Source organism: Rutidosis leptorrhynchoides, chromosome 5 (genome assembly GCF_046630445.1).
Source record: "Rutidosis leptorrhynchoides isolate AG116_Rl617_1_P2 chromosome 5, CSIRO_AGI_Rlap_v1, whole genome shotgun sequence".
Taxonomy (NCBI): domain Eukaryota; kingdom Viridiplantae; phylum Streptophyta; class Magnoliopsida; order Asterales; family Asteraceae; genus Rutidosis; species Rutidosis leptorrhynchoides.
Genome location: NC_092337.1, coordinates 414,400,431 through 414,544,609, shown reverse-complemented (window position 1 = coordinate 414,544,609; position 144,179 = coordinate 414,400,431). Strand labels below are relative to the sequence as shown.

The 144,179-nt window shown below is 34.5% G+C and overlaps 3 protein-coding genes across 3 annotated transcripts; all 3 read left to right on the top strand.

Moving 5' to 3' along the window:
• Positions 1-32,109: 32,109 nt before the first annotated feature.
• Positions 32,110-50,920, top strand: LOC139849950 (uncharacterized). The gene is made up of 4 exons (XM_071839559.1): positions 32,110-33,132; positions 49,424-49,504; positions 49,579-49,618; positions 50,814-50,920. Exons 1-4 carry the CDS (start codon positions 32,110-32,112, stop codon positions 50,918-50,920), a joined length of 1,251 nt encoding a protein of 416 aa, XP_071695660.1.
• A 13,600-nt stretch (positions 50,921-64,520) lies between these two features.
• Positions 64,521-67,290, top strand: LOC139849949 (polygalacturonase At1g48100-like). Its single transcript, XM_071839558.1, has 7 exons — positions 64,521-64,772; positions 65,258-65,389; positions 65,643-65,825; positions 65,910-65,954; positions 66,098-66,305; positions 66,629-66,819; positions 66,895-67,290. The coding sequence occupies exons 1-7, from the start codon at positions 64,521-64,523 to the stop codon at positions 67,288-67,290; spliced, it is 1,407 nt and encodes a 468-aa protein (XP_071695659.1).
• Positions 67,291-88,826: 21,536 nt separating this feature from the next.
• On the top strand, positions 88,827-96,402 carry LOC139846876 (phosphatidylinositol 3-kinase, root isoform). Its single transcript, XM_071836422.1, has 18 exons — positions 88,827-89,023; positions 90,174-90,273; positions 90,362-90,458; positions 90,809-90,967; positions 91,064-91,273; positions 91,369-91,547; positions 92,123-92,270; positions 92,445-92,540; positions 92,988-93,123; positions 93,211-93,332; positions 93,832-94,029; positions 94,206-94,376; positions 94,454-94,591; positions 95,072-95,226; positions 95,330-95,473; positions 95,560-95,707; positions 95,798-96,006; positions 96,238-96,402. The coding sequence occupies exons 1-17, from the start codon at positions 88,891-88,893 to the stop codon at positions 95,933-95,935; spliced, it is 2,472 nt and encodes an 823-aa protein (XP_071692523.1). The 5' UTR covers positions 88,827-88,890; the 3' UTR covers positions 95,936-96,006; positions 96,238-96,402.
• The last annotated feature ends 47,777 nt before the right edge of the window (positions 96,403-144,179 follow it).

Sequence of the window (144,179 nt, the reverse complement as noted above, 5' to 3'; positions counted from 1 at the left end):
ATCTCAGTATTGATCACAACTCAAACTATATATATTTTGGAATCAACCTCAACCCTGTATAGCTAACTCCAACATTCACATATAGAGTGTCTATGGTTGTTCCGAAATATATATAGATGTGTCGACATGATAGGTCGAAACATTGTATACGTGTCTATGGTATCTCAAGATTACATAATATATAATACAAGTTGATTAAGTTATGGTTGGAATAGATTTGTTACCAATTTTCACGTAGCTAAAATGAGAAAAATTATCCAATCTTGTTTTACCCATAACTTCTTCATTTTAAATCCGTTTTGAGTGAATCAAATTGCTATGGTTTCATATTGAACTCTATTTTATGAATCTAAACAAAAAAAGTATAGGTTTCTAGTCGGAAAAATAAGTTACAAGTCGTTTTTGTAAAGGTAGTCATTTCAGTCGAAAGAACGACGTCTAGATGACCATTTTAGAAAACATACTTCCACTTTGAGTTTAACCATAATTTTTGGATATAGTTTCATGTTCATAATAAAAATCATTTTCTCAGAATAACAACTTTTAAATCAAAGTTTATCATAGTTTTTAATTAACTAACCCAAAACAGCCCGCGGTGTTACTACGACGGCGTAAATCCGGTTTTACGGTGTTTTTCGTGTTTCCAGGTTTTAAATCATTAAGTTAGCATATCATATAGATATAGAACATGTGTTTAGTTGATTTTAAAAGTCAAGTTAGAAGGATTAACTTTTGTTTGCGAACAAGTTTAGAATTAACTAAACTATGTTCTAGTGATTACAAGTTTAAACCTTCGAATAAGATAGCTTTATATGTATGAATCGAATGATGTTATGAACATCATTACTACCTTAAGTTCCTTGGATGAACCTACTGGAAAAGAGAAAAAATGGATCTAGCTTCAATGGATCCTTGGATGGCTCAAAGTTCTTGAAGCAAAATCATGACACGAAAACAAGTTCAAGTAAGATCATCACTTGAAATAAGATTGTTATAGTTATAGAAATTGAACCAAAGTTTGAATATGATTATTACCTTGTATTAGAATGATAACCTACTGTAAGAAACAAAGATTTCTTGAGGTTGGATGATCACCTTACAAGATTGGAAGTGAGCTAGCAAACTTGAAAGTATTCTTGATTTTATGAAACTAGAACTTTTGGAATTTATGAAGAACACTTAGAACTTGAAGATAGAACTTGAGAGAGTTCAATTAGATGAAGAAAATTGAAGAATGAAAGTGTTTGTAGGTGTTTTTGGTCGTTGGTGTATGGATTAGATATAAAGGATATGTAATTTTGTTTTCATGTAAATAAGTCATGAATGATTACTCATATTTTTGTAATCTTATGAGATATTTCATGCTAGTTGCCAAATGATGGTTCCCACATGTGTTAGGTGACTCACATGGGCTGCTAAGAGCTGATCATTGGAGTGTATATACCAATAGTACATACATCTAAAAGCTGTGTATTGTACGAGTACGAATACGGGTGCATACGAGTAGAATTGTTGATGAAACTGAACGAGAATGTAATTGTAAGCATTTTTGTTAAGTAGAAGTATTTTGATAAGTGTATTGAAGTCTTTCAAAAGTGTATAAATACATATTAAAACACTACATGTATATACATTTTAACTGAGTCGTTAAGTCATCGTTAGTCGTTACATGTAAGTGTTGTTTTGAAACCTTTAGGTTAACGATCTTGTTAAATGTTGTTAACCCAATGTTTATAATAACAAAAGAGATTTTAAATTATTATATTATCATGATATTATGATGTACGAATATCTCTTAATATGATATATATACATTAAATGTCGTTACAACGATAAACGTTACATATATGTCTCGTTTCAAAATCATTAAGTTAGTAGTCTTGTTTTTACATATGTAGTTCATTGTTAATATAATTAATGATATGTTTACTTATCATAATATCATGTTAACTATATATATAACCATATATATGTCATCATATAGTTTTTTACAAGTTTTAACGTTCGTGAATCACCGGTCAACTTGGGTGGTCAATTGTCTATATGAAACCTATTTCAATTAAACAAGTCTTAATAAGTTTGATTGCTTAACATGTTGGAAACATTTAATCATGTAAATATCAATCTCAATTAATATATATAAACATGGAAAAGTTCGGGTCACTACAATCTTAGTGGAACAAAAGGTCATTGCGACTCGACAGACCTATAGCCTTTGGGAACAAATTGGATGTCAAGCATTCTTAGACATTGGGGATTACTTTTGTCCTAATTTGTTGTGGGAATTTTATGCCAATGTTGCCTTAGAAGATAGCAAGAAGAAATTTGTCCACTCAGGCTTATTTGATCAACAGTATAAGTGGACCGTGGAGGAATTCTCAAACCTGTTGAATGTTCCTTACTCTAGGGTTAAAATACTGTATTCTAGCAAAGATCTGCGAAAGATTCCCAACAGATTCAACCTGTTTGACATAATTGCAAGGTTATGCAAGCCAGGGAAAGTAGTTAATGCTGGTAGGGTTGAGATTAGAGATGACGAGGTGTCACTACAACATGAGATACATTTGAGAATAATCAAAAGTAATGTGACCTTTAGGAGAGAAGGAGATAATATGTTGTCTGGTACTGAAGCTATGTTTTTGTATTGCCTACTAGAGGGAATTCAAGTGAATATGGGCCACTTTCTCATTCATGTGATGATGGATTTTCTTGAGATGGAAGAACCATTTCCCTATGCAGCCTTATTGCATAATTTGTTTGAGAAACTTGGTGTGGTTCAATATGAGGAAAAGCTAGTGCCAGAGAATCCCATTGTGGGATAAGTGTAACAACCCGACATCTTAAATCCCTTAGACGCGTACCAAAAAAAAAAATTCTATGTCAGTGCATCTGGACGGCGTCCAGAATCCTGGACGGCGTCCAGCTCAGAAAGGTGGGACGGCGTCCAAAGTTTGGGACGGCGTCCAGCACAAAACAACTGGGACGGCGTCCAATCAATTAGGACAGCGTCCCAATGGTCTTCCAGCTACTGATCACGGGTCCAACTCACACGAGCGGAAAACCCGCTTCCTGACACTTCCAAACGAAAACCTTTTTACCACAAGTCAATATAAGTGAAACTAAGAGATTTTCATCATCAAATCAAGTTTTACATCAACGGACCCACATCGCCCATTTTACGAGTTTCATTCAAAAATAAAAGTTTCGACCAAATATAAGTTTAAGTTCCAAACGACACTAGAGATGGTGTTTGGGGTTAAACTACCCAATCTCGGTCGAACTCCAAAAGCTAACACCCAAAAGCATCCCCTAACAAAACAAGCGGAAGATCACTAATCCAATTGAACGCTCTTACCCTTGTCAACGCCCGAGCCTATAAAAAAAAGGTAAACAACGAGAGGGTGAGCAAAGCTTAGTGAATGCAATAATTATACGAATACATATATAATTATACCTACTTGCATACACTTACACAACCGCAAACATGCTAGCAAACAACATTAGCTTAGCAATAACAAGCTATACTTCACCAATACCCCCAAGCTAGCATAACATCCGCATATAAATATAACTCGAATAATATAATATGCTTACAACATAAATAACCATGGTTAACCAATAGTACAAGGGAACGGCGCTCGCGAAAACGCCATCGGTGTTCACAACATCCGTTAGGGCACTTAACACCTCGCACCACTAACCCCTAGGGTGGCACCTTAACACCTCGGCACTTCACCCCGAGTGGCATCTTAACACCTCGATGCTTCACTCATTATTTTACGGAGTGGTGTCTTAACACCTCGGCACTACACTCCTAGGTGGCATCTTAACACCTCAATGCTACACCCGAGTGGCATCTTAACACCTCGATGCTACACTCTTCACGTGAAATGTGGTGTCTTAACACCTCGACACTACACATTTCACGCTACAACAAATAGATACATTATATACCTACGCATATAATTATTCCACTCACCTCAAAGTCTTGTGAAAAGATACCCGAGCTTGCGAAACCTCAAAGTAACGTACCTATCATGTTATACATATTATCAAACGCAAACTCAAGTCGGTCAACCAATTCTTTCACCATTCCTAAGTCATTTTGACCCAAAGTGCAATCCCGACCCATTTTGCACCATTAACCCTAATAATGGGTCAACTTCACCAAAAACCCTAACTCTAGTCAAATATGGTCTTATTACATTTTTAAATCACCAATTTAACTCATTTTCACACATGCAAGACCACTTAGGTCATTAAAGACCCATTTAACCCATTTCAAGGTCAACACACCCATTTGGGTCATTCACAACCCAAATGACACCCACTAACATTAACTATAAGTGTACTAGTGATTTGCTAGGCCTTTAAGACCCATTTACCCTTTCAAAACCCTAGGTTAGTCACCATTTGGGTCTTCATGACCCAAACTTACCCAAAACCCCCAAATTACTCACAAATGGGTTTTATGTGCAACACTAACCCAAACCCTAACCCTTAAATATATTAAACTAAGGTAATCAAGTTTAGGGCTTACCACCACAATCAAAACGAAGCTAACGAGGAGATGAACAATTTTAATGCTCGAGCTAAAACCCGAAACACGCTTCTTCTTCTCCGATTTGAGCTTTCTCACACTTGAATCACACTCTCTCACTAGGATTTAAGTGGATGAAGTTTGGTGGTTAGAAATGGAGTAATGAGGCTCAACCAAACTGATCTAGGGCCTTTAATTCGTCCACCAAGTGAAATTACCAATTTACCCATCTAAAATATTGAAAAACCCAATTCTGGCTCGACAGATCATCTGGACGGCGTCCAGATTTCTGGACGACGTCCAGGCCTTCATAATGGGACGGCGTCCTAAATGTTTGGACGACGTCCAAACCAAAAAGAAAACAGGATCTTATAACTCTCCCCCACTTGAACCGGATTGCGACCTCGCAATCCACGCCGCATGACAAGCAGGAAGATAAACCAAAACAAACTCTTCGGCTCCCAAGTAAACTCGGAGCCTATACTTCGACGCCATTGGACTTTAAAAGTCCTCACCTCCTTATTTCTCAATTTCTTAACCTTTTCATCAAGTATAGCAACCGGCTCCTCAACATACTCTAACTTATTATTTAGCTCAATCTCGTCTAACGACACCCACAAAGAATCATCCGCAAGACACTTACGGAGATGGGAAACATGAAATGTATTATGGATCCCCGCAAGTTCTTCGGGTAATTCCAAACGATAAGCAACTTCGCCAATACGAGCTAAAACTTTGAATGGCCCAATAAACCGAGGAGCTAACTTTCCCCGTTTTCGAAATCGAATAATACCTTTCCATGGCGAAACCTTAAGCATCACCATGTCACCTTCTTGAAATTCGATCGTTCATCTACGTTTATCGGCATACGACTTTTGTCTATCTTGAGCCTTCTTCAAGTGATCCCGAATAATATCAATCTTGTTATTCGTCTCCAAAACCAAATCGGTACTCCCTATTTCCTTTTGTCCCACTTCACCCCAACAAATTGGGGTTCGACACCTACGCCCATAAAGCATCTCATATGGCGGCATCCCGATACTAGTATGATAACTATTATTGTACGAGAATTCCACCAAAGGTAAGTGCTCGTTCCAACTACCACCAAAATCAACAATACACGCCCGTAACATATCCTCCAAAGTTTGATTCGTACGTTCGGTTTGACCGTCCGTTTGAGGATGATACGCCGTGCTCAATTTCAATTGTGTACCCATATCTTCGTGAAACTTTTACCAAAACCGAGATGTAAAACGAGTATCTCTATCCGAAACAATAGATATAGGAACCCCGTGTCGAGAGACCACTTCCTTGATAAACAACTTAGCCAAGGCCTCCGACGATATTGCTTCTTTAATGGGAAGAAACAAAGCACTTTTCGTCAACCGGTCAACTATCACCCAAATCGTATCAAATTGGGTTCTCGCCGTCTTAGGTAACTTTGTTATGAAATCCATAGTAATGCGCTCCCATTTCCATTTCGGAATTTCTAACGGTTGCAATTTACCATACGGCTTTTGGTGTTCGGCTTTTACTTGCAAACACGTGACGCATTGCTCAACATATTTCACAACATCCCGTTTCATGCCCGGCCACCAATAATCTTTCTTCAAATCATGATACATTTTCGTCGCACCCGGATGAATGGAATATTTGGACTTATGTGCTTCATCAAGTAGCACCCGCCGGTAATCACCCATCTTAGGCACCCACACCCTTCCTTGAAAAGACAACAAACCACGCGAGCCCATAGTAATGAACTCCGATTGGCCCACTATTCGTTCCCCATGCTTGTTGTGAACGTAAGCCTCTATTTGAATCTCGCCAAGCCTCTCAAGAAAATCATTGGAAATAATCAAACGTAACGATCCCACTTTTATCGCCGGATGTTGACTCTTTCGACTCAACGCATCCGCGACAACATTGCCTTACCCGGATGATAAAGTATCTCACAATCATAATCTTTTACCACATCCATCCACCTACGTTGGCGATAATTCAAATCTCGTTGATTAAAGAGATGTTTCAAACTCTTATGATCCGAATAAATCGTACACTTGACACCATACAAGTAATGGCTCCAAATTTTCAACGCATGCACAACCGCCGCCAACTCAAGATCATGAGTCGGATATCTCGTTTCATGTTCCTTTAATTGTCGAGAGGCATAAGCGATGACTTTACCTCTTTGCATTAGAACACACCCGACACCATTTAAGGAAGCATCACAATAAACCACCATATCTTCTACCCCTTCCGGCAACACTAACACCGGAGCTTGACACAACTTCTCTTTTAACAATTGAAAAGCAATCTCTTGCTTGTTCTCCCAATTAAACCTAGCATTCTTTCTCGTCAACTTCGTCAATGGAGAAGCAATCTTAGAAAAGTCTTGGATAAACCGACGATAATAACCGGCCAACCCGAGAAAACTTCGGATTTCTGTAGGCGTAGTCGGTCGTCCCCAACTCTTCACCGTCTCGATCTTCCCCGGATCTACTTGAATACCGTCTTTGTTCACAATATGACCAAGGAATTGGACTTCCCTTAGCCAAAATTCACATTTGGAGAACTTTGCGTACAACTTCTCCTTTCGTAACGTCTTCAATACCTCACGCAAATGACGTTCATGTTCGTTCATACTTTTCGAATAGACTAGTATGTCATCAATGAACACTATTACCGACTTGTCCAACATAGGTTGGCACACTCGGTTCATAAGATCCATGAATGCCACCGGTGCATTCGTAAGACCAAAAGGCATAACCACGAACTCAAAATGCCCATAACGCGTTCTAAAAGCAGTTTTCTCAATGTCTTCCTCACGGACCCGCATTTGGTGATAGCCGGACCGTAGGTCGATTTTAGAGAAATACGTTGCACCTTGAAGTTGATCAAACAAATCGTCAATCCTAGGTAACGGATAACGATTCTTGATCGTCACTTTATTCAACTCTCGGTAATCGATGCACATCTGCATACTACCATCTTTCTTCTTCACAAATAACACTGGAGCACCCCCATGGCGAAGCACTCGGTCGGATAAAACCCTTCTCAAGCAACTCTTGGGTTTGATTTAACAACACTTGCATTTCCGTCGGTGCTAAACGGTAAGGAGTTTTAGCAATGGGAATAGCTCCCGGAACCAACTCAATGCGAAATTCAACTTGTCTTTCCGCCGGAACACCAGTAACTCGTCCGGAAAAATGTCTTCGAATTCACTAACAACTGGAATTTCACGAATGGATGGTGGCTCATCACGAGTATCAACAACATGAGCAAGGAAAGTCATGCCACCACTAACAACAAAACGACGTGCCCGTGCAAAAGTGCATATCGGCACAGGTCTCCTTCGCTTATCACCATGAATAATCAACTCTCCCCCACTTGGGGTTTTCACACGAATAAACTTATCATGGCATGCAGTATCGGCTCTATAACGATCGAGCCAATCCATACCAACGACAATATCAAAATCGCCCAAGGTCATTGGAATGAGATCAATTTTAAAGGTTTCGGCACCGAAAACAACATCACAATTTTCACACACATCAACCACTAGCACCGTCTTGCCGTCCGCTATTTTGACTTCTACCGGACGACTTAACTTAGCTAACGATCTATCAAGTTTAGGCACAAATTTAGGAGACACAAACGACAAATTTGCACCACTATCAAATAGAATTCTTGCCGGATTAGAATTAACCACGAAAGTACCTGAGACAACTTCGTTTGATTGCTTGGCTTCATCATTGGTCATCAAATAATTTCGACCCCTAGCCGTACCCGCCGCCTTCTCTAATCGCTTCACATTATCGTTTCGCAAATCGGGACACTCCGGCTTCTTATGCCCTTCTTTTCCGCAATTAAATCAAGTGACCTTGTTTCCGAAAGATGGTTTAGGACATTCACGAGCCATATGACCCGGTTACCCACAATTGTAGTACGCATAAGAAAAACCCCCGGAAGCGCCCTTCTTCACGCTATTAACACTCTCAGAACCCTTCTTGTTCTTGTTCTTCTTGTTTGAAAAGTTAGAATGACTAGAACCTTCAAACTTTCTTTTGAAAAACGTGAAATCGCTTTTTCTTGGAACATCCGGCTCAAAACCCGGGGCCAATTCAAATAACTCATCAAAAGACTTAGCCATACCCCGACTAATCTTGCCCTTGAACTCATCATTCAAAGTACGGTAGAAATCTTTCATTAGCTTGTGATCGTCACCCACATATTCCGGACAAAAACGAGTTTTTGCCAAAAAGGTAGACTTGAGTGTGACCAAGTCCATTGAACCTTGTTGTAAATGGTGCAACTCGTCCCGGATTCTATCAAGATCGGAAGAAGTTCGGTATTCTTTGAAGAATTCCTTCTTAAACTCCTCCCATGTCAAGTTCATGCATTGCTCTTCACCATATAAGTTGATTTTGTCGTCCCACCACAACTTGGCTTCTTCCCTCAACATACTAGAACCATACCTCGCCTTCCTTTCGGGAGGACACTCCGCGGTACGAAAATCCCCCTCGATATCGGAAATCCAACACGTGCTTTTCAACGGATCTCGCACCCCATTAAACATCGGAGGTTGAGTATCCTTGAAATTTTTATAGTGGAAGTCCCGCCTTCCACCCCCACCATTACCTTCACCCCCTTCGCCTCGAGGATAAATGTTTCTAGCCTCTAAAGCCTCCTCTATTGCGGCTTTCATTCGATCATTGATCATTCCGGTCACTTGTCCATCGACCAACTCTTAGAAGACCTTTCGAACGTCGTCAAGAAAATCCCTCTTTAGCCTTTTAAAGATGGCCTCAACCTTGACAGTGAGTTCAACGTCCTCACTCGTACCTCCGTCATTGGTGTCGTGTCCATTTCTCATCTTCATTCTATAAAACGAAGTAAATTAAGCAACAAAATGAAAGGACTTAACCCATATGTATATACATATACACCACACTACCCCGTCTTGCTCAACAATCGTCGTACATCGCTTGTTTGACACGATTTGAACCCGTAACAATGGTAGCTAATCATTGTTACGCGAGCACAACGCATTAACTCACTAGTACCACGTCTATCTCGCTTGACGATTTTAAATACCACACAAAACAATAGCGCATGATTAGTTCACATAAACCTATGCACTAACCAAAACTCGATCCGACCCAAAGTCCTACAAGTCCCGCATAACGCGCACACAAAAGTCTAAGTCTAGGCGCCTATCTCAAATCACCTAAATCCCTTAGACCATGCTCTGATACCACTTGTAACAACCCGACATCTTAAATCCCTTAGACGCGTACCAAAAAAAAAAAAAAATTCTATGTCAGTAGATCTGGACGGCGTCCAGCTCAGAAAGGTGGGACGGCGTCCAAAGTTTGGGACGGCGTCCAGCTCAAAACAACTGGGACGGCGTCCCAATGGTCTTCCAGCTACTGATCACGGGTCCAACTCACACGAGTCGAAAACTCGCTTCCCGACACTTTCAAACGAAAACCTTTTTACCACAAGTCAATATAAGTGAAACTAAGAGATTTTCATCATCAAATCAAGTTTTACATCAACGGGCCCACATCGCCCATTTTACGAGTTTCGTTCAAAAATAAAAGTTTCGACCAAATATAAGTTTAAGTTCCAAACGACACTAGAGCATGGTGTTTGGGGTTAAACTACCCAATCTCGGTCGAACTCCAAACGCTAACACCCAAAAGCATCCCCTAACAAAACAAGCGGGAGATCACTAATCCAATTGAACGCTCTTACCCTTGTCAATGCCCGAGCCTATAAAAAAAAGGTAAACAACGAGAGGGTAAGCAAAGCTTAGTGAATGCAATAATTATACGAATACATATATAATTATACCTACTTGCATACACTTACACAACCGCAAACATGCTAGCAAACAACATTAGCTTATCGTCGCAATAACAAGCTATAATTCACCAATACCCCCAAGCTAGCATAACATCCGCATATAAATATAACTCGAATAATATAATATGCTTACAACACAAATAACCATGGTTAACCAATAGTACAAGGGAACGGCGCTCGCGAAAACGCCATCGATGTTCACAACATCCGTTAGGGCACTTAACACCTCGCACCACTAACCCCTAGGGTGGCACCTTAACACCTCACTTCACCCCGAGTGGCATCTTAACACCTCGATGCTTCACTCATTATTTTACGGAGTGGTGTCTTAACACCTCGGCACTACACTCCTAGGTGGCATCTTAACACCTCGATGCTACACCCGAGTGGCATCTTAACACCTCGATGCTACACTCTTCACGTGAAACATGGTGTCTTAACACCTCGACACTACACATTTCACGCTACAACAAATAGATACATTATATACCTACGCATATAATTATTCCACTCACCTCAAAGTCTTGTGAAAAGATACCCGAGCTTGCGAAACCTCAAAGTAACGTACCTATCACGTTATACATATTATCAAACGTAAACTCAAGTCGGTCAACCAATTCTTTCACCATTCCTAAGTCATTTTGACTCAAAGTGCAATCCCGACCCATTTTGCACCATTAACCCTAATAATGGGTCAACTTCACCAAAAACCCTAAATCTAGTCAAATATGGTCTTATTACATTTTTAAATCACCAATTTAACTCATTTTCACACATGCAAGACCACTTAGGTCATTAAAGACCCATTTAACCCATTTCAAGGTCAACACACCCATTTGGGTCATTCACAACCCAAATGACACCCACTAACATTAACTATAAGTGTACTAGTGATTTGCTAGGCCTTTAAGACCCATTTACCCTTTCAAAACCGTATGTTAGTCACCATTTGGGTCTTCATGACCCAAACTTACCCAAAACCCCCAAATTACTCACAAATGGGTTTTATGTGCAACACTAACCTAAACCCTAACCCTTAAACACATTAAACTAAGGTAATCAAGTTTAGGGCTTACCACCACAATCAAAACGAAGCTAACGAGGAGATGAACAACTTTAATGCTCGAGCTAAAACCCGAAACACGCTTCTTCTTCTCCGATTTGAGCTTTCTCACACTTGAATCACACTCTCTCACTAGGATTTAAGTGGATGAAGTTTGGTGGTTAGAAATGGAGTAATGAGGCTCAACCAAAATGATCTAGGGCCTTTAATTCGTCCACCAAGTGAAATTACCAATTTACCCATCTAAAATATTTAAAAACCCAATTATGGCTCGACAGATCATCTGGACGGCGTCCAGATTTCTGGACGGCGTCCAGGCCTTCATAATGGGACGGCGTCCCAGATGTTTGGACGGCGTCCAAACCAAAAAGAAAACAGGATCTTATAATAAGTGATTCTAGGTTTATGTTTCCGTGTTTGTTTTTGTTAGTATGTATTTTCAGCTTGGTATGTAATTTGATGATGCTAGCCTGTTAGCATTGATACACTGTTCTATGTCTGTAATAATCTTACTTCGGACATGTAATTGTGATCTTGATCTTATGGACTAAATGATGAAATATATTCTGTGATGATCATACTGTGATATCTAATAAGTCATGAATATATAATACTGATTTGAAATTGTGTTTGTAGTTATTGTTAATCATGTCAGGTGCTCAAATAGATCAAGAGCAGGTAGTCCATGGATCTGAAACTGAATCTTCAGGTGGACCAGAATCAGCTGATCTTCCAGGATTGAAAGCTTGCAGTGGTTCAAACTTGACTGCTTGTTTGAACGAGAAGGGTCCGTATGCTGGAAAATACAAAGGAGTGATAGAGTTTCTGAAGCGTTCTAGAATTTTTGCTGCTGTATCCATGCCGTGTACTGCTTATTATTCTCATCAGAGAGAATTCTGGAAGAAGGCTAAAGTAGAGACTGTAGATGACCGAAAGATGATTTTGAGTTCTGTGTCTGGTCAAGAGGTTAAGATTTATGAAGACACGATTCGCAACATATTTCTGTTTGAGGATGATGAGGATATGCCCAAGAAGTTGTCCAAGACAAAAATTACTGGGTGTATGTTAAGGTGTAAGTATACTGGTGATATTACTCGAGCTACAATCAAGAGAAGTGGGTTCACTCCACCGTACAGATACTTGTCACTGGTTGTGGTTAAATGTTTAAGTCCATTACAAGGCGGGTTTGATGAACTGAGCGAGATCTATCAAGGAATGTTTGCTGCGTTGGTTTTGAAAGATGATTTCAATTTCTCGGGGGTTATCTTTGATCTGTTGGTGGAGAATGTGACGAGCCAGTTATATTTGATTTATCCGAGGTTTTTACAGATCATGATCAACCGTCAAACTGTTGATTTGCCAAGATTGAAGAAAGATATCATTGAGTTGAAACATATGACAAATCTTACTTTCAATCGACTGAATCAGAAGAAAAGTGCTAATGATGGCAAGCTTGTATGTCATCTTGCGAAAGAAACTTATCAGTGTCCTCCAGGGAAGAAGTGGAGAAATGAAAATAGTTTATCTGATCGAGAGCCTGATTTTGGCAAACAGTGATGAAGAAGTTGAACAACCAGTGAATACTCAAGCTGCAGGTGGTTCAGGTGCTGGTGGATTAGTTGATGAGATCGGTTATGTTAATCCTAATGTTAGTGTTGAGGAAGCTTCGAGAGGTGAACGAAGGAGATTGGTTGAAGATGAGTGTTCACAGGTGTCAACCAAGCTAAGACCGAAGAAGAGGTTTAGATTCGTTTATAAAAATCCTGGTGGATCTGCTACTGGTGCTACTCGGGGAACTCAGCCCTCACAAACTCAAGGACAATAACCTCCACTACAACAAACCCAATCAACTCATCAATCACCGCCCGTGGCACAACAAGTGTCTCAGGAGATAGTTTCTACTCCAACTCCTGATGCTCCTCCACATACTGGGGCAGAAGGAGGTGTTAGTTCCTCGACTCTCCGTACTTTGAATGATTTATATGTTCAAGCTATGGCTGATAACTTGAGAATGAGAAAGGAAATGGATGAAAAGGTTGAGCAGCTGAAGGAGGAGAATCGTGTTAAGTCTGAGGATGTTGCACGATTATCGTTGCAAGTTGACCTGTTGCAAAGGAAAGTTGGTGATCAATCGTTGTTATTGACTGATGCGAAAAGAGAAGCTTCTCAAGCTAAGGAGTTGGCTGCATCAGCTCTTGCTAAGGTGACTGCGTGGGAAGAGAAGTTTGATCTGGTTGAGATGCCTGAGGATGAGACTGATAACAGAATGGTGGAGGCTCCTGGTTCCTCCAAAGCTACAACACTGTCAGTAATTCCTCTTAAAATTGATTATAGTTTTAGTGATTTCTTTTCTAAACAGGATGAGCTCAAGCATTCTGTTGTTTATGATGAACTAGAAGAGGGAGAGATCCCTCACAACCTCTCTAGAGAAGAGCTGGATGAACTGGTGCATCTAGAGCAAGAGGAAGCTAAAGCTGCTGACGCACAGTCCGATGATCCTCCATCTGAGGATGACTCTTTTGGCCCTGAGGTTACAGAGGGTTTTAGCGATAGAGATGTAGATGATTTAGTTGAGGATGTTACTCATGAAGATTTCCCTACATATCGAAATGATAAGAATGAAGATCTTCCTGGTTTTGATGAATTGTTTAAGACTGATGATGAGATTTTGAACAGAAGGTGTAAAGAAAAGGAAAGAACTGAAGTTTTACCTGAAGGTTTCTTGCCTGTTAAATATAATGATAAATTAGTTGAGAAGTTGGAAGCTGATTGGAGAGATATCTTGAGGATCAGAAAGTATTGTGAAAAACCAAAGCTTGAGCCAAAGTATTTAAAGATGATTAATCTGAGAAAGAGTGCGAAAGGAAGAATTCTTGCCTGGGCTTACATTGAAGAATTCAACATGTTTACGGTTAAGCGAGAGTTTGGCGTTGATTATTTCAAACATGGTCACGAATTCAAGTCACTACCGTACTTTGAGCTAATGCAGATTGCCAGGTTAAGGATGTTGTATTGTGGAATGAACGATCGATCTTCGTTATTGGTGAAAAAGATTCGAATTGCATTTAATTCGAAGAATTAGGAAGGTTTTAGGCCACAGTTTCCTAGGATTAGTTACAAAGTTAATCCAAGAACTGGTGAATCTCAAAGAATTGTAAAGTACAAGCGGGCAAAGACGATGAAGAAGGTACCATTGAGGAAGTTGCCGCAAAATTGGAGTCAGAGGTTCAGATGGTGGTTTTACGATGATCATTCTGAAGAAGCTGTGATTGTTTTAGATAAGATGAAAGAGAATGATATTGAGTGCATTCGTGTATTGGATCAGATTTGGTTAAGAAACTGTACCGAGGCTGATATTTTCACGTTGTATTATAACCGTATGCTTTATCGACGAGAGAACAAGGTGCAGGCTGAACAGTATGTGAAAGTAGCTAAGCTGTGCTGCTTGAATAACATGGTAATCGATCCGTACGAATGAATTGGATGACGACTGAAGACTTTTGAAATAGAACTAGGTCTTAGGGGGAGTTTGTTGGTGCATAATCCCGAGTTCTATCATGTAATATGTTCTATTCGTATTGTGTTTACTATTTCAGTCGTGTAAGGATATCGTCATTAATACATTGTGGTTGATTTGATTAATGCGATGCCGTAAAATGGTTCGAGCTGTTTGGTTGGCAGCTCAGACCATCGACCGATGGTAGAGACCATCGGTCGAGGGACTATCACCATCGGCCGTAGGTCAGAGACCACCGGCCGATGGTCGCTGTGACTATATATAAATACGGGTGTTGGGTTACATTGTTAGGTTACACACCCTACACCCTCTAGCCGACGTATTTCGCCGTTTCCTTTGTCCCAGACCATACCCCAACCGAATACAATCATCTAGGCGTCGATTCTATCAATATTTCATTGGTTAGATTGATCCCAAAGTGAACAACGTATTCGATTCATCCTAGTTTAGTGTTTTCCTCCTCTACTCTAGGTATAACGTTTAATCTAAGGTCCTAAATCGTCTACAGTACGTTATTGTTTATAATATTATTTTATTATTAATTATCATTGTTTTTTAATTTTTAGCAATGATAACCAAAAGATAGTGAGAATAGTTTTTTTTGAAGAAGTATATTATGATAGACATTTGATACCGTTCGGTCTTTCTTAGTCGTTTTAAAGAAATATTAATGTGACGTTGACGTAGAGTTCGATCTTTCGAAAGAAACATGTCATGATTAACAATGGTGATTATAGTTACAATAATTGAAGTTTAGTATTATATTAGCATTAAAGATAGGGGGATGATTCTCACACACACTTTTTTGATCTTCACACACCTATTTTAACTTTTTACTCTTCTAATAATACTCAATTGGTGTGTGAGGATCAAAAAAATGTGTGTGAAAATCATCTCCCTTAAAGATAACTAGACACTTGTAAGTATGACCATATGAAGACTAAAACAAATGTTCCATTAAAGCTCTATAATACTTGGTTATGTCGTTTCACGTTTTAACAAGTAGGAAAATGAACGTATGAATTAAAAACAAAGTTCCCAACATTATCTATAATTACACGACTTACCATTTGTTAACTAAACAAACTAAGTGGTTACGTTAAACAATGTACAAACCATGATGACTAACAATTGACGATAGTAAATATGCTAGAATAATTACTAACAAAAATCCGATTATTAAAATGCTATTGTTCATGTGTATATTTACCGTCGGATGAAAGACGTGACATTTGAGCATATGATAAGATAGATGCCTAAAGACAATCGTAACGGTTTAGTAACTAAAAACCGGTCTCAAATATGATCAAAGTCTATAAATAAACTTAATTAATAAGGCACCGTTAAGAAGTAAACTCGTACGCCATGTTATCTCGTTATTTCTAACAATGGCTTTAGTCTAATTGAATAAGAGAGAGATATAAAACAGAAAAAATAAATTTATGTGATTGAACACGAGAGCAAATATATTAGTATAATTTGATAAAATTTAAACACGAGAGCTCTCTTGAAAAATAATACGGAGTATATGTATATAAAACATATAAAATCTTTTTAAACTCCATACTTTTTAACGTCAAAGGTAAAATTACCACGTAATTAGCATGTGTATCAAATCTCAAGCTTACATTAATTTTGTATGCAGATCAAACGAGCTTGATGAACAACTAACGTATCGTAATAAAACTTTTCATGATTTCAAAACCCTATAATTTAAAAATTAGATTGATAATCATGCGATACTAAATTCCATATTAGATAAGTGATTGATGATTAACCATTTTACGTACGTTATTCGAACTCACTCACGTACGTTATACTCATTAGAAATTACCATCTAAAATTCAAATATTAACCATATTCTATAACACACTATTGCATCTTAACAATAGCTCTAATAAATGTCATTAGAAAATTCATATTCATATCTAAATTTCTTATTATCATTATCATTATCATTATCATTAATCATTAATCATTAATATCATTATCATTATATTAGTATTTTGAGAAGGAATAAGGAATGATGTACTTATGAAATAATTATAATTTTATCGTTCATTATTTATTGTTAATGATTTTAGTGTCATCTAACAATCATTTGGCAACTGAATTTACTTGAAAAGCAAGAGTTATTTAATTATACATAACAATGTATTTGGAGAGTGTGAAATTTATGACCATAAGAGTTGACTATATACTATCACACATATAGCGGGGGTCAAGGGGTTGTGCCCCCTTGCGGGGTCCAAGGGGCAGCGCCCCTTGCGAAAAGGCGCTATCCTTTATATCGGAAAGTTGCCTTCTAACAATTTTTTCTACCAAACGGTATGATTTTTAGTCAACCAAGTTTCTCGCCAAAATCAAGGGTTGCACCCTTCATTTTCAACCACCAAGTTACAGAATATTCATTTTCGTTTTGACCGTATATTTTTCATTACAACACAAACAAAAAACAATCGCATTCTCAATAATACTATAATTTGATATATTCTTGCCTAGAATCAAATTGCGTTATTGTCTTATCCAAATTAAGATTCCGTGCAACCTGGAGCTTGTGAAGGTCGAAATACTTAATTCAGAAAGTGTTTCACGATTCAAAAATTAATCGAGGATAATTTCACAACTCTTATTTCTAACATTTACGCTACACATAAGTTTTACGATATTATTTTTTTTTAAAGCTGCAGATTTCATTAACACGAAAGAGACAAATATCCTCGACCCATAAAGGGCCTGAGACACCACAAGATACATATCGAAGCTATTATCTATGAGGTTGCAAAGGAGGCAACCTAATCACCATGATAAAAATACACGACAAGTTTTACGATATTTAATATTGGTATTTTTTTCAAAATGTAATTTTTAACATGTAAAAAAGGTAACGTATCATTAGAAAATTCATTACTTTAAAATTAATACTTAACAAAAATAAAATATTATGTATGTTGATGTTAATTTTAAAAGCCGATTAAAATGTCCCAAATATTCATGTCACAAAATAATGTAAACTAGTCCGGGCCGGCCGGTGCGATGCAGCAGTGGCTTTCGGCCTGCGTATTCATATTTAACGTAGCTTTATGTATTTACAGAAGGAAAAGCGGCTCATGTTGTTGGCGTTGTCGTCTTTACTATTTTTTAAAATCTGTTCGGTTCGAGCGTAGTTAGTTTCGTTTTGTTGATAAAATTATTTCGAGTCTGACGGTGCTGGGGGAAAAATATAACTCGCGGCGAGCAGGAAGATACGGCCTGTCGTTATTTTTAGCGTTTTTTAAAAAGTGTCCATTTTAAACGTACTTTTTATCGTTTTGTTCATAAAATTATTTCGAGTATGACGCTCATGTTAGAAAAATTTAACTCGCGGCGAGCGGGAAGATACGGGATGTCGTTGTGTTTAACATTTTTTGAGAAGTGTCTGTTTCGCGTATAGTTAGTCTCGTTGGGTTCGCAAGATTTTTTCGAGTTGAGCAGTGGTCTCGGAAAAATTTAACTCGTACCGAGCGAGAAGATAGGGCCCGTTATGAATTCGGGTGGAGTTAGTTTCTTTTATTTTAATAAAATTATATATTTACATTTTTTAACCCCTGAAAAATTGTAAACTTGAGGGGTCGTTGTGTAAATATAGTCGAAGTTGAGGGGCCGTTTGTAATGTGAACGCAAACTCAAAACTACAATTCGATATAACTGAAACTATATAAAGTATTAGTGTTAATATTAATAATTAATATTAATATTAATTTACCGAGAACCTTTGAGCAAGAAAGCAAGTTTAGTTGCGGAGAAGGTTGGGTTCTTTTATTTTTGGTTTTTGTGGTAATGGCAGTTCCTCGAACTAGTCATTTCCTTTTGGCTTTGGTTTTGATGTTCTCTTAATCATCTCTATTCGTTTTGATGCTAATTGTTACTTTTTTTTTTTGTTTGTTCGTTGTGATTCTTCCATTAGCTTGCTCGTGTTTTCGTGTTTTTAGTTAAGTTAGGTTTGTTTTAGACCTTTTTTAATCATGATGGGAAAAAATAGCGTGTTGAGAGGGGGTACTTGACAGGCGTGCTGATAAACAGGTGATCAAGTGTAACACCGGCCATTTTTTTTTTTAAATACACAGCGGAAGACTTTATTAACAAACACAATATAAGTCACGTCATTACGTTTAAGTTTACACAACGGTGTTACGTTATCACAAAACATTATTTATACAAAAGTTCACATCAGAGTTGGGTTGTCAAACATGTCTTCTGCAATAGCACCCTTCCCGGCTGGCAGTACCTAAACCTGCAAGGGGAGAATATGTGGGGGATTAGCGCACCGCTAAGTGAATGGAATCTATCTAACAGATATAGCTTAAGTCACACGCAAGCTATATACTAACAACAATACATGCTAACTATCAACTAGCATACAATAAGACAATACGAGGATCGGCGGCTTGTACGAGCACACGACTCCTAGCTGATCGGACTTGAGTCTACCGATAGTCCCTGCTACTCAATTCACAGTATAGTTATCCAGATGCAGGGGATGCATCGTTCACACTATACTCTACAATCAGTAGCCTATGGACCCAACCTCCCCTAGGCACGGTTGACCTCATACGGACTCTAACCTCTCCTAGGCACGGTTTCGAGTCCCTAGTCTCCCTAGGCCCGACTGGTGTCATTCACACAATGTACACATAAATCACATACAACATCAGACATACTATATCATTCTAACATGGCAATTTCTACACTATGCATGGTAAAAGAGTCAACCACAGTAGCATGATATGCTACTTAAACTCTATCCGGAGATAGACCCACTCACCAATTACCAGCAACTGCTCAGTTATTATTTCTGAGCTTCCTCCTTGTCCTTATAACCTGAGAACAACACAAACAAAGTTAATATACATATCCAATAAATAATATAATCATTTAATATGATTAACTAGGTCATAACACCATATATTCATAATTTTATGAGTCTACATTATGACTCCATTCAATAATGGCATACAGGTGCGTGCAAAACACGACATACACACTAAAACTCTTTTTTCGACCTAAAAATAGTTTGATCTAGTTTCTTAAAAGTTCATCATTGAAAAGTACTCTTCAATACGATTCCAACGATATTTGATTCATCAAAAACGGAGTTACGGTTTGAAAGTTACGCCCGTTTCAATTTCATAAAAGGTACTGTAGCAAATAGTGATTTCCGAACACTGTAGCAACTCGGTACTGTAGCAACATGGTACTGTAGCAACTCGGTACTGTAGCAAATAGTGGTACTGTAGCAATCCCGAACACTGTAGCAAATAGTGATACTGTAGCAATAGTGACACTGTAGCAAATAGTGATACTGTAGCAAATAGTGATACTGTAGCAGTTCGGGTACTGTAGCAAAATAATGTAGTAAAATACTGTAGCAAACACTGTAGCAACTGGTTCGAACACTTACGCTGATTTCGAACATTTTTCGCCCAAAACTCGATTTTTGAGCGTTTTTGACCAAATTCTAAGCACAAGGAAGCTACTAAACATATATGCAACCTATTTCTAACATCAATTAAGCATATCTAACATATTTCATGAAGATTCAAGCTCAAAAACCACACTTTTATTCAAGAACACAAAAAACCCAATTTCTATGAATTAAAGCACGAATTCAAGCTAACAAACCTGGATAAATGATCACAAGGATGATATGAATCAATCCTTAAAGCCTCACAATCCAATTTAAGACTTAGATTCAATTAGGGTTTGTGAAGGGATGAAGTTTAGGTACGTTCTTATTTTTGAGAATGTTCAAGAAATGAAGATAAGAAGCAGATATTTACACATTTATGTGGGTTATAACTCATACCCCACAACACACGGGTATTTACCAGTTATCTTATCTGATAACTTTTCGTATCTCTTTAGGCGGTCCTAACGGAGACCAAATTAAATAAACCAACCTGTTCTGGGACCCTTGTCACAAACTGGTCTTAACTCCATATTCAATTAATAATAAATATATTAATAAAATAAAAGCATAATTTAAACACAATTATAAACCTAAGGGCAATTAAGTAATCTTACTTCTAACCCCGGTTTCAGTCTGTTACAAATCCACCCCCTTAAAGAGATTCCGTCCTCGGAATCTGGTCTTGCTCAAACAGATGAGGGTAACGGGTCTTCATCAACTCTTCTGTCTCCCACGTCAAGTTAGACCCTAAGCTGTGTTTCCATTCTACTAAAACCATCGGGATCTTTTTCTTTCTTAACTCAGTAACCTTTCTGTCGACCACTCGAATAGGTTCCTCAACCAACTTGTTACTCAAATCAACTTTCAAATCTACCAGCGGTACGATTTGTGTCTCGTCATCGACTTTACACTTACGCAAATAACACACGTTGAATGTATTATGAATACCGGCTAACTCTGACGGAAGATCTAATACCACAGTCTGATCATTCAACACTTCACTGATCGGAAACGGACCAATAAATCTCGGTGCTAACTTACCACGTTTACCGAATCTGATAACCCCTTTCCACGGCGAAACTTTCAGATACACTCGTTCACCCACATTAAAGGTTACTGGACGTCTACGCGGATCAGCATACATTTTCTGCCTATCTCTAGCGGCTTTCAACTTTTCTCTCGCAATTGCAACTTTTTCGGCTGTCATTTGAACAATTTCGGGACCTGCAAACTGTTTCTCCCCGGCTTCTAACCAACAAGTCGGAGTTCTGCAACGACGACCTTATAACATTTCATAGGGCGGCATCCCTATACTCGAATGATATGAATTATTATACGCAAATTCGACCAACGACAAATGTGTATCCCACGAACCACCGTATTCTAACACACAAGCCCTTAACATATCCTCCAAAGTCTGTATCGTTCTTTCACTCTGACCGTCTGTCTGAGGATGATAAGCTATACTTAAATTCACACGTGTACCCAAATTCTGTTGAAGACTATTCCAAAAATTCGACACAAATTTGGAATCTTTGTCTGAAACGATCGATAATGGCACACCATGTCGACTAACTATCTCGTTTATATACAATTCGGCTAACTCACTTAACGAAGCTGTTTCACGAGTAGCAAGAAAATGAGCACTTTTAGTTAGGCGATCCACTATTACCCAAATCATATCATGTGTTTTCTGAGTTCGAGGTAATTTGGTCACAAAATCCATCGTTATATGTTCCCATTTCCACTCTGGAATCTGTAACTGACGTAACGAACCATAAGGTTTCTGATGTTCGGCCTTCACTTGAGCACATATATGACACTTTTCGACATAACGGGCGATATCTGATTTCATTGTTGGCCACCAATACACTGTTTTCAAATCATGATACATCTTATTACTACCCGGATGTACAGTCAATCTGGATTTGTGAGCTTCCGTCATGATTAAATCCCTCAAATCTCCAAGCTTAGGCACCCAAACACGATTGTTTAAGGTCTTTAGTCCACGTGAGTCATCAATTAAGTCCACTTTTCGTTTGGTCATTTGTTCAGATTTAATATGTTCGTCCTCTAAAGCACAGGCCTAAATGGTTTTTAAGCTGTTAATCAAATCTGAAGTTATATTCAAACGAAGAAATTTCACATTTTCACTTGACTTTTTACGACTTAACGCATCTGCAACCACATTTGCCTTACCCGGATGGTATTTAATTTCACAATCGTAATCTTTGATCAACTCTTGCCATCGTCTCTGACGCATATTCAATTCTTTCTGTGAGAAGATATACTGCAAACTCTTGTGATCTGTACATATAACACAATGGGTTCCATACAAATAGTGTCTCCATAGTTTCAAAGCAAACACTACTGCAGCCATTTCAAGATCATGCACTGGATAATTCTTCTCATGAACTTTCAATTGTCGCGAGGCGTAGGCGATTACTTTATCTCTTTGCATTAATACACAACCCAACCCGGCATATGATGCATCACAGTATACCACGAAGTCGTCTGAACCTTTTGGTAAAGCTAACACTGGTGCCTGACACAGTAGCTGTTTCAAAATCTGAAAAGCCTTTTCCTGTTCATCAGTCCATCGAAAGGCTACATCTTTACGAGTCAACTTAGTCAACGGACCCGCTATTTTCGAGAAATCCTTGATAAATCTGCGATAATAACCGGCTAATCCCATAAAACTCTTAATCTTAGTCGGAGTCTTTGGAGAATTCCAATTCATTACCGCTTCTATCTTTGTCGGATCAACTTTTATACCCTCGGCACAAATCACATGACCCAAAAACTGCACTTCACGTAACCAAAATTCACACTATGAAAATTTTGCAAATAGTTGTTCACATTTCAACATGTTCAAAACCTGTCTCAGATGTTCAGCATGTTCACTTTCGGTCTTTGAATACACTAGTATATCATCTATAAACACAATCACAAACTTATCTAATAACGGGCGACACACTCTATTCATTAGATCCATGAAGATTGCTGGCGCATTTGTCAACCCAAACGGCATGACAAGAAATTCATAATGACCATACCTAGTTCTGAACGCTGTTTTCGGTATATCTGATTCAGCAACACGAACCTGATGATACCCGGATCGTAAATCTATCTTGGAAAAGAATGAAGCACCCTGTAACTGATCGAACAAATCGTCTATTCGAGGTAATGGATACTTATTTTTCACTGTTCTTTTGTTCAATTCACGATAATCAATACACATACGCATTGACCCATCTTTCTTTTTAATAAACAATACCGGAGCACCCCACGATGAAGAACTCGGTCGGATAAACCCACGATCTAATAACTCTTGAATCTGTGACATCATTTCACGAATTTCAGATGGCGCTAATCGGTATGGAGCTTTTGCAACTGGAGTTGTTCCAGGAACCAACTCAATCTTATATTCGACTTCCCTTACCGGCGGCAGACCTGGTAACTCATCTGGGAATACTTCGGGAAATTCTGATACCATCGGAATATCGGCCACTGTTTTCTTTTCTTTCTTCGCATCAATCACATATGCAAGAAATGATTCACAACCCTTTGCCATCGACTTTTTAGCTTTCATCATGGTTATCAACGAAAAATTATACCCACCCCGCTCCCCTCGGGCCACAACACGGGTTCCATCGGTCGAACGAAAGGTAATCATTTTCCTATCACACTTAATATTAGCCCTAAGCGAGCTCAACCAATCCATTCCTAGTACTACATCAAAGCTAGGAATAGGTAACACTAAACAAGTCACCGGGAAAGACTTCCCTTCGATCTCTATACAAACCCCAGTCACATAGGTTGTGACGGGTGTGGTCTTACCATCGGCTACTTCTACACTAACCGGCTTAGGTAACACAGTAGCTGGTAAATTCAACTTAGCACAGAAATCTAGGGACATAAAACACCTATTGGCACCACAATCAAACAATACGCAAGCAGGTATTGAGTTGATTAGAAACATACCGGTGATCACTTCGTCGGTTGTCACAGCATTCTCAACCGACATCTGAAAAGCTCTAGCCTCTGCTGTTGAAGGGTTCTTCCTCTTCTGCCCACTCGAGGCAGTTGACCCTCCAGCTGATGCTGAACGCACCCCTGACTCTACCCCGGAACTACCACTCTTCGACGGACAACTAATTGCACGATGCCCTGGTTTGTGACAACTCCAACACACACTATTTGGATACGGGCATGCTGAAGACTCATGCCCAACAACACCACACTTTAAGCATTTTCTTGTAGTCTCAGAACACTGACCAATGTGAGAAGATCGACATGTGTGACACCAATTCCCTTTACCTGATCCAGATCCAGTACTACTCTGACCACTTTTACCCTTCGATTTAAACCCACTAGACTTCTTGAATTTAGATCCTGATTGACCAGATACTTGCCCACCTTGTTATAGCACATTACCAAACATTCTATTTCTGGCAGCCCGAACATCACTTTCTACCATCTTAGCCATTACAACAGCTTGAGACAAGGATGTAGCTGTTCTAACAAAAGTTCGGTACTCTGGCAGAATGATATTAACAAAATGCTGGATACGAGAAGCTTCGTCTGGCACCCACTGTTGTACAAATCTCAGTTTATCCATATACTTCTCTACTACTTCATCAATCGTCATTTGAGGTGTCATCTTCATTTCAAGAAACTCGGTCTTGATTCGGTTCATATCAAACGGATTACAATACTGTTCACACACCTTCCCATAAAACTACTCCCATGTGATCATACTCACTTGCTCTTTTGGTATACTGGAAATCAAAGAATCCCACCAAATCATAGCCCTACCTTTCAACAGTCTACTAGCATATGTTACCTTCAGCTCAGGTTCACACTGACACACTTCAAATACCCTTTCAACTTCTCGCAACCAATTGAGAGTTACAGTCGGATCAGTACTTCCAGAGAACTCGGAGGGTTTGCAATCACGGAAGTTCTTATAAGTACATCTTTTGGGTGGTTGCATGTAAGGTTGTTGGAACATTTGCATTTGGTTTGGATTCATCATCATGGGATTTTGGTAGGTAAAGGTGTTTTGTGGTGACATATAATATTGGTTAGGTATTTGATTCTGAAACTGGTTCTGGGGCACATTAGGTATCGTTTGGGATTGCGCGGTTGGGAATCCAGGTGTTGTATCATCATTTCCAGAATGCCTCGCCAATTCAAACTCATTAATTTTGTCTTCAGCCTCTTTTAGCTTGCTTTCTAACTGAAGGATGTAACTACTCTGATCATCATCCGACTCAACACCCTCTTCTGGTGCTCTGAATATTCCGGGGTTGGATGGGCCAGTTGCGTTTCTATCAACCATACCTGTGCTACAAAATAGCTCACACAAAATCTTAGTGGATAACAGTTAGTTCAATCACAACTAACACACGTATATCCTATTTTCACTTAGCCCCCACTCCCACAGACATGTTTGACTTGCCTCAGGGTTTGGGAACAAAATACGCGTACGTATTTGCTGCCAAACCATGCTCTGATACCAACTTGTAACACCGGCCATTTTTTTTTTTAAATACACAGCGGAAGACTTTATTAACAAACACAATATAAGTCACGTCATTACGTTTAAGTTTACACAATACGTTATCACAAAACATTATTTATACAAAAGTTCACATCAGAGTTGGGTTGTCAAACATGTCTTCTGCAATAGCACCCTTCCCGGCTGGCAGTACCTAAACCTGCAAGGGGAGAATATGTGGGGGATTAGCGCACCGCTAAGTGAATGGAATCTATCTAACAGATATAGCTTAAGTCACACACAAGCTATATACTAACAACAACACATGCTAACTATCAACTAGCATACAATAAGACAATACGAGGATCGGCGGCTTGTACGAGCACACGACTCCTAGCTGATCGGACTTGAGTCTACCGATAGTCCCTGCTACTCAATTCACAGTATAGTTATCCAGATGCAGGGGATGCATCGTTTACACTATACTCTACAATCAGTAGCCTATGGACCCAACCTCCCCTAGGCACGGTTGACCTCATACGGACTCTAACCTCTCCTAGGCACGGTTTCGAGTCCCCAGTCTCCCTAGGCCCGACTGGTGTCATTCACACAGTGTACACATAAATCACATACAACATCAGACATACTATATCATTCTAACATGGCAATTTCTACACTATGCATGGTAAAAGATTCAACCACAGTAGCATGATATGCTACTTAAACTCTATCCGGAGATAGACCCACTCACCAATTACCAGCAACTGCTCAGTTATTATTTCTGAGCTTCCTCCTTGTCCTTATAACCTGAGAACAACACAAACAAAGTTAATATACATATTCAATAAATAATATAATCATTTCATATGATTAACTAGGTCATAACACCATATATTCATAATTTTATGAGTCTACATTATGACTCCATTCAATAATGGCATACAGGTGCGTGCAAAACACGACATACATACTAAAACTCTTTTTTCGACCTAAAAATAGTTTGATCTAGTTTCTTAAAAGTTCATCATTGAAAAGTACTCTTCAATACGATTCCAACGATATTTTATTCATCAAAAACGGAGTTACGGTTTGAAAGTTACGCCCGTTTCAATTTCATAAAAGGGACTGTAGCAAATAGTGATTTCCGAACACTGTAGCAACTCGGTACTGTAGCAACATGGTACTGTAGCAACTCGGTACTGTAGCAAATAGTTATAATGTAGCAATCCCGAACACTGTAGCAAATAGTGACACTGTAGCAAATAGTTACACTGTAGCAAATAGCGATACTGTAGCAAATAGTGATACTGTAGCAGTTCGGGTACTGTAGCAAAATACTGTAGCAACATGGTACTGTATCAACTCGGTACTGTAGCAAATAGTGGTACTGTAGCAATCCCGAACACTGTAGCAAATAGTGACACTGTAGCAAATAGTGATACTGTAGCAAATAGTGATACGGTAGCAAAATACTGTAGCAAAATACTGTAGCAAACACTGTAGCAACTGGTTCGAACACTTACGCTGATTTCGAACATTTTTTGCCCAAAACTCGATTTTTGAGCGTTTTTGACCAAATTCTAAGCACAAGGAAGCTACTAAACATATATGCAGCCTATTTCTAACATCAATTAAGCATATCTAACATATTTCATGAAGATTCAAGCTCAAAAACCACACTTTTATTCAAGAACACAAAAAACCCAATTTCTATGAATTAAAGCACGAATTCAAGCTAACAAACCTGGATAAATGATCACAAGGATGATATGAATCAATCCTTAAAGCCTCACAATCCAATTTAAGACTTAGATTCAATTAGGGTTTGTGAAGGGATGAAGTTTAGGTACGTTCTTATTTTTGAGAATGTTCAAGAAATGAAGATAAGAAGCAGATATTTACACATTTATGTGGGTTATAACTCATACCCCACAACACACGGGTATTTACCAGTTATCTTATCTGATAACTTTTCGTATCTCTTTAGGCGGTCCTAACGGAGACCAAATTAAATAAACCAACCTGTTCTGGGACCCTTGTCACAAACTGGTCTTAACTCCATATTCAATTAATAATAAATATATTAATAAAATAAAAGCATAATTTAAACACAATTATAAACCTAAGGGCAATTAAGTAATCTTACTTCTAACCCCGGTTTCAGTCTGTTACATCAAGCATATTTCCGCCTAGGATAGAAACACGCTTGAGTGCAATAGAGGAGGGTTTTATTAGTTCAGCGGCGTTAACCTCTGGTCCAATTACCGTGATAACCCTAGCCGAGATGATATTCTCGGGAGGGTGGCTAAGGGCTGACTGCCGGCCATTGGCGGCGCCGATTGGCGGCGAAGGGAGAAAACCCTACGAAGAGTCGTAGGTAAAGACCCTAGTGAGAATTGTGTGTAGATTGTTTGCCGATTGCTTAGATTTCCCCTCTTTTTATAAGAGGGAACTAGGGTTTAGGAGGAAGACTTGACCGCGGCCCATGGACCAAGCCCAATTACTCGGCCCGATGGGCTCCGCACATCATCAACAGGTAAATAATTGATGTCGTGTTGAGTTTTGTGTTAGGGGGTAGGGGTGTGTATTTTTAATTTCTTTTCCATTTTTGAATGTAAAAAGTATTTTAGTTTTTATTTTGTTATATTAGTAATTTGTTAAATTAGTAATATTATTATTTTGTAATTATAGAAACAAATTGATTTAATAAAACACACTTAGCTTAAAATTAATAATACAATTACATTATTTAAAATTCATAAAAAATAGAAAATTACAATAATTAAAAAGTCTCAAAGTTACTTTATTTTTAAAAAGTCCTAAAAAGTAAAAAAAATAAAAAAAATACAATAATATAAATATTAAAACTACTTGTCGTCCTCATCCGAAAACAGAATTAAGTCACCGTACTCTTCGAGCAAGTCTTCTTCATCTTCATGCAATGTTTCCTTTCCTTCGGGTTCGCTAGTTTGAGATGTCCACGGACGATAAAAATTTGTAGCTTCGAGTGCGGATTTCATACGTTCCGCCTGAGCGTTTGTGTCCATTTGTAAAGTTTTTTTGTACACCTTCCGTCTTGTATGTGTGAACTTCTTTGAACTAACTCCTCAAATTTCGAAGATTTTGTTTTACGAGAGCTTGTCGCCGCATCAAAAGATGTGAAACTCGTAGCCGCTTTCCTTGTTTCATTCCTTCCAATGGGCCTTGAAATATGATCATCACATAAAAGTGCATCAGCTTGATTGTCTATGATATCAATTGTACGATCCGCGTCTTCGTATTCTCATCACGCAAACCTCTACCAATAACAGTTCCACCAACCGGAGGAGGCGTAAGCCACTTCGGTTTCCTGCTCAAAAATTCCCAAGCTTCTTTTAACGCCCATGTTTTATGCTCATTCCTACAATACGCTTTTACCGCACCATAGTAAAAGTGTTATTCATTTTTTCCATTACGTCTTGGTTTGCGTTTTTCTTCTTTATAATAACCTTGAAAAGTCTTACATCTCATGTCCACATAACCCCATTTTTTCGATAATGCATCTTCATTTCAAAACCATCTGTTGTTATTACCGTTAAATTTCCTTGCTACGGTAGCCCACAAAGAACTTCGTTTTTGAGAGTTTCCAGTAATCGGATCCTTAGACGAATAAACCCAACATTGTGCCAACCAAACTTCTTCTGCCGATGTCCAAATTATTTGTTGCATGGTTCGCGTGCCTTTCATTTGTCTTTTCGTTGGTGACTTCTTTTTCTCCTCGTGCCACCTGGTTGTTGGGTTTCTTGTTGGGTTTGATGTTCGGATTTTTTGTTGGGTTTGAGGTTGGGTTTCTAGTCGACTCATGTTGAACGTGTTTTGATTTTGTGGAAAAGGTCATTGTGGGGTTAACTCGGGTTCTTGTTAAATTTCTTGTAGTTTGTGAAGTTGTTGTAAATGACGGATTTAAGGTTGAATTTCTTGTTGGATCATAGTGAACGAGCTACTTGTATAATTGGAAAAATCAAGTGAAGGTCGAGATTGGTTTGAAGATGACGAGCCGGGAGTTGTCGGTTCGCTGACGCCGGTTATAATGTTAATATAAAACGACCATTCATTCAAGTTCGGGTTTGCCATTGTTGAATGTTGTTTTAGGAAATATTGAAGAATAAGAAAATGAGAATAATATAGATGAGATTGTGTAAAAAAATGTGTTGAGTGATGTGTATTTTATAGGTAAAATGGTATATATTTATTATTATTGAATTTATTGTATTTATTTAAATTTATATTCGTTGCAAATTTTGAAAATAAAAGTGTTTGAATTTTGGTTGAGTTAAACGGTACACACAAACACCAATCATATACTTCCACGTCGCCCAAACACACTAACACGCCAGCCATCTCCTCCGTGCCGGCCATCAGGCACCAGCACGCCATCCTCTTCTACCCACCAGTACGTCGTGCTAGTGGCGTGCCACCGGCTAGCTGGGTTAAGGTCTTAGACCATCTTTAATGGTGATGGGCGTGTTGATGGGTACGGGGTGGGGTGCTTGATAGACGTGCTGGTAAATAATGAGTGGTGTGCTGAGTGGCGTGTTAATGGGTAGGGGTGGATATTTTTTTCATTTTTCATATTATATAAAATGATTTTACTTTTTATTTTGTTTAATTAATTATATTATTATTTTGTAATTATAAAAACAAATTATATCAATAAAACACACTTAAAATTAAGCAAACGATTACTATAATTTAAAAATTCTTAAAAAACATTATTAAAAGTCCTACTACAATTATTAAGAGTCCTAAAAAAACGGAAAGTTACAATTATTAAGAGTCTCATTCCATCGACGCTCCTGATTCGAAACTACTTCCAGAATCGGAAGGGACCGGATTAGTTTTTCACGTGCTTAAATTCATAACATACAACTGAATTCGATTACCATTTTCCCCGGCTCATTTTTTAAGCTTCTTCCATACGTTATTACACAGGAATATCACTTCTGTCTTCTCTTCATCTAAATACCAAATACTCAAATATGGGACTGGTATTTCTTTTTTGATTAACTTTTACAACTTTAAAAAATCAAAGTCATTAATGTAAAAGCCGTTAAATTCCATTTTCGTTCCGCCAACGTATGACTTCCAGTGATCCAGTCACTCGTTGTATTACCTCCAAAATGAACGTCGAACGAAGCCCTCATCGGTGCCATTGATGAAGTTGTGTATGTAGTAGAATGTATATGTTTGTATATGTATGTAGCAGAATGTATATGTATGTGTGGATATGTGAATGTATATGTATGTGTATGTGAACGTTGCCTATATCCATATATCCCTTGCAAAATTACAAATCAAAAGCCACTACGTCGACAAAACCACCCCTACACGCGGCCTTCTTCTTCTTGCCTGGTTCCAGCACGCCGCCGACAAAACTCACCAGCACGCCGCGTTAGCAGCGTGCTTGCGGCGTGTTGGGTGCACATTGGGTGTAACACGGGAGCGATAAAGATATTTTTAGTTACTTTATTTATGTTGAGGCGTTTTGATTAGACCACTCCCAACCATGACGCACTTCCTCTCCAGGACACACCGCCACATCAGCTTTCTCTCTCCACCTTCCTCACCACTTCCTCCTATAACACTCCCATAACATACTATTCCTCATTACATACCCCACAAAATTAATTAAATAAATTAAGGTTAACCCCACAAAATGTTTTGAACTTACTTCCAGGTTGAAGGTTAACTACCATAAAAGTAGTTTAATTGGAGTGGGTGTGGAAAAAAATGAAGTTGAGAGCATGGCGAGATCATTTGGATGCAAAGTTGGGTCACTTCCTTTTATTTACCTTGGCCTTCCCGTTGGGGGTAATATGAAAAAAGAAGATACTTGGAAACTGGTCGTTAATAAATTTGAGAAATGTCTTTCGGATTGGAGAGCTAGAACGGTGTCGTTTGGTGGACGTTTGACTCTTGTTAAATCGGTGTTGAATAGTCTTCCGTTGTACTACTTCTCGCTCTTCCGTGCGCCGCCATCTGTGATTAAAAAACTTGAGTGTGTATGGCTTCTTTTTTTAGGGGAGGGTCGGGGGGAAATAAATCAAAAATCTCGTGGGTCAAATGGGAGGTTACATAATTACCATATGGGGAGGGTGGGTTAAATTTGGGGAATTTAAAAAGCAAAAACATGTTTTTGATTGGCAAGTGGTGGTGGAGGTTTAAAACCGAAACCACCTCCTTGTGGGTCAAGGTCATCTCGAGTATCTATGGACCATTGGGCGGGTTATTGGTTGATAATCCATCACATGTCGAGACCTACAAATCGGTATGGAATGATATTATCAAAACCGGTGATAACATTATTGAGATTGGCATTCCCTTTCGAAACTTGTTTGTGAAAGATATAGGTAATGGCGGCTCTACATCATTTTGGAACGACTCATGGATTGGAAATGAGGTACTAAAAGACAAATTCAAAAGACTCTGGAGACTTGAAACCGCAACTAATGCTTTGGTCAAAGATCGGGTCATTTGGAACGGTTCAAATTGGGTGTGTAATTGGCATTGGGCAAGAGAACCAACCAGACGAGCGAGAGGGGAACTACAAAGTTTATCCGATGTGATTTTGGGTGTGGTTTTAAATCCGGACAAGACGGACACATGGAAGTGGACATCGGCTAGCAACGGGATCTTCACAACAAAAGCTCTTACGATCATGCTTAACTCGAGAATTTTAAACTCAAGTGATTCAAATTGCGAGACTTTACACAATAAACTTGTTCCAAAAAAAGTGGAGGTATTTGTATGGAGAGCAAGGAAAACGCGCCTTCCGGTTTTATTCGAACTTGACAAAAGAGGAGTTGACCTCAATTTGGTTTGTTGTCCCTTATGTGACGACGATATTGAATCGGTAAATCACTCTTTAATTCATTGTAAACATGCCTTTGAGGTTTGGAGCAAAGTCTTTGATTGGTGGGGGCGAGGTGGGATTCCCTTTATTAATGTCGGGGACCTTTTCATTGATTCGGGTCAAGCGAGCTCATCGATGGGGAAAGTTAATTGGCAATCGGTTGTGTGGACATGTTCCTACTTAATTTGGAAAAACCGAAATCAAAAGGTGTTTACAAATAAATGTTGGAACGCACCGGTCGCTTTAAACGAAATCCAAGTTACAAGTTTCGAGTGGATCGCGAAGAGGTGCAAGGAAAAGGTAATCGACTGGTACAATTGAATACATAACCCGCATATTTTCATCTAGTACTGGAAGATTCGTTGCCTTCTTGTCAATGGGTCATTGTGTTTTTGTTCTGGTTTTCAGTGTGTGACAAAGGGAAAATGTACCTACTGTCTTTTTAGGATAGTACTAGTCAATTCCACCTTCTGTCAATGGTGAGAGTTTAGGTGTGTTCCTTGTACTGAGTTATATACTTTGTAAATTTCATTCCTATATATAATAAATTGGCTGCCTTTCCAAAAAAAAAATAATAAAAAAATAAAAAAATAAATTTAAGGTACAAGTTTTTTAGCTTTTGTACAAGTATGTGTTGCACAAAATTAATTAAATCCGTCCTGCATTATGTCATGAGGAAGAAATGAGTGAGGGCGGGGTGGTTGAGGGCGCATGAGGGAGAGTGAGGGCGGGGTGATTGCTAATGGAGTCCTGAAGAGGGCGGATGGCGGATGAGGGAGGAATGAGGGCGGAGGTTGGGAGTGGTATTAGTGGGCTGGTAGCTTTTAGTTCTTTTGACCAAGGTAATTGGGTCCTACTCGTATATCATTTTTCTTTGTTCGGTTGTTTTCTAATTTTCGAATAGAAGTTTATCTCGTTCATATGCAAGCTTGCTTTTTCCCTTAAAAAAACAAGATAATGTAACAATTTTTTCCATTTAAACGAGTGATCCGATGACATGGCACCATGATGAGTAATCCAAAATTGACCGACAGCTCAAATATGTTTTTGTACAATTTGTTTGCTTTCATTATTCATGTAATTATTTTTCTTAGGTATTAGCTAAAATCGGATTGTATACTTCCATTTAAAGACAAATTCTTTAGATCTTTGAAATAGAAGAGACAATTTTAAGTAGGCACATACGGAAATATTTCATTCTCACCCCATAAATAATATTCGTATAGCTAAATAATTGCAAATACTAAAATATATTGAAGAGATATGAAAAAGAGATATGAAAGGGGGAGATTACACGTATACGTCTTCTAGATGTCATATAATCACAAAATATTAATATTATTCTATTAGTTCCATAAAGAGTATCTTCCAACAAAAAAATCCCATAAAAAATTGTCCTCCAACAAAAAAAATTAAATTTAAAATATGTTATTAAAATGTCTATTTTGTCGTTCGTTTAATATGTTATCCGAATTAATTAGTTTCATTAACAAAGTATGTGACAGAAAAAATTATGAGTATTTGTTATGGTGACATTCATATATAAAAATGGTAGAATTGAAGTTTCAGTGATATTTTAATGTTATTTTAAGTAAAAGACATTAAATTTGGGACAAATATAACTATAGGGCGGAGTTATTATCACTGCATCGGCATAGTCAAAACGGGAGATGATTGCAACGGGTGGTTTAGTCCCCCTCGGGTGATCTCAGTCTCTGTTATATATATATATATATATATATATATATATATATATAGTAATGCGGACTTTTTTTATAGGACGAATGGAGTATTTGATATTAATACTTGAGTCGTTGCATAAAAACTATCCACCTTATTATTATTTTTTTTCTCAAAATTATTGTTCCTTACACACTAAATAAGTAATCCGTATTATAAATCACAAAAGTTTCAATTATGATCCTTTTATTATTGAAAATTTAAGGTAATTTTATTTGATATTAAAATAAACAATTAATTTATTGATTATTTTATGACAACATTTAATGACTGACAAATTAAACAACACATTATTGTTTTGAAAATAGAACATTCAAAAATTGTAAAAACTAGACTATAAAACAAATACAATATTAAAGAATATTATGTTTTGGACGGAAAGAATATTATGTTTTGAGAATAGAACATTCTAAAATTGTAAAAACTAGACTATAAAACAAATACAATATTAAAAATGTTTTATGGAGTAATGACATATTATCCTTATATACTAAATGGCACCCATAATTATGCCGTTTAACTACTACAAACGATACCCATCACTCTCAACCTTCTTTTTCCCCAAGTTTAAACCCCTGACTTTTGCCCTAAATTAAACACCCCACTTTTCTTCCACATTAAACAGTGCCTTCACTACCAGTGGCGCCCAGCATCTCCACCGCCATCACCGCCGCTGCCACAAAGCCGACTAATGAGCGCCACGAACTCCACTAACCGGAATCAATTGCGTTTTCATAAATTGCCGAAATCAATTAGGTTTTACGTGAATAGTCAGCTACATTGATTGCGTTTGCTAATCAGAATCAGATGCCGCATCAACCCTCCAACGCTATGAGAAGACTAGCCACTACGGGTGGAAGCAGAAACTAAAGGAGAGATGTTATTCAGGTTTGTTTCTTCTGTATTCTGTTTTTCGGGTGAAATTTGAAGGTCCATTTTACGGTTTTCAAATTTAATTTTATTAGCCTACCCATAATTGAATTGAATGGATTGAATATATGAAGTTGATCAGATCACGGTTCAAATTATTAGTGACCAGATTGAGTTATTAATAAGTAGAACGAATATATTTAATTTCTTTTTCAGATTCACCTGAAGCTACATATATAGATTATATTCATGACTAACTGGCAATTAACACAAGTGTATTAACTATGGTTTTATATTCATGATTGATTGATTAATTCGGGATGAAGACTGCACAAAGATAGGTACCCATGTGAAATGTCCCGTTCATATTGATTATAAACGTTCTATATTAATTGATTTCGTTGCGAGGTTTTGACCTCTATTTGAGACGTTTTTCAAAGACTGCATTCATTTTTAAAACAATCATAACCTTTATTTTATCAATAAAGGTTTTAAAAAAAACATTACGTAGATTATCAAATAATGATAATCTAAAATATATTGTTTACACCCGACCATTACATAATGGTTTACAATAGAAATATATTACATCGACATATATTTCTTGAAATGCAGTTTTTAAACAATATCATACAAACATGGACTCCAATTCTTGTCCTTATTTTAGTATGCAGCAGCGGAAGCTCTTAGTATTCACCTGAGAATAAACATGCTTTAAACGTCAACAAAAATGTTGGTGAGTTATAGGTTTAACCTATATATATATCAAATCGTAACAATAGGCCACAAGATTTCATATTTCAATACACATCCCATACATAGAGATAAAAATCATTCATATGGTGAACACCTGGTAACCGACATTAACAAGATGCATATATAAGAATATCCCCATCATTCCGGGACACCCTTCGGATATGATATAAATTTCGAAGTACTAAAGCATCCGGTACTTTGGATGGGGTTTGTTAGGCCCAATAGATCTATCTTTAGGATTCGCGTCAATTAGGGTGTCTGTTCCCTAATTCTTAGATTACCAGACTTAATAAAAAGGGGCATATTCGATTTGGATAATTCAACCATAGAATGTAGTTTCACGTACTTGTGTCTATTTTGTAAATCATTTATAAAACCTGCATGTATTCTCATCCCAAAAATATTAGATTTTAAAAGTGGACTATAACTCACTTTCACAGATATTTCCTTCCTCGGAAATAAGACTTGGTCACGGATCGATTCACGAACCTATACGAATATGTACATATATCAAAGTATGATCAAAATATAATTACAACCATTTTTATTATGTTTTAAAGATTTGAGTGTATTAAGTCAGCTGTCCTCGTTAGTAACCTACAACTAGTTGTCCACAATTAGATGTACAGAAATAAATCGATATATATTATCTTGAATCAATCCACGACCCAGTGTATACACGTCTCAGGCTAGATCACAACTCAAAGTATATATATTTTTGGAATCAACCTCAACCATGTATAGCTAACTCCAACATTACTGCATATAGAGTGTCTATGGTTGTTCCAAATAATATATATACATGGGTCGATATGATATGTCAAAACATTTGCATACGTGTCTATGGTATCCCAATATTACATAATATATTAGAATATATGTATAATACAATATAAGTTAGCTAGGATATGATTTGTATAGATTTGTTAAACATTTTCCGTAGCTAAAATAATCAAAAAATATCCAATCTTGTTTTACCCATAACTTCTTCATTTTAAATCCGTTTTGAGTGAATCCAATTGCTATGGTTTCATATTGAACTTAAGTTTATGAATCTATACAGAAAAAGTATAAGTTTATAGTCGGAATTACAGGTTACAAGTCATTTTTGTAAAGGTTGTCATTTCAGTCGAAAGAACGACGTCTAGATGACCATTTTGGAAAACATACTTCCACTTTGAGTTTAACCATGATTTTTGGATATAGTTTCATGTTCATAAGAAAAATTATTTTCCCAGAAGAACAACTTTTAAATCAAATTTTATCATAGTTTTTAATTAACTAACCCAAAACAGCCCGCGGTGTTACTACAACGGCGTATATCCGGTTTTACGGTGTTTTTCGTGTTTTCCGGTTTTAAATCATTAAGTTAGAATATCATATAGATATAGAACATGTGTTTAGTTGATTTTAAAAGTCAAGTTAGAAGGATTAACTTTTGTTTGCGAACAAGTTTAGAATTAACTAAACTATGTTCTAGTGATTACAAGTTTAAACCTTCGAATAAGATAGCTTTATATGTATGAATCGAATGATGTTATGAACATCATTACTACCTCAAGTTTTTTGGATAAAACTACTAGAAATAAGAAAAATGGATCTAGCTTCAAAGGATCCTTGGATGGCTTGAAAGTTCTTGAAGCAGAATCATGACACGAAAACAAGTTCAAGTAAGATTTTCACTCGAAATAAGATTGTTATAGTTGTAGAAATTGAATCAAAGTTTGAATATGAATATTACCTTGAATTAGAAAGATAACCTACTGTAAATAACAAAGGTTCCTTGATCTTATATGATTACTTGGAATTGATTAGAAAACTTGGAAGTAGACTTGCAAACTTAGAAGTATTCTTGATTTTTATGAAACTATACTTATGGAATTTATGAAGAACACTTAGAACTTGAAGATGGAACTTGAGAGAGATCAATTAGATAAAGAAAATTGAAGAATGAAAGTGTTTGTGGGTGTTTTTGGTCGTTGGTATATGGATTAGATATAAAGGATATGTAATTTTGTTTTCATGTAAATAAGTCATGAATGATTACTAATATTTTTGTAATTTTATGAGATATTTCATGCTAGTTGCCAAATGATGGTTCCCACATGTGTTAGGTGACTCACATGGGCTGCTAATAGCTGATCATTGGAGTATATATACCAATAGTACATACATCTAAAAGCTGTGTATTGTACGAGTACGAATACTGGTGCATACGAGTAGAATTGTTGATGAAACTGAACGAGGATGTAATTGTAATCATTTTTGTTAAGTAGAAGTACTTTGATATGTGTCTTGAAGTCTTTCAAAAGTGTATGAATACATATTAAAACACTACATGTATATACATTTTAACTGAGTCGTTAAGTCATCGTTAGTCGTTACATGTAAATGTTGATTTGAAACCTTTAAGTTAACGATCTTGTTAAATGTTGTTAACCCAATGTTTATTATATCTAATGAGATGTTAAATTATTATATTATCATGATAATATGATATATTAATATATCTTAATATGATATATATTCATTTAAATGTCGTTACAACGATAATCGTTACATATAAGTCTCGTTTCGTAATTCTTGAGTTAGTAGTCTTGTTTTTACATATGTAGTTCATTGTTAACACACTTAATGATATATTTAAATATTATTTTATCATGTTAAATATAGTGTATCAATATCTTAATATGATACATATGTATTTAGTAGACGTTATCATAACGATAATCGTTATATATATCATTTCGAGTTTCTTAACTTAGTAATCTCATTTCTTATGTATATCACACATTGTTAATATATTTAGTGAGATACTTAATCATCATAATCTTATGTCAACCATATACATATGTCTATATATATACCACAACATGTAGTTTTTACAATTTTATAACGTTCGTGAATCGCCGGTCAACTTGGGTGATCAATTGTCTATATGAAACTTATTTCATTTAATCAAGTCTTAACAAGTTTGATTTTTTAACATGTTGGAAACATTTAATCATGTAGATAAAAATTTCATTTAATATATATAAACATGGAAAAGTTCGTGTCACTACAGTACCTACCCGTTAAATAAATTTCGTCCCGAAATTTTAAGCAGTTGGAGGTGTTGACGAATATTCTGGAAATAGATGCGGGTATTTCTTCTTCATCTGATCTTCTCGTTCCCAGGTGAACTCGGGTCCTCTACGAGCATTCCATCGAACCTTAACAATTGGTATCTTGTTTTGCTTAAGTCTTTTAACCTCACGATCCATTATTTCGACGGGTTCTTCGATGAATTGAAGTTTTTCGTTGATTTGGATTTCATTTAACAGAATAGTGAGATCTTCTTTAGCAAAATATTTCTTCAAATTTAAGACGTGGAAAGTGTTATGTACAGCCGCGAGTTGTTGAGGTAACTCAAGTCAGTAAGCTACTGGTCCGACACGATCAATAATCTTGAATGGTCCAATATACCTTGGATTTAATTTCCCTCGTTTGCCAAATCGAACAACGCCTTTCCAAGGTGCAACTTTAAGCATGACCATCTCTCCAATTTCAAATTCTATATCTTTTCTTTTAATGTCGGTGTAGCTCTTTTGTCGACTTTGGGCGTTTTCAACCGTTGTTGAATTTGGATGATCTTCTCGGTAGTTTCTTGTATTATCTCCGGACCCGTAATCTGTCTATCCCCCACTTCACTCCAACAAATTGGAGACCTGCACTTTCTACCATAAAGTGCTTCAAACGGCGCCATCTCAATGCTTGAATGGTAGCTGTTGTTGTAGAAAAATTATGCTAACGGTAGATATCGATCCCAACTGTTTCCGAAATCAATAACACATGCTCGTAGCATGTCTTCCAGCATTTGTATCGTCCTTTCGCTCTGCCCATCAGTTTGTAGATGATAGGCAGTACTCATGTCTAGACGAGTTCCTAATGCTTGCTGTAATGTCTGCCAGAATCTTGAAATAAATCTGCCATCCCTATCAGAGATAATAGAGATTGGTATTCTATGTCTGGAGACGACTTCCTTCAAATACAGTCGTGCTAACTTCTCCATCTTGTCATCTTCTCTTATTGACAGGAAGTGTGCTGATTTGGTGAGACGATCATCTATTACCCAAATAGTATCAAAACCACTTGCAGTCCTTGGCAATTTAGTGATGAAATCCATGGTAATATTTTCCCATTTCCATTTCGGGATTTCGGGTTGTTGAAGTAGACCTGATGGTTTCTGATGCTCTGCTTTGACCTTAGAACACGTCAAACATTCCCCTACGTATTTAGCAACATCGGCTTTCATACCTGGCCACCAAAAATGTTTCTTGAGATCCTTGTACATTTTCCCCGTTCCAGGATGTATTGAGTATCTGGTTTTATGATCTTCTCTAAGTACCATTTCTCTCATATCTCCAAATTTTGGTACCCAAATTCTTTCAGCCCTATACCGGGTTCCGTCTTCTCGAATATTAAGATGCTTCTCCGATCCTTTGGGTATTTCATCCTTTAAATTTCCTTCTTTTAAAACTCCTTGTTGCGCCTCCTTTATTTGAGTAGTAAGGTTATTGTGAATCATTATATTCATAGATTTTACTCGAATGGGTTCTCTGTCCTTTCTGCTCAAGGCGTCGGCTACCACATTTGCCTTCCCCGGGTGGTAACGAATCTCAAAGTCGTAATCATTCAACAATTCAATCCACCTACGCTGCCTCATATTCAGTTATTTCTGATTAAATATGTGTTGAAGACTTTTGTGGTCGGTATATATAATACTTTTGACCCCATATAAGTAGTGCCTCCAAGTCTTTAATACAAAAACAACCGCGCCTAATTCCAAATTATGCGTCGTATAATTCTGTTCGTGAATCTTCAATTGTCTGGAATCTTCAATTGTCTAGACGCATAAGCAATTACTTTCGTTCGTTGCATTAATACACAACCGAGACCTTGCTTTGAGGCGTCACAATATATCACAAAATCATCATTCCCTTCAGGTAATGACAATATAGGTGCCGTAGTTAACTTTTTCTTTAACAATTGAAACGCTTTCTCTTGTTCATCTTTCCATCCCTTTATGCGTTAATGCAGTCAAGGGTTTTGCTATTCTGGAAAAGTCTTGGATGAATCTTCTGTAGTAACTAGCTAGTCCTAAAAACTGGCGTATGTGTTTCGGAGTTTTCGGGGTTTCCCACTTTTCAACGGTACTCAACGATCGACGTGACATGAGTCAAAAGACAAGGCTTCTAGTTCCAAGCGCTTGCCCTCATGCCTGGTAAGGTCCTCCAAGGAAAGGCACGGAAAGCTAGATCCGTCATGCCGATGTCCTCCAGTCCACCTGAATACCTTCTTTGTTCACTATGTGACCGAGGAATTGAACTTCTTCCAACCAAAATGCACACTTTGAAAACTTAGCGTACAGTTTTTCTTTCCTCAATACTTCTAGCACTTTTCTCAAATGTTCTTCGTGCTCTTAATCATTCTTTGAGTAAATAAGTATGTCATCGATGAAAACAATGACAAACTTGTCAAGATATGGCCCACACACTCGGTTCATAAGGTCCATAAACACAGCTAGTGCGTTAGTCAATCCAAACGGCATAACCATAAACTCGTAATGACCATAACGCGTCCCAAAATCACTTTTTGGAATATCATCCTCATTTACTGGCATTTGATGATATCCAGAACGTAAATCGATTTTCGAATAAACCGACGAGCCTTGTAGTTGATCAAATAAGTCGTCAATTCTCGGCAGTGGATAACGGTTTTTGATGGTAAGTTTGTTCAACTCTCTGTAGTCAATACACAACCTAAATGTACCATCCTTCTTCTTGACAAACAAAACAGGAGCTCCCGATGGTGATGTGCTTGGTCGAATAAAACCACGTTCTAATAGTTCCGGCAGTTGGCTTTGCAGTTCTTTCATCTCGTTGGGTGCGAGTCTGTAAGGAGCACGAGCTATTGGTGTAGCTCCTGGTATAAGATCTATTTGAAATTCAACAGATCGATGTGGAGGTAGTCCCGGTAATTCTTTCGAAAATACATCGGGAAATTCTTTTGCGACGGGAACATCATTAATGCTCTTTTCTTCAGTTTGTATTTTCTCGACGTGTGCTAGAACAGCATAGCAACCTTTTCTTATTAGTTTTTGTGCCTTCAAATTACTAATAAGATGTAGCTTCGTGTTGCCCTTTTCTCCGGACACCATTAAGGGTTTTCCTTTTTATCGTATAATGCGAATTGCATTTTTGTAACAAACGATCTCTGCTTTCACTTCTTTCAACCAGTCCATACCGATTATCACATCAAAACTCCCTAACTCTTCTGGTATCAAGTCAATCTTAAATGTTTCGCTAACCAGTTTAATTTCTCGATTCCGACATATATTATCTGCTGAAATTAATTTACCGTTTGCTAATTCGAGTAAAAATTTACTATCCAACGGCGTCAATGGACAACTTAATTTAGCACAAAAATCTCTACTCATATAGATTCTATCCGCACCCGAATCAAATAAAACGTAAGCAGATTTATTGTCAATAAGAAACGTACTCGTAACAAGCTCCGGGTCTTCATGTGCCTCTGCTGCATTAATATTGAAAACTCTTCCGCGGCCTTGTCCATTCGTGTTCTCCTGGTTCGGGCAATTTCTAATAATGTGGCCCGGTTTTTCACATTTATAACAAACTACATTGGCATAACTTGCTCCGACACTACTTGCTCCGCCATTACTCGTTCCGACACCATTTGTTCCTTTCGCTCTGTTAACCCCTGGTCCGTAGACCTTACACTTCGCCGCGCTATGACCATTTCTTTTACACTTGTTGCAAAATTTGGTGCAGAACCCCGAGTGATATTTTTCACACCTTTGGCATAGCTGCTTCTGATTGTTGTTGTTGTTGCGGTTGTTATTGTTGTTGGGATGATTATTGTAGTTGTTATTGTTATTGTTGTGCCGTTTGTTGTAGTTGCGATTGATGTTGCGATTGTTGGGATAGTTGTTGTTGTTTTGGTGACTCTTATCACCGTTTTCCTCCCACTTTCTTTTAACTAACTTCACGTTGGCCTCTTCGGCCGCCTATTCTTTAATTCTTCCCTCAATCTGGTTCACTAGTTTGTGAGCCATTCTACATGCCTTTTGTATGGAGGCAGGCTCGTGTGAACTTATATCTTCTTGGATTCTCTCCGGTAACCCTTTCACAAATGCGTCGATCTTCTCTTCCTCATCTTCGAACGCTCTCGGACACAATAGGCACAATTCTGTGAATCGTCTTTCGTACGAAGTAATATCGAATCCCTGTGTTCGTAACTCTCTAAGTTCTGACTTGAGCTTATTGACCTCGGTTCTGGGACGGTACTTCTCGTTCATCAAGTGCTTGAATGCTGACTACGGTAGCGCGTAAGCAGCATCTTGTCCCACTTGCTCTAGATAGGTATTCCACCATGTTAACGCAATACCTTTGAAGGTATGCATAGCGTACTTAACTTTGTCCTCTTCAGTACACTTACTTATGGCAAACACCGATTCGACTTTCTCGGTCCACCGTTTCAATCCAATTGGTCCTTCGGTTCCATCAAATTCCAAAGGTTTGCAGGCAGTGAATTCTTTGTAGGAGCATCCTACACGATTTCTTGTGCCGTTAGCTGTATTGCTAGATTCAGAGTTATTGTTGGTATGTAGCGCGGCCTGTACTGCGGCTATGTTTGAAGCAAGAAAGGCACGAAATTCCTCTTCGCTCATATTCAAGGTGTGTCGAGTAGTCGGTGCCATTTCCTTCAAAATAGTCAAATGAAACAATTTAATCATACAGAATATTAAGAGTAGTCAATAGTATCTCGTAGCATAATATGAACTCATTTATAAAAGCTTTTTCTTCATATTAGCATTTTATAAGTTTAAATTCGGGTACTACCTACCCGTTAAGTTCATACTTAGTAGCTAATATACAATTCAACTACTACAATTCCATATGAAAAACTGATTATAATAATATATCACATACAAATATTCTTCAAACTTATAACTTCGCTATATTACATATAACATGAAATATAGTACACTATGATACATGACAGTTTTGAAGATAAATCTAGTTAATACGCAAGTTGTTCAGCAAAGAAAATAAAGACACGTAATTCATAAGTCCAGAAACAAGTCATGCATTCTGGTTTTACTAAGACGACTTCCCATCCTTGGTCTTGTGAAAAATAACCGTTATGACCATTAGCTAGGCAGCATGTTGTAATGTCATCAAAAGGACAAGGGTTTCGTAATGTCCAACAGCCCCGTAATAATCTAAAAACTTTGTTTCTCACCCCAACTACTGAATCCGTCACTTGTGGGAAAGTTTTATTTAAAAGCTGCAATCCGATGTTCTTTTTCTCACTTTGGTAAGAAGCGAACATCACTAACCCGTAAGCATAACATGCTTCTTTATGTTGCATATTAGAAGCTCTTTCTAATTCACGAAATCCTATGTTGAGATATGTTGAGTCAAAATAGGTTCTTAACCCGTAGCGTAAAATTGCATTTGGGTTCCCCGTATTTAACGCTTTAAAGAAAATACGGCGTAACTTAAAGTCTCCCCAATGTGATACACCCCACCTATCAAAGGAAAGCCTTTTATAAACTAAGGCATTTCTGGAAAGTCTTTCAAATGTTTGACAAGTTAATTTCGCCATAACTAAATGTGCTGATTAATTCTAACCGACTCTAGACAAGATTTCCTCAATCATATCCTCTGGTAGGTCTTCTAAAATATTCGGTTGTCTACCCTTAACGTCCATTTTGTTTGTTTACTGTAAAATAGACAAGGATTAGATTCGTATTAACAAACAATACAAGCAATTTTTACATAGAACATAAAAGTACAAGCACACTACAATACATTTATTACACAACATGCTCACACCCCTCTAATCTGAATCACTGGTTTCTTCTTCTTCGGACTTGGTTCTTTTTCCTAATCTTTTAGGGATATATGATGTTCCTCTAATACGAATCGTCGTTTTCCACATTGGTTTAGAAAAACCTGGTGGTTTAGAAGTTCCCGGGTTATTGTCACGATATTGAAAATACGGGTGTTGACGGTACATATAAAGTTCATCGGGATCGGAATCAGATTTCTCTATTTTGATGCCTTTTCTGTTATTATTTTCTTTTGTCTCATTAAATTGGGTCGGGGTAATTTCTATAACATCATCGGAATCCTCATCAGGATCCGATTCATCGAAAAATTGGTAATTTTCCCAATATTTTGCTTCCTTAGCGGAAACACCATTGACCATTATTAACTTTGGTCCATTGGTTGAGGATTTTCTTTTATTTGACCGGTTTTCTGTGGTTCCTACTATTCCCCCCTCCAGAACCTCTTCTTCGTCCGGTTCCTCTTCTTCTGGTTCCTCTTCTTCCGGTTCCGTTTCTCCTTCCGGTTGTTCGGGAACTTGTGAATCTTGCCAATATATATTCGACTCTTCGTTATTATTAGGTGAGTCAATGGGATTTGTGCTAGAGGTAGACATCTATCACACAATATCAAACATGTTAAGAGATTAATATATCACATAATATTTACATGTTAATAATATATAGTTTCCAACAAAAATGTTAAGCAATCATTTTTAAAGAAAACACGGTCAAAGTCCATACTCACTAATGCATCCTAACAAACTCGATAAGATACACTAATGCAAATTTTCTGGTTCTCTAAGACCAACGCTCGGATACCAACTGAAATGTCCCGTTCATATTGATTATAAACGTTCCATATTAATTGATTTCGTTGCGAGGTTTTGACCTCTATATTAGACGTTTTTCAAAGACTGCATTCATTTTTAAAACAACCACAATCTTTATTTTATCAATAAAGGTTTTAAAAAAAACATTACGTAGATTATCAAATAATGATAATCTAAAATATACTGTTTACACACGACCATTACATAATGGTTTACAATAGAAATATATTACATCGACATATGTTTCTTGAAATGCAGTTTTTAAATAATATCATACAAACATGGACTCTAATTCTTGTCCTTATTTTAGTATGCAACAGCGGAAGCTCTTAGTATTCACCTGAGAATAAACATGCTTTAAACGTCAACAAAAATGTTGGTGAGTTATAGGTTTAACCTATATATATCAAATCGTAACAATAGACCACAAGATTTCATATTTCAATACACATCCCATACATAGAGATAAAAATCATTCATATGGTGAACACCTGGTAACCGACATTAACAAGATGCATATATAAGAATATCCCCATCATTCCGGGACACCCTTCGGATATGATATAAATTTCGAAGTACTAAAGCATCCGGTACTTTGGATGGGGTTTGTTAGGCCCAATAGATCTATCTTTAGGATTCGCGTCAATTAGGGTGTCTGTTCCCTAATTCTTAGATTACCAGACTTAATAAAAAGGGGCATAATTCAACCATAGAATGTAGTTTCACGTACTTGTGTCTATTTTGTAAATCATTTATAAAACCTGCATGTATTCTCATCCCAAAAATATTAGATTTTAAAAGTGGGACTATAACTCACTTTCACAGATATTTCCTTCCTCGGAAATAAGACTTGGCCACGGATCGATTCATGAACCTATACAAATATGTACATATATATCAAAGTATGATCAAAATATAATTACAACTATTTTTATTATGTTTTAAAGATTTGAGTGTATTAAGTCAGCTGTCCTCGTTAGTAACCTACAACTAGTTGTCCACAGTTAGATGTGCAAAAATAAATCGATATATATATTATCTTGAATCAATCCACGACCCAGTGTATACACGTCTCAGGCTAGATCACAAATCAAAGTATATATATTTTTGGAATCAACCTCAACCCTGTATAGCTAACTCCAACATTACTGCATATAGAGTGTCTATGGTTGTTCCAAATAATATATATACATGGGTCGATATGATATGTCAAAACATTTGCATACGTGTCTATGGTATCCCAAGATTACATAATATATTAGAATATATGTATAATACAATATAAGTTAGCTAGGATATGATTTGTATAGATTTGTTAAACATTTCCCGTAGCTAAAATAATCAAAAAATATCCAATCTTGTTTTACCCATAACTTCTTCATTTTAAATCCGTTTTGAGTGAATCCAATTGCTATGGTTTCATATTGAACTTAAGTTTATGAATCTATACAGAAAAAGTATAAGTTTATAGTCAGAATTACAGGTTACAAGTCGTTTTTGTAAAGGTAGTCATTTCAGTCGAAAGAACGACGTCTAGATGACCATTTTGGAAAACATACTTCCACTTTGAGTTTAACCATGATTTTTGGATATAGTTTTATGTTCATAAGAAAAATCATTTTCCCAGAAGAACAACTTTTAAATCAAAGTTTATCATAGTTTATAATTAACTAACCCAAAACAGCCCGCGGTGTTACTACAACGGCGTATATCCGGTTTTACGATGTTTTTCGTGTTTTTCGGTTTTAAATCATTAAGTTAGCATATCATATAGATATAGAACATGTGTTTAGTTGATTTTAAAAGTCAAGTTAAAAGGATTAACTTTTGTTTGCGAACAAGTTTAGAATTAACTAAACTATGTTCTAGTGATTACAAGTTTAAACCTTCAAATAAGATAGCTTTATATGTATGAATCGAATGATGTTATGAACATCATTACTACCTCAAGTTTTCTGGATAAAGCTACTGGAAATAATAAAATTAGATCTAGCTTCAAAGGATCCTTGGATGGCTTGAAAGTTCTTGAAGCAGAATCATGACACGAAAACAAGTTCAAGTAAGATTTTCACTCGAAATAAGATTGTTATAGTTGTAGAAATTGAATCAAAGTTTGAATATGAATATTACCTTGAATTAGAAAGATAACCTACTGTAAATAACAAAGGTTCCTTGATCTTAGATGATTACTTGGAATGGATTAGAAAGCTTGGAAGTAGACTTGCAAACTTGGAAGTATTCTTGATTTTTATGAAACTATACTTATGGAATTTATGAAGAACACTTAGAACTTGAAGATGGAACTTGAGAGAGATCAATTAGATGAAGAAAATTGAAGAATGAAAGTGTTTGTAGGTGTTTTTGGTCGTTGGTATATGGATTAGATATAAAGGATATGTAATTTTGTTTTCATGTAAATAAGTCATGAATGATTACTAATATTTTTGTAATTTTATGAGATATTTCATGCTAGTTTCCAAATGATGGTTCTCACATGTGTTAGGTGACTCACATGGGCTACTAAGAGCTGATCATTGGAGTGTATATACCAATAGTACATACATCTAAAAGCTGTGTATTGTACGAGTACGAATACAGGTGCATACGAGTAGAATTGTTGATGAAACTGAACGAGGATGTAATTGTAAGCATTTTTGTTAAGTAGAAGTACTTTGATATGTGTCTTGAAGTCTTTCAAAAGTGTATGAATACATATTAAAACACTACATGTATATACATTTTAACTGAGTCGTTAAGTCATCGTTAGTCGTTACATGTAAATGTTGATTTGAAACCTTTAAGTTAACGATCTTGTTAAATGTTGTTAACCCAATGTTTATTATATCTAATGAGATGTTAAATTATTATATTATCATGATATTATTATATATTAATATATCTTAATATGATATATATACATTTAAATGTCGTTACAACGATAATCGTTACATATAAGTCTCGTTTCGTAATTCTTGAGTTAGTAGTCTTGTTTTTACATATGTGGTTCATTGTTAACACACTTAATGATATATTTAAATATCATTTTATCATGTTAAATATAGTGTATCAATATCTTAATATGATACATATGTATTTAGTAGACGTTATCATAACGATAATCGTTATATATATCATTTCGAGTTTCTTAACTTAGTAATCTCATTTCTTATGTATATCACACATTGTTAATATAATTAGTGAGATACTTACTCATCATAATCTTATGTCAACCATATATATATGTCTATATATATACCACAACATGTAGTTTTTACAATTTTGTAACGTTTGTGAATCGCCGGTCAACTTGGGTGATCAATTGTCTATATGAAACTTATTTCATTTAATCAAGTCTTAACAAATTTGATTGCTTAACATGTTGGAAACATTTAATCATGTAGATAACAATTTCATTTAATATATATAAACATGAAAAAGTTCGGGTCACTACACCATGTTTCAGATTTGTAACTTATGTTTATCCTTACATTTGTAGTTTTATTTGTTGAAGTTGGTGCTTTCGCTAGCCAATTTACACGAAGAGCCTCTTAGAAAAGTCAATTTCATTTTATGTTCTGTAAGTGTTCAGTGATGCGTGCGTTTTGATTTTCTAATTAGTTTGTTCATCTCTCTTTGCCGTTATTTCTGCAGGTTCGGTTACTTTCGTACTGGTTTTTGATGTTACTGTCAGGTATTCAATCTTATTATTGTTGATTTATGTGTATGTAGTTATATTCGTAATGTTTTATATGTTGTAGTTGTTTATAATTTGTGTTTTTGTTAGTTGCCGTTATTTTTTATGTTGTGTAAACAGAAGTTTTTTTGCGATTTTGGTATAATTGTACTTTATGCAAGTATTGTATGAATGCAGCTGCTTGCATTGTGTTTTGTACAATTTGTTACTACCTATTTCATTTTATTAACTTACATCACAATCTGTTTCTAAGTGGTTTTATTATTATAATTTGAGAACTGCATATATTTATATGATTTCTTCTTATTATGCTTAAGTTATACAGAGTATGATATAAGTTCTAATTTGCAGTTTTATATCAATTTCCGATCGGATTATATTATAGCTGCATTTTAATATAAAGGATGGTTTCTAGGTAAGCAATCGTTTGCTTTCAAAATTGGTCAAGGACAACTTATTAAAGGTAAATGTTGAATTGTAATTTGTATTTGTATTTTGGTTTCTATTTTAGATTTTTTCTAAGTTGGTCCCTCAATTATACACTAAATTGCTACTTTGGTCCCTCAGTTTTTAATTTGACAATCAGCGTCCCTTAATTATTTTTATTTTGCAATTCGAGTCCCTCCGTCAACTTTATGTTAAAAAGGTCCGTTAACCCCTGTCATGTGCAATGCATGTGAGGGTATAATCGTCTTTTTACTTTTTTATTCACTAAAAACAAGGGACCACCGGCGCAAAATATCTTATAATTATATATTTTTAATTTATAAATTTATAAATTCTTTTATATATATATATATATATATATATATATATATATATATATATATATATATATATATATATATATATATATATATATATATATATATATATATATATATATATATATATAAGTTTGAAGGTATATCTAACCTAAATCAAAATTTAATCGTGAGTTTTCACACCTGCAAATCAAACCTACAAATTTAATCATGACCTTTATATGAACAAATCAAACCTAAATTAAAATGTTAAAATCAAACCTGCAAATCAGTGAGATTACAAACACCTCAATCGTTTCTCTTCATCTTTAACCAAAAAAAACGAACCCCAAGTTCGATGGAGGTAGATGAAGAGTTCGGTGGTGATGATTGATTCAAAGTTCAGAGCAAAAAAGTATTCGATCATCATCATCGTATAATTTTTCCAGATCTGCAGCGATGGTACGACGGAAGTGGTGGTGCGAAGTTGACGGCTGTCACCGGTGCGAAATCTGGCAGGTTGCACTCTGTTACGTTCTCTTTAATTTGCAGCTAGGTTGCACTCTGTTTGACGTTCTCTTTAATTTGTAGCAGATTGCACTCTATTTTCGTTTCTGATTTCATATTTAAATTGCCTAAAATCAAGTTTAGAACTCGGTTTGACTTTTGTTGATTGCTTAGCTGATTTGAAAATCTAGGGCGTTTTAACATAAACGGATAATGCAGATAGTTTCGGAATCTTTTTGTTAAGGTATCTGCAAAATTCCAGACATTAATTCTTTATATTGATCGAGTTATCATTTTTTTTTTTTTTTAAAAATTGTTCACATTTTAGTCTATAGCTCGATGGGAATGAAATATTGAAAAGTAATAGTGTAGTTAGTTTCTAAATCAACTCATGAAGCTACAAAAATTGTATTTTCGTATTAAAGTTTAGTATTGAGTTAGATCTCAAAATGTTGTTGAAGATGAATGAATATTATATTGGATCTCCAATTAGTCTTATGAATTTTGAGTTTGTGTTATGAATTGTATCAGATTTACAAATCTTATTTTGATTTTGTGTTATGAATCCATTAATTTGGTGAAGATGAACACAAAAATATGAATTGTTACGGTGACGTTAGTGCCGTGATTATGAAGATTGGTATTCCTTATTGTAACACCCTGATTAGTGGCCTAGATGAAACAAATAAATAATATTATTTTTATTATATTTTATAAATATGATATTTGAATTATGGATAAATAATGACGACTAAATATAAAAGAGAAATGATAAATTATGACTTGATAAATTATTAAGTGGAATCGTTTGTGACGATGGTCACATAAAATATAAGTTTGTTTGAATTAGATCCCGTTAAGACGGTCTAACGTGATCATTATATGTAGATAGTGGGTTTAATTCCAATATATATTAATTGAGGAGGTTACTCATGTTAAGGTAATCGGTATATATGGATATGTGTAACTATCATTTTATTTTAGTTGTGATAACAATTAGAATAGAGGGATTATCCTACCGACGAACGTTATATACTTCGTAATTTTATACTCTAATTTATGAGTCCATAATTTGATTCAAGATAAATATAAGTGTTTAATAATTCATGTTAATCTACAATTGAAGCAAGGTAAGTTGATTTTAATTTCTCGTGAATCACTTATCTAAATGAATGGTTCTAGTATGGTTAATGAGAAACTTGAATATAATGATTTAATTTGGTTGTTATTAGTTGTAATTTGTAGAAATTGATGATGGTTATAGATTTGATAAACTTGGTGAATATGTTCCAATTTGATCGTTTGTGATACATGGTGAAAATGTTGACTGCTAGTTCCTAAGTTATAGTTTTATGGGTTTTGTTACAAATAGGATTGGTTATTGTTCTATATTGTTTGAATCACAAAATTAGTATTGAATATAGTTTAGTCGTGGTGTTTGGGTATTGTCTGAACCATTTTTATGCTTAAAATATATCGAAATAGTGATTGGTGTTAAGTGGTCCGAACAGTTTCTGCTACATGTGATGAACTCGATCTGTGCGGATCAGGACCCGAACCGTACGGATGAACCCAACCTGTGACGATCGCTCCAAATTCGTATGGACAATACGTCATTCATCGATTTCATTGCGAGGTATTTGACCTCTATATGATACGTTTTGTAAACATTGCATTCTTTTGAAAAGGCACACCATAAATGAATATTTAAATCAAAGGTTTTCGACATCTGATGATTTCTACATATAGACAATCATCGTAATATAATAGTTTACAATGATACTTCCGTTGACAATGCAGTCAAAATAAGATACATGGTGATGATTTGGTGAATGCAACGTTTTCTTGAAAAGTATGTCATGTAAGACTCCATGCACATAGCTTGTCTAACATATAAGCAAACAGCGAAAGACTTCTAGGAAACCTGAGAATAAACATGCTAACAAGTGTCAACACAAAGGTTGGTGAGTTCATAGTTTTATTGTTTTGTATAATCTGTATATAAAAGTGGATCACAAGATTTCAGTTGTTTCATCCAGAAACGTTTATCAAAAGTTTGTCAATAGATTCTACGTAACAGAGCACCCTGGTAACTAAGCTTTAACGTTATAATGATAAATACCCCATTCGTTTTAATAGACGCAAACCAACGTCTCCTAAACTCAAATAACACACGTCCGTTAAAAGGCTAGCGCTCTAGCTCGGACGGGGATGTCAAGCCCTATGGATCCATATACTGTTATTCGCGTCCACCAGTCCATATCCTATGTACTGGCAGCTACTAGTTACCAAAGCTAAGGGATTTTCGGTTCAAACTCAGTGTAGAATTAAGTATGTACTTGTATCCATTGCGTTTAAAATAAATTGCATGTATTCTCAGCCCAAAAATATATATTGCAAAAGCAATTAAAAACGGAGCAATGAAACTCACCTTAGCAGCACATAAAGTTGTTCATCGTAATGTGACCGAAACTCGGAATATCAAATAATCCTAGATCTCAACCTAGAGAACATATGTTGGTCAATAAATGTCTATCAAGCTAGGTCAGGTCATAATGTATCACAATCCCAATGCTCGAGATCGACATACAAAAGTTATCCAAAGTCGTTTCAAAAAGTCAATTTTGACAATAGTTCAACAAACGAGACGTACCTTATATAAGGATTCATTTACTCGGTTGGTAATAGTTAAAAGTTCACTTTATCAATCTCGTAAATAAGTTGTTTAAATCTTAATTGCAGATTCAAAAGCAATTTCAATTAACGTCAATCATAATTCAGTTGATCATATCTTTTAATCCGTTTATCGAAACTATTCAATATCTAAATGAAAAGTTATTGATTTTTCGCCAGCTTTCCAAAAACATGTATATCATATACCTTTTACCAGTAGTATATGTATTTAATTAGTGATTCATTATAAACTGTTTAACGACGAAATTTAGTATACAAGCATGCATAAACATATATACTCGAGCACTAGACATGGATACACTATTAATTTATAAAAGATAAAATATAAATGCTTACGTATCAATATTGTGATTCAATATTTCAGAAAAGTACGTAGACGCGACGAAGATGATAAACACTAGTTTGACTTACGAGCAATACCCTCGAACAATACCCATAACCTCCTTAGTAGTAACCCATAGTTTCCTTAGCTCTATCCCGCTTGAAAACCCATTTTGAAAGTGACACGCTCATGACCTCGTCGTAGTATTTTAAGTGATATGATTATTAATAATAATACTAATAATAATAATAATAATAATAATAATAATAATAATAATAATAATAATAATAATAATAATAATAATAATAATAATAATAATAATTTAAATAAATAAATAACTTATGGAGTAATATATGTGTAAATAAACTCGAGCAGAAACTGGCCTTTTATAAGCAACTTTTTGGAATCTGATGCCCATGCGATCGCATGGGTTTTTAGTGTATTTTCCATGCGATCGTATGGTCGCCTGATCCAGCTCAAAATGTTTTTGTTTTCTTGTTTGTCGACATATTATTATATAATATATATAATATATATAATTTAAATAATTAATTATATATTATATTAAATTCATGTGCATAGTTGACTTGTAATTTTCGTTCCGATGACTCGTACGTTGTCACTCGACTTATGTCCCGATTCCGGTTTCTCGAACGCATTTTCATACGCTTAGAAAACTCGCAATTTACGTTTTGTGACTCGTACCTTTGTCAAAATATTGTCTTAAATTATCAATAAACTATATCATTCAAAGTGTATCTTAAACTTTCGAGTGTTTTGGTCATTTACTTCTATAAATCATTGCCTCGCTATTTGTTAATATATATATAATAACAAATCATTTTATAACCAAGTTAATATATATTTTCAACATTCATAAACACATTTTAAATATACGTCGCAAGTTATTCATATAATTAATATTCCAACTTATCATATATATTCAAATAAATATTTAAACCAATAAGTTTAATGTACGGTATCAAACAATTAATACATTGTTACGTTTTCAAGTTATAGTATATATATATATGTATCTATATACATATAATTGTTCGCGAATCGTCAAGAACAACCGAAAGGTATTTGAATATATGAAAGTGGTTCAAAAATTTTGAGATTCAGTTTTACAGACTTTGCTTATCGTGTCGGAAATGTTAATCATACAAAGATTAAGTTTAAATTTGGTCAGAAATTTTCGGGTCATCACACAACCGTACAGATTGACTATTTGGTTATTAATTGACATTTAAGTGTTGTTGGATTTTTTAATAGTTGGTATATATATAACCGAGATTTGATTACTGAATTGAATTATATTATTCTCAGGTGATAAGAGTAAACAGAAGACTCAGTAATATTAGACCACTGAGTACTTGTGGATATCGGTGAGTGGAACTATCCTTTCAGATATTAGTATAGAGTAGCTAGTTATGCTACTGTTGCCCTGACCGACCGGTTAGATTGCCATGATAGTATAATGTTGATATGATGTGTTGATTATATGTGCACCAGTTGATTCGATCTTGATTTGTGAGGTCGGATGCTGGGAGCCAGTCTTGATTTGTGAGGCTGAGCTCATGAGGTCAACCTTGATTTGTGAGGTTGGGTTCGAGTGTTACTATCTGTGTAGTATAGCTTTGAATGACACATGCATTGCGTCTGGATTTCTATGCGAAGGAGTCAGTAACAGGAACTATCGGTAAACTCTATCCCGATCAGCTAGGGTTGCAGGTCAGGCCTGGCTGCCGGTCCTCTGAGATGGCAAAGTTGTTTGTTGATAGTTGTTACCCACAGTTGTATGATTTGATACTGTATGCTAATGCTGTTATGATAGTTTCATTCACTTAGCTTCGTGCTAATCCCTCTCATCTTCCCTGCAGGTTGTTGATTATTGCATGCTAGTATTTGGGAGAAGATGGGATGTTTAGTGGATATGTTTGACAACCTTTGGAACTCTGATGTCGTGATTTTGTAATAATGAAACCGTTTTGTTAAGTAACACCATATTGCGGGTTTTTGAATAATAAATACTTGTGTTTAATAAAGAATTATCTTATGGTTGTTTTAATTACTTCCGCTGTGATTTCAAAAAAAAAAGTAGGGTGTTATAATTATTTTAAAGAAAAGTGCAGGTAGTTGTGGGTTCTTGTTTTTATAAATTTATAATATGAAAATATAAACATTATGAAGAAAAGCATAGATCAAGGAACTTCAAACACAAGAGAACAATCGATGATTAACCAAATCTGTAATCAATCACAAGATTACAGAATAACAAAGTACATCACTCTCACACACTCGTTCACAATGTATGAACCAAAGATCAAGCATAAAACTCTCAAGATTTAAACAATTTGTGAAACAGAAAGTCCTAGATCTCAAAGTGAGAACGAGAGAGAAAATACAGAAATACAGTGAAAGAAAAAATAACCTGAATGAATAAATTATTCCAGAAAACCCCTTTTATAACCAAATAATTTAGACTTCATGGGCTCAAGTGGTGTTGGGCTTCTTTTGGGCTTCACTTTGGACTTGATCTTGAGTATACTCCAACTTAAATATTTAAGACCCATTTTGATCACAAATAAATTAAGAGTCCAATAACTTAAAAATACAGCATCCCAACTCCATGCAGACTTAGACTTGTGCAGCTACACAACTCTTTAGCACAGCTACACTTCAAGCTGGAACAATCTGCAATAAACTTAACCCAGAAATAAGTAGCAGAATATACAATTTTCATGTTAGATTGTAAAAGTAATGTATAAAAGTTAATACTCCCCCTCAATCTGAACATGAAAACGGATCCAACATAACTAATTTTTCACATAAGAGATTATGATGAACACCATTTAAACTCTTTGTGAATATATCTGAAATGTTTTCTGCAGAATCAATCTGCTCAGTTCTAATAATCCCTTTTGAAATCTTTTCTCTTACAAAATGCAAATCTATTTCAAAATGCTTTGTTCTTTCATGAAAAACAGGGTTCTTTCCAATTTGAAGAGCAGATTTATTATCACAAAAAATATTAGCTGGAAAATCAGACAAAATTTTTAAATCATTAAGTATTTTTAGTATCCAAATGATCTCACAAGTTATAGAAGCTAAGGCTCTATACTCAGCTTCTGCAGATGATCTAGAAACTGTTGACTGTTTCTTTGATTTCCAAGAAATTAAAGATTTTCCAAGAAAAACACAAAAACCAGTAACAGACTTTCTTGAAAAATTACATTTTCCATAATCTGAATCAACAAAGGCAGAAAGAGTATACCTTTCAGACTTGGAAATAAAGATACCATTACCTGGAGACTTCTTCAGATACCTTAATACTCTTAAAGCAGCCTTCAAATGTGAATTAAGTGGAGAATGCATATGCTGACTTGAACAATGTACCACATAAGCAATGTCTGGCCTTATTAGAGTTATATATATTAATTTCCCAATGAGTTTTTGATACTCACTTACATTGTCTAACAAAAAATCAGAACTACTATGATGATCAGAGTTATCAAAAACAATACCACATTCCATAGGTGTTATAGCAGGTTTACTAGCAAACAATCCAAATTCAGAAATTACTTCAAGACAATACTTTCTTTGAGACAAAGTAACACCATTTGACTGATCAACTAACTCAATTCCCAGAAAGTATTTTAGCTTGCCAAGATCTTTAACTCTAAATTTTGTGTTTAAAAAATCCTTACACCTTTTGATTTCAGCTTCACTATTCCCAGTAATCACAATGTCATCCACATACACAAGCAGATAAACACACACATCATCATTACACTTAGTAAATAAGGAATAGTCATTAATACTTTTAACAAAACCAAATTCAGAAAGTGCATCACAAAATTTCTCATTCCATTTCCTTGGAGCCTGTTTTAAACCATACAAAGATTTAACTAATTTGCATACTCTTTTATCATCTTTACTAAAGTATCCTTCAGGAAAATCCATATAAACATCTTCTACTAAATCACCATACAGAAAATCATTGTTAATATCAAGTTGATACAATGGCCAACAATTATTAATAGCAATAGAAATAACAATTCTCACAGTAACCATTTTCACAACAGGACTAAAGGTTTCATCAAAATCTAATCCTTCTCTTTGATTATAACCTTTTGCTACTAATCTAGCCTTATACCTATCAATCTCACCAGAAGACTTGTACTTTATTCTATAAACCCACTTACAACCTATAGATTTTCTACCTATAGGTAAGTCAGTTAGAATCCAAGTACCATTCTTATTTAAGGCTTCAATTTCATCATTCATAGCATTTACCCAGTTCTGATCAAGAGCAGCCTCAGAGTAAGTTTTGGGTTCACAGCCTTTATTTAAATTAACAACAAAGCAAAAATTTTCAGAACCAAGTTTGGAGTAATTCACATATTTATTTAAACCATATTTTACTTTTCCATCAAGAACAAAGTCCTTAAATTTTGTTGGTAAATTACTCCTTCTACTTGTTCTTCTTAAACAGTTTCATTTTTAGTAACATTGGTATCAGTATTGCCCTCAAGGACAGTGTGCTCAGCACAAATATTCTCATCATTGGAAGTTGCAGGTATACTTTCAACAATTTGAATTGTTGAAGTATGATTGCCATCATCCATAAGACTGTCTCTCCCTTCATCATTGGAACTTAAATCATTTTCAGTCAAAAAACTTTCTTTACTTTTAGAACTCACATCATACCTATCAGAAACAGTACTTGACTCTTTTGGATTAACAGCATTGTCAAAATCAAAATAAGGTGAATCAAAAAAGTTTAAATTGTTTAACTTTCCTTCATCATAAACAGTTTTGTATACAGAATCAAGTTTGAAAGGAAAGATGTGTTCATAAAATTTGACATCTCTTGAAAAAACAAAGGTTTTTATCTTCTAAGCAAAACAGTTTAAAACCTTTTTTAAAATTAGAATATCCTATGAAAACACACTTTAAAGACCTGGGAGAAAATTTATCATGATTATTCAAAACATTTGCAAAACACAGACATCCAAATGATTTTAAATGGGAGAGATTTGGACTAGACCCATACACCAACTCATAAGGACACTTTCCTTTCAGAACTGCAGATGGTAACCTGTTAATTATATAAGTTGCAGTTAATATACATTCAGACCAAAGATAAAGAGGAATTCCTCCTTGAAACATAAGTGACCTAGCTACATTTAAAAGATGTCTATGTTTTCTTTCAGCTATTCCATTTTGTTGAGGAGTGTATGCACAAGATGTTTGATGTATTATACCCTTAGCCTTTGTAAATAATAACATTTTATTATTTACAAACTCAGTACCATTATCACTTCTTATGATTTTAACATGTTTTTCAAACTGAGTAAAAAAGCATATTAACAAACAGCTCAAAACAATCAAACACTTCATTCTTTGATTTAAGTAAATAAACCCAAACAACCCTAGAATAATCATCTACAATAGTAAGAAAATACTTAAACCCTTCTTTACTTTTAACTTTATAAGGCCCCCAAACATCTAAATGAATAAGTTCACCAATTTTATTTGTTTTGTGTTCACTTAAAGGAAAGGGTTCCCTTGTTTGTTTTGCCTTATGACAAACATCACAAGGACTATTGTAAGACACTTTTTCAAGACTAAGTTTTGACTTTAATGCACTCATAACTTGGTCAGATGGATGACCAAGCCTATTGTGCCATAAGTTGAAACTTTTAAAAATTTTAGAAGACACATTGGCAAAACAGGGCTTACTTTTACTTAACTCATTAAAGAAATATAAACCACCAGATTCACTACCAGTCCCCATCAACCTTCTTTGAGTTAAATCCTGAATGTAACACTTATCAATATCAAAACTCACAACAAGATTATTGTCCTTAACAAGATTATTTACATATAACAAACTAACACGGTATTGTGGAATAACAAGAACATCATGTAGCTCAATCTTGTCAGAAAGTTTTAAATTTCCCATTTATTTTATAACAGCAACAGTACCATTTGGATGATTTACAGTTAAATTTAAATCAGAGACATCAACAACATTAATTAAGTTTGTATTTGAAGAAACCATATGTTGATTAGCTCCAGAATCAATAATCCACCCATTTGAAAACTTTTCAGATGTGTTCATACAATTAGTAGAAAAGAAAAGATTGAAATTGTCATTAAAAAGAGTATTATTATTAACAAAAGTACCTGCCATATTGGCATCAAGATTTCCAGCACAAGGTTGATCCTTAATAAGACTAAGAAGTTTCATAATCTGATCACTAGTAAGTTGCACAGAAGAACTACAACCATCTTTTTTGTTAGTAGAACAATTATTACTGTTAAATCTAGGTGACCCTTGATTAAAAGGTTTTTTAATATAACCAGGAGGATATCCAATTAACTCATAACACCTATCAACAATATGTCCTAACATATTACAGTTTGTACACTTAAGAGGTGGATTCTTGAACCTTTTCTTGTTATTATTAAAACCAGTTTTACTAACAAATGCAGTGGGTTGACTTTTAGTATTATGTATATTTCCAGAGTGCATTCTATGTGATTCATCCCTAGAAATAATAGAGAAAGCAACTTTAACAGATGGAACAGGATTACTAGTTAGAATATGACTTCTTATAGGTGTATATACATCATCAAGACCCATTAAAAACTGCATAAGTTTTAAAAACTGACAATGATCTTGAAAAGACTTATTTGCAGACACAACATCATCAATTTAACCATTTCATCAAACTGTCTCCACATAGCATTTAGTTTATGATAGTAATCAGATAAAGATAAACCAGATTGACTACATGAATTAATTTACTGGTATAAATTGAATGTAACAGAAGCATCAACTTTATCATAAGTCTCTTTTAATTCATTCCATACAGTTTCAGCAGACTTAGAAAAAATTTGACCATTGTAAACATCTTCAGATAATGACACAAGAATCCAAGTAAGAACAACAGAATTGCATCTATCCCACTGTCCTAGTAGTACATCATCATCTTCATAACTAAATCTTGGACAACTACCATCAATAAATCCCAACTTATTTTTAGTTTGAAGAGCCAGTTTAATAGCACAACACCAAACATTATAATTTTCTGTTCCTTTCAATTTTTGTGTTATTAAAGAAGCACCAGAAATATCACTAGGATGCAAATACATAGGGTCATTAAAATTCAAGTGCACTTATTTTAGTAACATGTTCAGCAGAAGACAAAGAAGAATCATCACTAGCCATAAAGAAATATTAACAAATATAGCAATTAAACAAGTAATCGAGTAAAATAAAGATAAAAAAAAAACAAGCAAGCAATCAGATATCACACAGAACACTTAAAACCGCAATAAATCCACGGTTCAGACACCTGTAAAGAAAAAATTCACTTACAGAGTACTCCAGAATAAAACTGACTATTAGTCAGGCGTCCTGTAAGATAACACAACATATACAAAATACAGAAAGAATGTAAAACAGACTCAAAATACAGAACAGAGTAATAAGGTCAAGAAGAAGGTTCTTCTTGACTACTCCAAAGCCTGCAGGTGAATTTGGACTGAAATAGACAGAGCCAGGGTTTCACACCAATCACTTGGTAGATCAAGGATGCCTATCCCAAAAACCCCACGAATGTGACTCAGAGAGTGGATAATGAAAGAAGACTTACAGTGGGTGTGATTGAGTACAAAAGCAAAGATTATCAGATGAATTGCAGCGGAAGAACACAAAATTAGGGTTACGAGAAACCCTAATTTTACCAAAATAGGGTTTGTTCAACCAAACACCTTAAATCACCAGATCTTGACCCAAAAAAGTCCCACAGTCTTTGTCGAACCCAATCACAGTAAAGAATAACCAGATCTTTCAATAAACTTGAAAAACCCCAAATTGAGAAAACCCTAATTTTAATCGACGAAGAAAAATTAGGATGAATCACAACCACCGATAAACCGTATCACAACCACAGCTCTGATACCATGAAGAAAATCATACATCAAAGAACTTCAAGCACAAGAGAACAATCGATGATTAACCAAATCTATAATCAATCACAAGATTATAGAATAACAAAGTATAGCACTCTCACACACTCGTTCACAATGTATGAACCAAAGATCAAGCATAAAACTCTCAAGATCTAAACAATTTGTGAAACAGAAAACCCTAGATCTCAAAATGAGAACGAGATAGAAAATACAGAAATACAGTGAAAGAAAAAATAACCCGAATGAATAAATTATTTCAGAAAACCCCTTTTATAACCAAATAATTTAGACTTCATGGGCTCAAGTGGTGTTGGACTTCTTTTGAGTTTCACTTTGGACTTGATCTTGAGTATACTCCAACTTAAATATTTAAGACCCATTTTGATCACAAATAAATTAAGAGTCCAATAACTTAAAAATACAGCATCCCAACTCCATGCAGACTTAGACTTGTGCAGCTACACAACTCTTTAGCACAGCTACACTTCAAGCTGGAACAATCTGCAATAAACTTAACCCAGAAATAAGTAGCAGAATATACAATTTTCATGTTAGATTGCAAAAGTAATGTATAAAAGTTAATACATTATAAGTTTTTTTGCGCCAGTGGTCCCTCATTTTTAGTTAAGATATTTTTGCGCCGGTGGTCCCTTGTTTTTTGTGAATAAAAGAGTAAAAAGACGATTATACCCTCACATGCATTGCACATGACAGGGGTAAATATTAATGTTTAATTTATTAAAAATGTTATATATATATATATATATATATATATATATATATATATATATATATATATATATATATATATATATATATATATATATATATATATGTGTGTGTGTGTGTGTATGTGTGTGTGTGTGTGTGTGTGTGTGTGTGTGATGTTTTAGCCTTTAATTTGAGTGTGTGGTTTTACCAGAAAAATAAAATAATTCCTCCTACATCTCAACCCATACATTATAAGTTTTTAATCCAATCTGTTACTACTTACTACATCATCACGCATTCTATCTTTGCCGAAAAACATCATCATGCATTCTCTAACTATTATTAACTTATGTATAACCTTTGCGTAAATATTTGAGTCAAGAAGAGAAATAGCATTAAGAAACTTGTAACATCAAAAGTTTTTGACAAAAAGCGAAAAACAGAACTATTAAGAAACATATACTCAATAATCAATATATGATGCATGGACCACGAATTCGTTACTCGTACCATGAGGATAACGAACTATTCGGCTAGCTATGATTATCAATGAAACTATATAAAGTATTAATTAAGAACATTACGTTTACTCGACCCCACAAGACTAACAGAACAGTAAATGATTTCGACTTCGAGTTTATGGACTATTTTAGTAACACCATCTCATCACACGTGAACATATCTAAACAAACTGTTATTTTTAATGAAGCTAATTAAATGAATGTTTTGGGTTGAGCTTATCACAAAGTTTAAGCAATGGGATAGTTATGCAATTAATCTTGATAAACCATATTTGCTTCACTGGTCAACTAACATCCAATCACAAATTGCCATTTATAGATGTGTGTGGGACAATACATACATAAAATACACGTGTTCAAACATATATTTTCAAAGGAAAAATATAACCTTGATTGCGAATAATATGTGGTTTAAGCACTGACGGAGGATTTCAGGGGCTGGAGTGGGCCATGGTCTCCTCAAAAACTTACGTTCTTACTAGCAAATTTTATAATTTGAAGGAGTAAATATGATAATTTCAAATTTTGACCCCACCAAATTAAAATTTTGAACATGTAGAGACTGCATTTTTTTGAACTTTATGAAACCTATTTATATATAAGAGACCCTTATTATTAGTGTTCAAGCTCCGTCACTAGGTTTAAGGATCATAAGTTCCTTGGTCCGGTTACGGCGAGGATCGATCGATATGATGATATCGATGAGATGGTTAAATGTTAAGTGTATCATTGTAACATTCGTCGATCAATGGCTCGTAACAGGTTTGCAGGTTACCGTCGTTGAAGATTGACCTTTAAATCTTGAAGATGAACGCTACGTAATTCAACTGTATGTGTAATCTGACAAAATGTTATATACGTAAGATGTTAATTGTAGCCAGGGAAGCAAACCGTAGGCGCCAGAGTAAAAGCTGTACACGGTAGAGGAGGTGGTCTTCGATGTAGGTTTCTAACTTATATTTATATTTATAGGGGAGAAATTAGGATTTAGGGTAGCTCGTGAGTCAAGTCCGATGTACAAACCCAAATAAACACTCTACATCATCAACAAGCATATACTACATTTAGAAATATAGATATAAAATAATGGATAGTTGAGTATGCTGCTAAAAGTACATGGATTATGTATGGTCTATTCGTTGAAATGTACATAGTAAAAAAGTTAAAACGGATAATTACTTTTCTTGTTAAGGCTATATTGGGATATCGAATAATATTACTCTACAAACCATAATTGTATTATCGCGTCATCGTTCCAACCCTTAAAGCACAATAGTAACTTCATTAATTATTGTTGAGGTTTTTGTTGCCTATTTAAACACCAAATGAGCAGTTATCATTTTTCCTATAAACATAAACACACAGACACACACATACACATACACATACACATACATATTTTAGTTATAAACATGAGTACATTTACCTTCAAAAACTTTACAGTTGTTCTTCTAACTACATGTCTTATATGTTTTTCTAGTAGCGAAATTTGCAATGCTAGAAGGGGGAAATATTGGAGGCATAAAGGAAGCGAATTTAGTACTTTGTACAATAATAAGGTTCAACACCAAGCCAATGGTGATAAATCGGAAACACAACAAAGTTCAACATTTAACGTGCTCGACTATGGAGCTAAAGGAGACGGTAAATCCGATGACATCAAGGTGAGCTACGTTGTAGTGCTAAAAAATTGTTAAGGCTATGATTTACAATGTATGTAGCTAAGTTATATGGTATATTCATACACTCAAAAGAACAAAATGCCACACAGACAAAAAAAAAATTCTTTCGGCTCGATTTTCCGACTCGCTTTATGAGCAGACTAATCTCGATGCGATAACCTGATAAACAAATATGTTATATGTCATAATAATCATATCTGAGTCATATGTAAAACGGCAATAATTTGGTTGTATAATTTTTTTCTTTTAATGGGGAGTACTCATATTTGACACCATTCATATGGAAGTTTGCATGGTTCAGATTCCCAAAAATAATATAATATATAGTTTTACAGAAAATGCTAAATTTAAGCTTGTATGATAAGTAAGTTAGACATGATAATTTAATAAAATAACACAAGGAGTAATATGGAAATGAATCAATGATGATACTAATTAATCAAATTGGCTATGATGATTTAACTCAGGCATTTCAAGCTGCTTGGGCCGATGCTTGTAAAAGTGACTCATCAACGATTATCGTTCCATCGGGTTACAAGTTCCTTGTGGGACCCACTTCGTTCTCTGGTTCGAATTGTCACAAACGCATGAGTTTTCAGGTACATATATGGCTTGTTTCGTAGTTTTCTTTAGTAGATAATTAGCATTTAACAACCTCCAACAAACTAGTTACATGTTCAAAGTTATCATGCATACATGTCTATATTAATATAACAATAATTGGTACAAACATGCATAAGAATTTTGAGACCTATAAATTTTGACAGATAGAATTTTTTATGCTTAAACATAGATAATAATTTCATAACTAGTATTAATTTATAGTCATAATTACATGAAACAATTTTGCAGGTTGATGGTACAATTTTAGCTCCAACAAATTCCGAAGTATGGAGTTCAGGTGTGAACCAGTGGCTTGAGTTTACAGAACTCGTAGAATTCACGATTAAGGGAAATGGCACCCTTGATGGAAGTGGCTCGGTTTGGTGGTCCGAATCTTTACATGATGATTCTATCAAAAACGAAAATGATCAAGTAAATTTACTCTCTCGACTTTTTCAGTTTATTAAACTCTTAATAAATATCCATTGATTTATATTAATTTCCTTCTATTGGCAGGTAACCAGTTCATTAGGTGGAAAAATGCCGAAAAACAAGCCAATGGTAAGAACTAAATAGAGGTGGTATAATGGGCGGGCCAGATTGAACAAAAATTACTTCTTCTTTTTTAATTTACTTTAAGCAACTTTTGACCCAATTGAACCTGTTCTGTGTATTATGACTTGAGTATATTTTTTTTTATATAGGCAGTGCGGGTTGGTGGTGGTTCTGATGTGACAGTTACAGGCATAACAATCCAAAACAGTCCGCAATTTCACCTTGCGTTCGAAAACTGTGACGGAGTTTTAGTGTACGGTATCAGCATATCATCTCCTGGTGACAGTCCAAATACAGATGGCATTCACTTAAGCAGCTCCAAAAATGTGATCATCCATCATACAAACCTTGCTTGTGGTAAAAACTACTCTAAACAATTACTACCCAATTTGACCTGAACCCATTTTGAGTGGGGGAGGTTTACCCGACCCGTTTGGATCCTAAACAATTACTACCTTACATAACCTGAACCCATTTTGAGTGGAGGAGATTTACCTGACCCGTTTGGACCCTAAATAATTATTACCCAATTTGACCTGAACCCATTTTGGCCCGTTACACTGTTCTTCCCACCAGCCCATTGGGCCTCCTTCACTAAAGACCTAAATTTGTGTAACAACCAATAATTACAGTTAACTATTTTAGGATTCTGATATTATCTGAATTCATGTGGTATGCAGGAGATGACTGTATATCTATACAAACAGGATGCTCAAATGTACTTGTACATGACGTCAATTGTGGGCCAGGGCACGGAATAAGCATCGGAAGCTTAGGTATAGACGGAACAACAGCATGTGTCTCTAATATCACCGTTCAAAACATCAAAATTCAAAACACGATGACTGGTGTTAGGATCAAAACATGGCAGGTACATATAAAACTACAAACAGTGTTAACCGCCTATACGAAATTATCCTTTTTAACTAAAATTTAATTTTTACAGGGTGCAGCAGGACTAGTACAAGGAGTTACATTTTCAAACATTCAAGTTTCAGAAGTCGAATACCCAATCATGATAGATCAGTACTATTGTGATCACAGCAGCTGTAAGAACGAAACATCTGCAGTTAGTATAACAAATATCGAGTACGAAAATATATTTGGAACGTATACAGTACAACCGGTGCACTTATCGTGCAGTGATAGCAAGCCGTGTATGGATTTAAGATTATCTGATATTGAACTCCAACCAAAGTCAGAAGGTCAAGAAATATCTAAACCGTTCTGCTGGCAGGCTTTTGGGACGTTGGATTCTCCTATCGTCCCTGAAATTGATTGTTTACGAGAAGGTGGTTCGTCGAACAGTTGGGATGTTGATAATTCGCAATGTGAAGTGTAATCTAGATTTAGATACAGTTAAAACAAAATTGATTTTGCGGTGGGTCCTTCAATGGTAGTTTGATGGTGAATCCGTACACAAAAGAAGATGTGTTCGTAGTATCATTATTCCTGTTAGTTGTATATATATGGCTGCAATGATGCGTTGAATGATTGTACATAGTGATTGTAATAAACAATTGGTTTGTACTTGGCAGAAACTTTATAATAATATGTTGATGTAAAGACATTTGTATAACTTCTGTTGTGCATTGAATGCGTGAGCAAAATTATACTTTAGTTCCTAATTGGGTAAACCATTCATTCGCCTTTAGTTCCTCAAATATACCACCAATGATTGGGTCAAGATTTTTAGGTTGTGATGCAGGAATAAGGTGAGCCACAAGCTCGAGGCTCGACCAAAAAAAAAGTCTCGGCATTAAGAAAATGGGATTAACTAAAAGAAAGAGTCCGACGTTCATTATTTTATGAATATTCATAGTTGACTGGTGTTTTTTACATATTCATTATACACCTCATGTGGATCTAATTTGGGGGAGATGTGCGTTGAAAAGTGGGCGCTAATGTAAGGAAAGGAGGTGTTGTTTGTTCAGATGTCCAGAGGTCCTTTTCTTGATGGAGTGAAAGAAATGTCGACCTTGATCATAAGTTTCTCCTAGTTTAGTATGAAAGAAAAGAAAAATAATAAAGGTGAAAGGAAAGAAAACAAATTCTAAGGTGCGAGGAAATATCGAAAGGAAAAACAAACAACCAATATCTTATTTTCATTTCTTTTTATAAAGAAAAATGATAACTATAACTCTAGGAGCTACCATTAAGGATTGATTGAAAAGTTGAAATTTTCATTATAAAACTAATATTTTCATGAATAAAATGACTCCCCGAATTTCATTATGGAAAATACGTTATAATATGTAAAATTAACAGCAACAACAACAACAAAGGCCAATCATACCTTTGTGAGTTATGGGAGAGGTGAGACGTAAACAATCATTCCTTTATCCTAGAAATAGAGAGAAGTTATTTTTTCACCCTGAGTGAAACACTCTAAGAGTAGAGAAAATCCTCTTTCTGTTCGCCGGATAAAGAGATTGCTTCCTAGAGGACCTTCGGCCCAATAGAGAGAAGGACGCAAACATTCCTTCCTCCCTCTCTGTTCGCCGGATAAAGAGATTGCTTCCTATAGGAACGACGTAAACAATCCTTCCTCTATCATATAAATAGATAGAAGTCATTTTTCCACCCCGAGTGAAACACTCCAAGAGTAGAGAAAATCCTCTCTCTCTGTTCGCCAGATAAAGAGATTTCTTCCTAGAGGACATTCGGCCCAATACGTTAAAAAAGAAAAAATACGTCCATGGAAATAGTAAAATCAGATTTCCATTAGTTTTAGATCATGCCTGGAATTCTCTATCTAAAATTAGGATCACTATTTTTCTAAATTTATTTTCACTTATTTTCATTTCCTTTCAAAATAAAGCTTCCTGCATATAATCTATAATCTAATCTAATTATTTACTGAATAATATTTAATTATTAAAATCTTTTTTCTAATATACATCTCAAACATACGATATGAAGATTTTAAAATAAATATTTATTCTAATAACAGTTTACAACTAAAACTTTGTTAACATATATAAAGAAATTGTCATTACATAAAAGTCAAATGTAACCGTTTTGTACCTTCCATTAATAAGCTAATCTATTGCCATAAGTGTTTTCTTTAAATTCTTGTATGGCTTCGTGTTTGATGGATGTTCATGCTTAAGGTTCGTCAAAGGCGATTTTAGATTCTTCTCCATTGACTTTTAACTACGTGTCGAGACATGTAATTTTTATTGAAAGGCAAGTTGTTGGCATCGAATACTCTCATTTGCCACACACGCACGCGCTTTCGGGCAGGAAACTCGAACATGTAATTAACCAGCTACGTACAAGCAAGTTGAAGACAAATTCATTAGGCCTAGCACCGAGTCAAAGGCGACGGTTAGTACTAGGGGTTAATCTTTTAGTTCGTGCGGACGGGGTCAGTATTTGTTTCGTTGTGGTTTTGTTAGTTTTTTGTCGATTTTATTGTTTGGTCTTTGTATTGTGTTTCGGTTGTGACTCACCCTCTTTTTGATCGGCTCAGATATCGTGTGGTTGTTTGTAGTTTGTAGCTTTTGCGTTGTTGTATGATTGTAGTTTATCAGGTTTCTAGGTGCGAGGTGCAATTTCAATTTTTAAAAGCGGTTTTTGATCGGTTCTTTCATATTTTATTATGGACGATGATTCCTACGTAACCTTTTATTTATACACAACCAAATGTAATTTGAAATGTTGTATTGTACAATAATGTTTAATTGTGTATTAATAAAAACTAGTTATCGAACCCTCGCTTCGCGACGGAGGTTCGATTTTTAATGTATTTTATTGTGTTTAGTTTGTAAAATTATTTCGTGGCTAACGATCATGTCGTTGAAGCGCAACTTGAGTCGAACTAAAAGGTATAACCCGTCAAAGATTTAAATGTTATTTTACATCTCCGCGTTTCGCTATGGAATTGTCGACTTTTAAAAATTTAACGCAAAATCAACGTGTATGAAAAGTATTTCAAATATTTATCGTTTTTTAAAAAGCGTCCGTTTTGCCTATAGTTAGTGACCTTGTGTTCCTAAAATTATTTCGAGTTTAACGATGTTGTCGGAAAAATTTAACTCGTTGCAAGCGAGAAGATATGACCCGTTGGTTATTTGGGTGGATTTAGTTAAGATTTTTTATGAAAATGGTTATTCGACACTTTACCCTCTTGTTTGGGGGGGCGGTTTTAATTTTTGAACAAAGGTTAGGGGCTTTACTCGCGAAAAGGGAAAAAAAGTGAAAAAAAGGGGGGGGAAATGTGAAAGGACAAAAATGCCCCTGATCACTATTCATCATTTTTGTCTAATAGTTAATATAAAGTCAAATGTAACTGTTTTGTATCTTCCATTAATACGCTAATCTACTGCCATAAGTGTTTTCTTTAAATACTTGTATGGCTTCGTGTTTGATGGATGTTCATGCTTCAGGTTCATTAAAGGCAATTTTAGATTCTTCTCCATTGACTTTTAACTACGTGTTGAGACATGTAATTTTTTATTGAAAGGCAAGTTGTTGGCATCAAATACTCTCATTTGCCACGCACGCACGCGCTTTCGGGCAGGAAACTCGAACATGTAATTAACCAGCTACGTATAAGCAAGTTGAAGACAAATTCATTAGGCCTAGCACTGAGTCAAAGGCGACGGTTAGTGTGACGCCCCGTACAAAAACATCATGTACGAATCGTCAACAACAGGTCCATTACACGGTATAATACTACATGTTGTTTTAAAACGAGTTTTGCATTCATGAAAAAATAATGTTTTTACAAAAGATAATGTGACATAAAGGTCCTTACAAAGTCATTATTCAAAATAACATAAGTTGCGAATGCAAAATAAAAGTTCCATGATTGAGACATCTCTAAGTAATGCAGCGGAAGTCTAACACAGCGAGTCTGTAACAGCGAGTCTATAACACTAAGATAGCAAGTCTAACAGCGGAAGCAACAACGTCTAAGCACCTGAGAAATACAGGCTTAAAAGTCAACAAGAATGTTGGTGAGCTATAGTTTGTATTCAGTAATGTAATGTAGACCAATTTCATATTCAAACCAGTATGAAAAGTATATGCTTAACCGTGGGCACCCGGTAGCTAACTTGACGTAATAATAATACCCCCTAAAAGTACACTTGGCGAGTGCGTATGTCATCGAAGTATCAAACACCCGTCAAATGCTAGCGCGACTAGCCCGAGTGGGGATGTCAAACCCTATGGATCCATATCTAATATTCGTGTTCACAGGTTCAAAAACCAATGATTAAACGTTACCGTGCTAAGGGGAATCTTTGTGCCATTATATCAACCACACATATATAAAGTTTAAGTACTCGTGTCTAGTATGTAAAAACATAAAAAGTGCATGTATTCTCAGTCTCAAAAATAGTAAAGTAAAAAAGGGAAGCTATAACTCACAGTGAATGTGCAGTAAAAGTCGATATGAAAAGTATGCAGGTAGTAAGTCGGTCCGAAAGGTCGTCAACCTAAGTCAAAGGTCACTAAGTCAGTAAATTGTCCCCAAAAGTTTAAAAGTGAATAAATTAAGTCTTAAGTATCATCATCATCGTCATCATCATCATTATCATCATACGTAAAAGATAAAGTAAGTTTTCAACAAGAATAGATATCGAAACAAAAGGCTGACTTCGGACAGCTGCTACGAACTCTATACAAAACGAAAAGACGCGTGGTCAGTGGAAAAGGCTCCGTATATGAGTCCTCTAACCGATGTCCAATTTTCAGATCCTAAATAGATGTCGTTTGACCATGGCGGCGGTTCAAGCGCGAGTAGGTCAGAATTTTCAGCACGTCGTTATAACGGCGTAGTGACTTTCGGAAGGCTATAAATCCTAAACCGTATATCGTATTTAGGCGAGGCCTAAACGAAAAGTCATCTACCCGAAACTAACTATCTGAAAATCAATTTTACAGAAGTCCTAGAAATCTGATCAGACCCCGAAAACAGTAAACAAGTGCTCCGGTGGGTTTCTTGGTGCTTGATGCTCATCACGGTTCTCATCCTTGATGCGTGTAAGCTTCAAGTGTACAACTCTTTGATGTTTTAGCATCACTTTGACTAATTTTCAACCCTCAACACACAACTAAGAGTAAAATCTAACATTATACAAGTTTTGAACATCAAGGTTGCCTCTTTATTGCATAAACTCAATAAAGCTTCAACCTTTGTCCTTTTTACACAAGTTTATGCATCTTCATCAAAGACTTGATCTTTATCATCACAACAATCACAAAAAGGTTCCAAGTAAGTGAGATCTACAATGATAACTTAGATCTCAAGTATTAAGAAAACCCTAAGCTAGAAAGCTTGGATCTTTACAAGATTAATGAGACCATAAGCTAGAAAGCTAAGATCTAATGAAAGTAATGAGACCATAAGCTAAAAAGCTAAGATCTTTAACAAAATAATGAAACCCTAAGCTAAAAATCTTAGATCTTTAATATTCTTGAAGATCCTTAAAGCAAAAGACTAGATCTTCAAGTTACATGAAGATCATAAACACAAGTTTTGATCTTTTTAACAAAATAAAGGAATCATAAGCTAGAAAATTTAGATCCAACAAAGTAATGAAGATTAAAAGCTAGAAAGCTTGAATCTTTCATGTTCTTGAAGGATTCAAACCAAAGTTTGAATCTACAAGATATAACAAGATCAAGAAGCTAAAAAACTTGATCCTTGCATGATGATGATGATGATGATGATGTCAAAAATGAGAAGAGAAGAAGAAGAAGAAGAAGAAGAAGAAGAAGAAGAAGAAGAAGAAGAAGAAGAAAATTTAAAACTTACACTTTTTAGAGTGAGAAAGACTAGAGAGAGAATTAGAGAGTAAGTGTGTGTAAAATGTGAATGAGATTAAGTGTGAAATGGGTGAGATTTGCTTGGTATTTATAGAGTGGTGAGGTGGTGGTGAGGTGGTGGTGGCCGTAGGTTTCAAAGGGGAAAAGGGGGGACAACTTTTGCTTTTTGGTTAATGGTGGTCTAAAGTTGGTGCTTATGTTGGGATCTCATGCAACAATTGTGATTATGGTTAACAAAAATGCTAGTATGTTCCCTCTAATAAATGGGTATTTGTCTTACATTTATATGGGTCATAATCTTATTAAAATTGGACTAATTAAATAGTCCATTAGCTAGAGTAGGGTGGGCTTGAGTCCAACAAGGTAGAAAGTCCAACAAGACTAACTAGTGAGCATAAGTAAATTACTAAGCGTAATTAAGCAACCAAAAGTCCAAGTAATTGTTATTAGAAAATAACAATTAGTATTACGTAGTCATAATATTCCAATTACGACAAATGTTAAACGTGTACCAAAACATATAGCTCGTTCTCAACGTCAAGTGACACTAACGGTCGTAAAAGCATTCGAGGATCAAGTTAAGTAACTAAGTACTTAATGGCATGTTGTATGGTAATAACGAAAGTAATTAATCATGAAATAAGATCCCAGAATATAAACCAACACAGTACGCACAAATACGCAGTTTCGCAGAAAGTAACAAGCACAAAAGTAAGTCAAAAAAGTCAGGTCATTACAGTTAGTACAAGAGGTTAATCTTTTAGTTCGTGCGGACGGGGTCAGTATTTGTTTCGTTGTGGTTTTGTTAGTTTTTTGTCGATTTTATTGTTTGGTCTTTGTATTGTGTTTCAGTTGTGACTCACCCTCTTTTTGATCGGCTCACGCTTAGATATCGTGCGGTTGTTTGTAGTTTGTAGCTTTTGCATTGTTATAGGATTGTAGTTTGTCAGTTCTATGTGTGAGGCGTGATTTCAATCTTTATAAGCGGTTTTTGATCAGTTCTTTCATACTTTATTATGGATGACGATTCCTACATAACCTTTTTTTTATACACACTCAAATATAATTTAAAATATTGTACTGTACAATATCATATAGTATGTTTGATTATGTGTGAATAAAAATCGGTTGTGTATGGATTAACTTTGACTTTATTATACTCATAAGTTGTTGTAGAAAAAACTAGTTTTTGAACCCTCGCTTCGCACCGGGGGTTCGGTTTTCAGTGTATTTTATTGTGTTTAGTTTGTAAAATTATTTCGTGGCTAACGATCATGTCGTTGAAGCGCAACTCGAGTTGAACTAAAAGGTATAACCCGTCAAAGATTTAAATGTTATTTTAAAATAACAATATATGTGCATCTCCGCGTTTCGCTATGGAATTGTTGACTTTTCAAAATATAACGCAATTAAGTGGTTATCTTATATTAACACTTCGTATGATTTAAGAGTAGAATATTTACTGAGATATAGCTAAAAAATCACTAAATAATTAAAAAATAATAATAAGACCCATATGTGTTTGTTGTTAATAGATGAAAATAGTTATGGAGTCTGCGAGTGAAAAATCAACGTGTATGAAAAAGTACTCCAAATATTTACCATTTTTTAAAAAGTGTCCGTTTTGCGTATAGTTAGTGACATTGTGTTCGTAAATTTATTTCGAGTTTAACGATGGTGTCGGAAAAATTTAACTCGTTGCGAGCGAGAAGATATGATCCGTTGAATATTTGAGTGGAGTTTATTTATGATTTTTTATGAAAATGTTGTTTTGACACTTTACCCCCTGTTATGGGGGTCGATTTTAATTTTTGAACAAAGTTTGGGGGGTGTTTGTGGTGAAGTGAAAATTAGTTAAAAGGAAAAAAAAAAGTGAAAAATCCAAAATACCCTCGGTGAAATGTCCCGTTCTTATTGATTAAAAACGTTCCATATTAATTGATTTCGTTGCGAGGTTTTGACCTCTATATGAGACGTTTTTCAAAGACTGCATTCATTTTAAAACAAACCATAACCTTTATTTCATCAATAAAGGTTTAAAAAGCTTTACGTAGATTATCAAATAATGATAATCTAAAATATCCTGTTTACACACGACCATTACATAATGGTTTACAATATAAATACGTTACAACAAAATAAGTTTCTTGAATGCAGTTTTTACACAATATCATACAAGCATGGACTCCAAATCTCGTCCTTATTTAAGTATGCGATAGCGGAAGCTCTTAATAATCTCCTGAGAATAAACATGCTTAAAACGTCAACAAAAATGTTGGTGAGTTATAGGTTTAACCTATATATATATCAAATCATAATAATAGACCACAAAATTTCATATTTCAATACACATCCCATACATAGAGATAAAAATCATTCATATGGCGAACACCTGGTAACCGACATTAACAAGATGCATATATAAGAATATCCCCATCATTCCGGGACACCCTTCGGATATGATATAAATTTCGAAGTACTAAAGCATCCGGTACTTTGGATGGGGTTTGTTAGGCCCAATAGATCTATCTTTAAGATTCGCTCAATTAGGGTGTCTGTTCCCTAATTCTTAGATTACCAGACTTAATAAAAAGGGGCATATTCGATTTCGATAATTCAACCATAGAATGTAGTTTCACGTACTTGTGTCTATTTTGTAAATCATTTATAAAACCTGCATGTATTCTCATCCCAAAAATATTAGATTTTAAAAGTGGGACTATAACTCACTTTCACAGATTTTTACTTCGTCGGGAAGTAAGACTTGGCCACTGGTTGATTCACGAACCTATAACAATATATACATATATATCAAAGTATGTTCAAAATATATTTACAACACTTTTAATATATTTTGATGTTTTAAGTTTATTAAGTCAGCTGTCCTCGTTAGTAACCTACAACTAGTTGTCCACAGTTAGATGTACAGAAATAAATCGATAAATATTATCTTGAATCAATCCACGACCCAGTGTATACGTATCTCAGTATTGATCACAACTCAAACTATATATATTTTGGAATCAACCTCAACCCTGTATAGCTAACTCCAACATTCACATATAGAGTGTCTATGGTTGTTCCGAAATATATATAGATGTGTCGACATGATAGGTCGAAACATTGTATACGAGTCTATGGTATCTCAAGATTACATAATATACAATACAAGTTGATTAAGTTATGGTTGGAATAGATTTGTTACCAATTTTCACGTAGCTAAAATGAGAAAAATTATCCAATCTTGTTTTACCCATAACTTCTTCATTTTAAATCCGTTTTGAGTGAATCAAATTGCTATGGTTTCATATTGAACTCTATTTTATGAATCTAAACAGAAAAATTATAGGTTTTTAGTCGTAAAAATAAGTTACAAGTCATTTTTGTAAAGGTAGTCATTTCAGTCGAAAGAACGACGTCTAGATGACCATTTTAGAAAACATACTTCCACTTTGAGTTTAACCATAATTTTTGGATATAGTTTCATGTTCATAATAAAAATAATTTTCTCAGAATAACAACTTTTAAATCAAAGTTTATCATAGTTTTTAATTAACTAACCCAAAACAGCCCGCGGTGTTACTCCGACGGCGTAAATCCGGTTTTACGGTGTTTTTCGTGTTTCCAGGTTTTAAATCATTAAGTTAGCATATAATATAGATATAGAACATGTATTTAGTTGATTTTAAAAGTCAAGTTAGAAGGATTAACTTTTGTTTGCGAACAAGTTTAGAATTAACTAAACTATGTTCTAGTGATTACAAGTTTAAACCTTCGAATAAGATAGCTTTATATGTATGAATCGAATGATATTATGAACATCATTACTACCTTAAGTTCCTTGGATAAACCTACTGGAAAAGAGAAAAATGGATCTAGCTTCAACGGATCCTTGGATGGCTCGAAGTTCTTGAAGCAGAATCATGACACGAAAACAAGTTCAAGTAAGATCATCACTTGAAATAAGATTGTTATAGTTATAGAAATTGAACCAAAGTTTGAATATGATTATTACCTTGTATTAGAATGATAACCTACTGTAAGAAACAAAGATTTCTTGAGGTTGGATGATCACCTTACAAGATTGGAAGTGAGCTAGCAAACTTGAAACTATTCTTGATTTTATGTAACTAGAACTTGTAGAATATATGAAGAACACTTAGAACTTGAAGATAGAACTTGAGAGAGATCAATTAGATGAAGAAAATTGAAGAATGAAAGTGTTTGTAGGTGTTTTTGGTCGTTGGTGTATGGATTAGATATAAAGGATATGTAATTTTGTTTTCATGTAAATAAGTCATGAATGATTACTCATATTTTTGTAATTTTATGAGATATTTCATGCTAGTTGCCAAATGATGGTTCCCACATGTGTTAGGTGACTCACATGGGCTTCTAAGAGCTGATCATTGGAGTGTATATACCAATAGTACATACATCTAAAAGCTGTGTATTGTACGAGTACGAATACGGGTGCATACGAGTAGAATTGTTGATGAAACTGAACGAGGATGTAATTGTAAGCATTTTTGTTAAGTAGAAGTATTTTGATAAGTGTATTGAAGTCTTTCAAAAGTTTATAAATACATATTAAAACACTACATGTATATACATTTTAACTGAGTCGTTAAGTCATCGTTAGTCGTTACATGTAAGTGTTGTTTTGAAACCTTTAGGTTAACGATCTTGTTAAATGTTGTTAACCCAATGTTTATAATATCAAATGAAATTTTAAATTATTATATTATTATGATATTATCATGTATGAATATCTCTTAATATGATATATATACATTAAATGTCTTCACAACGATATCGTTACATATATGTCTCGTTTAAAAATCATTAAGTTAGTAGTCTTGTTTTTACATATGTAGTTCATTGTTAATATACTTAATGATATGTTTACTTATCATAGTATCATGTTAACTATATATATATATATCCATATATATGTCATCATATAGTTTTTACAAGTTTTAATGTTCTTGAATCACCGGTCAACTTGGGTGGTCAATTGTCTATATGAAACATATTTCAATTAATCAGGTCTTAACAAGTTTGATTGCTTAACATGTTGGAAACATTTAATCATGTAAATATCAATCTCAATTAATATATATAAACATGGAAAAGTTCGGGTCACTACAGTACCTACCCGTTAAATAAATTTCGTCCCGAAATTTTAAGCTGTTGAAGGTGTTGACGAATCTTCTGGAAATAGATGCGGGTATTTCTTCTTCATATGATCTTCACGCTCCCAGGTGAACTCGGGTCCTCTACGAGCATTCCATCGAACCTTAACAATTGGTATCTTGTTTTGCTTAAGTCTTTTAACCTCACGATCCATTATTTCGACGGGTTCTTCAATGAATTGAAGTTTTTCGTTGATTTGGATTTCATCTAACGGAATAGTGAGATCCTCTTTAGCAAAACATTTCTTCAAATTCGAGACGTGGAAAGTGTTATGTACAGCCGCGAGTTGTTGAGCTAACTCAAGTCGGTAAGCTACTGGTCCGACACGATCAATAATCTTGAATGGTCCAATATACCTTGGATTTAATTTCCCTCGTTTACCAAATCGAACAACAAGGTGCAACTTTAAGCATGACCATCTCTCCAATTTCAAATTCTATAACTTTTCTTTTAATGTCAGCGTAGCTCTTTTGTCGACTTTGGGCGGTTTTCAACCGTTGTTGAATTTGGATGATCTTCTCGGTAGTTTCTTGTATAATCTCCGGACCCGTAATCTGTCTATCCCCCACTTCACTCCAACAAATCAGAGACCTGCACTTTCTACCATAAACTGCTTCAAACGGCGCCATCTCAATGCTTGAATGGTAGCTGTTGTTGTAGGAAAATTCTGCTAACAGTAGATGTCGATCCCAACTGTTTCCGAAATCAATAACACATGCTCGTAGCATGTCTTCAAGCATTTGTATCGTCCTTTCGCTCTGCCCATCAGTTTGTGGATGATAGGCAGTACTCATGTCTAGACAAGTTCCTAATGCTTGCTGTAATGTCTGCCAGAATCTTGAAATAAATCTGCCATCCCTATCAGAGATAATAGAGATTGGTATTCCATGTCTGGAGACGACTTCCTTCAAATACAGTCGTGCTAACTTCTCCATCTTGTCATCTTCTCTTATTGGCAGGAAGTGTGCTGATTTGGTGAGACGATCAACTATTACCCAAATAGTATCAAAACCACTTGCAGTCCTTGGCAATTTAGTGATGAAATCCATGGTAATGTTTTCCCATTTCCATTCCGGGATTTCGGGTTGTTGAAGTAGACCTGATGGTTTCTGATGCTCAGCTTTGACCTTAGAACACGTCAAACATTCTCCTACGTATTTAGCAACATCAGCTTTCATACCCGGCCACCAAAAATGTTTCTTGAGATCCTTGTACATCTTCCCCGTTCCAGGATGTATTGAGTATCTGGTTTTATGAGCTTCTCTAAGTACCATTTCTCTCATATCTCCAAATTTTGGTACCCAAATCCTTTCAGCCCTATACCGGGTTCCGTCTTCCCGAATATTAAGATGCTTCTCCGATCCTTTGGGTATTTCATCCTTTAAATTTCCCTCTTTTAAAACTCCTTGTTGCGCCTCCTTTATTTGAGTAGTAAGGTTATTATGAATCATTATATTCATAGATTTTACTCGAATGGGTTCTCTGTCCTTCCTGCTCAAGGCATCGGCTACCACATTTGCCTTCCCCGGGTGGTAACGAATCTCAAAGTCATAATCATTCAATAATTCAATCCACCTACGCTGCCTCATATTCAGTTGTTTCTGATTAAATATGTGTTGAAGACTTTTGTGGTCGGTATATATAATACTTTTGACCCCATATAAGTAGTGCCTCCAAGTCTTTAATGCAAAAACAACCGCGCCTAATTCCAAATCATGCGTCGTATAATTTTGTTCGTGAATCTTTAATTGTCTAGACGCATAAGCAATCACCTTCGTTCATTGCATTAATACACAACCGAGACCTTGCTTTGATGCGTCACAATAAATCACAAAATCATCATTCCCTTCAGGCAATGACAATATAGGTGCCGTAGTTAGCTTTTTCTTCAATAACTGAAACACTTTCTCTCGTTCATCATTCCATTCAAATTTCTTCCCTTTATGCGTTAATGCAGTCAAGGGTTTTGCTATTCTGGAAAAGTCTTTGATGAACCTTCTGTAGTAACCAGCTAGTCCTAAAAACTGGCGTATGTGTTTCAGAGTTTTCGGGGTTTTCCACTTTTCAACAGTTTCTATCTTTGCCGGATCCACCTTAATACCTTCTTTGTTCACTATTTGACCGAGGAATTGAACTTCTTCCAACCAAAATGCACACTTTGAAAACTTAGCGTACAATTCTTCCTTCCTCAATACTTCTAACACCTTTCTCAAATGTTCACCGTGTTCTTGGTCATTCTTTGAGTAAATAAGTATGTCATCAATGAAAACAATGACAAACTTTTCAAGGTATGGTCCACACACTCGGTTTATAAGGTCCATGAACACAGCTGGTGCATTAGTTAAACCAAACGGCATGACCATAAACTCGTAATGACCGTAACGTGTTCTGAAAGCAGTCTTTGGAATATCATCTTCTTTCACCCGCATTTGATGATACCCGAAACGTAAGTCAATCTTTGAATAAACAGACGAGCCTTGTAGTTGATCAAATAAGTCGTCGATTCTCGGTAGTGGGTAGCGGTTCTTGATGGTAAGTTTGTCAACTCTCGGTAGTCGATACACAACCTGAATGCACCATCTTTCTTCTTGACAAACAGAACAGGAGCTCCCCACGGTGATGTGCTTGGTCGAATGAAACCACGCTCTAAAAGTTCTTGTAATTGGCTTTGCAGTTCTTTCATCTCGCTGGGTGCGAGTCTGTAAGGAGCACGAGCTATTGGTGCAGCTCCTGGTACAAGATCTATTTGAAATTCAACGGATCGATGTGGGGGCAATCCCGGTAATTCTTTCGGAAATACATCGGGAAATTCTTTTGCAATGGGAACATCATTGATGCTCTTTTCTTCAGTTTGTACTTTCTCGACGTGTGCTAGAACAGCATAGCAACCTTTTCTTATTAGTTTTTGTGCCTTCAAATTTCTAATAAGATGTAGCTTCGTGTTGCCCTTTTCTCCGTACACCATTAAGGGTTTTCCTTTTTCTCGTATAATGCGAATTGCATTTTTGTAACAAACGATCTCTGCTTTTACTTCTTTCAACCAGTCCATACCGATTATCACATCAAAACTCCCTAACTCTACTGGTATCAAATCAATCTTAAATGTTTCGCTAACCAGTTTAATTTCTCGATTCCGACATATATTATCTGCTGAAATTAATTTACCATTTGCTAATTCGAGTAAAAATTTACTATCCAAAGGCGTCAATGGACAACTTAATTTAGCACAAAAATCTCTACTCATATAGCTTCTATCTGCACCCGAATCAAATAAAACGTAAGCATATTTATTGTCAATAAGAAACGTACCCGTAACAAGCTCCGGGTCTTCCTGTGCCTCTGCCGCATTAATATTAAAAACTCTTCCGCGGCCTTGTCCATTCGTGTTCTCCTGGTTCGGGCAATTTCTAATAATGTGGCCTGGTTTTCCACATTTATAACAAACTACATTGGCATAACTTGCTCCGACACTACTTGCTCCGCCATTACTCATTCCGACACCATTTGTTCCTTTCGTTCTATTAACCCTTGGTCCGTAGACCTCACACTTCGCCGCGCTATGACCATTTCTTTTACACTTGTTGCAAAATTTAGTGCAGAACCCCGAGTGATACTTTTCACACCTTTGGCATAGCTGCTTCTGATTGTTGTTGTTGTTGCGGTTATTATTGTTGTTGGGATGATTGTTGTAGTTGCTGTTGTTGTTGTTGTTGTTGTTGTTGTTGTTGTTGTTGTTGTTGTTGGGCCGTTTGTTGTAGTTACGATTGATGTTGCGATTGTTGGGATAATTGTTGCGATTATTGTTGTAATTGCTGTTGTTGTTGTATTGGTGATTCTTATCACCGTTTTCCTCCCACTTTCTTTTGACTTGCTTCACATTGGCCTCTTCAGCAGTCTGTTCTTTAATTCTTTCTTCAATCTGGTTCACTAGTTTGTGAGCCATTCTACATGCCTGTTGTATGGAGGCGGGCTCGTGTGAACTTATATCTTCTTGGATTCTTTCCGGTAATCCTTTCACAAACGCGTCGATCTTCTCTTCCTCATCTTCGAATGCTCCCGGACACAATAGGCACAATTCTGTGAATCGTCTTTCGTACGTGGTAATATCAAATCCTTGGGTTCGTAACCCTCTAAGTTCTGTCTTGAGCTTATTGACCTCGGTTCTGGGACGGTACTTCTCGTTCATCAAGTGCTTGAATGCTGACCACGGTAGTGCGTATGCATCGTCTTGTCCCACTTGCTCTAGATAGGTATTCCACCATGTTAACGCAGAACCTGTAAAGGTATGCGTAGCGTACTTCACTTTGTCCTCTTCAGTACACTTACTTATGGCAAACACCGATTCGACCTTCTCGGTCCACTGTTTCAATCCGATCGGTCCTTCGGTTCCATCAAATTCCAAAGGTTTGCAGGCAGTGAATTCTTTGTAGGTGCATCCTACACGATTTCCTGTACTGCTAGATCCAAGGTTATTGTTGGTATGTAGCGCAGCCTGTACTGCGGCTATGTTTGAAGCTAGAAAAGTACGGAATTCCTCTTCATTCATATTCACGGTGTGTCGAGTAGTCGGTGCCATTTCCTTCAAAATAGTCAAATGGAACAAGTTAATCATACATAATATTAAGAGTAGTTAATAGTATTTTGTAGCATAATATGAACTCATTTATAAAAGCTTTTTCTTCTTATTAGCGTTTTATAAGTTTAAATTTGGGTAGTACCTACCCGTTAAGTTAATACTTAGTAGCTAATATACAATTCAACTACTACAATTCTATATGAAAAACTGATTATAATAATATTTCGCGTTCAAACTTTTACACAATATTTTACAAACTTACAATACCGCTTATTTTACATATAGCATGAAATATAGCACACAATAAATTTGATACAAGATGGTTGTGAAGATAATTCTAGCTAGTACACAAGTCGTTCAGCAAAGGCAATAAAGACACGTAATTCATACATCCAGAAACAAGTCATGCATTCTGGTTTTACTAGGATTACTTCCCATCCTTGGTCTTGTGGAACATAACCGTTATGGCCGTTGATAAGACAGCGTGTTGTAATGTCGTCAAAGGGACGAGGGTTACGTAATGTCCAACAGTCCCGTAAAAATCTAAAAACCTCATTTCTTACCCCAATTACCGACTCCGTCACTTGTGGGAACGTTTTGTTTAATAGTTGTAGCCCGATGTTCTTGTTCTCACTTTGGTGAGAAGCGAACATTACTAATCCGTAAGCATAACATGCTTCTTTATGTTGCATGTTAGCCGCTTTTTCTAAATCACGAAGTCCAATATTCGGATATATTGAGTCAAAATAATTTCTTAACCCATTGCGTAAAATAGCATTTGGGTTCCCCGCAATATATGCGTCAAAGTAAACACATCGTAACTTATGGATTTCCCAATGTGATATCCCCCATCTTTCGAACGAAAGCCTTTTATAAACTAAGGCATTCTTGGAACGTTCTTCGAATGTCTTACAAACTGATCTCGCCTTAAATAGTTGTGCCGAAGAATTCTGACCGACTCTAGACAAGATTTCATCAATCATGTCTCCGGGTAGGTCTCTTAAAATATTGGGTTGTCTATCCATTTTGTGCTTTTATACTGTAAAATAGACAAGAGTTAGATTCATAAAAAAAAACATACTTATTAATACAAGCAATTTTTACATATATCATAAAGCATAAGCACACTATATTACATATATTACACCACACGAATACAACTATCTTATTCCGACTCGCTTGTTTCTTCTTCTTCGGTTTTGGTTCGTTTTGCCAAGTTTCTAGGGATATATGATGTTCCCCTAATACGAGCCGTCGTTTTCCACATTGGTTTAGAAAAACCTGGTGGTTTAGAGGTTCCCGGGTCATTGTTACAACTTAAGGACTTCGGGGGTTGACGATACATATAAAGTTCATCGGGGTTGGAATTAGATTTCTCTATTTTTATGCCCTTTCCCTTATTATTTTCTTTTGCCTTTTTAAATTCAGTTGGGGTAATTTCTATAACATCATCGGAATTCTCGTCGAAATCCGATTCATCGGAGAATTGGTAATCCTCCCAATATTTTGCTTCCTTGGTGGAAACACCATTGACCATAATTAACCTTGGTCGGTTGGTTGAGGATTTTCTTTTACTTAACCGTTTTATTATTTCCCCCACCGGTTCTTTTTCTTCGTCCGGTTCCGATTCTTCTTCCGGTTCCGATTCTTCTTCCGTTCCGACACTTCTTTCGGTTCCTCTTCGGGAACTTGTGAATCAGTCCACGAATCATTCCAATTTACATTTGACTCTTCATTATTATTAGGTGAGTCAATGGGACTTGTTCTAGAGGTAGACATCTATCACATAATATCAAACGCGTTAAGAGATTAATATATCACATAATATTCACATGTTAAAAATATATAGTTTCCAACAAAATTTGTTAAGCAATCATTTTTCAAGTAAACACGGTCGAAGTCCAGACTCACTAATGCATCCTAACAAACTCGATAAGACACACTAATGCAAAATTCTGGTTCTCTAAGACCAACGCTCGGATACCAACTGAAATGTCCCGTTCTTATTGATTAAAAACGTTCCATATTAATTGATTTCGTTGCGAGATTTTGACCTCTATATGAGACGTTTTTCAAAGACTGCATTCATTGTAAAACAAACCATAACCTTTATTTCATCAATAAAGGTTTAAAAAGCTTTACGTAGATTATCAAATAATGATAATCTAAAATATCATGTTTACACACGACCATTACATAATGGTTTACAATACAAATATGTTACAACAAAATAAGTTTCTTGAATGCAGTTTTTACACAATATCATACAAGCATGGACTCCAAATCTCGTCCTTATTTAAGTATGCGACAGCGGAAGCTCTTAATAATCACCTGAGAATAAACATGCTTAAAACGTCAACAAAAATGTTGGTGAGTTATAGGTTTAACCTATATATATCAAATCATAATAATAGACCACAAGATTTCATATTTCAATACACATCCCATACATAGAGATAAAAATCATTCATATGGCGAACACCTGGTAACCGACATTAACAATATGCATATATAAGAATATCCCCATCATTCCGGGACACCCTTCGGATATGATATAAATTTCGAAGTACTAAAGTATCCGATACTTTGGATGGGGTTTGTTAGGCCCAATAGATCTATCTTTAAGATTCGCTCAATTAGGGTGCCTGTTCCCTAATTCTTAGATTACCAGACTTAATAAAAAGGGGCATATTCAATTTCGATAATTCAACCATAGAATGTAGTTTCACGTACTTGTGTCTATTTTGTAAATCATTTATAAAACCTGCATGTATTCTCATCCCAAAAATATTAGATTTTAAAAGTGGGACTATAACTCACTTTCACAGATTTTTACTTCGTCGGGAAGTAAGACTTGGCCACTGGTTGATTTACGAACCTATAACAATATATATATATATATATATATATATATATATATATATATATATATATATATATATATATATATATATATCAAAGTATGTTCAAAATATATTTACAACACTTTTAATATATTTTGATGTTTTAAGTATTAAGTCAGCTGTCCTCGTTAGTAACCTACAACTAGTTGTCCACAGTTAGATGTACAGAAATAAATCGATAAATATTATCTTGAATCAATCCACGACCCAGTGTATACGTATCTCAGTATTGATCACAACTCAAACTATATATATTTTGGAATCAACCTCAACCCTGTATAGCTAACTCCAACATTCACATATAGAGTGTCTATGGTTGTTCCGAAATATATATAGATGTGTCGACATGATAGGTCGAAACATTGTATACGAGTCTATGGTATCTCAAGATTACATAATATACAATACAAGTTGATTAAGTTATGGTTGGAATAGATTTGTTACCAATTTTCACGTAGCTAAAATGAGAAAAATTATCCAATCTTGTTTTACCCATAACTTCTTCATTTTAAATCCGTTTTGAGTTAATCAAATTGCTATGGTTTCATATTGAACTCTATTTTATGAATCTAAACAGAAAAAGTATAGGTTTATAGTCGTAAAAATAAGTTACAAGTCATTTTTGTAAAGGTAGTCATTTCAGTCGAAAGAACGACGTCTAGATGACCATTTTAGAAAACATACTTCCACTTTGAGTTTAACCATAATTTTTGGATATAGTTTCATGTTCATAATAAAAATCATTTTCTCAGAATAACAACTTTTAAATCAAAGTTTATCATAGTTTTTAATTAACTAACCCAAAATAGCCCGCGGTGTTACTACGACGGCGTAAATCCGGTTTTACGGTGTTTTTCGTGTTTCCAGGTTTTAAATCATTAAGTTAGCATATCATATAGATATAGAACATGTGTTTAGTTGATTTTAAAAGTCAAGTTATAAGGATTAACTTTTGTTTGCGAACAAGTTTAGAATTAACTAAACTATGTTCTAGTGATTACAAGTTTAAACCTTCGAATAAGATAGCTTTATATGTATGAATTGAATGATGTTATGAACACCATTACTACCTTAAGTTCCTTGGATAAACCTACTGGAAAAGAGAAAAATGGATCTAGCTTCAACGGATCCTTGGATGGCTCGAAGTTCTTGAAGCAGAATCATGACACGAAAACAAGTTCAAGTAAGATCATCACTTGAAATAAGATTGTTATAGTTATAGAAATTGAACCAAAGTTTGAATATGATTATTACCTTTTATTAGAATGATAACCTACTGTAAGAAACAAAGATTTCTTGAGGTTGGATGATCACCTTACAAGATTGGAAGTGAGCTAGCAAACTTGAAACTATTCTTGATTTTATGTAACTAGAACTTGTAGAATGTATGAAGAACACTTAGAACTTGAAGATAGAACTTGAGAGAGATCAATTAGATGAAGAAAATTGAAGAATGAAAGTGTTTGTAGGTATTTTTGGTAGTTGGTGTATGGATTAGATATAAAGGATATGTAATTTTGTTTTCATGTAAATAAGTCATGAATGATTACTCATATTTTTGTAATTTTATGAGATATTTCATGCTAGTTGCCAAATGATGGTTCCCACATGTGTTAGGTGACTCACATGGGCTGCTAAGAGCTGATCATTGGAGTGTATATACCAATAGTACATACATATAAAAGCTGTGTATTGTACGAGTACGAATACGGGTGCATACGAGTAGAATTGTTGATGAAACTGAACGAGGATGTAATTGTAAGCATTTTTGTTAAGTAGAAGTATTTTGATAAGTGTATTGAAGTCTTTCAAAAGTGTATAAATACATATTAAAACACTACATGTATATACATTTTAACTGAGTCGTTAAGTCATCGTTAGTCGTTACATGTAAGTGTTGTTTTGAAACCTTTAGGTTAACGATCTTGTTAAATGTTGTTAACCCAATGTTTATAATATCAAATGAAATTTTAAATTATTATATTATCATGATATTATCATGTATGAATATCTCTTAATATGATATATATACATTAAATGTCTTCACAACGATAATCGTTACATATATGTCTCGTTTAAAAATCATTAAGTTAGTAGTCTTGTTTTTACATATGTAGTTCATTGTTAATATACTTAATGATATGTTTACTTATCATAGTATCATGTTAACTATATATATATATATATATATATATATATATATATATATATATATATATATATATATATATATATATATATATCCATATATATGTCATCATATAGTTTTTACAAGTTTTAACGTTCGTGAATCACCGGTCAACTTGGGTGGTCAATTATCTATATGAAACATATTTCAATTAATCAAGTCTTAACAAGTTTGATTGCTTAACATGTTGGAAACATTTAATCATGTAAATATTAATCTCAATTAATATATATAAACATGGAAAAGTTTGGGTCACTACACTCGGTACTATTCACCATTTTTATTTAATACGAGTAGTTAATATAGTATTTTTGTCTAATAGTTGATATTGATATAGTAATAACTAGCAAAACGAGCCCGCGCGATGCTGTCGGGCTTTTGGGTTGCGCATTCATAGTTAACGGAGCATTATGTATTTACAGAATAGTTAGTACCTAGATGTGTGTATGTATTAAATATATCCGAGGTATTTAGCGTTTTTTTAGAAGTGTCCGTTTTGCGTATAGTTAGTCCCGTTGTGTTCATAAGATTTTTTTGAGTTGAACGGTGTGTTCGAAAAAATTTAACGCGAAGCGGGCGGAAATATATGTCCCGTTGAAGATATGGGTGAAGTTTAGTTAAGATTTTTAATTAAAATAATAAGTTTCAATTTGTACCCGGACTGGATTTGAAAGTTGGACAAAATTGGGGGGTGTTTGGTTTTTTCTCCTCCTTCACTATTGTCGTTTTGACAGTTTGGCCAAAACGACCCCATTTTTGGGGTGGGTTTGGCCAAAAATGGGGTGGGACCCCATTCTCGGGGTGGGTTTGGCCAAAAAATAGGGTGGTTTTGGCCAAAACGACAAAATCCTTCATGGGTTTATGGGGTGAGTTTGGCCAAAAATGGGGTGAGACCCCATTCTCGGGGTGGGTTTGGCCAAAAATAGGGTGGTTTTGGCCAAAACGACAAAATCCTTCGTGGGTTTTAGTGTATAGTGGTAATGGTAATGGTAACGGTAATGGTAATGCTAATGCTAACTAATAAAATAATAATGCTAATGCTAATGCTAATAATAAGTGGTGTCTTTAAATTTTCTTTAAAGATAATCCCAAACGCAACATGGATGTGTGTGTATGTACAATTTTCTTCACTTTGATCCAGTCTCGAATTTTTTACTCTGTCATTGAACCTGCAGTACAACTGAAGCAACCTAATTATTAATTCTATAACTAAAGAACCCTCAATCATCTGATCATCATCAAATTGGTAAAACCCTAATTAATATTATTATTGCGTAACATATGATATGATTTGATTTGATGAAGCCTTTGAAAAAAGTAATGACTGGGAACGAGTTTCGTTTCTTTTTGTCTTGCGACATCAATCTTCCAGTTACTTTTCGAATCGAAAAATTAGAAGGTCATTTACCTTCATCCAATTCCAATAATCCAGGTATATTCAATTGCAATTCCCTTTTTAATTACTGCATATATGAAATCCTGATTTTATATTTTCATAAAACCCTAATTTGTTACCACCAAACTAAACCATATGTTCGATACATATCGTTTATCTCCTAAAATGATGCATCATATTTTCTGAATGAAGAAAACGGTGTTAATTCGATTCGTTTGCGAATATTGGTGGTAGAAGAACTGAATTATTATATGATGTCTGCAGAAAAGTTGTACAAGATGTAGTTTATTGATCATCATTATAGATTTATAGACCCATGGCGTTCTTTTGATTGTACATCAGGAAAATAAGTATTGGATGATACATTGACTTAGGGTGTGTTTGTTTACCTCTTAAGGGTGCGTTTGTTTGCCTCTTAATGGAATGGTTCAGTGCGTTTGTTTCTCACCTCTGAATGACTTAACCATTCAGAGATGAAACACTCTCTTAACCATTAAGAGCCTAAATTTTCTGTAATTTTCTCCTTAATCTTATCCTGAACACTTAACTAACAAGTATATTGAATATTTTATTCATGTTGCACTTTGATTAGGTAAATGTACTCAGTTTATATCGTTCATTCTAAATGATTATCAAACAGCTTATTTTCATTCGGAACAAACTTTATTCAGAGGCCTTGAATCATTCAGATTCTGAACCATTCAACGCTAAATCATTCAGTTGGAAAGCTTTCAACGTTGAACCATTCAACGCTGAATGCTGAACCACATTCAGTGTTGAACTGCTAAATTGTTCAGCATTCAGTGCTGGACCATTCAGAGTTGAAACACTCTCTTAACCATTAAGCATCTATATTTTCTTTAATATCCTCCTCAAATCATATCCAGACCACTTAACGTTCAAGTATATTGAATTTCTTATTCGTGTAACACGTTAATTAATAAGGTAATTTTACCCTATTCATATCGTTCATTCAAAATGATTATCAAACAACATATTTTCATTTAGATTCAGATACCTTGAATCATTCATGTTATGAACCATTCAGCGCTAAATCATTCAGGTTTATCAAACACAGCCTTATTAGTTGGTGGTATTAAAGTTGAGTACCAAAATTCACACCGTGCATGTGCCAAAAATGGCTTCTGTATGTCACATACATGACATCTGTTACATGATTGTGCAGCGGAGATAGGTAACGTTGTTGAGGAGAAAAAACCAGAGCTGTATGTTGAGTGTGCGTTATACATTGACGGGGCTCCGTTTGGACTGCCTATGAGAACAAGGTGTCTGTAGCATGCCTTATGCAGTGTCGTTCATCATTTAATTATTTTTTTCAGAATTGTTGTTGGTTGATGATGAAATTATGTTCAGGTTAGAGTCATCTGGTCCACCCTTTTGCTGGAGTGAACTTGTTACCTTGAGTACTAAATATCGAGATTTGACTACCAACTCTCAACTTGCTGTAACGGTAAGTTATTAGGTTCACTCAATAAACTTTTTTTCTTTGTGTCTCTGTATTTTCTCTTCCAATTGGCTTTTCTGATATTGTGAACCATGGGGTTTGCCATTTTAGTCAAAAACTTTTCTTTAGCAGAGCTTAAATTACAAAATAACCGATCTTGGCTATTTCCAGTTTGTATTTTGTATATATATACAAGTAGAACTCTTTATTACTTCATTGCAGTTGGAAAGCTTTCACTTATTCTATTTTATATGACTTATATGCTATTGGACTAGTGATGTGACTATTTATTGCAGTAAGTACCTTTTTCGTATTGTGAAACCAAGATTTTACAAATCATTTAAATTTCATTGTAGGTTTGGGATGTTTCATGTGGGAAGAATGAGGGTTTGATTGGTGGGGCCACTATTCATCTTTTTAATGTTAAAAAGCAACTCAAGACAGGGAAACACAAACTTAGGCTTTGGCAAGGCAAGGAAGCAGATGGATCGATTCACTCTACTACTCCTGGGAAGGTTTTGTTGTTTTTATCTTGATCTTCAAACACATTAGGTTTTTCTAATCCATAGATTTGACTTTTTTGACTAAAAGTTGTGTTATTATGTGTGTAGGTTCCTAAAGAGGAACGCGGGGAGTTAGAACGTTTGGAGAAGCTTGTGAATAAGTATGAGAGAGGGCAGATTCAACGAGTTGACTGGTTAGACCGTCTTGCTTTTAAAGCTATGGATAAGATCAAGGATCATGAAAGCAGTAAAAATGGGAGTTCTCATTTGTACTTGCTTATTGATTTCTGCAGTTTTGAACATCGAGTTGTTCTGCAGGTGTGTATTCATATATTTTCTTCTTTTGTGAACTCTATATCATGTGATCATGAACGATGTTGGTTGGTTTTAACTGTTCTGTTTTAATATGTTAGGAATCTGGACCAAATTTAATAATACCAGCATCTATAACATCAACTAATGAACTGGTTACTGTGTGGGACCCAGAAATGGGGAAAATCAACCCCTCTGAGCACAAGCAGTTGAAACTTGCAAGGAGTTTGACTCGTGGTATCATTGATAGAGATCTAAAGCCTAGTATTACTGAAAGGAAGTAAGTTTTGCTCAAGATATAATCATTCAGTTTTTTTCTAATGTATTTATAAATTTCTAGATATACGTTAGTTTTGTATCACCAATTGTGGGCTGAGTGGCTCACGATTCAAACTCCTTGTAAAAGATTAATGTTCGATATCAGATGTTGCTTGAACCACTGATATCAATGGCATATATTGTCTTCATATGTATGCCATGTCCTTTAAGCTAACGTTTTAAAGTAAATGAGCCAAACTAACTATCTGCATTTATCTTGGTTTTTGAGGAAATACCCTTTTCTTAAATGCAGTTATTTATTTATTTATTTAATTTTTTTTTTTTTTTTTTTTTTTTTTTTTTTTTTTTTTTTTTTGTTATTTTCTGTTGAAAGTATCATCATCATCATCAAGAAGTTTTGTATTTTAGGCTGTAACACTGCATCAACTGACTTTCCATTATGAATATGATGAAATTATCCAAAAGTTCATATTTTTGGCATAACGACACTTGTTTTAGACATGTTCTATTATTTATAGATTATTATGTTACAGAGTGCTAGTGTAGGAAATACTTATATCTTTGCATACTTATTAGGTCAATACAAAGGATACTAAAGTACCCACCAACACGAACTTTGAGCGGAGATGAAAGACAGTTGTTGTGGAAATTTCGCTTCTCATTAATGTCAGAGAAAAGAACCCTAACAAAGTTTCTGCGTTGTGTGGAGTGGAGTGACGTTCAGGTACATATGCATCTTATAAGCAATAAGCTTAAAAAATAACTCCACCTAAATACATAAGTATAACTTTGATTGGCCTCATGTAACCTCTGCTTCTTCATGTTGTTCTTAAGTAATATCTGTCTTTCATCTATCAGACAACACGCATTGATAGTTGGCTGTTTTTCTATATTTCAGGAAGCAAAACAGGCGATTGAATTGATGGGTAGGTGGGAAATGATTGATGTATGTGATGCATTGGAGCTTTTGTCTCCCGTTTTCGAGAGTGAAGAGGTATGTGTTGAGAACACACACACACACACACACACACACACACCTGGTCCACCTGATTTATGCATAACTGCACTCTTCATATTGAAACAACCCTGGTTACCATATGTAAGATTATAAGAAATAGGCTGTTGCACTTTAATGTTTACATTAAAGTTAGGAATATGTTTATCGTTTGATTGACTACTAGACAGTTGACACTCAAATTGTAATCTTTTAAAGACACTAGGAGAATATCATGTATTTGGGTTGTATGAGTTTGTTATATAGTTATGATAATGCCTGTATTTTTTTCCTTAAAGACATATCATGTTGCATGAATGTGTTATACAGTTATCATAACTTCTTGTTTCACTATGGGACTTGATGCAATGTTGCAATTTTTAAGCTATTTTACTTTGTTAAAGTTCAATTCTGACCATGCATATTTTGATTGTGACTTATAAACAGGTTCGTGCACACGCCGTTCGTGTTCTTGAAAGAGCTGATGATGAAGAATTGCAGTGTTATTTACTTCAGCTAGTTCAAGCTTTGCGGTTTGAGCGTTCAGATAAATCCCGTCTTTCTCAATTTCTCGTGCAACGTTGTATGTTTGCTGTATCATATATTAAACGAATCTTAGAGTTATATTTAAACATGTCACTTGGATCCAATAATTTGTTATATATTGCAGCATTATCCAACATTGAGTTTGCTAGCTTTCTCCGATGGTACGTTGCTGTTGAACTTCACGATCCTGCATATGCAAAACGTTTTTATTCGACCTACGAGATGCTGGAAGAAAATTTGATTAAGGTATGGGTCTGCTACTCTGCTCAGTAAGTCATAACTAATGTAGACCAACACGTAATAACGTCACATACTTCATACAGTTGATAATTCAATGACATAGATTTTCTTTTATATAAATGCATCAAGACTTGTCGTTTGAATTAATAACATCGTCTGCCACATTTTTTGGCAACTGTCCTTGCCAGATTTTAGTTTGTCACAGCATTTGTTAATGGATTATATGCTTACATTTGTTTCTATTTTATTCTAGGTTCAAATATTTTGTTAAGAACCTTCAAAATTCCAAAAATAAATACATCTGTATCTTTCTTACAAGACGTTTATATTGTGGTTACCAGCTATCAAGGCTGAAGATTTTACCTTACAGTCAAGTTTATTGAAAGTTGAGTGTTTATAATGATGCAAACAAAGTTGTCATCTCAAATAGAAATCGTACTGAAGTAGGTTCGTGTAATAAAATTTGCGTTAGTCAGCAAATCATGATGATCCTACTTTTTGATAGAGTTTGGGAATCGTGACATGTGATAATGGAGATGGCTTTAAGTTGTGGCAAAGTCTCGTTCGCCAGACCGAATTGACAGCTCAACTGTGTTCTATAATGAGAGACGTACGAAACGTGCGAGGAGGTACACAAAAGAAGATTGAAAAGCTTAGGCATCTGCTCTCGGGCCTTCTTAGTGAACTTACATACTTTGAGGAGGTTACCTTTTTTTTTGTTGGGATTCTTTTGTTTTTATTTTTTTACTATATATCTCTATTGACTCTGCTCTTAAACTTGTTGCTTACCATGAACATGTTGGTCATGTATTGGGATATACTTCACGAACCTTTATTAACTTTGTTGGTAACAAATATATTGAAACGTGATGTGTTCAGCCTATACGATCACCTTTGGCGCCAACCGTTCTTATCACTGGGATTATTCCGTCGGAATCGTCAATATTTAAGAGTGCATTGCATCCTTTGCGCCTTGCATTTAGAACATCCAATGGTGGATGTTTGAAGATCATTTTCAAGAAGGGTGATGATCTTCGACAAGATCAGTTGGTACGGGACTATAACTTATCTTTCTTTCTGTTGAAAGTTCTTTTTTTTTCTATGTCTAAATTTCGCCATTTGTGTAGGTTGTTCAAATGGTATCACTCATGGACCGTTTACTTAAGTTGGAAAATCTTGATCTACATCTAACACCATACCGTGTATTGGCCACTGGACACGACGAAGGCATGATGGAATTCATACCATCCAAATCCTTAGCTCAGGTAACATATGTTCCTACTAGTAGGGATGGCATCGGGCCGGGTATAAGTAATCTTGGATCTGAAACTGATTAAGAAACCCCGTCCTAAACCAGTACCATACCCGATGGGTCCTCATTTACTTACTAATTGTCGCGTAAATGGGTTTCCAAGGGGTAAACGGGGATTCCCGGTTAGTCATTTCGGCACGGATATAAGCTTTGTCGAATTGACATGACAAAATTATGTAACATCCACCACGATACAAACACCTACTTCTTACAATTATAAAATGAGTTCATACGTACTAAAAATACCAACTACAAAGCTAAAATACAAATCCAAAACATAGAAAGAAAATTACTATTGTAGTTAAAGGGTCAGGTATTTGGATTCGGGTCATTTTCCGGGTATACGGATTGGGTATTCAAGTTCCACCTCACATGTAACATCTGCTGTGATTTAAACTTTTTATTTATTTATTAATTTTTTTAATGTCTACAGATCCTCTCTGAGCACCGAAGTATTACTAGTTACTTGCAGAAGTTTCATCCAGACGAGGAGGGGCCGTTTGGGATCACAGCCACTTGTCTCGAAACATTCATCAAAAGTTGTGCAGGCTACTCAGTTATCACATACATACTAGGCATTGGAGACAGGTTTAAGATCTCTTCATAAGTATCAATTTGTTCTCATTTTGATTACAACTGCCAGTAATTCATTAGTAAATTGTCGATGCCACTTATCATCGTATTTATACAGGCACCTCGATAATCTTCTACTTAGGGATGATGGCCGCCTTTTTCACGTGGATTTCGGTTTTATCTTGGGTCGTGATCCTAAGCCCTTTCCACCACCCATGAAGCTTTGCAAAGAAATGGTGGAGGCTATGGGTGGAGCCGAAAGGTATACGGCTTTAATTTATTACTTCCACAAAAATAATAAAATAAATCAAGTTGCAACATTTAGTGACTTGTTATTTTCCACTGCAGCCAATATTATACAAGATTTAAATCATATTGTTGTGAGGCGTATAATATCCTTCGGAAATCAAGCAACTTAATATTGAATCTATTTCATCTGATGGCCGGCTCGAACATTCCTGATATAGCTTCTGATCCTGAAAAGGGCATTCTAAAGGTGAGTTGTGTCTTATCTTATGAATAAAGTAGGCTTGTAACTAACTAACTAACTAATTTGGTTAACCTTGATTACTGTTGATTCTTGTAGCTTCAAGAAAAATTTCGGCTTGATTTGGATGATGAAGAGTGCATACATTTCTTCCAGGATCTTATCAATGAGAGCGTTAGCGCTTTGTTCCCACAAATGGTTGAGACCATTCACCGTTGGGCTCAATACTGGAGATGATCATCAATGATTTGGACCTGTTATTGTAGTAGTTTTTTTGCTTCGTGTGTGGATTCCATCACTAAATACAGGTTTGATTTATCATTGCCTAGAGTTGCATTATCGTATTTCAGTTGTTCTACATCTCATCATTGATGCATACATATATAAATAATGAATGCACACACACAGCAAAAAGACTACTACTACTACTACCAAAAAAAAAAAAAAAAATATGGCCAGGTCATATGATCGCATAATGAAAATTTTGTATGTGTTTGTGCTTGCATTCCTTGAAATAATGTGTGTCACTTTTACTTCAGGTTACAAAAGGAGTCTGGAGAAATAAATCTGTATAGAGTTGTAAATAGGACTCATATTGATATATTTTTGGATAACTTGGTTTGTAAAATGTTGGAATTGATGATGCGATTGTGTTCATATTGTCAAGAAGCACGACTGATATAATTAATACATGGGGATTATTGGCATCGTTTATCTTGATCTGCTATTGTCAATTTTTTGCAGCTAGTTTTTATACCCAAGTTTTTTTTCCCAGAAACCTTAGTTGGCGGTGAACATAAACCGCATTTAACCGGTTCCGGCTAAAAAAAGGTTCCTTAAAAATTGGTTTTCTTCAAATCCGATTGCGGTTTTCGGTGTCTATTTTTTAGGTTCTGATCCCGTTCTTTTAATTTTTTTTCAAGATTTGACTTCGATTTTTTTTTCCTTTTATATTGAGGATTCTACTTTGGTGTTGTTTTGAGCCCAAGTTGTTAAAAATTTTCGATTGGTATTAACGATGAAATCTGCATGTTTTCGGTTCATTGGGATATGTTTTTAGATCCGGGATGGTAACAGGTCAAAAAGTGTCAAAACGGGTCAAGGACAAAAATTCTTTGGGCAGCATACCCTCACCCAGGCGAGGGAACCCTTTCGGATGTGAGGGTGGCTGAACTTTTATTTTTGATTGTGGGTTTTTATTAATTTTTACAACGTTTAAACAACTATAAATAATATGGAGTATAAAATAATATAATTATAAATTATAATGTTTATACAACTACAAATAAGTATCAAAAATTTTATTTAAAAAGTACACTTTCACAAAAGTTAATATATTTCGAGCTTTGACATGACTATCACCCGAAAATGTATTAGTAACTAAAGTATATCGAGCTTCGGCAATGCTATCACCTGCTTACTTTACTCGTCTTCGTCATGATCGTCATGCAATAAGTCATTCGACATTTGCACTATATTTTTATTTAATCAACGTCAGAGGGTTCAAATCTACCTTCATCTAGTTCGGTCTCGATCGTTGGAGGTGATTACCTGGCTTCACCTTCTTATATTCTTATAGTTTCTTCACCTAACGGACCTTCCAATGTTGTCACATTTTGTATCATATCTGTCCCGTTCAAATAATCCTTCAAACATGCACATACTTCCTCAACTTTGGGGGTAAGTCTTGATCTTCTTTCCGATATAAATCACTCGCTAGTAGAAAAGGAAAATTCTGAAGCTACTTTCGAAACTTTGACGACTAATAAGTCACGAGCCATAGCGGTTAATATTGGATATCGGTCTTCTTTTGATTTCCACTAAGCTAAAATGTCAACTCGCTCGTAGGTGCCAATGTTCGTTGACGCTTGCTAGCGCATTCAAATAAATGTTTGATTTAAAAGCATCGCGTACAAGAGTGGTACGACTTACCATTTGATATTGCGGTTGTAGTGGATGTTTGATTATCTCCATAAGCTTTTCAATGTCGAAATGGTTGAATGAAAGCCCTTGTTAAATGACAAATTTTGTAAAATCTAACCGAAACGCTTCAACATCGTATGTAAACAACGAACCATCTTAACCAAGTGTAGCTTGTGCCGGGCATTCATTAAATCCTTTACAAGTAGAAGTATTATGTTTTCTTAACGTAGAGTTAGCCGATATACCAAAAAACTTCATACAAATCTTCATTTGAGATTTTTTCGTATGATTAGTCATAACGTACAAGTCGAAAGAAGACCAAACTTCTTGATTTCAGGTAGTTGTTTTAACCCTTATAACATCATTGTTGGTATAACGTGTTTGTGAAAATGTTTCAACGAAAGCGGAACCGGAAGTTTGTGATTGTGAGTGATCCCTTATATGATTAGTAAGTAGCAAGAAATAGATAATTAGAGTGACATGTTAGTGTGTTGGTGTGTTTTCAATCAAAGCCAATACCATATATTTATACGATACTTATGAGAGTAAAATGGTCCAAAAAAACTACAAAAAACAACAAAAAAATGTTCAAAACCAGAACTCACACTACTATTTTTTGGCAAAACTCAATTAGGTCGAGAACCGGTTCCGACCAGTTTTTTTAACCTATTTGGAACCGGAATTTAACCGGTATTTTTTTGATCATTATGAACCGGTTCGGTTCTTAAGAACCTGTCCCGGTTCTTGGAGAACCGGTTCTTACCATAATCGGTATCGATTCTTCGGGTAGTTTTTTTTGGAACCTGTTATGGTGTGCACCTCTAGGTGGCCCACACTAGTCAGTATAATGCCTAACATGCGATTTAAATGATTAAAGTTTGGCGAGGTCATATGATCGCTTAATGAAATTTATATGTGTTTATGCTTGTATTCCTTGAATTAATGTGTGTCACTTTTACTTCAGGTTACAAAAGGATTCTGGAGAAACAAATCTGTATACAGTTGAAAATAGGACTCATATTGATATATATTTTTGGATAACTTGGTTTGTAAAATGTTGGAATTGATGATGGGATTGTGTTCATATTGTAACGAAGCAGACTGATATAAAAAATGGGGATTATTAGCATTGTTTATCTTGATCTGACATTGTCAATTTGCAGCTAGTTTTTGTACTCTTAAGTTTTTTTTCTTCCCAAAACCTTAGTTGGTGGTGAAGATGAACCGGATTTAACCGGTTCTGGTTAAAAAAAGGTTCCTTAAAAATTGGTTTTCTTCAAATCCGATTGCGGTTTTGTGATCTATTTTCTCGGTTCTGATCCGGTTCTTACCGGATCGTTTTTTTTTTTTTGGCTTTTTTTCCAGATATGACTTCGATTTTTTTTTTTTTTTTTTTTTTTTTTGCGGATTCAACATTGGTGTTGTTTTGAGCCCAGGTTGTTAAAAATGTCTGATTGGTATTAACGATGAAATCTGCATCTTTGGTTCATTGGGATATGTTTTCAGGTCCCGGATGGTAACGGGTCAATAAGTGTCAAAACAGGTCAAGGACAAAAAAAATTTAGGCAGCATACCCTCACCCAGGTGAGGGAACCCTTGAAGATGTGAGGGGTGGCCGAACTTTTATTTTTGATTGTGGGTTTTTAAAAGTTTGTAGCCTTGTAGTTTCTCAACTCGCTCGTAGATGCCAATGTTCGTTGATGCTTGCTAGCGGCCTAGCGCCTTCAAGTAAATGTTTGATTTAAAAGCATCGCGTGCATGAGTGGTACAACTTACCATTTGATATTGCGGTTGTAGTCAATGTTTGATTATCTTCATAAGCTTTTCGATATCAACATGGTTGAATGGATGCCCTTGTTAAATGACAAATTTTATAAAATCTAACCGAAACGCTTCAGCATCGTATGTAAACACTGAACCATCTTAACCAAGTGTAGCTTGTGTCAGACATTCAATAAATGCCTTACAAGTAGAAGTAACATGTTTTCTTAACGTAGAGTTGGCCGATATACCAAGAAACTTCATACAACTCTTTCAATGAGCATTTTTCGTATGGTCATTCATAACGTACAAGTCAAAAGGAGACTGAACTTCTTGATTTCGGGTAGTAGCTTTAACCTTTAGAACATCAATGTTGGTATAACGTGTTTGTGAAAATGTTCCAACGAAAGCTGAATCGGAAGCTGAATCGCAAGAAATAGATAATTAGAGAGATTAGAGAGACATTTGAATGTGTTAGTTGGTGTGTTTTCAATCAAAGCCAATACCATACCATATATTTATACGATACTTTTGGGGGTAAAATGGTCCAATAAACTACAAAAAAACAAAAAAAAACACGTTCAAAACCACAACTCACACGATTATTTTTTGGCAAAACTCAATCAGACCGAGAACCAGTTCTAAACCGATTTTTATAATCGGTTTGAGACCGGAATTTAACCGGTATTTTATGACCATTAGGAACCGGTTCGGTTCTTGAGAACCTGTCCCGGTTCTTGGAGAACCGGTTCTTACCATAGTTGGTTTCGATTTTTCGGGTAGTTTTTTTTGGAACCTGTTATGGTGTGCACCTCTAGCTGGCCCATGCTACACAGTATAATGCATAACATGTGAGAGGTAAATCGAGCTGACCTGATCTTATGGCAAAACGACATTGAGATTCTATTTTCTTGTTATAACAGAATTGTATTTGTTTGTGTCAAAAGATTAAATGTGTTTTAGGAGGGAGGGGGAAAGTCGAATTTCAAGTATGTAAAACTGAAATAAATAGTATATATTTACGTATTTATTACGCCTTTAGACTATTATTAGCGCCACGTGATCGATATTGAGCATCACTGATAATGCTAAAAACGAACATATATTTCATAGCATTATCCCTCAAGAAAGACAAGCTTTTAGTTGCAATTGTTCTATTTACAAGTGATATTCGTTTAAATAATAAAAGGTGAAGACAAAAGGCAGATTCGACGAATTGAAGATGCAAACGACCAAAAAGCTTAAAAGTACAAAGTACAATCAAAGAGGTTCAAATTATTGATGAGAAACGTCTCAAAAATACAAGAGTACGAGCCGCAAAACGCAAAGTTCAAATTATTAAATCGTACAAAAGGACGTTCGAAAAACCGGAACCAGGACATGAACCAACTAATAACGCACGATGCAACGGACCAAAAGTTACAAATTAATTATGTATATAAATATAATTTAATATATAATTAATTATATATATTATATTTATATATTAAAACCGTCGGCAGTCAAAAAGAGCCAAGAATGTTAGCTGAAAAAGGAGGCTCCGCACTCACGGAGTTCTAAAGTGCAAAAGCTCCGCACTCGCGGAGCTGCACAGTAAATTGTGGGCCTATAAAAGCCATCGAATTCTGCACGAAAAAACACACCTTTTTCTAATCTATCTCTCAATCTCTACGTAATATATATATATATATATATATATATATATATATATATATATATATATATATATATGTATATATATATATGTATATATATATATATATATATATATAATTTTAATTTTAATTTTAATTTTAATTTAATAATAATAAGGGTATGTTAGCGAATGTTGTAAGTGTGTAAGTCAAAATTCTGTCCGTGTAACGCTACGCTATTATTAATCATTGTAAGTTATGTTCAACTTTTTTAAATTAATGTCTCGTAGCTAAGTTATTATTATGCTTATTTAATGCCGAAGTAATCGTGATGTTGGGCTAAATATTAAATTGGGTAATTGGGCTTTGGACCATAATTGGGGTTTGGATAAAAGAACGACACTTGTGGTAATTAGACTATGTGCTATTAATGGGTTTTATATTAACTTAACGATACCTCGTTAATTTAATATAAAGGTTATAATTTGACGTATCTATAAATAACCACATACGCTTAATCGGGTACGGTGGGCGGGATATCTATAAATTCCAATAATTGTTCATTTTACCGGACACGGAACTGGATTAATAGTTAATGGACTAGTTGAAACAGGGGTGGATTACATTCAAGGGTAATTGGTGTAATTGTTAACAAAGTAATAAAACCTTGGATTACACGCAGTCGATAACCTGGTGTATTCATTAAACAAAGTATTAAGACCTTGTTACAATTCGAATCCCCATTTAGTTGGAATATTTGACTTCGGGTATAAGGATAATTTGACGAAGACTCTCGCACTTTATATTTATGACTGATGGACTATTATGGACAAAACCGTATGGACATATCAAATAATCCAGGACAAAGGACAATTAACCCATGGTACTAAACTAAAAACAACACGTCGAACATCATGATTACGGAAGTTTAAATAAGCATAATTCCTTTATTTCATATTTAATTGCACTTTTAATTATCGCACTTTAATTTATTGTCATTTTAATTATCGCACTTTTATTTATCGCACTTTAATTATTGTCATTTACTTTATGCTTTAAATTAAGTTATATATATTTTTTACATTAGGTTTTAACTGCGACTTAAGACATAAAATCGACAAACCGGTCATTAAACGGTAAAAACCCCCTTTTATAATAATAATACTACTTATATTTATATTTATATTTATATTTATATAAGTATAGTTTTAAAAATATAGCGTTAAACTTGGCTAGTTCCCTGTGGACGAACCGGACTTACTAAAAACTACACTACTGTACGATTGGGTACACTGCCTATAAGTGTTGTAGCAAGGTTTAGGTATATCCACTCTATAAAAAAATAAATAACTTGTGTAAAATTGTATCGTATTTAATAGTATTTACTAGTAAAATATTATAGTATTTAGTACCCCTTCGCTTTAACATCAAGTTTTTGGCGCTGCTGCCGGGGAACAACACTTAACGACGAAGCGAGATGCTATATAAAAAAAAAATTAGTTTTTAAGTTATTTTTGTAAAAATATATTTACATAAGTTTTTAAAATATCATAAATATAAAAATATAAAAAAATATATATATCTTTAAGTCTTTTAAAAAAAATATTTTTAGTTATAAAATACTAATAAGTAATTTTTATTCAAAATATAAGTTTTAGTTATATTATAAAACATTTTCTATAAAAAAAGTAAAATAAAAAAAAATAATAAAACATTTGAACCTGCAAATTTTCGACCTGCACCTCATTTGAAACTGTAATCTCCACACTCGCGGAGTTAGGGGGAATCAAAAATCCGCACTCGCGGAGCCCCTCTGACACACCTGACCTGGTACATCATTAATTACGATTTAGGGTTTATAATTATATATAATTAATTATAATTAGGTTTTGGTTTAATATTAATTAGTTTTAAGTTTATTTAATTTTATATTTTTAGTTTTAATTAGTTTTATTAATTTATAAACTTATTACTTTTATAAAATAATAATATAAAAATAATATTTTTATAAAAATTTTATTTTTATAACTTTAAGCCTATTTTTATATTTTGTATATTTTTAATCGTTAAAGCGTAATTTTATATTTTTCGCTCATAATTAGTTTTAAGACTAGTATTTGCCGTAGTTTATTTTTATTTTTAGATTCTTAGGCTTTGCCGTAAAATCCCTTAAGTGCTTTTTATTTAGACTAAGATTAAGGTGCTTTAGAATTTTGCGACGCTGTTTATAAATTTTAATTCCTTTTTAAGTTTCGAAGCGCTACTCTATTTTTATTTTTCGAGGCCTTATTTTTCGACCTTTTATTTTTAAACGTTTTTTGACGCACTCTTTTTTCTTTCTTATTTCTCACCGCTCTAGTTTTTAGGACTTAGAATTTTCTCTACTTCTTCTCTAATAATTCAAGACGAAAATTTATTTTAAGCGGTTAAATTAATAGCCATCCAAAATTTTCTGGTTCGTAGTAATAGTTGGATTTGTTAGTGGCTGAGTTGTGAGCTTCCGATTTAAAAGGTTCTGGCTCCCTGCTACATCTGTTGGCTATTTGAAACGTGGGCAAAATCAGAAAAGTCTATTAATTTGATAGCTTATATAATTTTTATTTTTATAACTAATAGGATATTCTGTGAATGCACCGAGCAAAACGTTCACCACCTGTAACTCGATCAAGACATCTAGCCAATATTGTCGCCGTTGATTTTTCTTTAGAATCGTCATCTAGTCGACCAAGTACTCCAATTCAAATTTTCGATAATCCATTTTTTGAACCCGACCTCACAATTGAGAATCCGGAGGATATTCAGGGACAATTCAGAGATCCTGAACCATTAATCTTTCCTCCGGAACCACCAATCATTCAAACAGAGATTATCGAGGAACAAATGATTAAATCGGAATCCTCTAGTGATTCAGATTCAACCATTCTAATCATGGAAAATCTGGAACCTCTAAGTATGGAAGACCGAATGAGAGCTAAACGCACTGGCCAAGGTCACGCAATTACTCAACAAGACATTAATGCGCCAGATTATGAAATTAAAGGACAAATCCTATACATGGTAACTAATCAATGCCAATTTAGTGGTGCACCGAAGGAAGATCCAAACGAACATCTTCGTACCTTTAATAGGATCTGTACTCTATTTAAAATCTGAGAAGTGGAGGATGAACAGATATATCTCATGTTATTTCCCTGGACTTTAAAGGGAGAAGCCAAAGATTGGTTAGAATCATTACCTGAAGGGGCGATTGATACATAGGACGTTTTAGTTGAAAAATTTCTTAAACAATTCTTTCCGGCATCTAAAGCCGTAAGACTTCAAGGAGAAATTGTTACGTTCACGCAGAAACCAAATGAAACTCTATATGAAGTGTGGACAAGATTTGGAAAGTTATTGAGAGGATGTCCGCAGCATGGTTTGGACACTTATCAAATAGTACAAATATTCTACCAAGGATGCGACATCACTACACGAAAAGACATCGATATAGCAGCTGGTGGTTCCATTATGAAGAAAACCGCAACTGAAGCTTACAAAATTACTGATAACACTGCTTCCCACTCACATGAGTGGCATCAAGAAAAAGATATCGTTAGAACATCTAAAGCAGCTAGAGCCGATTCTAGCCATGACTTAGATTTCATTTCCGCAAAGATAGATGCTGTCGAGAGACGAATGGAAAAAATGACTAAAGATATTCACTCAATACGAATTAGTTGTGAGCAGTGTGGAGGATCACATTTGACAAAAGATTGTCTCAGTATTGAACAAACAATGGAACAAAGAGAGAATGTTTCATATATAAACCAAAGGCCTGGAAATAATTATCAGAATAATTATCAACCGCCAAGACCAATTTACAATCAAAACCAGAATTATAACCGAAATGTTTCATACAACAACCAACAAGGTCCAAGCAATCAACAGTACTTACAATCAGCAAAGGCCTATTTTTCAAAACAAACCACCACAAACCGATGATAAAAAGCCAAATTTAGAAGATATGATGTCGAAGCTAGTTGAATCTCAAACGCAATTTTCACATCTCAGAAACAAACCAATGAACAAAATGCTCAAGCATTTAGAAATCAACAAGCTTCTATTCAAAATCTGGAACAAGAAGTAAGTAACCTAGCAAGGTTGATAGGTGAAAGAAAACCGGGAAGTCTACCTAGCGGTACAAATGCTAACCCCCGGAATGAAACGGCTAAAGCCATTACCACAAGAAGTGGTATTACACTTAAACCACCTGAAATACCTGTAATTTCTGATGAAGCTATTCCTACTCCACAAGAACCACAACTTGATTAAGATAAGGAAACAGAACCGGTAGTTGAAAAGGTTAATGAAGATAACACAGTTAAAGCTAAACCTTATGTTAAACCATACCAACCACCACTTCCTTACCCGAGTAAAATGAGAAAAGAAAGACTTGAAGCCGAACAATCCAAATTTTTGGATATGTTTAAACAAATAAATGTCAATCTTCCTTTCATTGATGTAATTTCAGGAATGCCAAGATATGCTAAATTCTTGAAAGATCTAATCACAAATAGAAAGAAAATGGAAGAACGCTCGGCTGTTATAATGAATGCTAATTGTTCTGCAGTGCTGTTGAATAAGATACCGGAAAAACTTTCAGATCCAGGAAGTTTCACTATTCCATATTTTCTGGGTAGTCTTAGTTCAATAGAAGCATTGGCAGACTTAGGTGCTAGTATAAATTTAATGCAGTATTCATTATACGCTAAACTAGACCTTGGAGAATTGAAACCAACATGAATAAGTATACAACTAGCCGATCGATCAGTAAAATATCCTAGAGGGATAATGGAGAACATGCTAGTTAAAGTTGGTACTTTAGTATTTTCAGTAGATTTTATTATTCTGGACATGGAAGAAGATTCTCGAGTTCCCCTCATATTAGGAAGACCATTCTTAAACACGGCTAAAGTAATAATAGATGTGTTCGGTAAGAAACTAACCCTAAGTATAGAGGACGAGAGTGTTAGCTTTTCAGTTGATAGAGCCATGCAACAACCGCAATCTGCAGATGATACATGTTATTATATTCAAACTATAGATTCACATGCAAAATTATTAGAAGAATTTCCAGAATTACAAGGAACGAGAGAATGTTCTTTAGGAGAAGGAACTGAACCAATTGATGAAGCTGAAATGTTAGCTACACTTATGGCTAATGAATACGAACCAATAATAGATAACTTCAAATGCTAAAAGAGGAAGACAGATATCGATATAAAACATCGATAGAAGAACCACCGACATTAGAGTTAAAGCCACTTCCAAACCATTTGGAATATGCTTATTTACATGGTGAATCTGAATTACCTGTAATAATATCGTCTTCTCTTACGGAAAATGAAAAATCTCAACTCATTTCTGTGCTAAAAGCTCATAAACTAGCTATTGAATGGAAGATTCATGATATTAAAGGAATAAGTCCTTCGTATTGCACACATAAAATCCTTATGGAAGAAGGTCATAAAACGTATGTGCAACGCCAACGAAGACTAAATCCTAATATGCAAGATGTTGTTAAGAAAGAAATTATTAAACTGCTTGATGCATGTTTAATTTATTCAATCTCTGATAGTCCATGGGTAAGCCCAGTTCAATGCGTACCTAAGAAGGGTGGCATGACTGTCATCACAAATGAGAAAAATGAGCTTATTCCTACTAGGACTGTAATAGGATGGCGTGTTTGTATAGATTACAGAAAATTAAATGACGCCACCAGAAAAGATCACTTTCCCTTACCTTTCATTGATCAAATGTTGGAAAGATTAGCCGGAAATAGTTACTATTATTTTCTTAACGGTTTCTCCGGATATTTTCAAATTCCAATAGCACCCGAGGACCAAGAGAAAACCACATTCACGTGCCCTTATGGTACTTTTGCTTACAAACGCATGCCATTTGGACTTTGCAACACCCCTGCAACCTTTCAAAGGTGCATGATGGCGATTTTTCATAACATGATAGAAGAATGCGTGGAAGTTTTCATGGATGACTTTTCAGTCTTCGGTGATACTTTTGAAACATGTCTAGTTAATCTTGAGCGAATGCTTATTAGATGCGAACAATCAAATCTAGTACTTAATTGGGAGAAATGCCATTTCATGGTTAAAGAAGGCATCGTTCTTGATCATAAAATTTCAAAGGAAGGAATTAAAGTGGATAGAGCTAAAGTAGATGTAATTGCTAAACTTCCACATCCCACCAATGTTAGAGGAATTAGGAGTTTTCTAGGGCATGCCGGTTTTTACCGACGTTTCATAAAAGATTTTTCTAAAATTGCCACTCCTATGAATAAACTCCTAGAAAAAGATGCTCCATTCATCTTTTCAGATGAATGCATCAAATCTTTTAATATTCTTAAAGAAAAACTCACTAATGCGCCGATTATGATAACTTCAAATTGGAATCTACCATTTGAACTTATGTTCGATGCAAGTGATTTTGCAATGGGAGCCGTTTTAGGTCAAAGGATTGAAAAACGATTTCAACCTATTTATTACGCTAGTAAGACATTACAAGGAGCACAAACAAATTACACAACTACTGAAAAAGAACTCCTTGCTATTGTCTTTGCTTTTGACAAATTTCGTTCATATCTCGTTCTAGCTAAAACGGTGGTCTATACCGACCATTCTGCTCTTAGATACCTATTTTCAAAACAAGATGCTAAACCACGATTAATCCGTTGGATCTTACTCTTACAAGAGTTTGATATTGAAATCCGAGACAAAAAGGGAGCAGAAAATCTCGCCGCTGATCATCTTTCTCGTCTTGAAAATCCTGAATTAGAAGTTCTAAATGAATCGGCCATACAAGATAACTTCCCTGATGAATATCTATTGAAGATAGATTATAGTGAAATTCCATGGTTTGCAGACTATGCAAACTACTTAGTATGTGGATTCCTTGAAAAAGGATTATCGTACCAAAAACGAAAGAAATTCTTTAGTGATATAAAACACTATTTCTGGGAAGATCCACATTTGTTTAAAAGTTATCCCGATGGAATAATATGCCGATGTATATTCGGAGATGAAGCTAGTCAAATCTTAAACCATTGTCACACAGGACCAACAGGATGGCATTATGGGCCTCAACTCACAGCAAGAAAAGTTTACGATGCTGGATTCTATTGGCCTACAATTTTCAAAGACGCACACCTTCTTTGCAAATCCTGTGATGTATGTTAAAGGGCCAAAAAAATAAGTCAACGTGATGAAATGCCACAAAATGTCATTCAAGTATGTGAAGTATTTGACATTTGGGGTATTGACTTTATGGGTCCATTTCCAAAATCTCATAATAATCTATACATTCTCGTTGCCATTGATTATGTATCTAAATGGGCGGAAGCACAAGCTCTCCCAACTAACGATGCACGAGTTGTAGTCAACTTCTTAAAACGTCTTTTTGCAAGGTTTGGAACATCGAAAGCTTTAATAAGTGATCGGGGTACTCATTTTTGTAATAATCAACTTGAGAAAGTTCTTAAAAGATATGGAGTAACTCATAAAATCTCAACTGCTTATCATCCACAGACAAGTGGACAAGTTGAAAATACCAACCGAGCTTTAAAACGTATTCTAGAGAAAACCGTAGGATCAAATCCGAAGGAATGGTCCATGAAATTGGAGGATGCACTCTGGGCTTTTAGAACAGCTTACAAAACTTCAATTGGAACCACACCTTTTAAACTCGTTTACGGAAAAGCATGTCATCTTCCAGTAAAAATTGAACACAAAGCATTTTGGGCTTTGAAGACATGTAATCTTGATTTACATGAAGCCGGACGTCTACGATTAAGTCAACTAAACGAATTAGAAGAATTAAGACTTGAGGCATATGAATATTCCTTAATCTATAAGGAAGGAACGAAGAAATGGCATGATAAAAGAATTCGAAGTTCAAAAGAATTTAAAGAAGGAGACAGAGTTCTTCTTTTCAATTCACGATTCAAGCTATTTCCTGGAAAATTAAAATCAAGATGGTCTGAACCATTTATAGTCAAAAGAGTTTTCCCATACGGAACAATAGAGTTAATAAATTCAAATGGGATTGAATTTAAAGTTAATGGTCACAGAGTTAAACATTACATACATGATCCGATGGAAGTTGACAATGAAGTCAATCATAATTTCACCACCCAAGAAAACCTTCAAAATGAAAACATAAATATGTTATCAACAACATATGAAAAATCAAAATTGAAAAATGGGGAGGATTCAAATTGGAGTGATGAAGAAGAATTTCTATACAAACCTCCCATTCCAAGAAATGAAGAAAAATGTGAACAAGAAGTTCAAGTAGGAGTGAAAGAACCAAGAAAAGAACACCCGAAAAAGGTTAACAAACCAACTCGACTTACTAAAGTAGGAGGCCCGGGTGAATTTATCATTTCTTGCTTGCTTAATGATGATGCTATATATAATGGACTCGCAGATTTAGGTGCAAGTGCAAATATTATGCCTCTTTCCTTATACAAAAGATTAGGTATGGGTAAATTAAAACCAACCAAAATAGGTGTTCAATCATTTGACCTAACCATTAAACACCCGGTTGGAATAGCAAATAATTTACTTGTTAACGTGGGAAGTTTAACCTTTGTTGCAAACTTCATAGTTATTAATATGGAAGAAAACCTTGATATTCCTCTAATTTTAGGTCGTCCATTTTTAGCAACCACCGAGGCATTCATTGATGTAAGAGAAGGTAAAATGACACTTAGGGATGGTGATAAATCGGTCACCTTTGTGAACCGAAAATTTAGATCTCTACCAACCAAAACTGTTAAACCAATAAAAACGCATAAGTGTGGGGAAGATAAAGAAACACTTAATGATGATCCGATAACAAAGAACCCCGTTGATGATACGAAATTAGATGAACCCGTTTTTAATAGTTCAACAAAGAAACTTTATAAACGGATTCACGATGCTAGGATTAAGGGAAACTTTAAGTTATGTAACCGATTAGTATCCAATTTATCGCCAAAAGAAAAGGCAATGTTAGTTGAATTTGTGAAAGTTACAGAGGAAATCAACAATTGGCTTGAAGCAAAAGTCAGAGATATACAAGTTGTTGATAGTCCAATTGAAAACGAAGTTAATCACAATTTCGACACCACAGCTAACTAAGTGTGGGGAGAATCAAATCTATTTAGGGTTATTTATATTTCTGTTAGAGTTAGATATTCTGTTTTCGTGTAGTTTCCGAAAATGGAATCCGTATGGTCTTTCCCTAGCAGACCCTAAAGAACTAGTCTTCTTCCCCCATTCTGAATTTTTATTTTTTTTAGGTTTTACAAGATGAAGGATTCCTTTGATCTGAACCATGGTCTAATGCTACATGCTATGATTACTAAACGTAATAATGACACCTTTCCGAATGAACTGGTATCATTCATAAGAGAAAAAATGGACGGAGTAAGAAAAGAACTCAGGAAAGATCATCATAAGATACATTTTGGTAAAGAAAAATCAAAATCCGCAACAAAAAGAAGAGCATGACACCTTGAAAGATATTATAAATGCGAAAAATGGTCACACGAAGGTAAATGTTCAAATAATCAAACATATTCAAATACAGAATTTGTTACTCTATGCAGAGAAGGACCGTTCATATGTTTAGAAGAAAAGATATTGAAGAATCGAGGTTACGCTTATGTAGCTATGGAAAACCAAATCACACGACTCTCTTATGAGTCGGCTAAAGCAGGTCTCTAAGAATTTTTTCTCACAGGTAAGTATGTACAGTTTTTATTTTTATTTTTATTTTATTGCTTTTAACCTTTTGATAATAAACGCTGAATCGTTCGCTATAAAGTATTAAATTGGTATTCAATAAAATTAGGTATGCGTAACAGAAATTATTGATATCATACAAAAATTTATTACATCACTGCGAAATTTACCGTTTATTTTTAAGGTATAAATATCTTTAATAAATCAATCCAAAATATTTCAGAAATTCGTCAGGAGTAAAACTAGGTAATATAGCCGAAATTACTTTACCGAAAAGAGGGGCGTATATTTTTGATAATATTTGATTGATTAAAGTGGGATAAAAGACCAAAAAGATTTTTAATTTTAATTTTTTTACCATGTTTTTAAAATTAATATATAAATATTAAATTAATATTGTAAACTTTTTAGAATCAATATATTTATGTTTGTAAATATTTGAAAAAAAATTAATATTTTTAATATAAGTTTGTATGTATAAAAACATAATATAAATTTGGTGTGAATTTTTAATATTAATAATATGAATTTTTAATTTTATGTATTTTAAAATTAAGTTTGGTGTGAATTTAAAAACAAAAATTTACTTTATTTCACTAAGTTAAAAATATGATTTTTAAAATTCGTCGTGAGTTGAAAACTAGGTCGTTGAACCGAAATTGCTTTACCCAAGGGAGGGACGAGAACATTTATTATCATTATTTTTAATCTTATTGAATTAAAGTATGCCAAAAATATTTAAAAAACCCAAAAATCTTTGCTTTTAAAACCGCGCTTAAAAATGACAAATTTTAAAATTTTATCGAGGGACGGACTAGGACAACGATCCGAAACGCCCTCATTCGTAAAAGAAACAAATTTTTAAAATTTATTACTTTATGTTTTATTAAGTAAAGGTTTTTATTAAAAAAAAAAAAAAAAACTTCACACTCGCGGAGTTTGGAGTGGGACCACCTCCGCACTCGCGGAGTTTAAAAATTCCAGAAAAGGATAACTGGTCGAACAGACCAGTTTGCTCACACCCACACCCATTTTCTGCGAAAAAACCCACAAAAACACTCTCAAATTCGAAATTTTTCACCATAAATCATCAAATTTTTTACTAAAATCACAATGAGGAGATTATTAACAAAGAGTTACTCAAGGAAAATGGTAATTTATACATCTAAACACTCTTTAATCCGGATTTTTAATGTTCTTGAGCAAATTTATACATAATTTGATTTTGATGATTTTTAGTGTAATTGTGCTCAAATTGATTGTATATTATGCTTGTATAACCAAGATTGATGCTATTTAACATGATTAGAAGCCTTAAACTTCAAATTTTGAGTAATCTAGGGTTTGTGTTCTTGAGCAATTTGGGGCTTTTTGATATAAACGGGTTATGGCCGAATTTTGTTGTTAGTTTATGCTAAATTAAGTAGTGTAACATGTTTAGGTTGCTAAATGATCAAAACTTTGATCCTAAACATGATTTATGAAGATTAAAGTGGACTTTTTAAGTCAAAAATACATGAACTTGATCTAATTGATATGAATGTCATGTGAAACCTGTTTAATTGCTATAATGATTATTTTTGACATGTTTTAGAAGTTAAATGCTTAAGAATGTTGTATACATTTTCATATAAGTTTATTTGTAAAAATATAGAATTGTTAGTATTATGAAAATGTGTATAAAGTTTAATATGGTTTAAACATGTCATTGTAATTGTTTTGATTTATGATTTTGCTAACACTAATGCATATTTGGATGCATAAAAATTGTGTTTGATGTGTTTTGCAGACTGAAAGGGGTGAATCTTCATCCCAGGCTCGCAATGCTCCTCCTCCTGAGAATGCGGAACAACAGGAAGTTAATGACTTTTATCGACAAAATGTACCGCATCCAATCGTTTCATTTTCAAATATCGATGTGCCGAATTTATACCCAAACTTGAGGTTTGACAGACTTTGGATAGACTATCCAAAATATCAGAGGAACTTGCACATCCTTCAGTCTAATGTTGTTGAGGTGTCTAGGATAATAGAATGGGACCCGTTAGAAGCAGTTGGATTAGCCGTACCAATCAGAGAATTACTTACACAAAGGTATGGTAATTCTACTTTTAATGATTGGGTACGTTTATTCAACATATATAGGCCTGTATATAGAGAATGGTGTGTGGAGTTGTTATGTAGTATTGAAATAAATGATCGGGTATCTACTTTAACCGATCGAAGTTTTCTTAGATTTTTATTAGGAGGTGAGATGCGCCATATGTCCCTACTAGATATGGCTCAGGCTTTACGTATATATACGCCTGAGGAGTTAGCATCTACTGATTGTCAAAGGTTGATAGTTGAGGGTAGAAGGGTTGATGAGAATTTTGATATGAATGGTGTATGGAGTAGAATGACTAGCCATAACCGATTCAAAGGGGGATCTTACTCTTATTTTGATATTGATAGAGCTGAATTAAGAGTAATCCACAGGTTTTTAGCAAACTCGATTACACAGCGAGGTAGGAACAAGGAAAAGGTAAATGAACAGGATTTATTTTACCACATGTGTATTCGAGACCCACAGAGCGCTGTAAGTATACCTTAGTGTGTGAGTTATTATCTATCGGCTATGATTAGGGGTGTGCGGCCTAATAGCATAATAGGAGGTGGTATTTTTGTTACATTAATTGATGAACATCTCGGTGTGGATAGAAGTCGGGGAGTATTATTAATGGCAGAACCAGAACCCCGTGATAGGATAGATTTACGCGTGTATCATGGTGATAAGGTTTTAAAGAAATGAAATAACGCTGCAGCACAATATGATGGCAGGCATCCACAGGTCGAGAGAGATCAACAATAAGGTAATGCGGGAGGGGGTAATCAGATGACAGAAATGCAACTTTTTATGGCTCATCATGAGTATGAAATGGCTAGACAACGAGCATTTCAAGATTGACAGTATCATCAAAACCAAATCATAAGTCATCGTGCACATATAAATGAAAACTACATTGCTACTCCAATGCCCGTATTTTCTCCCTGGACTATACAGACCCGACCACCATACCCTACATATGACCCAGCTCATGCATTCTACAGCACATACGGCTATGAATGGGATCCCTACTGGCACCATCCTCATCAACCCCGATTTTCTTTTATGCTTATTTTTATTTATTTGGTAACTTGTAATTTTATACTTTTAATATTTCTTTTGATACTATAATAGTTTTTATAATTTTCTAACTTTTATTATTAGATCTTAATAATTTTTGAATGTGGGGTGATATACCCAACTGTAATGACCCGTCCTAATCCACCTGGACGAAGTCATCAACATTTGGTCCCATTGCGATGATCGACTCCAAGTAATGTCCTTATATTGAGAAAATGCACAGCGGAAGACTTAATTCGTACCTGAGAATAAACATGCTTTAAAGTGTCAACCAAAAGGTTGGTGAGCTCATAGATTTATCATAACAATCATTTCAATATGTTAATAGACCACAGGATTTCATAATCATAAACATAATACACTCGCAAGTGTATGTAAAGCATTCTAAGTGGTTGAGCACTTGGTAACCATACTTAACATTTAATCAACGTCGCATATTCCCTTTATTATGAAATCTCACTACACCGTACCAAGTGTAGTCACCAAAACGAAGTACTGTGCAACCGTTGAATACTGGTCGTCCAGTCCGGTTGAGGTTGTCAGGCCCGATAGATCTATCAACAGGATTCGCGTTTACAATACCCATGTAAATAGTAGTTACCAAGCTACAGGGAAATATGCCAGTGGTACAACTCAACGTAGAATATATTTTTAAGTACTTGTGTCTATTTTGTAAACATTTATAAAAGCAGCGCATGTATTCTCAGCCCAAAAATATATACTGCAAAAGCAATTAAAAAGGGAGCAAATGAAACTCACCATACTGTATTTTGTAGTAAAAATACATATGACGCCATTGAATAAGTATAGAGTTGGTCTCGGATTCAAGATCCTATATCATTTATATATATATTAACACATTGTAATATTAACCAACTAAGTTTATATATTTTATAACATATATAGACTAATATCCTTATATATAATATAATTAATCCTTATAATTTGTTAAAATACTTATATGATATATATTCTTTGATAAATATTATATTAATATAATTTATATTAGTTAATATATTAAAAATCTAATATTAGTATACTTATGATATGTATAATATATATATATATATATATATATATATATATATATATATATTTTATATAAACGTTGTAAAAATAATAATTATATTAATAATAAGATAATGATAATAATAATTAGGTTTGAAAATAATAATAATAATAATCATAATAATGATATTAATTATATATTTTAATGATAATTCTAATAATAATAAAAATGATAATAATAATTATATTACTAATGATAATAGAAATTATACCCTCTGAATCGTCATCGTATCGACATCGTTATCTTTATTGGATATCACGGCATTGTCACCATCTCGTTTTCATAATCAAAACTATCATCATCATCGTCCTAATCCGCATTGGTATAATCATTCTATCATCACCATGATCATATCATCTTACCATAATCATAATCATCACTATCATCATACATCATCACTAACATCACATCATACATCCACCATCAAAATACCAAATTAGCATCATTCAACGTTCACCACTAATCATCATCATTATGCTCCATCTCCATGACAGAAAACGAAACAGAAACAGAAAAAATGCAGTAGCAGCGATAGGAACAAAACAACAACAATAAAATCATGTTACTTCGAAGTTTACTGTTTTCCAGGTTCATCTCTCTGCAATGGCCCGTTAATAGCCCATCTATAGTTATCTATTACTAGTCCAGTTGTCAATGTAAAATCACAGCCTAACCTGATATGTAATATTGTTGTTTGCCGACAGGAAATTAGAAACAGGAAGGAAACGTGGCTGCAATAGTATTTGTTCTTCAATTAACGACTCAAATTTGTCGTCCATAATACAAGCAAGCAAACCAATCCATATGTTCATTCTCTTATCCGTAATTTTAGTGTAAGTGGGGTTTTGAAAACAGCTCATACACAAATTTTGGGTAGGCCATAATGCTTATGATTTGTCCCACTCCTCAATAAAAAAAAATGGAACGAAAACTAGATATCCCTTTTATCTTTCCATTGTCGGCCACAATGCTTAATCAATATCCCACTTTTATTTAAAAACCATGTTTAAATGTTTAATGTATTTAAATCTCCTTAAATTGCTCGACTAAAAAAAATATGGTGCTATATAAATCGGCTAGATTCGTGTCTGGTAACTATGACCACAATTTTCCAGAAACAAGAAGGTGATATATTTCAATTTTAACAAAAAAAAAATAACAAGGTTTGCAATGGTTTTATGGTTTTTGATGGTTTGATAAAAGTGGGTTTCAAGGTGGCGAATGGGGTGGTGATTGGATGAAGGTGATGTGGAGAAATTGAGAATGACGGTTGTTATGGTGATTCAAAAGTGATGCTTCGGTGATTTCGAATAGAAGTAAATAGAATGTAGAAGCAGGCAACGATGGTTGTTTCTGTCTAATAATTGCAGCATAAAAGATGGTGTTCTTGGGTCTTTGATTCAAGGAAGTAGAAGTAGAGATCAAGAGATTTGTTATGTTTGTGGTTCGTGCTTGTGGATATTGGTTGAATGAGTCTGAGTTAAAAAAAAAATGAATTTGGTCGATATTTAGATAGCTATTGAAATAAGGAGTCAGATTCGTTTACATTTAAGCAAGGACAGAAAAATAAAAAGTTGAAAACCATTGCTAACAGAATTTGGATCTTTGTTCAAGTAATTCAACATTGATTGGTACTAGATAATAGACTAAAAGCAAATCATCTACAGCATAGATTGAGATAGGAAACTTATTTGGATTCAATATGTATTAATATGTGTATTTATATTATTGAGTATTATATATTATATACTGTATGTATACATATATCGTATCATATATCTGTATAAGTTAATATATATGTTTATCTGTTTTTATGTAATTATGTATATATCTGTATTCATATATTGTATATATTTTTAAATTTTATGTATTATAATTAATCTTATAAATGTAATTATAATAATAATATTACACTTAAATTTCATTGATGATATTGATACTCTTAAATATTATGAGTAATAAAAATTATCATAGTAATATCAGTAATTAATAACAATAATAATAATAGCTATGATATTATTAATATTAATAATATATATAAAAATAATATTATTATTGATAATACTATTAATAGTACTAATTACAATAATATTAGTATTAAATTAATACAACCATTTACTTATATATATATATATATATATATATATATATATATATATATATATATATATATATATATATATATATATATATATATATATATATATATATATTACAAACCATTGTTCGTGAATCGTCGAACACGGTCAAAGGTAATTGATTACATGAATATAGTTTTCAAAACTTTTGAGACTCATCATTACAGATTTTTGCTTATCGTGTCGGAAACATATAAAGATTAAAGTTTAAATTTGGTCGAAAATTCCCGGGTCGTCACAGTACCTACCCGTTAAAGAAATTTCGTCCCGAAATTTGAGTGAGGTGGTCATGGCTAACAATAAAAATGTTTTCATGACGAATATAAGTTGATAAATAGAGTTTTATCATCATTGAATAATAATGATAAAATAATTCGATTATTCTAAGAATACGAATAAAGTTATCCCCAAAGAGTGAAATAGAAAAGTAAAGATTTATCTTAACTTTTATCAGAGTCAGGGTTGAATTTCGGAATTCAAGGGATTTAGAGAAGATCTTCATAATAATATTTGGTTCCTCGGTAATTAAGGAAATTAGAATCTTCTTTGATTACATGAAATGATCTGTTTTGATTGTTCTGTCGGATATTTCACTATAAATCCACCCTCTCCATTTTCTTTATATTTCGGAGTTCCATACTTTTGTTTTCTCTTCCCGACTTTAAGTGAAACGAATAATGGTCCAGAATTCATAGGTATAAAGTTCAAATGAACATGGTTAATGTTCTAAGAGAGATTGTAATAGCACGATCTTGATTGGTCAGATTACCATATTCAAGAGAAAAATAGAACTATCAAGAAGATATATTCTTGATATGTTTGGAGATTAGGTAAAATGTAAGAGTTGTGTAACATGGCACATGATGACGTTATAGTCTGTGAATCATCATGTTTCATTAGAAACTCAGCATGACCTACTGTAATATAATCACGTTGATCAAGTGTCATTATATTATACTAACTCATGCATCAGTTCCCAACATTACTTCAATAACATTCATATTTTAAGCTCGAAAGTTTACAGAATATAGAAACTAACAGTTTCTATATGATGTAACACTGATAGCATGAAGAAATTAATGATTTCAGATAAGAATAGTTATAAAAATATCTTCAGAAATATGGAGGATATTTATAATGAAAAATACGATGATATCTTGGAATTTCTAATATTGAAGGATGGTGAAGAAAATTTGCCCGCAAGAGTTTGGAGTCAGAAGTAAGGTATTCGTTAAAGATTTCGTCAGAAATAGAATCATCAGGATTCTTAATGTACAAGTTTAGTCCTTGTGATTTGTTCAGAGACTCCTACGTAGTTTGCTCAATCAGTTTTTCAGTTTCAAACTTTTTCTGAGCTTTGCCAACATACAATTATTTATCATCAACTTTTGGCTGTTGAAGTCGTTTACAGTTTTTGTTGCTTCATTCAACTTTTCAATCAATCAGTTTTTCAGTTTCAAACTTTTTCTGAGCTTTGCCAACATACAATTATTTATCATCAACTTTTGGCTGTTGAAGTCGTTTACAGTTTTTGTTGCTTCATTCAACTTTTCAAAATTTCAGAGTATTAATTCACAAACTGGGTGCTTTTCAGAATTTCAGAATGGAAGATCACAGTTCTAAGAGATAAATGTTATATGGATACATATAACTGTTGATGTAGAAACGTTGAGAGACTCATAATACAGATTTGCTAATTCCTGGTAGTTAGTATGGCAATTCATGTTACAAGATGCAGATGAGTACAGGATGAGACTTCAATAGATAAATATAGTGATTTGTCGGAGGGATTTAAGCCAAGGAACAACGAGGTTGTTGGTACGTCTACTGGTAATATGATGGAATATAAAAAGTTTTCCGGTAACAATAAAAGAGCACGCATATATATCAAGGTTATAATAAGGTTGTTTCAAATGAAAAGTCGAAGTTGACTTGCTGGAGCTGTGACAAAAGTGGCTAATTTGAAAAGGAATTGCAAAGTTATTTTCGGTAATAACAACGCCAAAGGAATTAGCACAGCTATGTTTTAAACGTTTACTCAGGTTCCAAGAGTTTTCAGGTGCATAACTATATGCATAAATCTTTTCTTCCGTAGATGAACTGCGGTTGGTTCAACTCTCGATTGAGTCATTTTCAAGAATCATGAAAGGTTTGAACGCAGATTGGAATCGTCAAGATACAAATGAGGGTTAAGATGAAATCAAGTGGCAAACTTGAAGAATTGTTTAGTTTCATATGTTATAATCAGTATTTTAATTCATTTTAATTGTTCAATGTTATTCGTCCACAGTCGATAGTCCACAGTTTAATAGTTCAATCATTCATATATAGTTTTTAATATATAATATTCGAATTAATTAATACGTATCGTGACCCGTGTACATGTCTCAGACTCGATCACAACTCAAACTATATATATTATTGTAGAATCAACCTCAACCCTATATAACTAACTCCCGCATTACTGCATATAGAGTGCTTATGGTTATTCCAAATAATATATATAGATGCGTCGATATGATATGTCAAAACCTTGTATACGTGTCCCGATATTTAAAGTGTGTAAAATAAATAACAGAAATTAAATGACGATAAATAAAATGCATAAAGTAAATAACGGAAATTAAATGACGATAAATAAAATTGCGATAAATAAACTGCGATAAATAAAATGTAATCATTTAGGTAGGAACAGTTAGCTAGGAACAGTTAGCGTGGATTCTTAACAAAATTTCTCATAATTAATTTGTTTGTTTCTAACAAATTTTATTTTGTTCAATGTTTTCTTCATTATGCCACTTGTTGGATTTTAAGAAGTCAAAATCCAATTATGAAATTGAATAGAAATGGTTATTCTGTGGTGAACGGATTCGTATATCGATGGATGTAAATAGGATAGTAAATGACTGTTGAATCAGCTTCGACGAATGTACAATGTAACTTATTAAGATGAAATCTAATTATTCCTCGGGTATTACCTACCCGTTAAAAAAAAATTTCACCTTTAATATTTTGTACAAAAGGACTTTTAATTACAATCTTTATGAAAACATATATATATATATATATTTTCTTCAGATGAAATCATGAGTTTAATGAGTTAATATGATATTAATCTCATTTGCTTTTCGGTTTGAGCTAGAATAAGAAATCTCTAAAACTTTTTGAAACCACATATTCTTCGCAGAATATCAATGAAGTTATGGATCAATACTTCATCGTTCATTATTGTTGGTACTCCTTGGTATCTATGGTGCGTATGATGTTAATGTTTGTGGGACAGATTATGATGTCGAGACGTGTGATGCGGATGTTGTTTGTTAGTGGTGATGATGGTATTGTTGTTGATGGTGGTACTGGTTATGCTGCTGGTGCTGCTGCTGGTGTTTGTATCCTTCGCACCAGGTTCTCTAAAGCCACTACCCGAGCGCGAAGCTCGTTGACTTCTTCTATTACACCGGGGTGACTGTCGGTTCGGACAAGTGGGTAAATAAGATCTAGAATTTGGTATAGTATATGATCGTGATGAGATACTTGGGAAATGAGAGAGAAAATGGTGTTCCGAATAGGTTCGTCGGTAAGTGCTTCAGGTTCTTCACCCAGAGGTGAATTCGGTTGGTGGAAGGGATCACCTTCTTCTTGCCTCCAATGATTAAGTAGGCTACGAACCCATCCGCAATTCATCCAGAATTGGTGATGACTAATTGGTTGATCCATTCCGGTTGCACTGTCTTCGGAGCTTGAGTCGAAATCCATATCAGAATAGCTGTCGAAATCTAAGGAATTTGAACTAGTTGCGAGTTCCGTCTTGTACGGTTAGATAAAGGATTTTCGATATGAGATGATTTTTGGATATCGGATGATATTCCAATTGTATAGAATACCTAAATATAGTACAGAAGATCCCGTATATTACGGAGGGAATTAAGGAAATGTGTCAGACAAGACTTAATGTGATGGGATATGAATTTGTCTATACATCATCTATGCAATAATTGCAATAAGACGTGTCAAGACTGACAATGATAAGTAGATATTTTTCGACAAATGGTGGTAAGCAAACACTTTTAACATGTAAACCAGGTTCAAGTCTAGACTCATTAACATAACCTAACAACTACTAGGTCAAAGTCCAGACTCATTAATGCATCCTAACAACTACTAGTTAGACACACTAATGCAAGACCTGGTTCGCTACGACCACCGCTCTGATACCACCTGTAATGACCCGTCCTAATCCACCTGGACGAAGTCATCAACATTTGATCCCATTGCGATGATCGACTCCAAGTAATGTCCTTATATTGAGCAAATGCACAGCTGAAGACTTAATTAGTACCTGAGAATAAACATGCTTTAAAGTGTCAACCAAAAGGTTGGTGAGCTCATAGGTTTATCATAACAATCATTTCAATATGTTAATAGACCACAAGATTTCATAATCATAAACATAATACACTCGCAAGTGTATGTAAAGCATTCTAAGTGGTTGAGCACTTGGTAACCATACTTAACATTTAATCAACGTCGCATATTCCCTTTATTATAAAATCTCACTACACCGTACCAAGTGTAGTCACCAAAACGAAGTACTGTGCAACCGTTGAATACTGGTCGTCCAGTCCGGTTGGGGTTGTCAGGCCCGATAGATCTATCAACAGGATTCGCGTTTACAATACCCATGTAAATAGTAGTTACTAAGCTACAGGGAAATATGCCAGTGGTACAACTCAACGTAGAATATATTTTTAAGTACTTGTGTCTATTTTGTAAACATTTATAAAAGCAGCGCATGTATTCTCAGCCCAAAAATATATACTGCAAAAGTAATTAAAAAGGGAGCAAATGAAACTCACCATACTGTATTTTGTAGTAAAAATACATATGATGCCATTGAATAAGTATAGAGTTGGTCTCGGATTCAAGATCCTATATCATTTATATATATATTAACACATTGTAATATTAACCAACTAAGTTTATATATTTTATAACATATATAGACTAATATCCTTATATATAATATAATTAATCCTTATAATTTGTTAAAATACTTATATGATATATATTCTTTGATAAATATTATATTAATATAATTTATATTAGTTAATATATTAAAAATCTAATATTAGTATACTTATGATATGTATAATATATATATATATATATATATATATATATATATATATATATATATATATATATATATATATATATATATATATAACGTTGTAAAAATAATAATAATATTAATAATAAGATAATGATAATAATAATAATAATTAGGTTTGAAAATAATAATAATAATAATAATCATAATAATGATATTAATTATATATTTTAATGATAATTCTAATAATAATAATAAAAATGATAATAATAATTATATTACTAATTACTAATGATAATAGAAATTATACCCTCCGAATCGTCATCGTATCGAAATCGTTATCTTTATTGGATATCACGGCATTGTCAACATCTCGTTTTCATAATCAAAACTATCATCATCATCGTCCTAATCCGCATTGGTATAATCATTCTATCATCACCATGATCATATCATCTTACCATAATCATAATCATCACTATCATCATACATCATCACTAACATCACATCATACATCCACCATCAAAATACCAAATTAGCATCATTCAACGTTCACCACTAATCATCATCATTATGCTCCATCTCCATGACAGAAAACGAAACAGAAACAGAAAAAATGCAGTAGCAACGATAGGAACAAAACAACAACAATAAAATCATGTTACTTCGAAGTTTACTGTTTTCCAGGTTCATCTCTCTGCAATGGCCCGTTAATAGCCCATCTATAGTTATCTATTACTAGTCCAGTTGTCAATGTAAAATCACAGCCCAACCTGATATGTAATATTGTTGTTTGCCGACAGGAAATTAGAAACAGGAAGGAAACGTGGCTGCAATAGTATTTGTTCTTCAATTAACGACTCAAATTTCTCGTCCATAATACAAGCAAGCAAACCAATCCATATGTTCATTCTCTTATCCGTAATTTTAGTGTAAGTGGGGTTTTGAAAACAGTTCATACACAAATAACGCACGACGCAACAGACCAAAAGTTACAAATTAATTATGTATATAAATATAATATAATATATAATTAATTATATAAATTATATATATATTATATTTATATATTAAAACCGTCGGCAGTCAAAAAGAGCCAAGAATGTTAGCTGGAAAAGGAGGCTCCGCACTCGCGGAGTTCTAAAGGGCAAAAGCTCCGCACTCGCAGAGCTGCACAGTAAATTTTGGGCGTATAAAAGCCATCGAATTCTGCACGAAAAAACACACCTTTTTCTAATCTATATATATATATATATATATATATATATATATATATATATATATATATATATATATATATATATAATTTATAATTTTAATTTTAATTTTAATTTAATAATAATAAGGGTATGTTAGCGAATGTTATAAATGTGTAAGTCGAAATTCTGTCCGTGTAACGCTACGCTATTATTAATCATTGTAAGTTATGTTCAACCTTTTTAAATTAATGTCTCGTAGCTAAGTTATTATTATACTTATTTAATGCCGAAGTAATCGTGATGTTGGGCTAAATATTAAATTGGGTAATTGGGCTTTCGACCATAATTGGGGTTTGGATAAAAGAACGACACTTGTGAAAATTAGACTATGGGCTATTAATGGGTTTTATATTAACTTAACGATACCTCGTTAATTTAATATAAAGGTTATAATTTGATGTATTTATAAATAACCACATACGCTTAATCGGGTACGGTGGGCGGGATATCTATAAATACCAATAATTGTTCATTTTACCGGACACGGAACTGGATTAATAGTTAATGGACTAGTTGAAACAGAGGTGGATTACATTCAAGGGTAATTGGTGTAATTGTTAACAAAGTAATAAAACCTTGGATTACACGCAGTCGATAACCTGGTGTATTCATTAAACAAAGTATTAAGACCTTGTTACAATTCGAATCCCCAATTAGTTGGAATATTTGACTTCGGGTATAAGGATAATTTGACGAAGACTCTCGCACTTTATATTTATGACTGATGGACTATTATGGACAATACCGTATGGACATATCAAATAATCCAGGACAAAGGACAATTAACCCATGGTACTAAACTAAAAACAACACGTCGAACATCATGATTATGGAAGTTTAAATAAACATAATTCCTTTATTTCATATTTAATTGCACTTTTAGTTATCGCACTTTTATTTATCGCACTTTAATTATTGTCATTTACTTTATGCTTTAAATTAAGTTTTATATATATATATATATATATATATATATATATATATATATATATATATATATATATATATATATATATATATATATATATTTTACATTAGGTTTTAACTGCGACTTAAGACATAAAATCGACAAACCGGTCATTAAACGGTAAAAATCCCCTTTTATAATAATAATACTACTTATATTTATATTTATATTTATATAAATATAGTTTTAAAAATATAGCGTTAAACTTGGCTAGTTCCCTGTGGACGAAACGGACTTACTAAAAACTACACTACTGCACTATTAGGTACACTGCCTATAAGTGTTGTAGCAAGGTTTAGGTATATCCACTCTATAAATAAATAACTTGTGTAAAATTGTATCGTATTTAATAGTATTTACTAGTAAAATATTATAGTATTTAGTACCCCTTCGCTTTAACATCAATCACGCATTTAACGCGGCGTGATGTATGAAAAAAATGGTGGCATGGTTGAAGGCTTCACGGATTGCTTCACGAGCTTGATAAATTAATAGACCGGATTTTAGATGACAATTCATGGACCAATCAAATTCACTAAAGAGTGAGACCTACTCCTTATCACACTCACTATTTACCATTTTTATCTAATGTGTCAAGTCACCACTATACTCTACAAAAATTCCCATCGCACTCCATCATTATGCAGCTCCATTAAAATGTTTTAACATATGATTTCGAGCTGTACCCAACTTTCACAATCATATACTTTATATTTCTTTTTTATTAATTAAATTTTAAATATTAAATTATAAATTATTGTATCTTAGTTGTTAGTTTAACTCACAACGTTAAGTGTGTGAGTTGCCATTCTATAATAGGTAGCGTGTTTTTCTCAAAGACATTGTTTTTGTATCGCGATTTAATAAAAAGTATAGCGTTTTTCTCAAAGGCATTCTTTTTAATATCGTGATGTAAAAGGTAACTGAAAATTAGGTACACATTTTCTTAACGAATTTTTCTTAAGTTATTATCAGAAAATTATTACCGAGTCTCCTCGACTTATTATTGAAACAATAAAAAGTTAACTTGCATATCAAGTGTACTATCATATGTTGTTAGATTTTCAGTCTTTATGTGCGGACATAGTCCGATTGAAATTCGAGACAATGCCGAACCAAACTAGGTTAGTCCGGTTACCATACACACCCCTCACATCAGGTTAAATATAGATTTCGTTAGTTTAATCAATATCATTACTAATTATTATTGAAACGACATTGCGCGGTTGGTCCCAACACTTAGCTTCAAATTTCATGGGAGGGACTATAGTTTATTTTCATAATGGTTGGTCCCAACTTTTACTAATATTACACGTTTGGCCCCAAAATCTAACGACTGTTATGCCCTCCCTTAAAGTGATACACGTGATATACATGTGATGGGCTTAATCGTCTTTTTCCTTTCAACTCTGTAACCCCACATCACCCACATAATCCCATGCTTGAAACCCCGACCGATCTCAATATATGATGTTTTGATTTTCAATCGAGCAAACTCAGTTCTCTCATTCTAGAAATGATAAGCCCAAAAAAATACAGGATTCAATAATTCTCTACAATCTAGCAATGGGTTCATTATACATAATATGAACGGAAGGAGAACATATTGATGATCAAACGTTGAATTGTATGTTCTGTTTTATTGATTTTGTTTTCTATTTTTAATAAGTTGTTTAATATAAGTAATGTTTAGTTTTACCTTTTCGGCCTGAATTCTTTGGCGTCCATGAAGTTTGGGTTACTGAGCGAAGTTCACACCATCAATAATCCATTGAAAATATGATTTGAAGTATCTATTAGGGTTTAAAATTGTGATGATTAGGGTTACTATCGTACTGTTGCGTAAACAAATAGTGTGAAGTTACGGGTTTGGGTTATATCATTGGGGTAAAAAATTGTTGAAAGAAAAAAGTTAGTTAAGCTTATCATGTGTGTATCACGTGTATCACTTTAACACTTTAACAGAGGGCGTAAACACTCGTTAGTTTTTGGGACCAAACGTGTAATATTAATAAAAGTTAGAAATCAATCATGTTGAAAATAAACTTTGGCCTCTCATGTAATTTGGTTTAAAGTAATGGACCAACCACTTATTTAGTGTGTATATATATATATATGTATATATATATATATATATATATATATATATATATATATAATCATGTTGAAAATAAACTTTGGCCTCTCATGTAATTTGGTTTAAAGTAATGGACCAACCACTTATTTAGTGTGTATATATATATATATATATATATATATATATATATATATATATATATATATATACTAAATGTGGTGAGGTTTTTGGTCGTTTTCTCAAGGAAAAAACGACAATAGTCCTCAACCCTTTTCACACTAGATTTTCCATTCTCCCCCCTCAACTATAACCAACTTACAAAAATTACACCAAACTTTAGGGGGTAAAACATAAATTCTTTTATTTAAAATAAAAACTCCACTCAAACACTTCGACATCCCGTATCTTCCTGCTCGCCGCGAGTTAAATTCCACCGACCACGCCGTTGAACTCGAAATATTTTTATGAACAAAACAAAATTAACTACGTTTGAAATGGACAATTTTTAGAACAACGTTAAACACAACGACAACCCGTATCTTCCCGCTCGTCACGAGTTAAATTTTTTCGACGGCAGCGTCAGACTCGAAATAATTTTATGAATAAAACGAAACTAACCACGCTCAAAATGGTCAAACGGACAATTTTTAAAAAACGCTAAACACAAGGACATCCTGTATCTTCCTGCTTGCCGCGAGTTAAATTTTCCCGACAGCTCCGTTAAACTCAAAACATTTTTATGAACAAAATGAAACTAACTAAGTTCGAAACATACACTTTTTAAAAAACGCTAAACTAGGGTTGTGCATGGTACGGTTCCATCCCACACTAATTCGGTTTGGTTCCGTCCCGAGTCCCGTTTTATATCAAGAGGTCGTACCGAGGACCGTACCAAAAAACTTCGGTTCGATTCGGTACGGTTCTATGATTTTCGGTTCGGATATGTGGAAAGAACCGTCCCATTAATTTTTGAAGGTAAATTTGTTTAACCCTTTTGTTGTGTTGCTATAAATTTGTAATACACACTACCTATATTATATTTTATGTATATGTATACTAAGACTCTTTTTAATGGTGATGGGGGTGATGGGGGGTGATGGGGTTTTTGTGGGGTATAGTGCTGATGTGGCAAAGGTGATGGGGGTGATGAGGTGATGGAGTTTGTAATGGTAGGCGTGATGGGGGTGTGATGAGGGCTATTGGTCCCACATTTTTATTTTATTTTTTGTTTGAGTTTATTATTTTAATTTGTATATTTAAACATAAATATAAGTAATAAAATTTTATAAAAACACACGTAAATTAATTAAAAACAAACGGATACAATTTATAAAAGTCCTAAAAAATAAAAATTACGATAATTAAAAATTCCTAATACAATTACCTTATTAATTTCCTAAAAATTAAAACACACATTAATAAAAAAAAAGATAACAATTACTACTCGTCGCTGTCTCTTGAAACTTCGATATAGTCTTTGTATTTTTTTTGTCATCTTTTTCTTGAACCTCAAAGCTTTCTGCCTCTCCATCGGGTCCTTAATCTCATCAACGTTCATGTTCCATAATTTCGCAACGCAATCCATTGCCGATCGAGTTCGTTCCTCTTCAACGATAGCCTGCAAACAAGTCTGTCGATCTTCCATTTCCTCTACCTTTCTTGCTTCCCATTTTTCAGACAACTCTTTGAATCTCGAAGAGCCCGTACCTGGTGAAGAGCTTGTACCTCGTGATGAAGTAGCCGCATCAGACGAAACGGATTTTCTCGTAACCTTTTGATCGATCTCTTCCGATTGGACGTATAATAGCATCGTCGCCAAATAGCTGACCGAGGTTGTTCAAACGATCTTCTCCGAGATTAATTGTTTGGTTTTCGGCCACATCATCATCATCATCATCGTCTTCGTCTTCGAGTTGTACTACATTTTTTGTTGCTTTTTTCTTACCACTACCACTAATCTGAGGTGGAGAATACCACTTCGGCCTTTTCTTAAAAAATTCCCAAACCTCCTTGTAAGCCCACTGCTTCGATGCCTGATTAACATATCTTTGCACCGCTATGTTATATATGTCTTCCTTATTGCGATCGCTACTCCTTGGGTTACGTTCTTCTTCATTGTATATGGCCGTGAAATCTTTGCACGACTTATCCAAATGACGCCATTTCCCACTTAATTGATCATCATTTTGACAATAACCAAAATCGTTATTGTTAAAATTATTTCGATCTCTAACCCAAAATGCGTCATGTTTTTGAGAGTTACCATGAACTCCGTCTTCCGAGCAATCAATCCAACACGTAGCCAACCAAATTTCTTCTTGTGGAGTCCACAATTTTTTTATTTGTGGTTCTTTTGGAACGCCTTTTCCCTTTCGTTTATGACTAGTTCGAACGCGTACTTTTGGTTGGCTCGGCTCACCACGAATTTCTTCTACTTCTTCGGGATTTAAAGGAGTAAATGTCGGTTGTGATTGTTGCCATGCTTGAGTATTTGGGAGTTGAAAAGGTATAACACCGGGTCGCGTAAAATTAGAAAATTGTTGTTGATACGGGTTTGGAAATTGTTGTTGTTGATATGGGTTTGGAAATTGTTGTTGTTGTAATTGTTGTTGTAGAAATTAAGAAAATAGTAGCGAATTATTAAATTCATGTTGAAGATTTTGTGGCGGGACGTTGCCAAATGGCCGATTACCCCGAATGTGATGACCCAGAAATTTCTGACCAAATTTAAACTTAATCTTTGTATGATTAACATTTCCGACATGATAAGCAAAGTCTGTAAAACTGAATCTCAAAATTTTTGAACTACTTTTATATATTTAAACACCATTCGGTTGTTTTCAACGATTCGCGAACAATTATATGTAAATAGATACATATATACTATAACTTGAAAAAGTAACAATGTATTAATTGTTTGATACCGTACATTAAACTTATTGGTTTAAATATCTATTTGAATATATATGATAAGTTGAAATATTTATTATTAAAATTTATTTATAAATAACTTCCAATGTATATTTAAAAACTGATTTATGTATATTAAAAAGATATATACATATATATAATTTCAAGTTATTTAGTAAACGATAGTAACATTCGTTTATTGATTCGATTGATATTTAGATAAGTTAACTAAAGCGTTTAAGATGAACCAGTAAAACACTAATTTGCTACAGTATTTTCGAAAATCACTATTTGCTACAGTGAAATTGACTTTGCTACAGTGAATTGCTACAGTAAAACACTATTTCAAAATGAAAATGTGTATATATATATATATATATATTAACAAATAGCGAGACGATGATTTATAGAAGCAAAAGACCAAAACACTCAAATGTATAAGTTATACCTCGAGTGGTATAGTTTATGGATAATTTAAGACTATATTTTGACAAAGGTACGATTCACGAAACGAAAAGTATTAGTTTTCTAAGCGTACGAAAATGCGTTCGAGAAACCGGAACCGGGACATAAGTCAAGTGATGACGTACGACTTATCGGAACAAAAATTACAAGTCAACTATGCACGTAAATTTAATATAATATATAATTAATTATTTAAATTATATATATTATATATATTATTAATAATTATGTCGACAAACAATGTGACAAACAACTTTTGAGCTGGACAGGGACCTCATGCGATCGCATGAGTTCCCCATACATTTCTCATGCGATCGCATGAGCTGAGATTGCAGGCCACACCTATAAATTTGATCGAATTCTTTCAGTTGTGGATACTTTCTTCTTCTATCTATATTCCTCCGTATATATATATATTTATTATTATTATTATTATTATTATTATTATTATTATTATTATTATTATTATTATTATTATTATTATTATATTATTATTATTATTATTATTATTATTATTATTATATTATTATTATTATTTTTATTATTATTATTATTAAGATTATTATTATTATTAATCTTAATATTATTAATAGTATTATTATTAATTAGTATTATACATAAAATACTACGACGAGGTCATGAGCGTGTCACTTTCAAAATGGGTTTTCAAGCGGGATAGAGCTAAGGAAAATATGGGTTATTACTAAGGAGGTTATGGGTAATGTTCGGGGGTATATTTGTAAATCAAACCTAGTGTTTATCATCTCCGTTATGTCTACTTACTTTCCTACAATATTGAATCTCAATACTGATACGTTGGGATCTACGATTATTTGGTAATTCGAGTTTCGGTCACATTACGATGAACAACTTTATGTGCTGCTAAGGTGAGTTTCATATGATCCCTTTTACTCTCTACATTTTTGGGCTGAGAATACATGCAAATGCTTTATTAACCGATATACAATATTTATATGCGTGAGTTTCATTTGCTCCCTTTTTAATTGCTTTTGCAATCTATATTTTTGGGCTGAGAATACATGCACTTTATTTTTAAACGCAATGGATACAAGTACATACTAAATTCTACACCGAGTTTGAACCGAAAATCCCTTAGCTTTGGTAACTAGTAACTGCCGGTTATAAGAACTGGTGGGCGCGAGTAGTAGTATATGGATCCATAGGGTTTGATATCCCCGTCCGAGCTAGAGCGCTAGCCTTTTAACGGACGTATGCTATTTGAGAAGCATACACGTTGGTTTGCGTGTATTATTAAGATGATTATACAAAGGGTACAAATTATATATACGTTAAGTTTAGTTACCAGGGTTCTCAATTTTGTAGAATATTTTGATAAACGTTTCTGGATGAAACAAGTGAAATCTTGTGATCCACCTTTATGTACAGATTATGCAAAACATTAAAACTATGAACTCACCAACCTTTGTGTTGACACTTGTTAGCATGTTTATTCTCAGGTTCCCTAGAAGTCTTCCGCTGTTTACTTATATGATAGACAAGCTATGTGCATGGAGTCTTACATGGCATATTTTTCAAGGAAACGTTGCATTCACCAAATCATCACCATGTATCTTATTTTGACTGCATTGTCAATGGAAGTATTATTGTAAAGTATTATATTACGGTGATTGTCTATATGTAGAAATCATCAGATGTCGAAAACCTTTGATTTAAATATTCATTTATGGTGTGCCTTTTCAAAAGAATGCAATGTTTATAAAACGTATCATATAGAGGTCAAATACCTCGCAATGAAATCGATGAATGACGTGTTCGTCTATATGGATTTGGAGCGATCGTCACACCGAACATTCTGAGGAGAATTTGAGCTCGATCCGGGCATATTAAAAGACCCGAAATTGTAGAGGTTACCGGAACCGAACTCATTTTGATCGGGGTTTTGAGACATGGTTTTGAATTGGTAAATATAAATTATAATAGTGTATAAAAATGAGAGAAATAGGTGTGTTTTGTGGTAGAAAAATGGAATGAAATTGGGTGTATTTATAGAGTTTATATAAATTATTTATATAAATTATTTAATTTTATTATTATTATTATTACCGTTTGAATTTTATAACGGCTAAAAAACCCACATTCGGCCCCCACCTCTTCGACCGTTACCCCCCTCAACCAATCAGATCGCTTCGAGCTCTGGAACACGCCAGGTGATGGCTTCATCGCGCCAGAGGAATTTTGCCACCATCAAGCCCCACTATGGCGCGGTGGTGGCGCGATGGTGAGAGTTTTCAGGCGATAACGCATCTAAGGTGATGAGAATGGAAAAGGTAAAGGGAATAAATGAATGGAATCAATATATCATATTATAATCATTATCTCGATGTTGCTTGTTACATGAAACTAATAAATTATAAATTATTTTATAAGAAACAGAACAATGTATGATTTTGTTTTACATATATATTAACACATGTACAGTATACTAATTATATATTATATATTAGCTAATATTTCTGCTATATACAAGATTAAAAATAAGCATTATATAAATCACTAGATTTAAGAGCCCGTGCGTTGCACGGGGACTCTTCAGCAAACAAACTTGAATTATAAAATGGTATATTAATTAACGATATGATAAAGACATTATTTTTTCCACAACCAAATATACATTTAAGAGCTCGTACGTTGCACGTGAGCTTAAAAATAGTATTTGAATATGTTACTATTGGCACCGATAACATGCATTACACAATTACAATGACGAAACTAATCACTAATGATATTGAACTGGTCCGATCAAGTCTGTTTTGTGACAACTGGAACCTCGTAATTTGGACGGAAGGTTGGCGTGGCATAAACAAAGTGGCATTTGACAAACATGACCTCTTCCAATATTCGTCCAAGTGAACCACTTAACTTGAATATCATGTTTAGTTGTTCAACCTAACAGTAAATTCATCATACAAACCTATTTGATTAGCATTAATCAATTTGTTGTTCAACATTTATGTAAGTAAATAGGAAAAAAAAATAGATAGGTTAAACATAGCAAATGTAAGATACGAAGAAAAAGAAAAAAGGATATGACATTTAAAACACGTTAGGAAATTCATATTTCCAAAAATAACGTAAACGGGTCAAAGATGGACAATTATGACTCAAATGGATCATAACTTCCCACTTAAACCAAAGTAAGCTCAAAACTCATTTTCAAAATATCAAGACCAGCAAATACACTTGACACGACATGATTCGTGTTCAAACCAACAAATACCCGTTTTAACACTATGTACTAACAACGGGTCAAAGAGTCAAAATGGCCGATTAAGAAACTTTTAATATACAACACCTGCAATTTTATTTCAAAAGCTACACTTAAACATTTCAAATCAATAACTATATATTTACCTTGAAAATTTAGGATGTTACACTAAATGGTTTAATGAATCATAAAAACACTACTAAGATTACAACACTTACGATGACGATTGCAAAGCTCAATAAAAATTTCATATTTAGTTTGTATAGTTACTGAATTTCATATTTATTCATGACAAATGCAGAATGGCACGTTATAGTATTTGTTCACTTAATGCTAGAGCCTAGGGGTAGTAGTTTTGACCCATTTACTTGCAAGTTGCATTGCAATTTGTGTATTCCTAATGCGTTTTCAAAAATTTGCTTTAACAATTATAACTAACACACTAAGTGTAGATACATAAGTAACAAAGGAAGTAAATGTATTTGGCGGTCAAGCCAATAGGACCTGACACATTGTACGTGTAGTAACAAATGACATATTCAACTAAAACACAGTTTAACTACAACGACCTATCAATATATTTTGGTGCATTGTCTTAACCAAACCCAAATATTAATCAACCATTATTCCATCATGTTGTGTTATATAAACACCAAAACCCAAGCAAAGTGGCATGCATACCAATAAGACTACATTCAGGTCAATATTTATTACTAATTTGTAGATTTGCAGAGAGAATTTACCTGTACGCATATGCTCCCGTTACAAATATCTCTAACTTGGTGTTGTGATGGTCCAGATGAAATTCAAGTACAATGTCAAAAGCATTGTTATACAGGCGTACCAAGACTGATGTCATCAAACCAAGAGATCTGAACCTGTAAAGCTAACAATCTAATCATACGAACAAATGCATAAAGTTACTTAACCTCTGAATTAAAAAATAAAGGACTTAAAGTTTAACGGCATACCACCAAGGAAGACTGATGGTGCAAACAGCGGTTGTTCAAGCGGATATGGTGTTAACGCGTACCATTAAAGAAAATTATTTCAAACCCTAATCTATGATTCATGTTCTACTTACACTCCAAAAAGATAATGAGTGGTCGACTAACTTATACGTAAATCGTCTTGAACCAATAAGTTGTCACTACAAAAAATAAATTGGTCAAAAGTTATTAGCAGCCAGTAAGAAGAAGAATCCGCTCATAAGATTTTCCTTGATAGATATTTAGGTATACAACACCATATAATAGCTATACAAAATGAGGTGGTTGAAGAAAAACATGTGCTTGTGCTTTTACTGAATATCTTCAAAGTTAGTTCAACGAATATGACTATATTAATTTAGATGTTTAGTGTCAACCAAAACCCGCCCATATGGACCTGTATGAAACCGACCAGAAGATAATGGACACACACAAATACAGCCCATTTCAAATTAATAAAAAGAAAATTATAAAAAAAGGAACAAACTTCTACTCACATGAACTTTTCCCTTTTTGACTCCACAAACCAACAACTTTCAATGCATCCATCCAGATATCCATATCGATCCACATTCCATATAAAATATAAAATATTAAAATAAAATATTAAAAGAAATTTATTAACATATCATCCAGCATTAGGCAACAATAACCAACTGGGTTTGAGTCTGGTGTTTTTTTGCAACTCATTTTCTATACACTTCCACTTCAATAATCTTTGATGTGTCTTTACATGGGCCTTAACACAAGATGAGGTATCAAACTAACTCAATATCATCTAAAACCCATCTGATATGCACTATCAAAAAAGGTAAGAGTCTTTTGGATCTAATCAATCTCCTTATTTGCTCTCAATGCTCAAGTGTCGGATCAAAGCCAGTGGAATTATGAGCACAAGCATGTAGAAGCACAATTGCTCCAGATGGAGCAGATTCAAGGTCTTCTAATAAGCCTGTTAAACACAACCTGTGTGTATCATGAAAGATAAACTGCAGTCAAGCATAATGATAAATTGCAATTAAGCATAATATCATATACTACTGTTCACCAAAACTCCAAAGTACATATACTAACGATAAATTGCAGTCAAGCATAATGATAAATTGCAGAGCATAATGTCATATACTAATACTAATGATAAATTGCAATCAAGTCTGACAATTAGTATCAAACTCATTATAGCTTGCCAATATGAACATGTTGTTGCCTCGTTGACCAACCTGCCTATACCATCAGAAAATTGACAATTAGTATCAAACTCATTATAGTTTGAAAAAAAGAGTAACTATCAAAAAAAGACAACCTTACTGAGGGCTTGGAGGACTGATGTTAGCAGTAGGAACTCTTAAACCTCACTCGAGTAATTCTTTGCTAATATTGTAAGTAGGAACCATCACTTCAATGGTGCACAACCAATCCTTTTTATCATCCACTGTTGTCGTTATTGCTTCAATCAAGTCTTCCTCACAAAACACCTACAAAGTTCAAAAGGTCTAGTGAATAACCATCTCTTTTCGTATAATACAAGTATGTTGAATAAGAAGATAAATGTTAAAATTTTCTCACTAAAAACTAATAACAGGGATACTATATAACATATTAAAAGTATAAAATTATTTAAAATATCAATACCATTAAAAAATAAAAATTGGATATCTGGTTGTATGTTAAGAACATTAACAATAACCAATAATTCATTAAAATTCAAATAAATGGTTGTCGATTATCCAAGAACAAATTTCTAATCAAAATAACAAACTTTTATTGACAAATCTATAGAACGGATCAGATGAAGAGAAGTATGCAAGGGTTAAAGCAATTACCAATATAGCAGACATCAATCTGTTGATTTTATGCTGGATATGGTTTTACAATGACCCCTAAAAGATGACGATGAATAGATGAATCTGAGTAAGTCACATAGCATCCCTCTATTTGATAGCCATTGAAAAACTAATAGCTTACGCATACTGCAAAACAAAGGTAAGCAACCATAATTGTTCATACTGAAAGAAGAAAAAAAAACCTTCTTATACTACCCTTCATATCAGTACAAACAACAACCACCATCTGCTTTAGGCTTTCCACATTCATCTTCCACAACCACAAACAAAACAACTTCGTTAGCTTTTGTAATTAACAATAGCATTATAGCATTAGTCTTGATAACTAACTAAATAACATACCTACTTAATCAAATCGTTATAATTGGCTCATCTTTATTAGCAATTGTCTTCTCATATCAATTTAATTAACATACTTAAAAAATTAATCTTTAATAAATGACATATCTGAAAACACAGCCTATAAGCATAAACCCTAACAATAATATACCTTTAACTTCATCCCCACTTTCAGGTGCATCCCAACCATCATCTCCTTTAATCAACTTTGTTTTCATACAGTTCCCAATTTTGTCTTCTTCGCCAACTTTTAAGGTCACTGGTGGTGATTCAATATCATCACAAAATATTCATTCAATTCGTTAGCTACCAAAATATAAAAATATGCAAAAACCACCTAAAACTTAAAACAATTTCAATTCATAAACACCTAAAAAAAACCTAAATCAACATAACAAAGCCTAACTTTGGAATATTATAGTGGTGAATCTGTTGCATCACATATATTAAACAGTTAATAAAATACCATATTGTTTAACAAACTGAATCTCGCAACCAACTTGAATAAAATCAATAGAAATAAATTACCATCGATGTCTGACGGATTATTACTACGAAGCACACTATTAATGCGAACATTTTCAACATCTATACAAATAAAATAAATGGTTTACCATTAACAAAAGGAAGAATCAACTAATTCCATAAACATTAATGTGCAAAAAAACAAAGAATTACCAGTTGTTAAAACTTTAGTATCATCAGACAATTGAGCAGGAGCGAACTCAATAAAATCAATGAGATCAATTGAATAAGGTGTTACGATGACTGAACCCACAATTGGCGAATTAGCTAAACATTTCCCTTATCGATAAACATACAACAGGATCCGATGGGTTTTTTACAACCCATTTCTGCAAACTTTTCCATTAATAATCAACATGTGTTATTTCCGTCATCCTGCAGGTTAGTAGAGTAGCATATGTTTTACTATACACTCATGTTAGCATAAGTTGTATAAATACAACAGCATAACATAAAGAAAATAACAAAAAGTTTACGACTTTGGTAAGAAGCAGAGTTACAGAAGCGGAACCTGCGAGCTTTTGACATACTGCAAAAAATAGCAGAGGGCACATCTACAATGAAATAAGAAATAATAGAGTTACATAAAAAACACCCTTAAATAAAAAAGTTGTCAAAATGAAGCACTTACTTTAAACTATATCATTAGCATGTATTAAAAAAGAATCAAAATTAGCATCAACCTCATGTTCGGTGACACTTAAACCATCTTGTGCGTTTTGTACTCGACATCAGATCACTTTTGCACAGCCAAAGTCTGCAAAAATGATTGAAACTTGAACACTAAACTAAATTCACATATCTTCGAGAGGTTATAGTTTCATTTATAATTAAGCACCACGGAGTGGCGTTAAAATAATATCATTGAACTGAAGAACATGATTGACCATACCTTTCATACAAAATTCTCATCAGTTGTATGTTGTTGGACTTGATGTCACTATGACACAATGGATGATCACTTTAACAGTATATGTTTTACTTCACTAAAAACTACAAAGTGTATGAAATTACTAATTACTATAGTAACTAAAAACCCGTACTTCATACTTTGATGAATCCTAAATTATAGACACGTACAAAATTTCATAATCAACAGATGAAGGCCGAAATCCCTAATTATTATTAATAACAACAAGGTACTCTTAACAACAAACTTTGCATATGCACCACCAAGGTTTACACCTTCCTGTGATGCAACACCACTCGTTGATGTATATATACAAAGACGCGTGTTATTTAGATATTACTACTACCACCTAAAGTCGACCGTAGGTTAAGATCGATGTGTGTTATGGATTTAGAAACCAATAAAACGTGATAAAAATACCTTAAAAGAGTCGTCAGGTTCGTGATTCTCCGGACTCGATGTTTGTTAATGCAGATAAAATCGTCCGAGAACCCTAATTAGGGTTGCAGTTTATGAGATGAAAGACGGATCACAATTCTTCTGAGTGATTTTCCCTTCCAGCAATTAGATGTCCACAATTCTTCTGAGTGATGTTTTTCGTGTATTTGATTGCGTATTATGAACCCTAATTTTGAACGACCCCAATTTTTGAATCGGATGTTTAAATTGAATGATAACTGCTGCTCCGTGAAATATTGAGGAGAATGAAGAATGAAACTGTTAACCCTAATTAAGTGGCTAATTGAGGACACGCGTCATATCTAGAAAATTAGTGATTTGTTTAATTCAAAATTAGGATTAGTGAGACTCAATATTAGATTGACACGTGTCTGAATTATGCATGAAATTTATACAGATATTACAGATATAAAAGATAAAAGATATGTACCCGTTTGTAATTGTAAATAATCACTATCACTAATCACTAATAAAGATATAAATCATATGTACCCGTTTGTAATTGTAAACTAGTTTTAGAAGTCCGCGCGTTGCGGCGGAAGTTGATTACGTTTGCGATGTCCTAATTGGAACGATTATATGAATCCCAGATTGATGACTCAAAGTCGACATCAAATTTTCTATCGAGCGGTTTACATAAACGATTTTGTATTTACTTGGTTACATGCCAACAATTAAAGTGTTACATATTTATACACATGGTAGCTCAAAGGTGCATGTTGCACACACATTGATACTACTGTTTCATATTTACTTAGGTACATACCAAAGGACTGTGCAAAACGAAGTTAGCGTGTTCTTTAAAAGATATCAGGTTTATCCAAAAGGATGTTGGGATGTTCTTCAAAAGAGTCGACTGGTGCTTCAGTCGCGTTTTTCTTCCATTCAGTTTCCTGCACGTCTATTGTTATGAAGACTTGTTAGATGCGCTGGCCGGAATTCATGAGATGAGTCTGTGAGTTGTGTTAGTTTTACTTTTATTCTTGAATAGTGCTTGTTTAGAGCTGGAGTGAGATTGGTTGCTGCTAGTTGTTCTGTCGATAGGCTGGTCGATGTTCTGTGGTGCTTGCAGTTGTGTAATTTCTGTGGTGCTGCCTGTTACAAATATAGTATTTCAGTTTGCTAAAGTTAACAAACATATAATCAACCATGTTACCAAAGAAATGCAAAATACTGAAGATAACTCACAGGTTTCTGGACCGGGTTTAAGCAACCAACCAGCTTGCTCTAGGGTAAGTGTAAACTGCTGATTAGAAACCGAAGTAAAAGATTGGGAGTGTTGTAGGAAGATAAATTTGGGGTTCTCAATGTTGGTCTGGCCGAAATGCTTATTACCTGGGACTTGTTGGTGTGATCTCATATATAATTTTATAAGTTTTTGTAGAGTGGATTAATAGTTACCTGATTTTGTTGGCACGATTGCTGTCGGCTTAGGCGAGTGTGGCTGTTCAACATGCGCAGCTGCTTCGATTTTTTCCAATAATGTATTGATTACCAATTTTGGATCTCCTCTATTCGTTGGCGAACTGTAGTGAAAGTAGAACACATGTTTTGCGCCACTTCATTCGTTGGCGAACTGTATTCGTTGGCGAAGACAAAAAGTTGACCCACTTCATTCGTTGGTCGAATCATCCTCGCTTCGCGGGAACAACAAAAACCACCATCTCGCTCTTTTAACTCATTGTGGAATATATATGTAAATGCATTATGAGTAGTTAAAAATGTTCACATTATTAGATCACATTAAAAGCAACTATAGGCAATATTTTAGTTAACATTTTGTTGTCTTCATAAAATATATTTGGATATAGATCATTCTTTAGTATGATGGAGTTAAATAAAAGTTTGATGAACTAAATGCTAAAACACAACATAACCACTGACAATAAACAAAACAATAATTTGTGCCCAAAACATATAAAAAGAACTATAAGTAATATATCAGTGAAGATATTCTTAAAACCTATGCAAATCAATGTCTAGCATCATAGAGTAAAAAGAAATACTTGATGACTTAAATGCTTATGCTTAAAAACATAACTGTAGATAATAAACATAACAAAAATACTAACTCAAAAACTGAGACAAAGAAACAAATAACCAATTTAAAGAAAATTTGTAGTAGATCATACACTAAAAGTATACCAACTGGTAACAGACAAAACATTAATGCACGTTGATACTTTACGAAAACGTAAAAAAGAAATAATAAATAAAAATATATACTAACCTTCTGGCTCAAGTTGTACAGGCAAGCCATGGGAAAACCGATCAACCATGTACACGAGAAACATACGGCACAACATGCTCTCCCAATGAAGCACCCATTGTCGCAAGCACAACCGCTCAAACAACCATAACATGAGGCTAATTATTTGTACAATGCAAAAAACCGGCATAATTGACAAAGAAAAAACACAAAGATGTTTCAACACTACACCTGATGGGTTAGATGCTTGATGAACACTATGTATAACACCCTGTAAATGCTCTTCAGATGGTATAATGTGTATGACTTCAATCACATCAATAGCACAACTGATTTCGGGGTGACCTCTGTAGACTAAAGATGAAGATAGTTTAGAACAATGCAAAATTCAAAATGCACGATTATTCGAGAAGAAACTATGATATTTTAAGGAAAAAAGACTTGGAAGAAAACATTCTTTAAATACATGAACATATTACATATGTAATCTGAGTCTGAAATGGCCATATTACATATGTACCGAAGACAGCTGCCAATTAGTAATAGGGAAAAAAATGGCCATAGATAGAGCATCGATAAAACCCTGGCCAAATAAAGCGGCGGACACTGTTCCAGATATTAAGCGGACATACCAAAGGTGCAAAAAAACAAAACTACCCTTTTGGCATTTAAATATTCCTGTGAACATTAAAACGAATTAGCTCAAATGTAATAGTATTAATATTAATATAATATAATATATAATATAATATATAGTGTAATATGTTTACTTATAACTGAGACAATCATTTGTGGACAGAATTTCATTGAGGCTCAGATTAGGATTTCAGGATTTGGGAGAAAAGTAAATTTAGAAGCCCGCCATGACTGCAAACAAACATAGTTGCATACATTGTATGTCGTCTTGGGTGTTGCCATGCCAAGATACGGACAAAGTTTCTAAATGCCTTAGATATCCTAAACATCATTCAGAAAATAAGTTTGATCATCACAACCTTTATTTTCCATACAATATCAACATCAAAAGAACCAACATCGCCACTATCAAAGTTACCACCCTCGACATCGCATATGGACAGAGAATATGAGACCATGAAGCAAGCACCTAAAAACAAAATGACAAACAACTAAAGCGATAATAATTAATACGAATCAACTGAATAAAACACTTACAACATAAAAAGAAGATTAATTGATAGTTACGTATCAGTCATTCATAGAGCAGTGACGAAGGTTTTTCTGTATTGAGCATTATGATTATAGCCCATATTAAACAACACAACAAACAAAATATACATTTAATTAGTAGAAGATACATGCTTTTATAGTGTCATACCTGGTGAGAAGTATGTGAAGACATGTGAAATAAAGTCTTTAATTCTTTCTTTTTCAATTGCTCATCATAATATCTCGTTATTAAAGAATCGGAAGGAACCTGAAAATAGTTAAAAAAATAAATGTTTTATTAAAGTAATAACAGTAGTTATACTGTAAAATAAAATCGATGTGAAGATTCTTTCAATTCCGTACAAATTCAAGTTTAGGTGGCCCATAAAACAACATATGTGTACACTGCATTTACAAATATAAAAATAAAAATGAGGATCTCCAATATTAAACAAATTACTTTCAATTATAAATTGCCACTAAAACTAACATAACTCTGAAGTTAAAATGAAATCGAATCGATAAGTATACATATATCTATATCTAATCTAAAATCAAAAGTAAATATGAAACCCTAAATTTCGTGTTCATTAAAATTAAAGGAATTAGAAATTACATTAGTGGTCTCGAGATTGTTGGTTAGGACTCGAACAACCTCATCTTGATGAGCAAAATCCTTCACTCGCCTCGGTCTACTGAAAATATCATCAAGTTCACAAAAAATCATATATTACAATTCATCATACTACGTATTAGAGTAAAAGAAATAGAAAAATAGAAAAGAAGTAGTAGAAGATTAGTTACTATTTTTTGACCCAATGTTGACAGCTCTGCAACAATGGCGCCATCGCTTGTTACTTGTTTAATCTCCACTGCAATTCAAAGCCAAGTAACTAATCAATTCAACATTTCCAAACCCTAATTAACTATTACCTACAAAATATCTTCGTATTTCTACAGTTCAAAGCAGCAAATTGAAGGTAAAGTGCAATTCATAATTCTCCGAAACTCAATCCTCTGTTTTCTCATATCATCTCAAAATAACAAAATAACCTTACAAATAACCCTAATCCTAGGGCAATTAGAGGTCATGAAACGCTAGATTAGAAAGAATAAGAACTTACCTAATTCCATTCATCTTCGGTGACGGCAATTCCACCATGCCGTCAATGTCTTCTTTTCTTCGTCGCCTCTAGGGTTTTGTTGGATCTTCATCGCACCCATAACAAATTGGGAAGAAGACTGAAGATGAGATGGAGCGTGATTTCTTTTAACGTCAACATCTTCGCTCAGCTCTTCCAGCGTTGCCATTGTCGCCGGCTCGTTGACCAACGCCGCGTCGACACCTACCGTTGCAACCTTCAGGAAAACCACCAGTCCACCACCGGCTTATTGGAAAGATAGAGAGAGAAGATGAAAAGGGAAGGCGGAGAAAGTGGTGGAGTCTATGGAAGAAACTTCCAGAATGGTAGGGGGAGAATAGAAATACGTTCATTTTGTTGTTTGGGGGAGTCAGACAGCAGAAACGTCGAGAAGAGGGAATGGGTCGGGTAAGGGGATAAATTTCGATTTATTTACATCAACTGATAAACAATGCTCCGCAATCAATAGTAGCATTTGATACTTGATATCTTAAATATTAGGAACTATTAAATAATTTTTATATTTTGGTGATCATAGAACTAGTGTGTAGATTTACTATATGGAGTACAAGTGATCAAAAGTTCGGTCCGGTATTTTTCCCGTGTTTTCGGTTTCGGTCCGTCCCGTACCAAGGACCGAAAAATACAAAATTTAAGGACCATGGACCCTACCAAAACCCTTCTGTCCGGTTCGGTTCCGGCCCGGTTCGGTCCGGTCTTCGGTTTTTTCGGTTTTTTCCCATACCATGCACACCCCTACGCTAAACACAACGACAGCCTGTATCTTTCTGTTCGCCGCGAGTTAAATTTTTCCGACAGCACCGTTACACTCGAAAAATTTTTATGAACAAAACGAAATTAACTACTTTTGAAACGGATCATTTTTAAAAAACGCTTAACACAACGACATCTAAAACGGCGCTTAACACATTGACCGTGTTCCCCTCTGTAAATACAACGCTACGTTAAATATGAATACGTAGGCTGAAAACCCCGGCCGCAACTGGCGAGCAGGGTCCTTGCTAGTTTTTTCAATTATTAATGGCAAGAAAAAATTACGCGGTTGGTACCTGTGGTTGGTTCACTTTTTCATCACAACATCTAAACTTTAAATTTTGCGTCGTTGGTACCTGTAGTTTCATTAAATTACCTAGTTTGTACCCTGACTAACGGTCGTCTATTTTTAAAGGTTAACCCCCTCACATGTGCCACGCATGTGAGGGTAATTTTGTCTTTTTATTTAATTTTCTTCATATAAAAACACCTGCAAAATCCAACACAGGCGAAAATGGTTAATTACTGCTATTTATGGCCAATTATGAAAATGGTTAATTACTGCTATTTATGGCCAATTACTAGCTGCATCAGCACTTGCATCACTTCCACCAT

What these genes read in the sequence shown, in the direction of transcription:
- LOC139849950 (XM_071839559.1), top strand. Translation starts at nt 32,110, where the DNA reads ATGTTTTTGATTGGCAAGTGGTGGTGGAGGTTTAAAACCGAAACCACC. An exon ending in CGAAGAGGTGCAAGGAAAAG is followed by an intron (nt 33,133 to 49,423) that starts GTAATCGACTGG and finishes TTACATTTGTAG; the next exon opens with TTTTATTTGTTGAAGTTGGT. An exon ending in GTTTTTGATGTTACTGTCAG is followed by an intron (nt 49,619 to 50,813) that starts GTATTCAATCTT and finishes TAATTTTTCCAG; the next exon opens with ATCTGCAGCGATGGTACGAC.
- LOC139849949 (XM_071839558.1), top strand. Translation starts at nt 64,521, where the DNA reads ATGAGTACATTTACCTTCAAAAACTTTACAGTTGTTCTTCTAACTACA. An exon ending in TCAAAAACGAAAATGATCAA is followed by an intron (nt 65,826 to 65,909) that starts GTAAATTTACTC and finishes TTCTATTGGCAG; the next exon opens with GTAACCAGTTCATTAGGTGG. An exon ending in TGCCGAAAAACAAGCCAATG is followed by an intron (nt 65,955 to 66,097) that starts GTAAGAACTAAA and finishes TTTTTTATATAG; the next exon opens with GCAGTGCGGGTTGGTGGTGG.
- LOC139846876 (XM_071836422.1), top strand. Translation starts at nt 88,891, where the DNA reads ATGAAGCCTTTGAAAAAAGTAATGACTGGGAACGAGTTTCGTTTCTTT. An exon ending in AACATCGAGTTGTTCTGCAG is followed by an intron (nt 91,274 to 91,368) that starts GTGTGTATTCAT and finishes TTAATATGTTAG; the next exon opens with GAATCTGGACCAAATTTAAT. An exon ending in TCAATTTCTCGTGCAACGTT is followed by an intron (nt 93,124 to 93,210) that starts GTATGTTTGCTG and finishes TATATATTGCAG; the next exon opens with CATTATCCAACATTGAGTTT.